Raw genomic sequence first — 142,356 nt, 5'->3', positions numbered from 1 at the left:
AAATTTAAAAAATGTGGCTCTCCGAAGAAATGTCCATCGTTGTGCTGTTGGTAGTTGGCTCTATGGACGGATGAATTTGCCGACCACTGGGCTAGGGCAGGTCAAAGCGCCTACTATTGAGCATTCGTCTTCACTGTGTCCTGATGTGTAGACCACATGTAGAACGAACATCACTGATGGTTGCGTTTCTATTTTTATTTTTTTTAAATATATGTTATTGATTTTTCACATATATATTTTTTTAATGTATGTTATTGATTTTTCACAGAGAGGAAGAGAGAGGCATAGAGAGTTAGAAACATTGATGAAAGAGAAACATCGATCAGATGCCTCCTGCACACACACACACACACACCCCCAATGGGGATGTGCCCATAACCAAGGTACATGCCCTTGACCGGGATCGAACCCGGGACCCTTCAGTCCGCAGGCTGGCGCTCTGTCCACTGAGCCACACCGGTTTCTGCGTGATGTTTGCATTTTCAAAGTCATATGTCCCAAATGTATTCACCGAGTATAAACGGAGAGCCTACTTGTGTACAAGGCAGAATAGCACTGAAAACGAACCTTGTTAACTTCCAGGAGAAATAGTAGCTTTTCCATCACTCAAGGAAAGGGTCCTTATTTTCCCCTCGGACTGACCGATGGAACCTCTCTCGTGTCTCAGGCTGTACATATCCACAGAGATAGACAACCCCGACTTCCCTCCCACCGTCTACAACTTCGTCAACGTCATCAACTTCACGGTCACCTTCCAAGGCCTGCAGGATCAGCTCTTGTCCACCATCGTCACCCACGAGGTGCCTCACCTGGAAAACCAGCGCTTCCAGCTGCTGGAGAGCATCTCCCTGGACGCCACGACTCTGGAGGAGCTGGAGGAGAAGACGCTCAACCTGCTGGAGAACACACAAGGCAAGCGGAGGCGCTTAGAGGCGCCCGAGCTGGTGCGGCTCAGTGGGTAGAGCGTTGGCCTGTGGACTGAAGGGTCCCAGGTTTGATTCCAGTCACATCCCCAGTAGGGCGTGTGCAAGAGACAGCTGATCAATGATTCCCTTTCGTTGATGTTTTTAACTCTCTATCCCTCTCTCTTCCTCTCTGTAAAAAATCACTAAAATCTTTTTTTTTAAATAAAAAAAATTAAAAGAGTACAGAATGAGCCGAAACCGGTTTGGCTCAGTGGCGAGGGCGTCGGTCTGCGGACTGAAGGGTCCCAGGTTCGATTCCGGTCAAGGCCATGTACCTTGGTTGCGGGCACATCCCCAGTGGGGGGGCGTGTAGGAGGCGGCTGGTCGATGTTTCTCTCTCATCGATGTTTCTAGCTCTCTATCCCTCTCTCTTCCTCTCTGTAAAATATCAATAAAATATTTTTTAAAATATATATTTTATTGATTTTGTACAGAGAGGAAGTGAGAGAGATAGAGAGTTAGAAACATGGATCAAAGAGAGTCATCGATCAGCTGCCTCTTGCATACCCCCTACTGGGGATATGCCCGCAACCAAGGTACATGCCCTTGACCGGAATCGAACCCGGGTCCCTTCAGTCCCCAAGCCGACACTCTATCCATTGAGCCAAACCGGTCTTGGCTATCAATAAAATATTTTTTAAAAATAAAAATAAAGAGAGTACAGAATGAGGAAGCTGCCGTGGACTCTCGGGGTGGTTTTTATTTACATTCGTTTGCTGTTTTGCGCTCAGGGTGTGTGCTGGATAACGAGGAGATCATAGACACCCTGAGAAAATCCAAGATCACCTCCAACGAGATCTCCCAGCGCATCAGCGAGACGGAGAAGGCGGAGAGCGAGATCCAGGCAAACCGGGAGAGCTACCTCCCGGTCGCCACCCGCGGCGCCCTACTCTACTTCGTGGTGGCCAGCCTCCCCCGGGTCAACCACCTGTACCAGTTCTCCCTGGACTGGTTCCGCCAGGTCTTCCTCTCCTCGGCGGTCTCCAGGGGCAAGGAGCAGGAGGAGCCCGGGTCCAGGTGGGAGAGGGCCTCTCTGAGAAGGTCTCTCGGCAGCCCCTCCCGGGAGCACGGGAGCCACTCCAGGGAGCACGCACGTTCCTCCAGGGAGCACGCAAGCCCCTCCAGGGAGCACGTCAGCCCCTCCCGGGAGCACAAGCTCAAGCTGGAGAGGCGCCCCCTGGAGAGGCGCCTGCGGGGCGCGGTGGACGCGCTGACCACGAGCGTATTTAAGGTGAGGCCCGAGGGAGGGCGGGCGCCGCAGGGGCGGCCCTGGCTCTGGCTGAGCTGGCCTGACAGCCGGCTCCCGCCGCCGTCCCCGCAGGTGGTGACCGCGGCCCTCTTCAACAAGCACAAGCTCTGCTTCTCCTTCCTGCTCTGCACCGCCATCATGAAGCACAGCGCCCGCGACAGCCACCCCGTGGACGCCATCGGCTCCCTCCCCGGGGAGGAGTGGACCATCTTCCTCTACTCGAGCACCCTGGCCAACACCGAGGGCGTCATGCCCATGCCCCGACTCAACAGTGAGTGGAGGCCGCGGCTCCGGGTTCGGCGACGACGTATTGTTGCGGGCTTCCCCGCGAATGACGACCCCCCCGCCCCCCCCGTCAGCCGCGTTGGAATTCAGGAAGCCTTGATTATACGGGCTCGAGTCCGGCTCGCGTCTCGACTGACACGGCAGCGAGCCACGAGAGCCCAGGCCCCCTCTAAGCACGCCACTTTTACCCCCGTCTTAGGGATGCCCGGCGGATTATGACTGGCTGAAAGCTTTAACAAAGAAAGGACAGCGAGAAGCTATAGCCCCAGGGTGCGCTACAGGCTCCCCCCCACCTTCCTGTCCTACACCGGAACCCTCTGAAATCCTCCAGACACAGGAGGGCATCTGCGAGAATAGGTTATAGGCACCATGTGGGCTCCCATGTATTATATATATATATATATATATATATATATATATATATAAAAGCCTACGTGACTGTTCTGACCGGTTGACCGGTTGCTAGGACACGCAACGACCACCAGGGGGAAGTGCCTGCATTGCGCATGTGCTCCCTGGTGGTCCGTGCACGCACTAGCGTCCGGTAGACTGGTCATTCTGGTCATTCCGCCATCCGGTCACCGGGCTTTTATGATATAGAATCGTTATACGAAATGGCTTTCTCCCAACCATAGGTACTTACCCAGCATCCACTTGGCAGTGCGTCCCTCGGGGACAGGTGTGTCTCCTCCGCCGCGACCGTTTCTCCTCCCCCACCAGGCCTGTACGAGACGTGCAGGAGGCGGCACCTGCAGTGGGTCTCCCACCCGCGGTGGAAGCAGTGCCTGTACCTCAGCGGGCGGCTGGAAGCCTTCTCTCTCCTGTGCCGGTCCCTGCTGTCCAACGTGGCTCAGTGGAGCGCGTTCCAAGACAGCCAGGCGCTGTACGTCCTGCTGGCCACGCCTTTCTACCCCGAGCCGGAGGACAGCGAGAGGTCCCCGGAGGAAAGTAAGAGGCCTAACTTGCTCTCAGCCGTGTGTGTGTGTGTGTGTGTGTGTGTGTGTGTGTGTGTGTGTATAGAGTATCACCTTACAGATGGAGTAGCTTAGAGGATGAACCATCCAAGAGAGGAACATTACTGTGTTGTAAGCACCTCTTTCTTTAAAAAAAAAAAATATTTTTTTAATTGATTTCAGAGAGGAAGGGAGATGGGGAGAGAGAAGCATCCATGATGAGAGAGAGTCATAAATCGGCCGCCTCCTGCACGCCCCCTACTGGGGATGGAACCCACAACTCGGGCACGTGCCCTTGACTGGAACCGAACCCGGGACCCTTCAGTCCACAGGCTGATGCTCTATCCACTGAGCCATACAGCTAGGACTAACAGATGTGTTTTAGATATTGTTGGCTATTGTTTTTTTTTAATATATTTTATTGATTTTTTACAGAGATGAAGTGAGGGATAGAGAGTTAGAAACATCGATGAGAGAGAATCGTCAATCAGCTGCCTCCTGCACACCCCCCACCGGGAATGTGCCCGCAACCCAGGCACATGCCCCTGACCGGAATCGAACCCGGGACCCTTCAGTCCGCAGGCCGGCGCTCTATCCACTGAGCCCAGCAGCTAGGGCTAACAGATGTGTTTTAGAGATTGTTTTATATAAGAGATGTGTTTCAGAAATTGCATAGGCAATAGAACTTAATTTAAATGACTTGTTACTTTTAATATCTTTTTTCATTTTTTTTATTTTTATTTTTTTTTTATTTTTTTCAATTTGAGCTCTTCCTCCTCACTTTTCCCTGCCCCTTCCACCCACGTCACCCCTCTTCGGGGTACACCACCCCGAGTCCGGTCTCCTTCCATCACCATTCATCCCCCTATGCCTCCTCAACTTCCCCTTCTCTCCTTCCCTTCCCCCCTCTGCCCCCCACAATCACCACACTGCTGTCCGTGCCCAAGGCTTCATTCTCTTCTTTTTCTCAATTCCCCTTCCCCCTCCACCCAGCACCCCCCCGCCGCCACCACCTCCGATAGCTGGCAGCCTGCTTTCTACCCATGCGTCTGTCTCCGCTCGGATTGTTGTTCCTTTCCGTTCCTTTGCGGCGTCTTTCCGTGACCCGAAGCATCCCATGGCTAATCCCGGTTTCCTTCTCTCCATCACACCCAGCTGAATTTCTGAATGAACACGAAGAGTTACGGAGTCCCGTCAATTTTCCCTGGGAGAAACTCACCCCATTTCAAAGGCTCATTCTGGTAAGGTGCGCCGGGAGCAAATAATTGGCATTCTAAGTGTTTCAAGCGCTTTTCACAGCCACTGAAACCCTTCGGATTGAAGACTGAGTAAGCAGCCTGGCCACTGTAGCTCAGGGGTTGAGCCGGGAGCTAGGAACCAGAAGGTCACGTCTCGATTCCGGGTCAGGGCACAGGCTCAGGCCCAGGTTGCGAGCTCCATCCCCAGTGTGGGGGGTGCAGGAGGCAGCTGATCCATGATTCTCACCATTGATGTTTCTCTCTCTCTCTCTCTCTCTCTCTCTCTCTCTCTCTCTCTCTCTCTCCCCCCCTCTCTGAAATCAATAAAATATATATATATATATATATATATATATATATATATATATATATATATATATATATATTTCAAGTCCTTGGGGTTGAAAATGAGAACGGTGGAGACAGTCTGTCCATGCTGGATGGGCCGGTGAGACAGACAGAGCAGGAGCCAGCCGCACTCAGGGGACACAGGGTCGTGACCGACCACCCGGAGGGCGCAGATCCCGCCCAGAGACGGGGTCCGGGCCCCACCCCTTCAGCTTCCGTCGTCTTTCCCAGATAAAAGTCCTCAGGCCGGAGCGTCTGAAGAACTCGGTGAGGAAGTTTGTCACTGAGAAGATAGGAAGCAAATACATCCACAGAACCGGAATCAACCTGAGGGAGTCCTACAAGGACTCCTGCGCCTGCGCCCCGGTGATGCTGATCCACGCGCGAGGTGAGCCGTCTGTAAGACGCGGAGAAGTGAGGCCGCGTCCGCTTTAAAACGTCTTCCCGTCGCCGGGGCCGGTTTGGCTCAGTGGATAGAGCGTCGGCCTGGGGACTGAAGGGTCCCAGGTTCGATTCCGGTCAAGGGCATGTACCTTGGTTGCGGGCACATCCCCAGTAGGGGGTGTGCAAGAGGCAGCTGATTGATATTTCTCTCTCATTGATGTTTCTAACTCTCTATCTCTCTCCCTTCCTCTCTGTACAAAATCAATAAAATATATTTAAAAAATAAATAAATAAATAAATAAAAATAAAAATAAAATATCTTCCCGTTCTAGACTGAACATAAACTGTGCACCTATGGATGAAGACAATGGGGAGAGGGGAAAGGGCAGAGGGTGGGGTGGGAACCTGGTGGAGGAGAGCAATGGTGGGGGGGGGGGGGAAGAGGAACATTTGTAATAATATGAACAATAAAAACTTATTAAAAAAAAATATCTTCCCGTTCTATGTAAAAGGGACGGATTAAAACGTTAAAGCACAGTAAGAAGGAACCTTTTGCCCAGCTGGCGTGGCCCAGTGGTTGCGGTTCGATTCCCCGTCAAGGGCACAGGCCTGGGCTGTGAGTTCTATCCCCCAGTGGGGGGGCGTGCTGGAGGCAGCCCATCAGTGATTCTCTCTCATCGTTGATGTTTCTATCTCTCTCTCCCTCTCCCTTCCTCTCTGAAATCAATAAAAGTACATTTTTTAATTTATGTTTTTAAAAATATATATTTTTTTTTTATTGAATTTTTTTTTTTTTTTTTTTTTTTTTTTTTTACAGAGAGGAAGGGAGAGAGAGAGCATCAGAAACATCAATGAGAAAGAAACATCGACCAGCTGCCTCCTGCACACCCTCCACCGGGGATGTGCCCGCAACCAAGGTACATGCCCTTGACCGGAATCGAACCCGGGACCCCTCAGTCCGTAGGCCGATGCTCTATCCACCGAACCAAACCGGTTTTTTCAAAAGTACATATTTTTTTAAAAGCAAACAATGATCCCTTGTAAAAGTGTAACAGGGCAAAGATTTACGAATATGAAAGCATGTATCAGCACGGGTTTTCTGAGCAGACAGAAACTGTGTGGACAGGAAATAGCTCCCTGACTCATATTATTGACCAGAAAGTTGAGATTTCCCTTGTATTCGTTGACTGCTTAATTAGCATCGACTCATAAAAAAATATATACGTTTGAAAAGGAACTATCAGAAATCTGTCCTCTGACCCAGCTCTTGTATTCCTCAAAACCCCCAATGCTTTTTTTTTTTTTTTTTCATTTTCTTGTCTTGGATCTTCAGACCCTAAGCAAAATACTTTCTTCATGTATCTTCTGTTCCTCATCATCTCCAAATCAAACGTGCCCTGAGGACTCACCGTTTTCAGACGTGGATTCCACTGGGCAAAACTCTTGCTCAAAAGGCCTTTCATGTACAGACTCTCTCGTCGGAAACCCTCCTGTGTAGAACACCTGTCCCCGAGCCTGCCACATATGTGCCGTCCTTTCCTTAAAGACTTGGCCCACTGAAACCGGTGTGGCTCAGTGGATAGAGCGTCGGCCTGCGGACTGAAGGGTCCCGGGTTCAATTCCGGTCAAGGGCATGTGCCTTGGGTGCGGGCACATCCCCAGTGGGGGGGGGGGGTGTGCAAGGAGGCAGCTGATCGATGTCTCTCTCTCTCTCATCGACATTTCTAGCTCTCTATCCCTCTCCCTTCCTCTCTGTGGAAAATCAATAAAATAATAAAAATAAATAAAAACACTTGGCCCAAGGTGGCAGCGAGGGTACTAGCTATCACGAATCCCAACTTCCAAGCCACAGAACGGAGGGAAAGGACAGTTTCACACAGCCATGTGACGAATGTGGCTGCCAACGCCTCTTTGCCAGACTTGGATGCCCAACCCTAGCGACAAGAGAAGCTGCAAATACAGTATCTTCGCTGGGTGCTCGCCACCTCGGGGAGCACTGGGCTTCAGCCACGGAGGAGGAAGGGACAGTGATGTGGGAGTCGGTGACAGAAGTGGCTGCTAGAAAGCCTAGCCCTTCCCTCTCCCCACCCCCATCTCCATGTCCTCCCACCACCACGCACAGTGCAAGGCTGGAGTTCAGGGGGACTTGTCGGAGCTCACAGCTGGAGTTCAGGGGGACTTGTCGGAGCTCACAGCTGGAGTTCAGGGGGACTTGTCGGAGCTCACAGCTGGAGTTCAGGGGGACTTGCCGGAGCTCACAGCTGATGTCTCTCTCTGCCTGGGTCCTCAGGGGTGGACGTCACCAACACGCTCCTGAAGTTCGCCCAGGACTCCAGAGGAACCACGGAGCACGTGACCATGCTGTCGCTGGGCCAGGGCCGGGCGGCCAAAGCCGAGGCCCTCGTCGCCGAGGCCCTCGCCAAAGACGGGCAGTGGGTCTTCCTGCAGAACTGTCACCTCGCCGCCTCCTTCATGCCCCGGCTGTGCACCATCGTGGACTCGTGAGTGACCCGCGTGTTGGTCACCGATCGGAGGGGCCACAGGGGGAGGGGAGGCAGAAGCTGCGTGTGCCTGGGCTGCAGCCAGGGTGCGTACATTGGGCCCTAAGAGGAAACGGAAGCTGTCTTACGTCCATTCTCTTTTGCCCCAGCATCTTGACAACTACACTAAGAATTTTCTTTCTTTCTTTCTTTTTTTAATCAGCTATTCCATTTTATTTTATTTATTTTAAAATTTTAAATATATTTTTTTTTTTTTTTTTTTTTTTTTTTTTTTTTTTTTGCAGAGAGGAAGAGAGAGGGATAGAGAGTTAGAAACATCGATGAGAGAGAAACACCAATCAGCTGCCTCCTGCATGCCTCCTACTGGGGATGTGCCCACAACCAAGGCACATGCCCTTGACTGGAATCGAACCGGGGACCTTAGCGTGCACCCAGCTAAGAGAAAAATAGCAGGCTACAAGCAGGATGTGTACTACAATAATTTTATTCAAGAAATGAGAGAGAGAATAAAGCCATGCTTAGTAGAATTTCATATTTTTTGTTTTTCTGTTTAATTTTGTGTTCAGCCTTTTTTTGTGTGTCTGTATTTGCTTTTGTTGCTTTAGTTATTTTCTCTTTTTTTGTAAATTAAAAAGTAATAAGTTTAGACTTGCAGAAAAGTTGCATTCTGTTTAGTTTTTTTGTTTTTTGTTTTTTTTTAATATATTTTATTGATTTTGTACAGAGAGGAAGGGAGAGAGATAGAGAGTTAGAAACATCAATGAGAGAGAGTCATCGATCAGCTGCCTCCTGCATGCTTCCTACTGGGGATATGCCCGCAACCAAGGTACATGCCCTTGACCGGAATCAAGCCTGGGACCCTTCAGTCCCCAAGCTGACACTCTATCCACTGAGCCAAACCGGTCTCGGCTTGTTTAGTTTTTAATTTGTCATTTTCCCAGGTTTCTGCAATGAGTCCATGTCACTTCAAACTCGGGACCAAAAACTAGTTTCTTAAAACAGGATTTCATGGATCTCGTGCAGATTCTTGTGCAACGTGGAAGTTCTGAGGGTAGTCTGACAAGCTCTTTGGTTGTTAAAATGATTTCTAAGTTCCCTTAAAACATCGAAATAACAATGATTCTTAAAACCCGTGGGTGTGGTTTAAGTTTCTCACATCAATATACATATCTTCTTTTTTTTAATTTGCAGACTTAACGACCCAGCTGTGACCAGAGACCCTGAGTTTCGGCTGTGGTTAAGCTCAGAATCAGACAGTTCTTTACCAGTCCCCCTTCTTCAGAAGAGCTTGAAGGTAAGAACAAAGTTTTTTTGTTTGTTTGTTTGTTTTTTTAATATATTTTATTGATTTTTACAGAGAGGAAGGGAGAGGGACAGAGTTAGAAACATCGATGAGGGAGAAATATTGATCAACTGCCTCCTGCACACCCCCCACTGGGGATGTGCCCGCAACCAAGGTACATGCCCTTGACCTGGGACCCTTCAGTGCGCAGGCCGACGCTCTATCCACTGAGCCACACCATTTAGGGCAAGAAAATGTCTTTAATGTTTTTCATTCACGCATAGAACTTGATGGGGTTTCATATCCCATCATCTGTGCAGACAGAGGGTAGTTTTCCTAACAAGGAAGGATGCTGACATCCCACAAAAAGTGAGAGAGGACACCAGAGGTCAGTAAGCAGAAGAAAAAATAAAAACTCGGCCCCCAGACGTCAGAGAAATCCAAACCGGAACAAGGCGATACCTCTGGCAGTCCATGGAACTGGCAAAGAGGAAGCTGGTCCTGACCTGATTCGTAATATTAAGTGTATCGTGAACTAGCCATCTCACATACTGCTGGTAAGGTACTGTCAGCAAGACATTAATCCAGGACAGAAGGTAATCTTGCAGTATACACAACGAGTCTTAAAGTTCCAAACAGTTTAATCAGGTGACCCACTTCTAAGAAAAGACCAAATTACTAGAGATATAAAGACAGAGATAGAGATAGAGATAGAGATACATACAGAGATAGATATACCTACAGAGATATAGATACAGATATAGATGTATACATATATAGATATATTGATATATAGATATAGATTAGATATAGATATACATACAGCGATATATAGATATAGATGTAGATATACATACAGAGATATAGATAGAGATATATAGAGATAGAGATAGAAATATATATAGAGATAGAAATATATAGATAAGGATATATAGATATAGATATATAGATATAGATATATAGAGCCGGGACCGGTTTGGCTCAATGGATAGAGCATCGGCTTGGGGACTGAAGGGCCCCAGGTTCGATTCCGATCAAGGGCATGTACCTTGGTTGTGGGCATATCCCCAGTAGGGGGTGTGCAAGAGGCAGCTGATCAATGACTCTCTCTCATTGATGTTTCTAACTCTCTATCTCTCTCCCTTCCTCTCTGTACAAAAATCAATAAAATATATTTAAAAAATAGATATATAGATATAGATATAGAGATAGAGATATAGAGATATATATAGATTAGATATATAGATATATAAATATATATAGATATATATACAGAGATATAGATATAGAGATAGAGATAGAGATAGAGATATAGAGATATATAGATAACAGATATACATATACATACACATACAGAGAGATAGAAACATCAGCAATGAGAGAGAATCACGGTCAGCTGCCTCCTGCACGCCCCCCCACGGGGGATCAAGCCTGAAACCCCGGCGCATGCCCTGACCGGGAATCGAACCGTGACCTCCTGGTGCCATACGTCTAGAGCTCAGCCACGGAGGCACAGCGGCCGGGCACAGGGGACGTTTGATTTGCCGGTGAATCTGGGGAATGCCGGTTCCCCCCGGGGGCAGGTCGCCGTGGAGAAGCCCATGGGGCTGAAGAGCAGCCTGCTGAAGGCGCTGGGCCAGGACGGCAGCGGCGAGGTGACGGAGGAGGGCTTCGAGCGCACCGACTGTGGGCCCTGCTGGAAGAAGCTGCTCTTCAGCCTGTGCTTCTTCCACGCCCTCATCAGCGAGAGGAGGAAGTACGGCGTCCTGGGCTGGAACGTCGACTACGAGTTCAGTCCGTCCGACTTCGAGGTGAGGGCGGCTCGGCCCCCGGGAGGGGCGGGGACTGGCCGGGGGCGGGGGGTGCGGGCGGCCATGGCTGTGATCGGAGAGTCACCCCCAGGGCAGACGGAGGAAAACCGGGGACTCGGGCGGGAAACGTGCCCCAGACAGCCAGGGCCGCTGCCATCCAGGCCGCACTCACAGCGGGCGGTTTGGTGTGGTTTGGGTTGGGTTGTCTGGTTTGGAGTCTTATAGTTCCATACAGTTCAATCAGGTGACCCGCTTCTAAGAAAAGACCAAGTTCCTAGATAGAGATAGAGATAGAGATAGAGATAGAGATAGAGATAGAGATAGAGATAGAGACAGAGACAGAGACAGAGACAGAGACAGAGACAGAGACAGAGGTATAGGTATAGGTATAGGTATAGAGATAGAGATAGAGATAGAGATAGAGATAGAGATAGAGATAGAGATATAGAGATATATCGATAGATATAGAGGTATAGATATAGAGATATAAATATAGAGATATAGGTATAGAGATATAAGTATATAGGTATATATATATATATATATATATATATATATATATATATATATATATATATATATATTTATACACACACACATACAGAGAGAAAGAAACATCAATGATGAGAGAGAACCAAGGCCCATGCCCTTGACCGGAATCGAACCCGGGACCCTTCAGTCCGCAGGCCGAGGCTCTATCCCCTGAGCCAGTTGCTTTCTGGTTTCGGCAGACAGCCTCTGTTCCTCTTGCTGTACCGTGTGTTTCCACGGAGAAAGCGCAGGCAGCCGTGTGAGGGCCGCTGCTTGCGCGTTACCAGGGCGGAGCGCCGCCCGGGACACACCCACCCTGACATGACAGGAGCGCGCGCGTGCGCGTGTGTGCGCGTGTGCATGCGTGTGCGTGTGTGTGTCCTGCAGGTGGCGGTGAGGGTGCTGGAGAGCGCGCTGAGCGGCCAGCAGGCCGTGCCGTGGCCCAAGCTGCGCTACCTGCTGGGGGAGGTGGTGTACGGCGGCCAGGTGACCGACCCCTGGGACCAGCGCTGCCTGCGCACTCTGCTGCTGCGCTTCTGCAACGCCGACGTGCTGCGGCCCGGCTTCAGCTGCCTCGGCGCCGAGGTGAGGGCGGAGGGCCGGCCCCGGGGCTGGGTCGTGTGTTTGTCAAGGGTGACATCTTGCCTTTTTAAAATTTCATTTATTTTTTTTAAAAAAAAATACTTTGTCGATTTGTTTATTTTTTTTACAGAGAGGAAGGGAGAGGGATAGAGAGTGAGAAACGTCGATGAGAGAGAATCACGGGCCTCCTGTACACCTCCTATTGGGGTGGGCCCGCGACCAAGGCTCATGCCCTATTTTTTTTAATATATTTTATGGACTTGAGAGAGGAAGGGAGAGAGAGAGAGAGAGAGATGTACAGAAGCATCCATGATGAGATTAGAATCATGGACCGGCTGCCTCCTGCACGTCCCCTACTGGGGATCGAGCCCGCAACGCAGGCACGCGCTCTTGGCTGGAATTGAACCCGGGACACCCCCCCCCCGCCGCCGCCCCCCAGTCCGCAGGCCGACGCTCTATCCACTGAGCCACCCCAGCCAGGGCGGGTGACCGGAGTCGCCCCTGAAGTGCCTTCCTCTCCCTCCTTTGCACGCTTCCCCACGAGAGCATGTGCGTGCGCGTCACGCAAGCACCTCGCCATGCCTGGTCCCAGGTGCTGCTTGGCGGAAGGGCCTGGGCCCGCGGTCGGCAAACGGCGGCTCTTGGGCCCCTGGAGGGCGGCTCTTCCACACACACCACCGCGGCCCGGGCCAGTCTGTGTGGAGACGTTCCCGTTTGAACAGTGTGGCTCTCCGGAGACACGCCCGTCGTGGTGCCGTCGGCATGTGGCTCTGTGGACGGATGAGTGTGCCGGCCGCTGGCCTGGCGCATGGCCCTGGGACAGAGGCTCGGGGGGACGTTTCCGGGGGGATGGGGGGGCCCTCGGGGTGGGCGCTGACGCCGCGTGTGTGCCCCCAGCTGTGCCTGCCGGAGCCGGCCAGCCTGCGGGCCTACCGCCGCGCGGTGCAGGCGCTGCCGGACGACGAGCCGGCCGAGCTGCTGGGGCTGCACCCCGAGGCCGCGCGGGGCTGCCGGCAGGCGCAGGCGCAGGCCTTCCTGGACCACCTGGTGGCGCTGCAGGCCAAGGCCGCCCCGCCCAGCCTCACCGTCAGGTGCGAGCCGTCTGCCGGGGGGTGCGGGACCGGACTCCGAGGGTGTCACCAGAGAGTGCCAACCCTGGTTTCTCAGGGACACAGAGGCCAGTGCACACCCAGGTGCACACTCACACACACATACACTCACACAAATGTGCTCGCACACGTGCACTCACATGCACACATGCACTCACACACATACTCGCAAGCACACATGCACTCATGCATTCACATGCACACATGCACTCACGCGCACTCACGCTCACTCACACATGCACTCACATACATTCACATACACACATGCACACTCACACACATTCACACCACTCACACACATGCACATACGCACACACACACATTCACGTGCATGCACACATGCGCAGTCCCACGCATGCACACTTACACGTGTGCACACTGACATTCGTACCCACTCACACACGTGTGCACTCTCTCACACACACATGCACACTGGCGCACAATTACCAAGCATGTAGGAGGGAGGGAGCTGTGGAGAGTGAGCTGTGCCTGGCGAGCTGTGCTTTTAAACAGAATTTGCTGACACGTGAGATGCCGGGGAATTCCCATCCGAACAGGCAGAGGGGAGGGGGGAGACGGGCCTCCCGGGCGGCCCTCACGCTCCCCCCCCCCCCCCCCCCCGTGCAGCCGGGAGCCCAGCAGTGACGAGCTGGTGCTGGAGACGCTGGCGGACGTGCAGAAGCGGCTGCCGCTGACGGTGGAGAAGGAGGAGGTCTCTGGCGCACAGAACACCCTGCGCAGCATCATGGCGGGCACCGTGTGGGACGCGCTGCACACCAGCCTGCCAGGCGAGCGAGCGGCCCTCCCTTGTCCCCCTCCCCCTCCCCCTCCTCTACCCTCCCCCATTTCCCTCTTCCCTCCCCCATTTCCCTCTTCCCACCATCCTCCCCCATTCCCCCCGCCCCCCCGCCCCAGCCCAGGACTCTGGCACCAGGCAGATAGGGTCAGGGTCAAGGGTCAGGGTCAAGGTCAGGGCAGAGACGGGACGGAAGGGCCACAGAGGAAAGGGTGAGAGGTTATGGTCAGGGTCAGGGTCAGGGCAGAGACGGGACGGAAGGGCCACAGAGGAAAGGGTGAGAGGTTAGGGTCAGGATCAGGGTTGGGATCGGGTTGGGGTCAGGGTCAGGGTCAGGGTCAGGGTCAGGGCAGAGACGGGACGGAAGGGCTACAGAGGAAAGGGTGAGAGGTTAGGGTCAGGATCAGGGTTGGGATCGGGTTGGGGTCAGGGTCAGGGTCAGGGTCAGGGCAGAGACGGGACGGAAGGGCCACGGAGGAAGGGGTGAGAGGTTATGGTCAGGGTCAGGGTTGGGGTCAGGGTCAGGGTCAGGGTCAGGGCAGAGACGGGACGGAAGGGCCACAGAGAAGGGGTGAGAGGTTATGGTCAGGATCAGGGTTGGGATTGGGTTGGGGTCAGGGTCAGGGTCAGGGTCAGGGTCAGGGCAGAGACGGGACGGAAGGGCCACGGAGGAAAGGGTGAGAGGTTATGGTCAGGATCAGGGTTGGGATCAGGTCGGGGTCAGGGTCAGGGTCAGGGTCAGGGTCAGGGCAGAGACGGGACGGAAGGGCCACGGAGGAAGGGGTGAGAGGTTATGGTCAGGGTCAGGGTTGGGGTCAGGGTCAGGGTCAGGGTCAGGGCAGAGACGGGACGGAAGGGCCACAGAGAAGGGGTGAGAGGTTATGGTCAGGATCAGGGTTGGGATTGGGTTGGGGTCAGGGTCAGGGTCAGGGTCAGGGTCAGGGCAGAGACGGGACGGAAGGGCCACGGAGGAAGGGGTGAGAGGAGACGGGGAGCTAACTTCTCTCCTGGGGGCAGGGCAAGAGCAGGGGGAAGGGATGCTGTCCGTGTATCTGGGTGTGACTCGCACACACGCACACATGCACACTCACAGACGCACACACGCACGCACACATGCACACTCACACTCACTTGTGCACTCACACTCGCACACATGCACACTCACACTCGAACACATGCACACTCATGCACTCACACACGTGTGCACTCACACACATGCGCACACACACACAGACGCACACATGCATTCACTCACTCACACATGCCCGTCCCCATCCCCCCTGGACAAATGAAATTCCTTTAACCTCCAAATCCTATTGCTCTCCGTTTTTGTGTTTTGTTTTGTTTTTTAAATATGTTTGTATTAGAGAGGAAGAGAGAGGGAGAGAGGGACAGAAACATCCATGATGAGACCGAATCATTGACCCACTGCCTCCTGCACGCCCTCCGCTGGGGACGAGCCCACCACCCCTGAGCGACGGCGGCCGGCGGGGCAGAAACATCGCCGTCCTCGCTCTTTCTCTAATGCAGGCTACGACCCCATCACCCACTGCGTCCTGCTGACCTTCCTGAAGCAAGAAATCGAACTCTTCAACCAGCTGCTGCTCGTCATACACGAGTCCCTGAGGGACCTCCGGCTGGCCATCAAGGGGGAGATCGTGCTGGGGCAGGAGCTGGAGGAGACGTACAACGCCTTCCTCACGGGGCGCGTCCCCGAGCTGTGGCAGGTGAGTGGGGGGTGGGGGGGCCAGTCACCAGTGGGAGCGGCCGCTGTGTGCGGTGACACGGGGGACACGAGGGGTCCCCTGGACAGCAGACTGAACAGTAGGAGGTTGGGGTGAGCTGGGGGTGCGGTGGGGGACTGGCTGCCCAATTCTGGCCACTCCCGCCCCCCGTTGCCCCGAAAACAGCCTGTGTCTGTGGCCGGAAAAAGCTAAGGGACCTCCCATGCCATCTCTCGTCCCAACAGAAACACGCCTACAGGTCCTGCAAGCCCCTGGCCTCCTGGGTCAACAACCTCATCCAGCGGCTGAACTTCTTCAACACCTGGGCCAAGATGGCCTACACCACCATCTACCGCCGGTAGGCGGGCCTGCGGGGTCCGCACAGCAGCCTCGAGGGACCCGAGGGGGCGGGGGACCCTCAGCTCCCGTCTAGGGCGCGGAGACGGAGACGGAGACCGAGCGCCGTCTCGTCCAAGGTCAGGATGTAGGGCCGTGGTCGGCAAACTGCAGCTCGCGAGCCACACGCGGCTCTTTGGCCCCCAGGGCGCGGCTCCTTCACAACACGCCACGGCCTGGGCAGTCTATTCTGAAGAAGCGGCGTTGGAAGAAGTTTACGTCTAAAAAGATGTGGCCCTCCAAAGAAATGTCAGCCGTTGTCCTGTTGATATTTGGCTCTGTGGACCAATGAGTTTGCCGACCACTGGCCTAGGGCATTTGCTGGCCACACTGTGTCTCGGGGAAGTAGCGAGGGGGAGGGGAGGTATGAAAGAAAGAAGAATTGGTTACATGTAATTCTTTTTAAAAATATATATATATTTTTTTTTTTTTTCATAGAGAGGAAGGGAAAGGGGTAGAGAGTTAGAAGCATGGACCAGCTGCCTCCTGCACATCTCCTACTGGGGATGTGCCCGCAGCCAAGGCACATGCCCTTCACCGGAATGGAACCTGGGACCCTGCAGTCTGCAGGCCGACGCTCTGTCCACTGAGCCACGGTTACATGTAATTCTTAAGCGTGTCTAATACATGACACAAAGCCGCTGGAAAGGAGAGCGCACCCAGCACTGACTGAGTGCCCGCTGGGTCAAGCATGTGCCCCAGGGCCTTCCTGGTGCCCACCCCTGAGCCTTCACAGTGACCCTGTCCCTCAGGAGGAAACGGAGGCACAAGGCCCTGCAGGGACATGCCCACGGCCCCACAACGAGCAAGTGGACCTGTGGGGATCGGAACCCGGGAAATCTGGTTCCAAGGCCTGTGCCGAACTGCCCCCTGTCCCTGCAGCCGTGAGCGAGTGTCCCCTCCCATCCTCCTGAGCTGTCGGGCACTCACAGCCCCGCCAGGACCCAAGTCAAGGCCGGCCCCTGCCCTGGTCTCACCAGTTTTTTGTGTGTGTGTGTGTGTGTGTTTTTTTTTAATATATTTTATTGATTTTTTACAGAGAGGAAAGGAGAGGGAGAGAGAGATAGAAACATCCATGAGAGAGAAACACCCATCGGCAGCCTCCTGCACACTCTCCCCTGGGGATGTGCCCGCAACCAAGGTACATGCCCTTGACAGGAATCGAGCCTGGGACCTTTCAGTCCACAGGCCGACGCTCCATACGCTGAGCCACACCGGTTCCAGCTCACCGGCTCTAAGGCCCAGCGCGGGGCCAGCTTCCTGCCTCCGGAGGGTGGAGACGAGGCGGGAAGGTGGGGGTGGCAGGGACTGGAGAGTCGCCCAGATGGCCTGACCGGGTAGTTATGCCCGATCCCACCCCCCCGTGTCTGCCTGCCTCCAGGTACATGCGGTTCATCTTGGCTGGGAAGCAGCCCGACTCCACACACCCGACGGAGGAGAAGAGCAGCCACTTGGAAGGGTTTCCTGCAAGATACTGGCTCCCCGCTTTCTTCTTCCCACAAGGCGAGTCTGCGCGCCCGGCCCGGCCCGCTGGGTGACCGGGGGCGGACGGAGGGGGGGGCGGGGGGAAGGGGGGGGCGCGGGAGAAGCGGAGCTGGATAGGAGGGCGTTTGGGGATCGGAGCAGCTGGACGCCCTGTTTGAGGTGGATAGGAGGGCGTTTGGGGATCGGAGCAGCTGGACGCCCTGTTTGAGGTGGATAGGAGGGCGTTTGGGGATCGGAGCAGCTGGACTCCCTGTTTGAGGTGGATAGGAGGGCGTTTGGGGATCGGAGCAGCTGGACGCCCTGTTTGAGGTGGATAGGAGGGCGTTTGGGGATCGGAGCAGCTGGACGCCCTGTTTGAGGTGGATAGGAGGGCGTTTGGGGATCGGAGCAGCTGGACTCCCTGTTTGAGGTGGATAGGAGGGCGTTTGGGGATCGGAGCAGCTGGACGCCCTGTTTGAGGTGGATAGGAGGGCGTTTGGGGATCGGAGCAGCTGGACGCCCTGTTTGAGGTGGATAGGAGGGCGTTTGGGGATCGGAGCAGCTGGACGCCCTGTTTGAGGTGGATAGGAGGGCGTTTGGGGATCGGAGCAGCTGGACGCCCTGTTTGAGGTGGATAGGAGGGCGTTTGGGGATCGGAGCAGCTGGACGCCCTGTTTGAGGTGGATAGGAGGGCGTTTGGGGATCGGAGCAGCTGGACGCCCTGTTTGAGGTGGATAGGAGGGCGTTTGGGGATCGGAGCAGCTGGACGCCCTGTTTGAGGTGGATAGGAGGGCGTTTGGGGATCGGAGCAGCTGGACGCCCTGTTTGAGGTGGATAGGAGGGCGTTTGGGGATCGGAGCAGCTGGACGCCCTGTTTGAGGTGGATAGGAGGGCGTTTGGGGATCGGAGCAGCTGGACGCCCTGTTTGAGGTGGATAGGAGGGCGTTTGGGGATCGGAGCAGCTGGACGCCCTGTTTGCGGTGGATAGGAGGGCGCTTGGGGATCGGAGCAGCTGGACGCCCTGTTTGAGGTGGATAGGAGGGCGCTTGGGGATCGGAGCAGCTGGACGCCCTGTTTGAGGTGGATAGGAGGGCGTTTGGGGATCGGAGCAGCTGGACGCCCTGTTTGAGGTGGATAGGAGGGCGTTTGGGGATCGGAGCAGCTGGACGCCCTGTTTGAGGTGGATAGGAGGGCGCTTGGGGATCGGAGCAGCTGGACGCCCTGTTTGAGGTGGGGTGTGGAGTGGGAAGCATGAGGCCAGCTTTCTGGTTGGAAAGCTGGGTGGACGCTCTTGTCACTCCCTGAATGGGGACACGTGGCGGAGTCCAGCTTGACATGAGGCGCCTGCACTGGGCACCTCGCCCAGGCCGCCGTCTGACAGCGGCCGCCACGGGCCCCCCGGCGGCCACAGCTCAGCCCGGTCTCTGGCCGCACCCTTGGCGGGCACGGCATTGCGGGGGTCTGGGCAGGGGCGCTGTGTGACCAGGCACTGAGGCGGTTCCCAGGGCCGGCGGCTGTGCAGGTGGGCGAGGGGAGTGTGCGAGGCACCGGTGTCGCCATGCAGAACGCGTCCGACTCAGTGACGCACAACCATGCCCTGGGCCAGGCTGGAGCCAGGGGCTCTGTGTCTCCTATGGCGCCCCGATCCCCCACCCCCACCCCCACCCCCATCCCCGCCGGCCACCTCTGCTCCCGGCTCAGCTCTTCCGGGGACACGGGGCCTCTTTTCTGAGCCTCTCTCTCCCCCCAACCGCGGGAAACGCCGTCACCACCGGGTTAGCGAGCCCCGGGGAGACAGAGCCTCCTGCCCGGGTCCCCGTCTGTCACATCTCAGGAAGACGGACGCCTGGGCCTTGTCCTCGCCCCCGGAGCCCGCTCTGGCTACCAGGGGCCGAGACACTGGGCTCGGCCAAGACCGATGAGAAGTGGGGAATGTCCCAGGACAAACACGGAGGAGGGACACTGGGCCTCTGAGCGCCCCCACAGCCCCCAGGCCCGCGGGAGGGTCCCAGCCAGCCTCACACCCCCCCCTCGCCATCTCCTGACCCCCTCTTCCCCCCTCTTCCCTCCAGGACGCCTCTGTGTGGCTGACAGCGCCCGCCCGGGCCTGTGGGACGCGCACAGGAGCGTGTGCTTCTGAGACTCACGGGAGCGTGTGTTTCTGACACTCACGGGAGCGTGTGTTTCTGACACTCACGGGAGCGTGTGTTTCTGAGACTCACGGGAGCGTGTGTTTCTGAGACTCACGGGAGCGTGTGTTTCTGACACTCACGGGAGCGTGTGTTTCCCCCCAGCCTTCCTCATGGCTGTGCTGCAGGACTACGGACGGGCCCACGGGATCTCCACCGACGGCCTCACCTTCACCCACCAGGTGATCCCCGACACCACGGGCACCAAGGAGGAGGAGTTCTCCATCATGATCCAGAGGAAGCTCAACCTCGTCAGGAGAGCCTTCAAGGTGCCGGGATGCTCACGGGGGTGGGAGGCGGAATCACTCATTCCCTCATTCATTCATTCGTTCATTCGTTCGAGCAGTCATTCCTGCGCAGACCGCACTCCGCACATGCCAGGCACAGGCAGGCAGTGTAAACGGACCCCTTCAGGTCCTCTCGCCCTTGGGAACCCGCTGGCCCAGGGGCCAGGCAGGGCCAGGCCGCCTGGAGGGCGAGCTGGGGACGAGGTGCCCGTCCCTTCTCGGGGGGCACTGCGCCCGCCACCCCGCCTGCACCCAGCGGGGGAGAGCAAGCTGCCTCCCAGGCCCCCCTGAGACAGCCCAGACCTGGAGCTGCCGCCAGCAGTTTTCTGCTTCACACCATCTGCTGGCACCTCATTGAATTGACCCTCTTTGTGTCGCTCAAAGATCCGCTACGGAACGAACCTCGCCCAGCTTTTAAAGCCCAGAGCCTCCAGGAGCTGCCCTGGGAGAAGCGGGGACGACGACGTTTGACCCCTTTTAGGATGGGTCTCCTGAAAAGATGGTAATCCGGAAACGTGGAGTTTTTCTGTGTTTGAAATACCTGCCAGTTCAGAATTAGAATATGCAAACTTGCTTAAGGTCTCAGAGTGGCACCCGAGCAACAGCTCCCCAGCACACGGACGCCCCCCCCCCCTCACCCCCAGTGGGGCGTCTGCTCAAGGCAGCCCCTCCCTTCCCCCCGCCCCGCCCCCGGGCGCCCCTGACGGCCCCTCTTTGGTCCTAGGGCACCGGCTCCACGCACACCGGGGCGCACGTCTTTGGATTGTTCATCGAGGGGGCAAGGTGGAATCACGAAGCGAAAATCCTGGAAGACTCGCTGCCTCGCGAGATCTGCTGCGAGTTCCCGGAAATCTACTTCTTGCCAACCAAGGTCAGTACCCCAACACAGGTCACACTGCCTCTGGGCTCCCCCCCCCGTCCCCATCCCCTGCTTCACACTGGATGAGGAGGGCCGAGCACAGCTAAAACAGCCCCAAACATCCCCAGCATCCCACACAGATGCTGTACCGACGCCCACTGTCATTTCCCAAGGACAGGCGCCATGGAAAGCCCTCGCCACCCTCTAAGGGGGAGTCCTCCAGGCTTCATCCCCACGCGGTCCCACAGCCAGGAACCTGGGTGTGTAACCCCCACACGCCCCGGGTCCAGCGCAGGAGACGGGAGCTGGGCCACCTGACGCCCGGCTTCTCCGCCCAGGTTCCCCCGGAGACGCCGGACGCCCCCGAGCTGCCCAGGCAGCCGGAGGCCGGGACGTTCGAGTGCCCGCTGTACCAGACACCGCAGAGGTGCTCCGCGCCCGGCGCCGGCGCCCCCTCCAACTTCCTGACCGCCGTGTGCCTGCCCACACGGAGGCCGCCCGGCCACTGGATCGCCATGCAGGTCGCCTTGCTGTGTGAGAAGAGTGAGTAATAAACTCCGTCCCACACGTACGTGTCCGTGCGCGTGCAGTAGTGTGCTTACCTGCAGAAACACGTGTGCAGGCGGTCCCCCGTGGGCCGGGAGCGTCGCCAACAGAGGGAAAATGTTGGGGGTGTCATCTAAGGACCCCCCCCCCCCCCCCCCCGTTTCGGGCTCCAAGACCCCAGCATCATACACAAAGGACACAAAACCAAGGCTCCCGGTAATCTCTCTTTATTTCCAACTTGAAACACGAAAAGCAGAATGCAGCTGGCAGCGGGCTCTTTCTCATTCGGGGAGAAGTCCCCCCACAGCGACTGCATGCTCTGAACCAGCGCGCACACTGCAGAGCCACGTGTGAAATCTATCATTAAAACGCAACAAACTCATTAGATCTCGAATGATTAAGGTACTGAGAATTTAGATTTGCTTTCCATTACAGAACAATTAATAAGGCTCTGTGAACAGCTAAAGCTACCTGAGGCACATCTATGAGAGAGAAAGGCTTTTAAACATAAAGAATATACAAAAATACAGTATAAACTGCATGAGCTCAGCAGTAGCAAAAACACAGTTTAATTAAAAAAGTCCAAAACATATAAAAATATTAGCCTGAAATGGCAAGTCTTCAACCACCAATCTGTGTAAAAATTTTTAAATAGGGACGTTACTCCAAAAATATATATTTATCCTATTTTTTTTTCTATTTGCAACAGTTTATATAAGGCAAACAAACACCTGCAATTGAGGTAGAAAAGCCTAATTTGCAAACTTTGGATTAAGAAAAATACCTCCCTATGTCTTTAACAGCATCTTCCACAGAATAGCAAATGAGTGCTGTTTCCAAAATTGTAATTCACGTCTGTCTTTACAGAAGGTAAGTTAAAATACTGCAAATGTTTTTGTTACAACACGTAGTTCCTGACAATTATTTCACATTCAAAACACTGTACAGAGAAACCCGAAGTCACCATATATTACATAAGGCTGTGTATTTACATCTCCGATGCCGGGTCGGAGGGCAGGGCAAGCTGCTGCTACTAAGGGCGTCCCTCGACCAGCGCCTCCGATCACCCTCCTGTGCCATCTCGGGCCTAGTGACGCTCCCGCCTGAAGGTAAGTCTGTCCTGCGGCTGCAGGGAACACGCACACACTGAGGGTAAGAACCAGCTACGAACACGATCAGCATTTTAAAAAACCAGACCCGTGCACATCGGAAGTGTTCTTCTCGGGGCATCGAGAAGACTGACTGGTTCGCAGGCTTTTACGGGCCGGAGTTTCCTATCAGAATGCAAAGTCCTAACGTCTCTGTTTTTCCTCTGCTAAGGGTTAGGTGAAGGGTCACGCTCGGGGCTATAGTTAAGACTCACTGGGCTCCACAGTCCTGGCTCAGAGGGACCTGGCAGAGCCTCGCCGCGGCTCCCCTGCGGAGGGCGACTAGTACACGTAGGGGAGGAGGCGGTAGGGCACGCGCTGGCAGTACTTGTCCCAGGCCACGCCGTACTTCCGCCGGCACTGGCGCTCGTCCCGCGCCTCCCGGTGCACCAGCAGCACGGCGAAGTAGACCACGTAGAAGTAGGGCAGGGCGTGCTGGAAACCTGGCGACGGGGAGGCAGTCAGTGAGGCGTGACCGCAGCGTCCCACACCCAACCCCCCGAGGGAGCCGTAGTAACTGTGTCCTTCCCTGATGGGGAGACCGAGTCCCTGAACCAGCTCAGGGGGTCCCCCCGGTGGGTGGCAGAGGCAGCATCTGAACCGAGAGCTCAGGGGAGTGTGACTAATCCACTCTGCCCCCCCCCCCACCGTGATCAGGACCTCTGTCCTCCTGCTGCAGGCAAACCTCCCGTCTGCCTGGTGGGGTGGGGGCAGCCAGGCTGGCAGAAAACGGCGCCTTCGCTGCCGCTGCAGAGCAGCGTCTCGGTGCGCACTGCATCGGGGATAAAAAGTTAACTTAATCCCCACATAGGCTGCTTAGCCTAGGCAGGCGTCTTCAAACTACGGCCCACGGGCCCCATGCGGCCCACAGAGGAGTCTGATCCGGCCCGCCAGGTTTTTTGGGCAGTGAGCGCAGCCGAGGTGTTACAGTAGGAATTAGTAGTTCATATAGTCCGGCCCTCCAGCTCTCTGAGGGACCGTGATCTGGCCCCCACTTTAAAAAGTTTGAGGACCCCTGGCCTAGAGCATGTGGCACCGTTTAAAACGTCACATTTGCTTTTAGAAGTTTCGAGGAAAACTTCAGGCTCTGTGAGTCCCTAACTCCCCTCAGAGGCACCACCCACGCTGTCCCAGCCAAGGACTCCTCTGCGGACGGGCGGACAGACGGATGGGCGGCGGTCAGGCGGGCGCGCCCGCTGGTGCTTACCACACGGCAGGGACCAGGCCAGCGCCATGATGAGGTCGCCCAAGTAGTTGGGGTGGCGCACGAAGCCCCACCACCCGGAAACGAGAAGGTTCTTGCCTGTGGACGTGTGAATGGTTTTTAAATCTGTATGAACACAGAAACGTGTGTAAGGACGTGCTGGCAGATAGACGTAAGGTACTTTGTGCAATCCGCATGTTATAAATGTGACACCAATGCTTACGTGCAAGCTTCGGATCAGCAGGGTTTTTCCGGAATGCGTTTTTCTGAGCATTTGCACATCGGAAGATTACGTACCCACACACTGTAAGTGAAGGATTTCATGTTACAATTTAGATATAGTTAAAGGCACCTGTAATTTCACTTAGATATTGTTTCTGAGCTCTGAGGAAATTTCCAAAGTAGAGATTAATTTCACAAACTTCTCACAGCCCACGTGACAATAAAGCCAGTCTGGATGGAGGATAACGGGGAGCAGGCCGCGGCCTCTGAGCGCTGTGCCTGCTGGCTGGGACACGACTCTCTGTGCCTTAGGATCCAGCTGAGGCTCAGGCAGATGTCTGCACTGACAGATGTGCCAGGGTCACCTCGGTCCTGAGGCAGCAGCTTTAGTTCACAGTGACCAGCCCCTGCCGCTCACTGACTATGAGAGGAGGGAACTCACCTGTCTCGCACCTTCCCACAGGCGACATGGAGAAACCAAACCAGAATTTCCTCTTCCGCCAGGGCCCCCAGAAGCTCAGGGCCACCCCTCGCCCACCCACTGGTGGAGGGTGTCAGCAACAGTGCAGACAGAAAGCCCTCCTGCTCCCTCTTCCCCCCACTCCCCCTGCCTCCCACCCACTCAAATTCAGACCAAACCCCGTAGCCTCCGAGAGGGCTCTCGGCCAGTCCCTCTCTGTCCCCTCCACAGGCCCCCTGGGAGTCTGTTCCCCCGTGGGAAGGGGGCCCTAAGGAGGCAGGACTCCCCTCCTTTCCGTCCACGGCGGAAACCGTCCCCACGTGACCATCTTTTGAATTTAACTGAGTCTATAGACGCTGAGGTCATGCAAAGGGTTAAATTTAAAAGCACAGTGTTTTATGTAAAGATCCTCTCTCTAGAGCAAATGGCCAGTTGCCACATAGGAGGCAGGGTGGGAGGTTAGCAGTTACACACAGGCCTGGGATGTAAAGTAAAGACGTTCCCCCAGGGGGCTATGGGGGGAACCCCTTCTGAAGGACTGTGACTATCTAATCACTACCCCGAATGCCCACTGTAACTAAAAACCTTAAAAATCTCCTAAAGAGCCTAAGCACGAAGTGTCCCTTCTCTTGGCAAACGCCTGTCACTCACCCACCACCGCTCCCTCCAGACTGAGCTCATCACGGCCACTTAGAAGGCGTGTGAGGTGAGCACGGAGGCAGCGGCCTCGGGGTGCGGGGAGCACGGAGGCAGCGGCCTCGGGGTGCGGGGAGCACGGAGGCAGCGGCCTCGGGGTACGGGGAGCACGGAGGCAGCGGCCTCGGGGAGCGGGGAGCACGGAGGCAGCGGCCTCGGGGTGCGGGGAGCACGGAGGCAGCGGCCTCGGGGAGCGGGGAGCACGGAGGCAGCGGCCTCGGGGAGCGGGGAGCACGGAGGCCGCGGCCTCGGGGTGACGTGAGCACGGAGGCAGCGGCCTCGGGGTGCGGGGAGCACGGAGGCAGCGGCCTCGGGGTGCGGGGAGCACGGAGGCAGCGGCCTCGGGGTGCGGGGAGCACGGAGGCAGCGGCCTCGGGGAGCGGGGAGCACGGAGGCAGCGGCCTCGGGGAGCGGGGAGCACGGAGGCCGCGGCCTCGGGGTGACGAGAGCACGGAGGCAGCGGCCTTGGGGTGCGGGGAGCACGGAGGCAGCGGCCTCGGGGAGCGGGGAGCACGGAGGCAGCGGCCTCGGGGAGCGGGGAGCACGGAGGCAGCGGCCTCGGGGAGCGGGGAGCACGGAGGCAGCGGCCTCGGGGAGTGGGGAGCACGGAGGCAGTGGCCTCGGAGTGGAAAACACTCACGTTTCAGGGCGACGATGAGCGCGGCCAGCGGCCAGGACAGCTCGCTGGGGTGGCGGACCAGGTAGAAGGCCTGCAGGCTGTACACGAAGGGCACCCACACCAGGTCCCCGAAGGCCAGCATGAAGCCGAAGCCGTCGTGGATGATGTCCATGGTGGTCAGCACCGCCTCCTGCCGGCCCGGCGGAAAGACACATTAAACAAAGTCCGGTCTGTGAGGGGCTGCCGAGCGGAACCTGGCTTCCCGCCTGTGGCTTCACCCGCCCTCTGGCAGGCCTCGCGTGCCCCCCCCTCTGCCCTCAGCTAACGCTCCCCCGCCCAGGGCCCAGCGAGTGTGCCTGCACCGTGACCCCCGAGACACGGCGGTAAACAGCCAGCACCCGTGGCTCCCGCCGCGCCCACAGCTCCCTGCGTCTGCCTTGGAGTCCGAGTACAAGGCTGTTTGCTGGCGGAGCGATGGCATCGCCAGCTGCCTGTTTCAGGCCCACGGGCACCATGTCATTTCCGATCAGAGGCTGCCTGGCAAGGCGGCCACTCCTCACGGTGCTCAGCCAAGGGGATGATGCCATCCGGTGCCCTGGGTGAGCTGCAGACACCGGCACCCCCGTGCTCACCCCACGTCGGCCGGGGCACCCCGGGCTGCCCTCCCTCCGGCCAGGGCACTCACCCCCACGCAGAGGCCCTGCTGTGGGAGCCAGTTACCTCGTTCCAGAGTGCGTCCACCACGTACAAGAGCTGGAAGCTGTTCACCAAAACCATCGCCAGGGAGGGGGCAGCGCGGTGCTGTAGCTTCATCTCGGCCAGGAGCATCGCCAGGTTGATCACCACCTGAAACCAGAGCGCCGGAACCGTCAGTCCCCAGGGCCCTGAGGCGGGCCCCCCCCCCCCCCGGCCCCCGCCTCGGAAATAAGACACATCCCAACAGGTGCCCGAGGGCAGGAGGACGTGTCTGTGGTGGCCGGGCCCCAGCGCATCACTCCGAGCACGAGGACACACTGGGCGCCTGGCAGGTGGCTCAGGTGGAGGAACACCGTTCCATACACCGAGAGGTTGTGGGTTCGACTCCAGATCAGGACACACATGGGAGGCGTGTGTGTGTGTCTCTCTCTCTCTAAAAAATCAATAAAAACACATCCTTGGATGAGGGTAAAAGGAGAGGGCACTGGACTGACCCAAATTAAAGGATCCTCCTCAAGGGTCAGGGTCCCAGGAGACCAGGAAAAGACTAGCGGAGACCAGAGCACAGGAACCAGGAAGTGCCCGGGGCTGCAGGGTCCACAGCCAGGCCCGCGGGGGGACCTGTCCCAGTGCCCCGCGCCGTCCTGGTCCCGGCTGTGGCCGTGCCAGGCGCTGACTCCGGGAAGCAGAGGGGGGATGGAAGGGGACTCTCTCTGTTGCGACTCTACCCGCCTGAAATACGTTTGTTCTTTTTCCTACGTGAATCCACCAACACTCTCACTTTCCTACGTGAGCATAAACCAAACCCTTTTCCGGTTTGATAACCTGTAACAGGGCAACTTCTCCTCAGGACTACGTTTCCCGTGAGAAAATACTTTTCAGGAGACAGATTTAGGGAAAGCTGTAATTATTCCTAAAATACACCACCCACCACCGCTTCCTTAAAACTGCCTGCAATTCTACGTCTGAGAGTTAAAAACAACACAGACATACCCAGCCCATCAGCCCGGGGCGCAGCTCACAGAAGTATTTGAGATCAAAAGTCCCGATCCGAGGGTTCAGCTCTCGGCCGATGAAGAAGTCGTAGATGGCGTTTCCTGAGAAGGAGGAGCGTTTGTTCACACGGCGTTTGGGAAACACGCTATTCCAGGCCCCTCTCACAAGGCTCAGCTGTCTTCCGCCCCGGCCCGCTCCCCCTCTGCCCGCCCCCAGCGGGGGGACCCGGGGCTGAGCCCCAGTGCGCCGGGCCCCCCCGGACGCGCCCCCCTGCCGCACGGCGTGGGGCCGGGTCCCCGACTTTAAGGAACTGGAATACTTTTTAATGTAGCTTATAATTTTTTTTTTTAAATAAGCAACTTAATTTTCTTAATGCTTCAACACTTTAGGCCAGAATCGGCCAATCTGAAATCTCTTCGTTGTGCTGTGTTTTAAAGGCTCTTGACTACTTGGGACAAAAAAATAACGTTTGTCATAAATTATGACGCTGCGAACCTTTACTAAAACGCTACTGCCACTACACGTTACTAAACGTCTTACTGTCCTCAAGTGACTACAAAAGGGAAGACGCACAGGAAAGTATGAGGAAATACAGTTTCTTCATTTCCTTTTCTTTAAATATTTCTCCATCTCTTTGTCCTTGTTTCTCTTCCCCACCCACGAACTGCAGCTGGAAAGGCACTGTGCACAAGCCCTCACCTGGGGATGGGAGGGGTGGGGGTAGAGGGGTGGAGGGGGCGATGAGGTGGGGGGTGGCGGAGGGGATGGGGTGTGGGGGGCCGGGGGGGGGGCTGCACTCCCCGCACGCAGGCCGCGCGGCTCACCAGAGCTGGCCGGAGACAGGGCCCCCCGGGGCGCCCGCAGGGCCCGCGCGTAGAGGTAGACGCTCAGGCCGACGGCGAACAGCAGGGCCGCCAGGGCGAACTGCAGGAAGTGGTGGTACACGTAGCAGAGGTCCACGCCCCAGAAGACAGCGGCTCCCACGACTGCCGAGGTCAGGATGAAGGCGTAGAACCCTAGAAAGGCAGGAACACATGTCAGCCCCGCAGGATGTGAGCCGGGTCCCGTCACAGGAGGCGGCAGTGATGTCTGTTAAGTCCTAGCTTCACCGTCAGGCCCAGCGGGCACAGGCACGGGCACACACACAGGCATGGCCTCTGCCAGGTACTCTCTCCGGTCTTTATACGCCGGCCGTGGCATCAACCGTCCACTGCGTGCCCCTCCGACCAGACAAGTTACTGTTTCTGTTCGGGTGTGATACACTTTGGGAGTTCACACTCAAAGCTTCTGAGCGCTGTAAGTCGCCCATTTGAGTCTTTAAAAAACTCACCGTTTAGTCTATACTGGAGTCTTCTCCCATCAGCCAGAGGCGTTCCTTCTACCACCTTAAAAAGAGAAAAAAACTGAATGTAAAAACTTAAACACGGCGCTCACGTCACAATGTCCCTGAAACCTCTTCGCCCAGGACTGCCTTTCGGCAGGGACACTTGGCCAACGGTTCAAACACCTTAGCAGCAAACCCTTTGATGAGGCAAGCCCGCCCTCAGAAGTGTGTCTTCATACGAGCCCAGTCATCACCTCTCAGTGTAGGAGGCCATCCCAGGAGCCGGCCGCCCCAGCCACTCCCCGCGCCACCCACCAGGAGACCTGACGGGCCGTAGGACAGCCTACACCTGGCTCCGCTCCAGCTCAGAGTTTGCCGCCCGGCTCGCCCACTCACCCACCGCTCTGGCCCATGTCCAGCGGACGGCACGCACTGACACTGACTTGCCCATTGACACACATACGCTCCCCGACTCAGTCATTCCCAGGGTTCTGTCCCTGCAGCGGGAGACTGAGCACCAGGACTGGGAGCGCTCAGCTCTTCTCGGAACCCCCGGTTGCCGGGGCACAGGTATTGAGAAACACACCACTTGAACGGGATGGGTTCGAGGAAAAAGCCCTCTTGTTCAATGGTGGCCACGATTGACCACCCGAAATAACTACTGAAGACTGCAAGTGATTTCAAATTTCAAACACTAACATGGTATCATTTTCCGTGGGCTAAACGCCTTTACCCTTTCATTAGCCCTGGGGAGAAATGTAATGCCGTTTGAGATCACAGGATTAGCAAAACCCCACATGCTAATTCCAAATGATCCTTATCTATTAAAGGTGTCTCTCAAATACTGTGCTGGGCTTTTAGTTTCTCTCTGTGTGTGTGTGTGTGTGTGTGTGTGTGTGTGTGTGTACAGATATAGATATATAATTTAGGCATCAAAACTGCTTTTCTTAATAAGTCTTCTCTAGTTTGAGCTCACCTTGCCTAAAGTAACCTGGATTGTGATTTCACTGGAGAGCCTGCCTCTATCACAACCCTTCTCGCCACAGCCAAGGTGAAGGTGAGATCCAAACACCTAAGCCTGCAGATCTACCCCGTCATTGTGTCCACCACTCCCAGCAGACCTGGTCCTCTGGCGGACAGACATTCGCAGAGCCCTAAGAACAAGGTCTCTCGGTGAATTATTTATTGCTCAGGATCTCATGTTCCTTTCAGTCTACCCAATACTCTACTGAAAGAAGAAAAACTACACTTAGCTACGAGGACGAATTTCAGACCCTGCATGAGGCTGAAAGAGCATAAAATGTTCCTGACAACAAACTTTGGAAAATCAGAAACTCATATTAAAAATAACAGCCTGGCTGGTGTGGCCCAGTGGTTGAGCAATCGACCCAGAGGTCACCAGTTCAATTCCCCATCAGGACACAGGCCTGGGTTGCAGGCTTGATCCCCATTATGGGGTGTGAAGGAGGAACCAATGGATGTTTCTCTTTCATCGATGTTTTTATCCTTCTCCCCTCCCTTCTCTCTAAAAATCAATAAAAAGGTATTTTTAAACGACATTTAAAAAATAGTGAAAAATGCAGGCTGGACCCACTGAGCTTAGTAGCTTTTCAATTGACCACTTTAAATCCTGTATCTGAAATGACATACACTGAGGGGGTGGTTTTTTAACCTCCACCATTAGGCTGTTTTGCACAATAGTTTCTTCTTTTCTGTTTGTCATGCAAAGTTACACAAGAAACCTCAATCCGATTTTTAAAGCTCCACCCAATAGGCAGGTGTTACAGGGTTCAAGGGCAAAGGTTTAGGGACGAACTCAGAAACGTACCTTCCCAATGGGCAGCAAGTAGAACAGCGCCTGGACGGCGACCCAGAGGACGTAGGCCCCGAACGCTCTGGCTTCCCACAGCTCAGACAAAGCTGGCAGCGGAGGCGGGAAGGTCAGGAGGCCGGGCTCTCGCTGCCTGCACATCAATAGCAACAGGAAGAGGAAGGCGGGCAGGCCCAGCATGATAAGAAGCACACCTGCAACAATCAGCGAACATTCACGGCTCCATTTTCAATCCAGTTTTTGGGTTTTTTTTCAAGAATCATTTGGGTTTTTTAAGGTCAGAACTCTCGTCTGGCTAACTGTCTGAAACCAACTCCTACTGGACCATCAAAAAGCCCTATTCTCAAGAGGTTAACAGCGGGGAAAGGAGGACTTATGTAATATTTTCAACAATAAAGATTAAAAAAAATGAAAAAGCCCTAATCTCTATCATGTCCTATGGGCAAGCAGCCCTGTAGCAAAGCAGCAGATGCCCAGCTCTGGGACAGTGGTCGGCAAACAGTGGCTCTCGAGCCACATGCAGCTCTTTGGCCCCTGGAGTGTACCTCAATCAGACTGAGGTCGCTTTTAGCAAAGGCCAGCTTAGGAGTACCCTAACTAAGTTAATAGCAATGGGCCTACCTGTACAGTTTAAGTTTAAAAAATGCGGCTCTCCAAAGAAATGTCAGTCGTGGCACTGTTGATATCTGGCTCTGTGGACTGACCACGGCTCTAGGACACTGAAAATCCAACCGCTGAGGAGCAAACACGCGGACACCAGCAGACCGCCGAGGGGAACAGCTGAAAGCTGTCAGCCTGACCTTTAGCACAGCCCGTTTCTAACTAAAGCAGCATCACGTAACCTAACGCGGCCAGCCTCGGTGACGGGACGCCATCTTGGGGAGCCGCAAGGCCTGGGACCGTCCGGCCAAGAAGTCCTTTCTCTCCGAGCTCCTTCGCCTCAGCAGCACCGCCCACTTAGTACCGCCAGCCTCCGACACCCGATGTGTGACTCACCCTCAACCCGCCTGGCAGGTGGGGTGGGCACCATGCCCGTCTCAGCTCCACGCCTCCCCTGCTCCCGCCCCTGCCCACCGGGCCCCGCCCCCCAGGTCTGAGGGCGAGCAGATTTCCTGTCCCTCATCGCTCACGCCAACCTTCCTCCTACCGCTTCTCTGATCAAAACCTAACAGGCTGCTAAACGTTGTATCTATAGCCACTCTGGCACCCTTTCTACTCTATGGCAATCCTCACAAATGCTCCCACCTGCCCAGCTGGTGTGGCTCAGTGGTTGAGCGTCAACCCAAGAATCAGTAGGTAGCCTGCAGGAGGCAGCCAGTCAACGATTCTCTCTCCCTGAAGTCAATAAAATGCTCCCAACTCAGGCCTTTGTACCTGCTGTTCCCGCCCGCCCCCCTTCTTTTTAATCTTTATTGTTGACCTCTTCTAGCCTGCCCCCCCCCCCACTTCCCTCTCCCCCCTCAGCCCTTCACTCTCCTATTGTCTGGCCCACAGGTTGTGCATATCTGCACACAAATTCTTTGGCTGATCTCTTCCCGCCCATCCATACCCCCCCCTCCTTCATCCCCCCTCCCCTGCCTTCCCTCCTCCCCAGGCTCCCTCCCACCTGGCTCTCTGCCCAGCCTGCTTCAGCTTCTTCAGAGAAAGGCCTTTCCTGTTCACTTTATTGCAACTCCCACTGGCCCGGCCCCCACCCCCCACCCCCGGCCCCCCTCAGCCCGGCTCCGGCACCTACCCGGGACTCCACCAAACTCCAAGTCCTTCGTCTGCGTCTGCGGGGCTGTCATTTCAAAGGTTCTCAACGACGTAGGTCCTTTTGTAACAATTTTTTCTTCCTCTAAGTCTATTTTTTTTAATTTGCTCTCTTCTCTTCTTGGACGAAGGCTGTACTGTGTATATGTATAACTACTTTCTTGAGACAAAGGGAACTGTTCCTGGTTAAAAAAATAAGGAGTACTAATTAGCTGTAATCAATAATTGTCATTAATTAGCTGAAATTCACGCATGGGGCAGAGGGGGGGTTTCCCTCAGCCCAGCCTGCACCCTCTAATCTGGAACCCATCTCACAATCCAGGACTGCTGGCTCCCAACCATTCACCTGCCTATCTCCTGATTGCCCCTAACCACTTCTGCCTGCCAGCCTGATCACCCCCTAACTACTCCCCTGCAGGCCTTGTCACCCTTAACTGCTCTCCCCTACAGGCCTGGTCACCCCTAACTGACCTCTCCTGCAGGCCTGGTGCCCCTACAACTGCTCTCCCCTGCAGGCCTGGGTCCCAACTGCCCTCCCCTGCAGACCTGGTCACTCCTAATTGCCCTCCTCTGCTAGCCTGATCACCCCTAACTACCCTCTCCTGCAGGCCTGATCACCCCCAATTGCCCTCCCCTGCTGACCATCTTGTATCAGTCATCCTGTGACCACATGGGGGCGGCCATCTTGAGTGTTCAAGTGACAGTCAATTTGCATGTTACCTCTATTATATAGGATGCTACCACAGTAACTAACTCAGCATCATAATATAGCCATATACAAAGGATAAGTTTGTTAAATTACATTCGGTCTCAATTGAAGGACGGACTTTTAGAAAAGTTATGAGCGGTATTACGGCTTTCAATGCACTTCCTTAGGGTAAGTCCCTTCACCCAAGAGCATGCCAGCCGAGACCAGAGAGAGCCCGCGTACCTGGGCGCTCCTGTGCGGCAAGTCGTTCCGCGCTCGCTGCTCCGGCTCCGCTCGCGGCTCGGGCTCCCCGTTGTGCCGGCTGATGCTGTTTCCAAACGGCTTCTAAAGAGAACAGAAAGCATTTAACCACACAAATCGTAACTCCTTAAAAAAATAACCTGATGGTAAATCTTCCCTATTGTGATGAAGAAAGTCAACCAGCCTCACAGCTTTCATTCTGCAGAATTCAGGATACTGTTATTAAAAAGGAAAAGGAGTAAAATTGACTAGAATTTCCCAGTCTTCAAAAGATTGGATTTTACAGTATAGATTCCACATTCGTTCTTTCGTCTTTTAAACATAATTAGACTGAATGCTATCATTTCATTGTTCAGTAACAGATATTCTAATAACATTTGCTATGAGAGTTAGAGAAGTAAAAACTGGCCATTCTTTCATGAATTGGTTTTAAAATAAGATGAAAAGACATTCATTGCCCCAAAATAGCCCATAATGGGAAGTTAAACAGTGGGTGGGTGCTTCCAGAGTATTCCTAGCACCTCCACACTGCCCACTTTCTGAGCTGCATGGTGGCTGGTTTTATGTAACCTTAAGTGCCTGTCCTTTTCCCTGACTCAGTCTCCTTCTTGCTTGTGCAATCTCCTCCAGCGGTAGATGGCTTTTCTTAAAAGATGGGACAGGAAAAATGCTTCAGCTTGAAGATTTTTTCAGGCAAAGCATGGCTGAAATCTGTCCCTTTGTTCTTTTGTAAGTCAGGGGCAAACTGCAATGCTAATAAACCAAGAGGAGGACAACAAATTAAAAGCCCACGTCTATCACTGGGGAGGCCAGCTGGCAAAGAACGGCACTGATGCGGCATCAAGTTCAAATCCAAGTCTAACTGCAGCGAGCATGCACCATACACTGAAGTTCACCCAAGTGCCAGCGAGCCACTTCCCGACAAACGGGTGCCCCTAAATACCGGGGGCAGCTACACTCTGTTTTCAAATGCCTGACCTCTGACCTATGACATGACTGCAAATGCAAGCCGAAACACACTGCTCACAATCCAGCACTGCTGGCTCCCAACCACTCACCTGCCTGCCTGCCTGATTGCCCCTAACCACTCCCCCTGCCAGCCTGATCACCCCCTAACTACTCCCCCTGCCAGCCTAATCACCCCCTTACTGCTCCCCTACAGGCCTCAGCTGACCCTAAGCCGCCTACTGCAGCTGGCGGGATGCTCGCACAACCAGACCAAGTACTGAAAGGGAAACAAGAACAAGGAAGAGGGGATGTTCCCCGCCACACGCAGCCTCTGGCTGGTCTCTCCCGTCACACTGTCTGTCCTCGGTGCCACGGTGCGGACACGGTGGGTGCCGAGCGCTAAGGTTACACTGGGAAGACCGTGGCCACTAAATTCCACCAAAGAGGATGCGGAAGTGGCACCCTGCACCTGCTCCTTCCCCCGCGCCCCCCGTCAGGGGGCCACTGGGAGGGTGGCCGGACTCGCGAGCAATTACCAAAACGCAAGTCCAAAGGGTGACGTGAAAATCTCTGACGGTCACATTGGCAAAAGAAGCTACTAAAATAATATCCAGAATGAGAAAATGGGCATTCATACATTACTCATGACGGTATGCACTGTCTTGACGTGATTTGGCAAAAGCCTCAAATCTGCCCTATCCATCTGAGTAGCAAAGGAAATATCAGATGTTGCATAAGAATATTTTGTTTATAATCGTGAAAATTAAACAGGAAAAGCTAAATGTCTACCAATAAGGGAGCTGAATTTAACAATTTTATTACATACATATAACATAGTAGAATCCAAACAATACCATATAACAAAAATGAGGTGGAAAAATATAATGCAGAAGGCTATTTCAATTTTTAAAGGTTTTTAAATCAAACAACAAAACCGTATGTACATATTCCATTTTTTAAGGCTATTAAAAAATCTATGAGCATTTTATCCATAAAAGGTAAAATAAATGAATAAATGAAAAATTACCTATATTGAATTCTTTTAAATTAAAAATAATTTTTTGTTTGGGCTACTATCTAAAATATTCATTGTGCAAGGTCCTATAGGCCCCACCTACCCTGATGGTCCCAAGCTTGGACTTTTAAAGTAAATCCATTAAGACAATCTTTGAATAGGGAAAGCGATCGAGTATATAAATGCCAAGAGGGCCAGAATATATTTATTTTATACCTGAGCTTTTATAAGCTATAAAAACTTACTCAGTTCAAACCACAGTCTATGTCTATTACATATATTTAAAAACTGCTTTTTAAAAACATAATATTGACTAGCGGATGTGGCTCAGGGCACATTCCCAGGTTGTGAGCTCGATCCCCAGTAGGGGGTGTGCAGGAGGCAACCGATCGATATTTCTCTATCCTTCTTCTCTCCCTAAAATCAGTATTTTTTAAAAGCATATTAAGAGGAAAAAAAAACACCACACATACAGTATTAAAGAGCACTCCTAACTTAAAAAACACTCTTTTTGGCCCTGTACCTTCTATTCCAAACACCCATTTCTTCACGAGCTCTTCCATAATCATCCCCTTAGAACTGGATGTTTCACTGACATTTTCATATCGCTCAATCCGAGTGGCCAGACCCACAGGGAAGGGGAGCTGGCACAGACCACACACGGTAAGGACACACGTGCACACATACCAGCACCAGCGGCGTCAGCTTCACTTCCAGCACTTCCTTCCGCATCTCCTTGACGTCCACGTGGTGGGAGGCAGAGGCCGAGGGCTGGGAGGCAGAGGCCGATCGGCGGGCACTCTTGCCTGGGCGGCCGGGGGAGCGGGAGCGGCCGGGGGAGCGGGAGCGCGACCTTGACCGACTCCCCCGGCGTCTGGACGGAGAACTGGACGTGGAGCCACTTTTCCTTTGCCTGAAGGAAGCTAAAGGCTGGAGAGGGAGAAGGCAGGGCTTTACCGAGGCCACGCCACACACAGACAGGCCCCATTCGAGAGGCAGCAAAGGCCGTCCCTGGAGCCGTGAGCGCTGACCCAGCCGGGACACGCCGGCACCTGATGCTGTCATGGCCATCGCTCGCGGGACGAAGGCAGCCCTCCCACTGCGGAGTCTTCCAAGTGCTGCCAGACACGAATGTGTTTACGCAGCCGGCTGGACGCTGTCCCGAGAACACAGACAAGAAGAGCTACAGTGACGCCGGTGGAAGCTGAGATGACGGGACGAAGGAAACCTGCACCCAAACAGGAAGGAGGACAGCAGCCCCCCACACACAGGCACGGGCCGACCCTGGACACGAGTGCAACTTGCATAACTGCTTTTCCTGCCCGCGCCCGCGTTTCCAGGCCCTCGACCTGGGAGGCCACCGTGCTGGGTGCCAGGGGCTCGGCATGGCTTTGCAGCTTCTAACTGGCTGCAAACAAAACCAGAAGAGACTCGGGGACCCGTGAGAACGGTCTGAAACTCCCACTGCAGAGCCGGGAAATCAAGTTTAGCTGGTGCACAGCCCCGTCCTCCCCTCCGGCTGCCCAGAGCCGCCCGCACGCAGGCGGACAAGCCCGCAGAGCCAGACTATCCAGCCTGGCCCTTTGTTCACACGCTCTGCGGCCCCGCCCTGGCACTCACGCTGTGGTGCCAGGCTGTGGGTCAAACACTGGCTGCTGCTGAGCTGCAACAGGGAGGGAACTGCGAAGAGGTGTGGTGAGAAATTTGTATAATATGACATTTGATAGAGGAATTTTCTATCTGTTGGACCCAATAACAAAAAGAACTTATTTCTTACACCTTTGTCACTTTCACGGTATCCATATTAATAAAAGGGTAATATGCAGACAAAGCCATGGCGGGCGGGCTGAGGCAGAGCAGTTAAGGGTGATCAGGCCAGGAGGGGAGGGTAGCTGGGGGTGATTAGGCTGACGGGGAGCAGTTGGGGGCAATCAGGCCAGCAGGCAGAGTGGTTAGGGTGATCAAGCTGACAGGCAGGTGAGCGGTTAGGAGCCAGCAGTCCCGGATTTCGAGAGGGTTGTCTGACTGCCAGTTTAGGCCCAATCCCACAGGGGTCTCAGACTGGAGAGGAAGCAGGCTGGACTGAGAGACACCCGCCCCCCAACCCCGCCATGCGTGCACTGGGCCACTAGTTTTACATCAGTGCTTCCACGTCACAGATCAGATGTTTAAGGCCCAGGCCCCCACCAGACTTCACTTTAATGAATGTCACTCTCCTGGAGGACTCCCCAGTTCTGCCTCCCCCCTCTGCGGGCCTATGCCCCCCACACCCTGGCAGCACTCCCTGTCTGTGTCCCCAGCCCCAGGCCGTCGGCTGCTGCCCTCTGCGGAGGCCGCCCCTCCGTCCCCTGGGCCTCTCCTGCTCTGTCTCAGCACGCAGCTCAGCAGCTCCGAAGCCAACGCCTCCAAGAGGCTCCCCTGGAACCCAGAGACGTCCCTGACCCGTCACAAGGGCCTGTCACCCAGGGATTCACCCAGGACCCTGACCCGGGAAGCACCGGCTCAGGAGCAGGGCACCGGGTCTCAGCCACACGTCCCCGGAGCCACAATCAGAGCCACAGACCGACCGCTCTAACCTCGAAACCACACGGCGCTTACGTCATCCGCTCGGCACACCCGCCCCGCCCCCCCCCCCCCCCCCCCCCCCCCCCCCGGGGGAGCCAGCGAGCACCTACCTTGATGTCACTCTCCTTCAGCTCCAGCTCCGTCCCGTCCTTGTACTTGACCGTGTACAGCTGGGACTTGCCGTCATGGCTCAGAATTTCCACTTCGTAATAGAGTGAGCTGCCCGGCCACCGGCCTCGGACCACCTCGCCGTCCGCAAACTTCCTACTTGGCATCTTTGAAAGTCAGGCTGAGCGGTTTTAAAGATAAAAAGGGGGAGTCAGTGCAATACACACTTACATTTGTCTTCCCCCCCCCCCTCAGCCCCCTGCAGATTGGACACTAAAATACAACTTTCCAAAATGTTCACTGGTCAAGATTGTAGGGCCAAAAAGACCATTGGAGGGGAGGGGGCACCACCCCTTATTTTATAGGCGAGAAACTGTTTTGGGGAGAGCACAGCACAGAAGGCGTCCTCTCCGCCCGCCGTGTCTCCCTGGGAGTCGCTCACACAGGACAGGACAGTCCCAGGTCCATGTGACACTCGGGAGTAACCGGCCACACACGCATGGCTGCCCATGCGACACCCTGTCACCGCCAGTGACATGTTACTTGCCAATCTACAAGGCACAATCTCACAAGGGCTTCGTTTCCTGCTTTATAAATGTGTATCTAGTCTTACAAAGACTTAAGAAATACATTCAGTTTTTAAGTATAATAATTACCTTTATTTAAAAACAACAAACCATGAAACGGACTGCCTAGAAAAATCAAGGACGTATAATTAGCATTATAGCCCATCAGCAGGGAGAAAAAAATTCCAAATCTCTAATGAGCAGCAGATCTGAGGGTCTTTCTTTCAAGTTTCCAAGTCTCACAGCTGAAGTTCAAATGCGTCTGAGTAACGGCCTCGCTCACGCCGGGCTGCCGCACACCTGGCTCCAGCGCCCGTTAGCACATCCTTCGCTACGGCATCAGAACACGGCGCACACGCCTGTGCACACGCCACCGCGGGCCACAGGCAGCCACAGACCCGGCTCCTCCCAGGAGGCCCGTGTGCCGCCCTTTTCAAACATCAGCTGCCGGCTGGGCGCTCTGGCTCTCAGGCGGCCGGCTTCTCCCTCCGCCGCCCAGCGCACTCGGTCCGTGTGGCCGAACCCGGGCCTCGAACCTCCAACACCAGCCACGCTAGCCGGCTGTTACCATAGAGACGAAGAAGCCGGCGGTTAGCATGGAGAAGTCTCTCCCTAAATCACCTTCAGCTCACCAGCTACGCCATCCGACATGCCACCGGGGCCTAACAGGATGCGCCCCTCCCCAGCTCCCGCAGAGAGCTGATTCCGTAACAAGAACAACCGAGAACAACCCTCAGGAACTTCTCAAGACTGAAGTTCGCTAAGGAGAAGGAGCGTTACCCTCCCCCGCCCGCCCAAGGAAAAACCCGTTCACAAGCACCACGTTGCTTCAGTGAATCACCGCAGAAAAGGCTTAATGAGCTTCTCTTGTTGAGAAAGATAGCAGGGAGGCGGGAGATGAAAGGAAACACACCACTTATCTGGTGATTAGAGGGTGGTTAGAGGTGCCAGGTCATTCTCACTGCGGTAATGGACGGCTTCTTCCCAGCCTGCCCAGATGGAGAGAGAGATGGCGAGATGGCTGGTGAGGTGGCGGGATGGCTTGGGGGTGAGGAACCGGCTGGGCCTGGAGCCCGGGGGGCAATCCCGCCTGGCTGAGGAGTTCCTAATGGGGCCCTGGGGGAGGGGGGCAGTGAACACCTTGGGACATGGGGGAGGGGCCCAAAAAGGGAAGGTGACAGCAGCAAGCTGTGCCGATTTGATTTCAACATGGAGCGTGAGCTCCGAGTTCTGAGAAAGAGGAAGTGGGCCCTCCTCCCTTGGCTGCACCCCCCTTCTCCCTGGACCCCCTACGATCGCACCCCCGTTAGTGACACTGGTTCTCCCACGCTGGCCGGCCGCGGGAGAGAAGGCAGCCCATCTTTCTACGTAAAGATGCCATCCGAGTTTCAAGCAGCTCTCCGCAGACTCTGAACCCGTCCTGACTGCGTCCGTGCCTTTCAGAAAAGGTGCCGGCATCTTTTTTTTTTTTAATATATTTTATTGATTTTTTTACAGAGAGGAAGGGAGAGAGATAGAGAGCTAGAAATGTCAACGAGAGAGAAACATCGACCAGCTGCCTCTTGCACACCCCCTCCTGGGGATGTGCCCGCAACCAAGGTACATGCCCTTGACCGGAATCGAACCTGGGACCTTTCAGTCCACAGACCGACGCTCTACCGCTGAGCCAAACCGGCTTCGGCAGGTGCCGGCATCTTCCTGCGACCCGTTAAATATCCGGGGTTAAGCAAACGGAGAGATCTAGTGGACCCCTGTGAGGTCTCTAAGCTCATTGTTTTAAAAAAAAATTAAGAACTGGGACGTGAGAGCGAGCCCCCCCCCCCACAGGGTGGTTGAGACAAAGCAAACCGCTCTCCTGAGGAAGCCACCCCACACCCGTTCCCAAAGGTGACAGCGCACCCCCACCCCCACCCCGAACCCCACTGTGCACAAGAGCCACGAGCACTCACACCCTCCCAGCCCCAGGCCAGAGGGGACTGGCCGGGAAAGGACGCCCCGTGCCACCGAGGCCTCCCCGCAGGGGGGCCAGGGACCTGGGAAGAGGCTACCCGGAGGTGTGACAGCCAAGCGGGTCCAGACGTCCTCCTCCCCCAGGAGGCCCTCCCTCAGGCCTCTCCCCGGGAAGCCCCGGGCTCGCTAACGTCAGTGTCAGCGTGATGAGTATCTATCAGCCCCACCGCGGCCAGAGGAACCCCCGGGGTCTCCGGTCCTCTCGCCTTCACTTCTCCAAATCAGTCTCAACGGAGCAGAAACCGGGAAGTTCACACGGAGTTTGGCAGCTTCCCCTCCACCCGGGAGCCCAAGGCGGGCCCCACCAGGGAACCCCCCAGCAGGAATCCCCCCGTCCCCAGCCCGCCTTGCTCTGTACCCCCTGCTCAGGACGCAAAGGCCACCTCCCGGCTGCATAGCCGAATGGCCTGGCTTTCCCCCTAAGAAATAAAAATGGAAAGAGAGAATCCTTCCTCTCCTGCTCATCCCCTTTCCCTCCTCTCCCCACATCCCTGCTGCTGCCCTCCCGAAGCCCCCTCTCCCCCACCCCCCATCCTGTCCTTCGCATCACTTGCTGCCAAGTGTGGTTCCAGATTGGCTCGTGTTTTTTATTTTATTTTTTTAAAAATACATTGTATTGATTTTTTTAATTTTTCACAGAGAGGGAGGAGGGAGAGGGATAGAGAGCTAGAAACATCGATGAGAGAGAAACATCGATCCGTTGCCCCCTGCACACCTCCTTCTGGGGATGTGCCCGCAACCAAGGCACATGCCCCTGACCGGATTCGAACCCGGGACCTTTCAGTCCGAAGGCCGACCGACGCTCTATCCACTGAGCCACACCAGCCTCGGCTGGATTGGCTCGTGTTTCCTGTCTGCCAGGCCCCCGAGGACTCGGAGCAGCTGGCTCCCTCCCTCCCGCAGCAGGTGAGCACGCACCCGGGCTCCCACGGGCCCCCACGGGCTCCCCGGCTGCCCCCGTCCATCGCCCGGGCGCTGTCCAGGGCGCCCGGCCTGAGCGCCCAGCAAGCAGCTCCTGCAAAGCGCAGGCCCCGGTGCAACGAGCGCTCGCTTCCTGTGCGCCCCTCGGGGCTGCTACAAGGTTTTAAAACTCTGAACAACTTGAAGGAAAAAAAAAACAAAACCACTACGCAACGGAGCTTTGGGGGGAGCGCGCCAAGCTGCGCAAAGATCCGGGTCCGGGCCGCGCGCGCGGAAGCACCTGGCGAGGGGGCGGCCCCCACCACCATCGAGCGGCGCCCGGGGACCAGGGGCGCCCCGGGCCGCGCGGGGGAGTCACCTCTGGGCGCCCCGGTCCCCGGCTCCCCCACGCCAGGCAGGACCCGCCGCCGAGCCCCCCGTTCCCCGTCCGAAAGGCGCTGGGAGCGCACCGGGGGGAGGAGGGGGACCCCGATCCCCCAGACCTCCCCCACCCACAACATCCCCGGACACCGACGCGGCGGCGGCGCGTCCAACATGGAGGGAAACGTCCCCCCCAACTTGCAGCCGCAGCTCCATTTCCGCCGCCGGCACGGCCGGGCCGCGCGCGCACCGTTCCAGCCCCGCCGCCCGCGAGCGAGCGAGCGGCCCGCGGCGGAGGGAGGCCCGGCGAGGGCGAGGCCGCAGCCCGGCCCCGCGCCCGGGACCCCCGCCCCCCGCGGGCCTCCCCCGCCCGCACCGCCCCCAGCCCCGCGGCCGCCCCGCGGGGAGCCGGGCCGGGTGGGGGCGCTCACCTGCGCCGGGGTCCCGCGGGGACACGCACAAACTCCGCGAGAGCCGCCGCCGCCGCCGCCGCCGAGCTGCTCCCCTGCGGCAGGTCCGCGCGCGCGACGTCGGGGGCGCCCCCCCCCTGCGTCCCCACGCCCCGGGCGCGCGCTCTTTAGCCCCGCCCACTTCCCGCCCCTCGGGGGGGTATCCGAAGCTCCCATTGGCTCCTCGTCCTTTTGAATCGTCTCCGGCGCTGCTGATTGGCCGCTCGCAGTGGCGCCTCCGCCCCGCCCCGCGACGGCGGGAGAGAGAGGCCCGGCGGGTCCACCCGGGTGCGGCCCGGGGAGCTTATCTCGGAGGCGCAGGGGGGGCCCTCGCGCTCCCCGCCCGCCCGTTCCCGCCACTCGCCGCAGAGGGTGCGGGGTGGTTTGGGGAGAGAGAGAGAGAGAGAGAGAGGGGGGGGGGGGAAAGCTGCAAATGAGAATGATTAGAGCGACAACTGCAGAGAGCGGAGGTGCATTTGGTTAAAACAGCATCCGCGCGCACCTGACCGGGTTCCATCCCCCGGCACCTGCGGGCCGAGCTATGGCTCCGATCTGGGGCCCGCGGGCGGGAGGGGGGCCCGAAGGAAGGTCCCAGGGTCCCTCCTGCAGCTCGCAGGGCTCCCACGATAAGAGATGCGGTAGGAAATGGTCCAGAACTCAACAGGGCACCGAGGTGCCAGTCCACCTGCTTCCCGCCAGTCTGGTTTTTTTTTTAATTTTTTTAAATTTATTTTATTTTATTTTTTTTTAATTTCTTTTTTTAATTTTGATTATGGTAGCACATAATTGTCCTCATCCCCCCCCATTCCCATCCCGAACCCCTCCCCACCTATGCCCCCCCCCCCCCCCGCCCCGTTGTCCATGCCCACCGGTTAGGCTTATATGCACACACACAAGTCCTTTGGTTGATCTCTTCCCCTTCCCGCCAGGCTGATGATGATGGTGATGATTAGACTTAATCCAAAAACGCGGAGTCATTCATTCATCACCCGGTGACCCCCGAGCCTGCCTGCCCTGGGTCCTAACCCTTTCTTTTCTCTCTCCTACAAGTTATCATGGGTTAGCTGGCTTCCTTCCCATTGAGGACCCAGAGTTTAAAGCAGTCCGAGTGAAGTTCCCCATTTTGCAGTGTGGTTTTCATCAAAGTTGTTTTTTTTATTTTATTAATTTTTAAAAAATATATATTTTATTTATTTTAAATTCATTCTAGATTCTATATAGATATAGATAGATAGATATAGATATAGATATAGATATAGATATAGATCTGGTCCTTTGGTCATGGTAACTGAGAACATGAGAACTCTTGCACCTGACGCTAGACCATCAATGAAAAAGCCCGCTTGTCGTCAGCTTGGGGACTGAAGGGTCCCGGGTTCGATTCCGGTCAAGGGCATGTACCTTGGTTGCGGGCACATCCCCGGTAGGGGGTGTGCAGGAGGCTGATCGATGTTTCTCTCTCATCGATGTTTTTAGCTCTCTAACCCTCTCCCTTTCTCTCTGTAAAAAATCAACACAATATATATTTTTTAAATTTTTTAAAATAAAAATAAAAAACAGCCTCATCCAGGGCTATCTGACTCCACAAAAACCCAGCCTCTCCTCATCACCCCACAAAGTGCCTGCTTTCCCGCAGAAGGGCCTTTTCCGGCAGCTCCCCTGGGAACCGGGTTCCATAGCCAAGAGAAAAAATAAACGCAAGAGGTTGGGGGGTGCAGGAGGCAGCTGATCAATGTTTCTAACTCTCTATCCCTCTCTCTGTAAAACAATCAATTATATATATATATATATATATATATATATATATATATATATATATATATATTTTTTTTTTTTTTTTTTTTTTTTTTGTTGTTTTTTTAAATCCCAGAGGTCAGGCCGTGTGTGAGGTGGGCTGGGCTTGCTACACGAGTCTTGACGGTCCTGAAGGCAGGGCGTCCTGAGCAGGGAGTCTGGGCCGGTGGCCTCACTATTGTTCCAGGGGTTCCTCTGCTCCACCTCCCGGAGTGAGAGTGCTCTGGGGGCCCCGCACGTGAGCAGGAAGTGGGCAGAGCTTGCTGCGAGGCCCGGGTTCGTGCAAGGGGCACAGCCACGGCCTCACCCCTGCGGTTGGGCTTATGCTGCAACGTGCAAACCAGGAAGCCTCTCTGAGAGGGGGCTGATGGGAAAAAGTCTGTCCTCCACAGGAAGCACCACCCCCACCCCGGCCCCTGCAGCTGGCAAAACCATACTGAACTTTGGAAACATCCCCCCAAATGTCATCAGAACGGGGCGCAATTTGATGTTTTAAACACTGCGTCTGCTTTTGCTCCAAAAAAACCCACTACCAGCCCCTCCCTGTGGTCTGATAGTGTGAGAAGCAACAGGAGTCCCTTGCTGGTAGGAGACAGCAGACCCGGATGCCCGGCCCCCCCCACCCCCACCCCCCACGCCTGCGGCTCAGGGCATTTCAGTGTGGGGAGAGCCACCCTGCGTGTCTACATCTGTGGGTCTGCTTGGTCTTGCAGGCCTGTTGGGCAGTCTGCGAAGTTCACGGATAGTGGAGAATCGCTGCCTGGGTCGGTGCCAACAAAAAGTCTACGGACAGGCTGGCCAGGAGAATGCTTCTTACCAGAACGCTGCTGGAGAGGAGAGGCCAGAGTCCGAGGAGGGCTTTTTGCCAATCGAGGACGGACGTTCTGACAGCCGGTGAAATGGAGAACCCGATGGAGCCACAAAGAGACGAACCCTCTGACAGCCACAGGGTTGAAGGCATCCTGAGCAGAGGCAGGAGGATCTCACTGGCAGCTCTGCCACCTGCTCCAGCTTCTCCACCTGCTCCAGCTTCTCCACCTGCTCCTGCTGCTCCACCTGTTCCAGCTGCTCCACCTGTTCCAGCTGCTCTAGCTGCTCCAGCTGCTCCACCTGTTCCAGCTGCTCCACCTGTTCCAGCTACTCCACCTGTTCCAGCTGCTTCTGCTGCTCCACCTGTTCCAGCTGCTCCAGCTGCTCTACTTCCTCCAGCTTCTCCACCTGCTCCAGCTTCTCCACTTGCTTCTGCTGCTCCAGCTGCTCCACCTGCTCCAGCTGCTCCAGCTGCTCTACCTGCTCCAGCTTCTCCACCTGCTCCAGCTTCTCCACTTGCTTCTGCTGCTCCACCTGCTCCAGCTGCTCCACCTGCTCCAGCTGCTCAGCAGGTAAATCTGCCCAGAAAGACAAAACTGGGAGTGACCTGCACACTCATCTCGGGAAATGTCGGAGTGCTATCTTGTGGACATGGTTCCTCCGTGCTGCCCGTCCCCCTTGGAGATCAGACACCACTCCCTATCCTTCCAGCACACGCCGCAGGCGGAATATCATGATAACGGTTCCCGGGGACCCCCGGGGGTGGGGGTGGGGTGGGGGTCTGTGCTCCAGCCAGTCGGGACCCTGGTGCCTTGGATCTTTCCCGGGTTTGGGGTATTGGAATAAACACCAGGCTCTCGGAGGAGCGGGAAGGCCGCCTTGGGAAATCCCTGGAGGTGGAGTCCTCCGGGCCGGGGCTGGGGCTGGGGCTGGGGCCAGGCCACCGCTCCCCCCTGCCAGCCACTCCAGATGCTTCCTGAAGCCCCCTCCCTCCCCGCCGGCCTTGGCAGGCTTGGCTCCGCTTGGTTTCTGAGAACAAAGAGAAAAGCTGTGGGGGGGGCGGAGCCTGAGACACGTGGGAAAGCCATCGCCGTGGAATGTAAAGGGGCTGGCGCTGAGGTTCCCAGAGGAGCCGGGGCATGGTGCCCGGGGTGGAGGGACCACTTCCACAGGAGGGGAGGGTCACAGGCCTGCAGAGACCCAGGACTCACCGCCCAGGGCCCCGGCTGGAGGGCACCTGGGGCGCTCTGGGTGCTGGAGAGCTGGTGAGCCTGTCCCCAGGCTGGCCCCACAGGCCCCGGCCCTTCCCCTCGGACCCAGAGCGCCCCCTGGCCAGATCTTAAAGTTTAAATATCTGACTACAAAACAGTCTGTAGCTAATCCAGCTTTTAGAAGCCGTTAAAAACCAGTATGTATTTTATCCAGGGGGAAAAAAAAAAAGTATATATTTAACATTAAATGAAAAGAAGGTTTAAAAGACCCTATTCAAGTATTTTTTTTTTTTTTTTTTACTTATAAATCGGTCTTCTACCTAAAATATTCACTGTGGAGCCCTAGTCGGTGTGGCTCAGCGGCTAGAGCGTCGGTCTGCGGACTGAAAGGTCCCGGGTTCGATTCCGGTCAAAGGCATGTACCTTGGTGGCGGGCACATCCCCGGTAGGGGGTGTGCAGGAGGCAGCTGGTCGATGTTTCTCTCTCATCGACGTTTCTAGCTCTCTATCCCTCCCCCTTCCTCTCTGTAAAATATCAATAAAATATATTTTTTTTTAAAAAGAAAAGAATTCAGAATTCAGAGCAGAGGAACATTCTTGTTGTTTGGACCTTTAAAAGGACTGCCTACACCCGCAGCGGCACGGATGGGGTGGCGCTCGGGGACAGAAGGAGCTGTGGGGACCCCAGGACTATGGCCAGGCCTCCTCCTGGTCCCCGCCCCCCCGCCCCCCCGCACGGCCTGGGTGGGACAGGAAGTGGGGCCTGAGAGCCCGGTGGGGTCAGCCCAGGCCTGGGGAGGGAGCTGGAAGCCTCCTCTGGTTGTGGGGGTACAGAGCCGGCATGGCGGGGCAGAGGGGCGGGCGGGCTCAAGGTCTGGCCTGACGAAGCTCCACGTATCACTTCCCTGATCCATGGTGTCCCCTTGGAGACACGGCCCCGGCTCACCCGTGCGGGTGGCTGTGAGCTGAACGTCTGCCCTGGAGGGAGAGTCCCCTCCCCCAGCCCGCAGCCCGCAGGACAGGCAGGCCTTTGTGCTCCCAGCAGGCTCTGAGGGGGAGCGGGAAGAGGGGAGAGAGGAGAAGGAGGGGAGGGGTGAAGGAGGAGGGAAAGGAAGGGGAGGGAGTGTGGGGGAGAGATGGGGTGGGATGTGCACTGACTGCGCCCAGCAGCGGAGGGGGGTACCCAGGCCTGGGGCTCCCCCTGTGGGAAAGGCCAGACGGCCCAGGAGCCGTGGCCTGGGCCTTGGGTGAGTCCACAGGGCCCCCAGCCTCGGGAGCCATGTGAGGGGACCCCAGGAAGACTCTGTGGGGACCCCCATAGCCCCTGGAGGTGGGGACGGCACCCAGGGACAGGCGGGGCTACGGGGACCCGGGACCAAGGCCCAGGCCTCCTCCTCCTCCTCCCCGCTGTCCCGCTCCCTGGCTGCCTCAGGATCCCCCACGAGAATCCCCTTGGAGTGGGTGGGGGTCCCCAGAATCTGAACGTGGACGAGGCGCAACCCCCCCCCACCCCCCCGTCAGATCCATTTTCCTTTAGGAAACGATGGCCTCTTTCTCTTTGGCTTCCACACGCCAGTGTCATGGAACGGTCCACATGCTTACATGAGCCACAGAGATCCTCACTGTTACCAAAAAAGGCAATTCATTCGCTGGGGAGAGGACGAGGACAGAGGGTGCAGAGACTGCTGGGCACCAGCAGGAGTCCAGCAGCGCCCCACCCCCAGCCCCCCAGGCGAGGGCTGGCATCAGAGCTAAGTGCGCCCTTTGACCCTCATGGCAACCCTGAGATAGGTCGTCTTCCGACTCCCATTCCGGCACAGAGAGGTGGGGCCGCTTGCTGAAGGTCACACAGCCAGGACACGGGGGGCCAGGGTTCTCCCTCCACCTCTCTGCCGTGCTGCCTCCAGAGAAGCAGGCGTCGCCAGGAGCTGGGCAGACACCCCAAATGTGCGTTCGACCCTTGGCCAAGTCCCCTGCCAACAACATGACTGAGAGACCCTCCCTTCCTCCAGTGGATGGACGGGCGTAAACTCCACCTGCGGCCGGACATTCCTGAGCCCTGAACCACCCATCAGCACCTGCCAAATACCGAGCCCCCGATTCCTAAGTCCCTGGGTCCCTCACCATAGGCCTTCCATGGAGCCACCCATCAGCGTGTGCTGAGTGCCCTAAGCCCCGTCCCCCATTTTTCCTCCCCTTAAAAGTACATGGACCCCCCCCCCCCCCCCCCCCCCACCCCTCTCTCTCTCTCTGGAAGCAGCCGGCAGGGGTACTCTTCTCTCCAATAAAGCCTGTGTCCTGCCATCCCAGTCTCCGGCCCTCTCTGTTCTATCTTTCAATGACAAGCCCCCCCAGGGAGGACAGGTGGGGAGCGGGCAGGTGGGTGGCTATGCCCCTGCGTGGCTTCCAATTTGCATAACGAGCTCACACACGTGTTTCCACCTCACCACAGCCCCCAGAGGACACAGACGCAGCCAGGGAGCGACAGGCCTGGGACCATGGCAAGCAGCTGCCGAGAGCCGCATGTCCAGGGGCTTAGGGCTGTTCCTCTCCCCCCTTGGCCTTGGCCTTGGCCTTGGCTGGTGCAGGGGAGCTGCTGGCAGCATGGGTGCAGCAGAGACTGTGGCTGCACCCACGGCAGATGCATGGCGTGGGGTTCCAGTTCCCCATGTCCTGACACTGCGGAAGCTACTGGAAGGGCGGCATGGAGCTGGGACTCAGAGGCACCTGCAGAGCCTCCCGGCGCCGCCCTCTCTGCGGGCGAGGCCGCTGTGCTCACTTCCTGTCTCCCTGCTGGGGTGGCGGCACACCCATCCTGCAGGAGGCACAGGGCTGGGCCGGCGGGCAGGAGCCGTGCGTGCGGGCGGCTGGGCACCTCCATCCACCCCCTGGGAGGCCCAGGGATAAAGGTGGCGGCAGAGAGGACCTGTGGGGCAGGGCTCAGAGCCGCTGGAGCTGGAGGGCGAGGCTCCTGGAGAGGGTTTGGAGGGGGACAGAGGCAGCTGATCCATGTTTCTCTCTCATCGATGTTTCCAACTCTCTGTCCCTCTCCCTTCCTCTCTGTAAAAAAGAAAGAAAAAAAATCAATACAATACATATATATTTTTTTAAAAGAATGAGCTCACCCTGACAGGTTTGGCTCAGTGGATAGAGTGTCGGCCTGTGGACTCAAGGGTCCCAGGTTCGATTCCAGTCAAGGGCATGTGCCTTGGTTGCCGGCACATCCCCAGTGGGGGGTGTGCAGGAGGCAGCTGATGGATGATTCTCTCTCATGTTTCTCTCCCATCGATGTTTCTCTCTCTCTCCCTCTCCCTTCCTCTCTGTAAAAAAATCAATAAATTTTTAAACCCTCCCCCCCCTCAAAAAAAGAATGAACTCTGCGTTTTGGGTACTCATGACTGTAAACCTGTTTTTGCCACTCCCTCTCTCTGCTGGGTGAGCCAGCCGGTCTGCGGACCAGGTAACTGCCGCCCCGGCTGGGTGCCGGCCTCACTCAGGGCTGCCCACCCACCCACAGGGCATCTCCACGGGGACACGTTCGCGAAGAAGCCCCAGGCCACCCCGGGCCTCCCGGACCCCTTTCCTCTGGTCTGAGCGACAGGCGAGGCTCAGGGGAGCTGCTCGGTGCCACCCCAGCCTACAGGGAGCCCCTTGGGGGGCCGAACACTAACACAGCCCAGTCTGGCTGCCGAAGGAAAGAAATTCAGGGCAGCCAGCTCGGCACACATGAATAAAACAGCACAGAGATCGGCTTTCCCGTCCCCAGACCCGCCTGGGCGCTCGGGACACACCCGGGGCGGCGCCGTGTTTGCTGGGGGCAGAGACGGTGTCTTGTCTCGCCGTGGTCCAGCCCCCGCACAGCACCGAGCACGCAGTAGGTGCTCCGAGCACACAGTAGGTGCTTCACGAGCGCTGAGCGCTTCCCCAGATAAGACCTAAGCGCCCTTTCAACACGTGGCAGAGAAAAGAGAGGAAAGGCCAGCTGGGAAACAGCCTGCTGGGTGGCGGGCAGTTGGAGCTGCTGTTGGAAACACCCAGGCTGGTGGTGTCAGCCTGCGGACTGAAGGGTCCCGGGTTCGATTCTGGCCAAGGGCACCTGCCCGGGTGGTGGGCTCCATCCCCCGTGGGGGGCATAAAGGAGGCAGCTGGTCCATGATTCTCTCTCCTCATGGATGTTTCTCTCTCTCTCTCTCTCCCTCTTCCTTCCTCTCTGAAATCAGTAAAAATATTTTTTCAAAAACACCCAAGGTGGGGGTGAGGGGTTGTGGACTCCTGAGCTGTCGCTGCTTGGGGACCTCAGACAGCTCTCACCCTCGTGCCCTGGGCTTCCAGCAAGTCACCTGCTGCCTGCTCCTGAGGGACCCCTCCAGAGTCCAAGGCTGGGGGGTGCCAGCACCAGGGAGCCTCTGGTTGGCCATTACTGGTGGGGTCACAGGAAAGAGTGGACGGACACCAGCCGTGGCCAACTCAGAGATGGCGCTCCGGGGAGGGAGGCCAGCGGATGGCTAACCCGGGGGTCGGCAAACTGCGGCCCGCTGACCACACGCGGCTCTTTGGCCCCTTGAGGGTGGCTCTTCCACAAAACACCATGGCCCGGGCGAGTCTATGTTGGAGACGTGACGTTAGAAGGAGTTTAAGTGTAAAAAATGTGGCTCTCCCAAAGAAATGTCGATCGTTGTCCTGTTGGTGTTTGGCTCTGCGGACTGATGAGTTTGCCAACCACTGGGCTAAGCCAAGGACAGGGGCTGCCATCTGCCATTCTGGCCGCTCAGTCTGGACATCTTGCGATTTGCTGATGGTCTTCCAAAAGTGGGGTGCCGGGGGCTCCGCGTGCCCAGAAGAGGTCGGGTCAGCCCCACCCAGGGGAAGGTGATCTGCGGACACATTTCTGTTGTCCTAACGTGAGGTCACAATCGCTCTCTTGCGCTTAACGCATAGCGTGCAGTCAAAATGCCTGGATTCAGCCGAGACCGGTTTGGCTCAATGGATAGAGCGTCGGCTTGGGGACTGAAGGGACCCGGGTTCGATTCCAGTCAAGGGCATGTACCTTGGTTGCGGGCATATCCCCAGTAGGGGGTGTGCAAGAGGCAGCTGATCGATGACTCTCTCTCATCGATGTTTCTAGCTTTCTATCTCTCTCCCTTCCTCTCTGTACAAAATCAATAAAATATATATTTTAAAAAAAATGCCTGGATTCAGGTCTCTTCTCGGCCAGTCTCACCTGGGATACAGGACCACCTTTCTGTGCCTTAGGTTTCTTGAAAAATAAGAACAGCACCTCCAATTCCAAGCCAAGACACGCTGGGGAAAGGAAACTGAACTGCCATCGACCACCAGAGGGCACTGTACACACGTTGGATGGAGTACGCTGCATGGAGTGTGACCGACCGCCAGGTGTCGCCCGAGCTCCTTGGGCCCAGAGACATCCCCACGTACCCAGACAGAAAATTAAGAGCATCTGGGGAACGCCAAGGGGGGTGCAGTAGACCCCCTTATGCACAAGAGACACGTCCCAAGACCACCCGGTCAGGGCCTGAAGGCACAAACAGAACTCCAAGCCCTGAATATGCTGTATTTTGACCACACATTAATACCCTAGGCTGCATTTCATGTAAGAGAGCAACAAGAACATAACATAATAAAACAAAGCAATGCCGGCAATCTATGGTAATACGTTAAGAAGACGCAGTCTCTTTCTCAGAATATCTTACCGTCCTGTACTCACCTTCCTCTTCTTCTTCTTGCGATGATGGGAGGCGAGAGAATACCCAGGTGAGGAGACGGAGTGAGGCAGATGCTCTGGATAAGGACAATTCTTCTGCAGGGGACAGGGCTGGACAGCACAGGACCGGGAGAGTGCTCAGTGGCCTACACTCAGAAGGGCATGCAATTTCAAAGCTATGAACTGTTGACATAGATAGATAGATAGATAGATAGATAGATAGATAGATTTCAGAGAGGCAGAGAGAGGGAGAGATAGAAACATCCACAATGACTGAGAATCATGGATCGGCTGCCTCCTGCTCATCCCTTACTGGGGATCAAGCCTGCAACCCAGGCAGGTGCCCTTGACCGGAATCGAACCCAGGACCCTTCTGTCCACCAGCCAACGCTCTATCCACTGCGCCATACCGGCTAGGGCCACTTACTTTTTCATGTCGTATTATCTTTGGTAAGGTCAGAGTCACGGGCAGAATAAAAACAAGTCTCCTGGAAGTTTTATCTTCATCTCTTTATTTCAAAAGGAAGGAAGGACACCGAGCAGCAGAAGGGGGGAAGCAGGTAAACCCAGCGAAGCCGCAGAGGAGGAGAGAGACACAGGGAGGGCGCGGTGGGTCAGAGGTCAACAACACGGGCGCTTCACGCAAACACGGGGCCCGATACCACACGCCGGCATGCCCCCGGGTCCGAGGAGGACTCCCGCGAGCTCGCCGATCCACTCTCACCCAGCCACACGGCCAGGGAGGCCCTTTTCTACGGAACCTCAGCTCCACACGTGAAGACGGGTCGAGCACACATCCAGGTTACACGTTATGGGTCACATGACATTGCATGCAGTTCACACAGATGATCGTTTTGAAGGCACTGAATTGGGCAGCCCGCCGGGGCTGCTGCTTCCTGGCACGTCCTTGCTGCCTGCTCTTGCACGGGGTCCCCTTTTTAGTCCCTCCTCTTTGAGACGTGGGTGCAAATCCCCGGTGTGCCTCTCTCACCCCTGCACCCTGCCAAGCACGCTGGGTCCACCCCTCACCCCCTCTCCCACGTCCCCTTCTTAAAAGGTGGGTGCGAGAGAAACTCAGTACAGACCGATCCATATGCCTTTCGGCATAACTATTACCGCTTGTCTCATTCTCGGTTCTTACATTTCCAGTAGGACATGATCTCACGCATCTAAGGGAAACGGTGAACAACATAGACGGGTGAACAAGAACAGACCCGGAGACAAGGAGCCCTGGGTCAGGGCCTCAGAGGGAGGGTGGGGATAAAAGGGAGAGATCCACCAAAGGACTTGTGTGCACCCATAGGAGCCTAATGCTCCCACCCCCTACCCCCTATCATGCACTGGGTCACGGACGATAGGGGGGTGGGGGGATGAGTGGGGAGGGGATTGAGGACAAATATGTGATATCTTAATCAATAAAGAAATTTTTTAAAAAGGGTGGGTGCAAGCCTGGGGGATGACGCTCCCTGACAAGAAGGACCTGTTTTCCTCTGGGCGGACAAAGTGTGTTGTCTGCAACCTGGGCCCATGCCTTGACCGGAACCGAACTGGGACCTCCTGGTTCCTAGGTCAGCAGCTCAACCAAGGCTGGGGAGTATTATTATTTTTTTTTTTCGTAATCCATTTTGGGCTTCTAAATGGGAAGGTCTCCTGCCTCCAGGATGATAGACATACCAGAGGCCTGGTGCACGGATTCGTGCACAGGTGGGGTCCCTCAGCCTGGCCTGCAGGGATCAGTGGACGCTGCCACGGCCCAGCCTTACCCGCCAGCTCGACGGGCTCCAGCCCACAGTCAGTGCTGATCCTGCAAAGCACGAAGAAGTGTGCCAAGCGGCAGGCGGCCGGGGGGTGGGGGGGGGGAGGGGAGAAGCCCGAATGCGGCTTGGGTGATGCCCTGCTCCTGCTCTGGGGGAGTGTCTGCAGGAGAGGCTTGTACGGTGGCAGCTGTGCCCTCGCCAGCCGTGAGCCCAGAGTCTGGCGCCCTTCTGTCAGCTGAGCAGCACTCCTGCAGTGAAAGTGCACTGACCACCAGCAAGCAGCATCTGCCCCCTGGTGGTCCTTGCGTGTCATAGCTACCAACCTGTCCTCTGGTGGCTTAGGCTTTTATACATATAGATATGAGGATCTCAATTCTTGCCCCAGCTGGTTTGACTCAATGGATAGAGCATCAGCCTGCGGACTGAAAGGTCCCAGGTTCGATTCCCGTCAAGGGCACATATCGAGGTGGCGGGCTGGATCCCCAGTAGGGGTGTGCAGGAGGCAGCCGATCCATGATTCTCTATCACCATTGGTGTTTCTATCTCTCCCTTCCTCTCTGAAATCAATAAAAATATATATGAAAACAAAAATCTCAATTCTTGCCCCAGCCAGTTTGGCTCAGTGGATAGAGCGTCGGCCTGCGGGCTGAAGGGTCCTGGGTTTGATTCCAGTCTCGATCCCCGGAGTTTAAGTATCTGACCACGTGACAGGACATCATTGGAGTGAAATTACACACGGACATTCTCTTTACCCTTCTCCGTGTTCAGCGGGGCCGTCAGGAAATAAGCACAACCAGGAAACAGCCAACACTTCATCATTTCAAACAAAAAGGAGACACACCACCCACCTTCCCTCTGCACAACGCCCTTTGCCCTGCCAACTACGTAGGGGGCAGATTGAACTACATCATGACTTGGTATGGATGACTTTTACGACGCCTTTCAAGAGCAGGGACGTGAGGTGCACACCTCCCGCGGTACAGCCCCGGACTCCGAAAAGTGGTTTTCCACATTCGAGGAAACTTTAGAACCAACAGACAGAGACCCCTTTCCGGGGGGAACCTAAGGGTCACAGGTGAGCAACACGTATATAGACTGCAACTTTATTTCAATCGCACAATCGAAGTTAGGGTGTGGGAAACGTGAATGGACACACTCATGATCAAAAACAGCAGAGAGCCGGACACGCGAGAGGAAGCCGAACACCGGGGGGAAAAAAAAAAGCATGAGACGCCGACATTCGTCCGTGTTGCATCTTCGGTCCGGATGGACACATGTAACATGATGCTTGCAAATTTCCGGAAAACGGACTTTGGAACCAGGGCGGCTGTTCTGCAGAGATTTCAGCACCAGCACTGAGGGGCGTGTACATTCAGTTGGTTCGCCGTCCACAGAGTGTCGCCGGCAGGCGTGCGCGGACCAGATCACAGTGTTGAGGAAGGCAGGCCCCCCCTCCTGCGGGGAGAAGAGGACCCCCCTGAAACTGCTTAAGACATCCGACGTGACAAGAGCACAGAGGGCCGAAACCGGTGTGGCTCCGTGGAGAGAGCGTCGGCCTGCGGACTGAAAGGTCCCAGGTTCGATTCCGGTCAAGGGCACGGACCTAGGTTGCGGGCACATCCCCAGTAGGGGGTGTGTGCAAGAGGCAGCTGATCGATGATTCTCTCTCATCGATGTTTCTAACTCTTTATCCCTCTCTTCTTCTCTGTAAAAAAATCAATAAAATGTATTAAAAAAAAAAAAAAGAGAGAGAGAGAGAGAGAGAGAGAGAGCGCGCGCGCGAGCATGGAGGACCTTCGGGATAGCATGGCTCCAGCGGCGTGCCCCAGCTTCCGAGTCCCGGGGCCATCACAGACGCCCCGGACCATGACCATGACCATGACCATGACCATGACCATGACCCCTGTCACGGGGGATGGCAGCCGTGTCCGGGGACTCCCATCACCCTTCTTGGAGAGAACACCAGCTGGGAGAAGGCAGCATGATGGGATACAGAAAACATGGCCCAACACTGGTTCTTTCTGTCGTGTTTAGACACACGTCGTGTTCACGGCACTCCAAGGCACAGAGCGTTTGAATGCGTACACCAGCTTCCTTCTCAGGTCTAGCATCGTCTTAGAGTCTCTTATCTTCCTTTGGACCACACGTACCCACACGTACCCTACTGCAGACTAGTGAACGTAAACCGTCAAAACCGGAAGTTACCTCTGATCAGGTTGACAGGGGACATCAACGCCTAGACTGAGCTGACGTGGGTTTACATAACCAAAAAGTACGCTAATAAGAGAGGAAAACGCCTCCCGCTGCTTTAAGAAAAACAGTCCTGGGCAATAAGCTTCTCGCATCCTGAATGTCTCGACTGCGCACGTAGGACAAGGAAGAGCGGACAGGAGAAAAGAACGGTGCCCTCGGACTAAGGGAGCGCATCGATCACAGGGTAACCTAAAAAAAGGAAGTCTGTACAGAAAACAAAACTATTTCAATAAGGAGGGGGGAAAAAAAAATCCCTCCTTCAGCAGTGAGGACGCTGTAAACCGGCGGCATCCAGCCAGCGCTGTGTGGACTGAGATGCACGAGGCTCTAGGACGCGGGTGGGTCATGTCTCCGACACGTCAGTGGGAACCTGGTGACCAAAGACGCCAAAGCAAATATGGCACGTGACTCAAGCGTGGATCAAGACGGAGAGCCTACAGAATGGTTTCCTACGTGTGTAAAAAAAAAAAAACAACAATAAAAATCTATCCTTGCAACAGGTAGGATGTCTCCCCTATTTTCATCTTACAAATGTCCAAAGAAAACAGAGTGGATTGCAGCCGCACGTGTGTGTGCGCGCCCTAACACGTGTGTGCACGCACTGACACGCATGTGAATGCCCTAACACACAGCTGGGAAGCAGAGGAGCTCATTGAGTCTCACTCGTGAAAAGAAAACTAGGCCCAGCTCCTCAGTGGCTGCCCTTCACTCAACGACTCCCATCACGGTCACTGCTCGTCATTCAACATCCCATGATCCCCAAGGCAGCTTCGCGGGCTGGGGTGCGTCCCTGCATCCTCGTGGTTCAGGCCATGGACATGACGGAAGCCCGGAGAGACAGACACATGGCGGACGACGTGATGCGGACTTGTTTCTGCGACGTATTTACCCATGAAAGTCATAACACAGTCCTCATTGCTTGTCATGCAGGGAATCGAGAGGGAAAAAAAAAAAAAAAAAAAAAAAAAAAGGACAGCGCAGAGATGAACTTTAAATTAAAAAATTATTCCTCCCCTCCCTCCCTCTCCCCCTCCCCCCTAGATGCTACAAAATGGATTTTTCCCCCGCGACGAGGCCTGGAAGAGGCCACGACACGGAGGAGTGCATGCATTCGTGTCTGGGGCCGTGTTTTGTTTTTTGTGTTTGTTTTTTTTTTAGAAAAAGCTCGTTGGGTGGTGGTTTGTCGGGACATTATAAAAACGTCCGCATGCAGAAGTCAGTCTACAAAAGGCGGTCGCAAACCTACGGGAGATCTACGATACGTCCGTGACACACGTGACGGCTGCATCCATCGATTTGGTAAAGCATCGTTAACGATTGAAGAAGGCATCTGCGTCTTTCCAATTCTGGGCGAATCGTGGGGTTCTTTTCGAAATCTACAAAACTGCGTGAAGGCTAGCTCGAGAGAGGCTTCCCACCATTCTAGAACATTCCTCCGGCCGGGATGAGCGGTTTGGAGGGCGCTTCCGTGGAAACATCACCCCGTTTCGGTCTGCCCCCACACCGGAGGGTGATTCCCTCCACGGGGGGGGGGGGCTCACTCCCCGACATTCGCGGGGGATGGTGGGGGGCTAGGATGATGGGAAGACGAACCTGAGAGAAACACGTACAATAGCATGACCTGCCGGATTCTTCGTCAGAAACTCTGAGCAAAAAAAAAAAAAGCAAAAAAACAAAAACAACTTCGCAAGCCTCGCTCTTGATGTGGTAGCTGTGGGTTGTGGGAACGCGAGATCCGATCCTGACGTGGAGACTATCTCCCTGCGCGGCGACCCCGCCTGCCTGCCTGCCTGCCGGGGGCTTTGCGTTTTCTGTGCCGATGGCCCCGGGGGCGTCCCAGGCCCGTCCGTCCGTCCCGTCGAAAGAGTCAGAGTGAAGCAGCACACGGGGAGAGGAACAGCGTGGCGCCGGAGGGACCCTGTCTGGAGGCGTCCAGAGTAGGTCTGGGGGTTTTTTCTTCCCCCCTTGCCTTCCCTTCCGACCGTCTCCGCCGCCTCCTTCTCACGGAGGAAGGTGTGTGGTCAGCAGCTGCTGTGGGTGGCGCGTGTCCCCCCTCCGGATGGAAGTCCTCTCCTCTCCTCGGGCTGCGTCTCTATGCGGTGTGGGACTTGCTCAGTTCCTGCCTGATTGCTGAGTAGGGAAAGAAAAAGGATCCAACATAAACGAAAGAGTACGGTTAAAAACAAAACAAAAAACAAAAAAAAACAAGCTGAAATCACTATGGCTCAGTGGATAGAGAGTCAGCCTGCAGACTGAAAGGTCCCAGGTTCAATTCTGGTCAAGGGCATGCTCCTTGGTTGTGGGCACATCCCCAATAGGGGGTGTGCAGGAGGCAGCTGATGTTTCTCTCTCATCAGTGTTTCTCTCTCATCGATGTTTCTGGCTCTCTGTCCCCCTCTCTTCCTCTTTGTAAAAAAAAAAAAAATCAATAAAATATATATATATTTTTTTAAAAACACACCAAAACAAATGGCTCGATCTTTTTTTTTTTTTTTTAATATATTTTATTGAGTTTTTACAGAGCGGAGGAGAGAGGGATAGAGAGCTAGAAACGTCGACGAGAGAGAAACATCGACCAGCTGTCTCTTGCACGCCCCCTACCAGGGATGTGCCCGCAACCAATGTACATGCCCGTGACCGGAATCGAACCTGGGACCTTTCAGTCCGCAGACCGACGCTCTACCCACTGAGCCACACTGGTTTCGGCAAGTGGCTCGATCTTAAGAAAGGTCAACGTCGGCGCTCGACCTCCCAGGAATGGAAGGACGCACGGATCGAGCGTGCTTCGTGGCAGGGGTCTTTGTCCTTGCTGAGTGCAAAGACGATACCCATGTCCACAGATGGGTACGGACTGATTCCCTCCCTTTCAGAGGCCGGAGGAAGGCACTTGTTCTGTGGGCTCAGCAGGGCAACTCAGAGACAGACTCACCGCCCAGCTCCCCGGCCATTGCTTCCCGACGCCTGAGCCGGAGGGAAATCGTGCATCCCTAGGTTTCCCTCCATTCCAAGAAAGAGGGCGGGCCTCCTACAAGCCATGTGGAGGGCAGGAGACCACGCAAAAGGAACTGTGCTACGCCCTCAAGTAACCAACGGGCCTGTTTCTGTCTTTGCATTCTCTCTCTTTTTTTAAATCTATTATTATTTTTTTCAAATGTTATTGATTTCTTTGCATTCTCTTAAAGCGCGCTGTTCTTGAAGGGGGCCCCGTAGGCGTGGGGGACGTGTTCAGACACTCACCATCAATGAGCTCCTCTTTTAGCTTGGTTAATTCTTTCCTCATTTCATCTAAAATGTCCTGAAACGGCAGAGAAACACACCAGGGAGACAGAAAGTGAGTGAGTGCCCGGACGATCCTTGCGCACCTAAGATCTGAAGGATGTACAGTCCGGTGCTGGCAGAGCAGCCTCAAGGACGTTCTGTCTGAATGGCCTCCCTCGCCCAACCTTCCTGCTTATTCCCGCCTCGCAAGAGACGAGACAGAGTGCTTTCTAGAACAAAAATGATCCCTCCCTCGCCCCATGGCAGATGTGACTCAGACCATCTCTAGAAAGGCTTTCAGTCTCGCCTCCGGGGAGGGAGGGTCTGGGGGCGGGGCACCCCGAGGTGTGGAGGAGCCTCCGAGCTCCTGAAACGTAAAACAGACACTAGATTTCAAAGATGTAGTAGCAAGAACATAATGTAGAGTAACCCATTAGCAGTTTTATGTGTGTGTTTTTTTTAATATTATTTTTATTGATTTGAGAGAGGGAGACATATGTGTGTGTATGTGTGTATGTATGTATGTATGGAGAGAGAGAGAGAGAGAGAGAGAGAGAGAGACATCAATGATGAGAATCATTGATCGGCTGCCTCCTGCACGGCCCCTCTCCCCACACTGAGGATCAAGCCCGGGTATGTGCCCTTGATCAGAATTGAACCTGGGACCCTTCAGGCCACAGACCAACACTCTACCCACTCAGCCACACCGGCGAGGGCAGTCATTTTACAATCCTGATTGCACATTTGAAATCTTAAATCTTGAAATGTCCTCTGTTTCTCTGTACTGACTTAACGTGGCTTCTACACACGTTAGGGTGTGTATGCGACCCCATTCCATGTCCATGTCATAGCGATGCTCTGCAGGGAGGGGTACCAAACCGCCCCCCCATGCCCCCCGCCCCTCACCCCTGCAGAGACTTGATGCAAACCCCCGGCACCAAAACACGAGAATCGGCAAAGCGCCAAGCGTGTCCGTGCCACGGCTCCATGTGCAGAAAATACCTGAATGCTGCATGCTTTCTGAGCGCATTCACCATCCGTCACACACACACACGCAGACACGCAGACACACACACACACACACACACACACACACGCAGACACAGCTTTAAGAAAACAGCGGGCTCCACAAGAAGCCGGCTGCCCGGGCCCCACCTGCTTCAGCCGGTCGTAGTCTATCCCCTCGGTCTGGACTCCGTTGGCACTGGGCTGGGACGAGGGTGCGGATTTTGGTCTGCACAAACGAAAGGCCCGGGGCAGGTCAGCCGCACGGCGGCGCGTCCACACGCCCCTGCACACACACCCGCCGCCCGGCATCGTGGGAAGGTGTTCGTGGACAAAGCGAGGGGGGGAGCCGGGGGGGGGGGGGGGCTGATCAGGGCAGAAGCAGACGCCTGTGCCCTCTGCTCGGCTTTCTGTCATTTGTCAGGAAGGTGGGGGGACAGGTGCCGAGAGGAGGCGGCCTTCTCGGGGTGCGAGGCAGGTCACCCCGGGACCGGTGTGTCGCGTCCAGCAAGAGGCCGGCAGCCCCACCGAGGCCCACCCATGGGACGCCACCCTGTCCTCTCCTTTCCCTCCCACTGAGCTGCCCAGCCAGCGGGAGGGGAAACGTAAAAACAGATGTCTCGCTCGCGTGTGAATCCGTTTAATAAATTCTACACCTTGCCGAGACCGGGACGGCTCAGTGGATAGAGCGTCGGCCTGCGGACTCACAGGTCCCCCAGGTTCGATTCCGGTCAAGGGCATGGGCCTTGGTTGCGGGCACATCCCCAGTAGGGGGTGTGCAGGAGGCAGCTGATCCATGTACCTCTCTCTCATGGATGTTTCTAGCTCTCTATCTCTCTCCCTTCCTCTGTAAAAAATCAATAAGGAATACATTTTTAAAAAATCATCTAAAAAAATAATAAACAACAGTGTATTTAGGGGATGGGTAAATGGGTGTTCACTGCTCTTTCAGCTTTTCTGTCGTGTTGAATCTTTCCAAATAAAAAAAAATAATTTAAATGGGAGGAATAAAAGCTCTCTGACATTTTAGACAGCCTGACGAGGCAGAATTCAGATAATTTAGACTGGCTCCACTGTACAATGTCAGACCTACCGTCCCATTTTTTTTTTTTCCTGCAATAAAAATGGAGACATCCATTTCTTCTTAGATAAAAACGCAAAGTAAAAGCAGGAAACACTCATACCTGGATATCACAGGGGACTTGCTCCCGTTCATGGTATTGGTTCTCTCCCAAGGTTTCCTTGTTGGTTCTTTAAAAATAAAGAAGAGAAAGTATTCAATACCCGACACGCCCCCAGGGTTTTTGCGAAGCAAGTCTTACAGTCCTAAAGACCGTTATACGGGTGAGGGGAGTAATAATCTAGGTGAATAGGAAACTTTTCGTTTTAATGCTGAACTGCGGTCAAAATCTGTCAGGGTTCCGATTGGAACCGTGTCAGACCTTAACATGAGAAGGAGGAGCAAGAATGACGAGTTTCTCGAGGATATACTTAGACCGACATATATGTAAAATACTATCATTCTATACACACACCGGCTGGGAAGAACTTTCTCTGATAAAGACAGGATCATCAAAATATATTTTTAATTAGAAAGAAATAGCACAAAGTATTTTAAATCAAGAAAGAGTGTAATGCCCTAGCTGGCTCGGCTCAGTGGACAGAGAGTCAAGATTGAGGACTGAAAGGTCCCGGGTTCCATTCCAGCCAAGGGCACATGCTCCAGTTGTGCTCTTGATCCCCAGTAGGGGGCGTGCAGGAGGCAGCCAAAGATTCTCTCTCATCATGGATGTTTCTCTCTCCCTTCCTCTTTGAAATCAATAAAAAATATTTTTAAAAATTTCACTGAATTCAAGAATGTTTCCCAAAGGCTTTTAATTCCCCCTGACCCCGCCTTACAAATAAAAAGTTTTATTTCCTCGATAATCACCATGAGACCAATGAACGGTTCAAATGACCACCTTCCCAATTGGAGAATGTTTTTTGAAATGACAATTAATGCTGGCTAACATGCTCAATCTTTAAGAACCAGCGATCAAAAAAACACTTCCCTGCCGAAACTGGTGTTGCTCAGTGGATAGAGCGTCGGCCTGCAGACTCAAGGGTCCCAGGTTCGATTCCGGTCAAGGGCATGTACCTTGGTTGCGGTGGGCACATCCCCAGTTGGGGGTATGCGGGAGGCAGCGGATCGATGATTCTCTCTCATCCATGTTTCTAACTCTCTAACCCTCTCCCTTCCTCTCTGTGAAAAATCAATAAAAAAATTTTATATTAAAAAAAAACAATGTAAAAACTATGATTTTTCAAAGAAAGAATCATCAGAGAAAAACGTGGGGCATTGCAGAGGGGGGAGGGGAGAAGAGGTCGTGACCTCCAGGGTGAACAGACATTCTAACACTTTCGTGGGCACGCGGTCACCTGACCCAGCCCTGGGGAAATGGAGGGCACGGCAAGTGAGAGCGAGAGCGAGAGAGCGCGAGAGAGGACGTGTGGGAAGGGTGGGCTTACCAGGTGTACTTGTGGAAGAGGCTTTAGCAATGACGGGCTCTGCATCCTCCTAGACAGACAGAGACATGTATGAGCAGCATCCCACACTGGCCGGCTGAGTCAGTGCTTGTCCTTCCGTTCCCACCATTCTTCCTGCCATGTCCCCCTTTTCCCTCCGTCCATCTTCTCCCTTCTCTTACGCTCCCACCAGTGTGCCCCTCCGGCGCCCCCGGAGAACTGCACCAGCCAATGCCCTCCCGCCAGCTGGGGAGTGGCCGCACAGAAGGCCCAGCATATCGGGGGGCTGGGGGGGGGACGGACGACGACACTCCCTTCTGTGTTCAACACCAATCCACCGAGCAGATAAAGCAGAGGTCGCCCAGCTGCCCCGGGCAGGGGAGCTCGGCGAATGGCCTACTGCAGGCTCCCCCGGGGGGAAACATCAGAATGTTGCTGAGGCCGTCTTATTCCTTCATTTTAAATGCAAGGTAACGGGCCCCCTCAGAGGAAAAACCAAAACCGAAACCCCAAACCACCACCACCACCACCACCTTGAAAAAGCCATGTGCTCACCTACTTAATAAATGAGTAACATGCTAATTGACCATACCTGCACGACACCCACTAGCCAATCAGGAACGAGTATGCAAATGAACCCAACAAAGATGGTCGCTTAATTTGCATATGCGGGCGCTGAGTGGCCAGGGGAGGGGCGGGACACTTGCGTTATCGCCATGGTGAAGACACAAACTCCACAGAAGTGAACCTAGGGCTTTTCCCACCACTCCGGTTAAAGTCAACCCATCTTACTAGGAATGTCATTAAAAATGTTTAAGCTATTTTACTGCCTGAAGACTGAAAAAAAAGAAGCCATCTTAAGTTCACGTGACGTTCGCACCGATCTCTGCCAGGATTTCCTGAAAGAGCTGAGCTTCAGCCCCACACTCCAGGGTCCTTTAGTCACTTACACTTTTGTCCTCTTTTTGTTCTGCTTCTATGGTTGATCCCTTTTCGGCAATCCTCCTCCTAGAAAGAAGGTAAATTGGATTCTTTTTTATAAAATAATAATAATAATAATAATAATAATCTCTTAGTATAAAAACTACTCCCAAAAGGGAAGAACTGCATCAAGATAAATTACATATCTGAGAGGAAATTAAGAAAATATTCTCATTTCTGGGCACGTCCACGTTTTTGTCTGAACTGCGAGTAAATCGCACCCTTACCTCCTGGCCAGCAGGGCACTCATTTCCTCCATTAAACCGCTGCCCCCCAGAGGGAGGGGTCCGTTCCCACGCCCTGCGTCCGCTTTGGATGAGGCCGAATTCACGCCGACGGCACTGCCCCCACTCGGGAAAGAGGCGTCCTCCATCTTAACGAAACATACATACGTACATGCATGGTCAACTCCTGGGTTGAGGAATACCGCGCTTTACCGTTCTATGACGTTCAAACCAGTACACTACACAGCAATCACTTCCATAAAACATCTATTCTGAAATCTTCTTAAGAACCCATGGGGGTGAACCGCATGGACTTACAGAGCAACAGAAGCATTCTCGGCGTTAACAACCCTAAACGTGGGGAACCCATGTCATGTATCCATGTGTGCGATACGCCAAAAAGGGCATAGTACTTTGGTGGTAAAAAAAAAAAAAAAAAAAGTCTGCCTCAAAACACATAACCTGAATCTAGTCCTGAGGATACATCAGATGAACCAAACTGGAGGATGGTTTTATCGCTGTCGGCATGTCAGTGTCGCCCAGGCCGGCATGGCTCAATGGTGGAATGTTGACCTATGAACCTGGAAGGAGGTCACGGTTCGATTTCCGGTCAGGGCACATGCCTGGGTTACAAGCTCGATCCCAGTAGGGGGCGTGTAGGAGGCAGCCGATCCGTGATTCTCTCTCATCATTGATGTTTCTCTCCCTCTCCCTCCCCCCCCCCCCCTCTCTCTCTCTCTCTCTCAAAATATATTTTTTAAAAAGTCAGTATCATGAAATGGGTAGTGGTTTCGGGCTAGAAAAAAATTGTTGCAGAAGACATTACTGGGCAACAGATACAACGGGAACAGATCTGTAGTGTTCCAGCGACAACAGGATTTGGATAATTACATGTGGGCCTGTAGGGAAACGTCCTTATTCAGTGAGGCATTTAGGGAAATAGGGGCCTGGTTATCCCAGACTTAAAATTCAGACAAAAAAAAAAATGCGTATGTATGTGTGTGTGTGTGTGTGTGTGTGTACATATAAAATAAAACATACACAGAGAGAAAAGAGTAAAAGAAACAGATGTTAACTGGCGAGTGTGGGTAGTGAGTTCTCAGAAGCTGTATGATTCTCACAACTTTCCCGTCAATTTAAATTCTTTCCATTTTTTTTTTTTTTTTTTAATGAATGAAGCTAGGGGTCGTAACATTAGAGCGCCAAGAAAGCCAGTCCTTCAGACACCGAGAAAGAACGAGACAGACACACACACACACAAAAAAAACAAAAGCAAATGCGATAATTCGGAGTCGCACTTACCCGTGACACTTTCCTAAGCTTTGCTCCAGCGATGGCCGCTGCCAGTCCCGTCAGCGGGCGATTGTCTTCGGAGGACACGGATCCCGCAAAGAATCCAGCCGCGGGGAGCGGCGGGGCGGGCGGCGGGGGAGGAGGGGGCGCCTGGTTGGGGAGAGGGGGTGGCGGAGGGGGAGGCGGAGGCCCCGAGGCTGGCAGTGGAGGAGGAGGGGGCGGTCCGGGGGGAGGAGGCAGCGCCCCTGGAGCCTGGGCAGGCCCTGGGGGGAGTGGAGGAGGGGGTGGGGGTGCAGGTGGTCCCAAGACAATGCCTGAGAGAGAGAGAGAGAGAGAGGCACAATGAGACCTCAGCCATCCGCAATGGCGCCCTGTGACAGCACCCGTGAGGACCCATCATGCCAAACTGAACAGGCGGCCCAAACGTTCGCTACATCATGAAGGACTTCGGTTGACCGCCACGGTGGAAGTCTACGTGAGTATTAAAACGATCCTAGCGCCGAAGCCGGTGTGGCTCAGTGGACAGAGCGTCGGTCTGTGGACTGAAAAGGTCCCAGGTTCGATTCCGGTCAAGGGCATGTACCTTGGTTGCGGGCACATCCCCGGTGGGGGGTGTGCAGGAGGCAGCTGGTCGATGTTTGTCTCTCATCGACGTTTCTAGCTCTCTATCTCTCTCCCTTCCTCTCTGTACAAAAATCAATAAAATAGCCAGGACCAGTTTGGCTCAATGGATAGAGCGTCGGCTTGGGGACTGAAGGGTCCCGGGTTCGATTCCAGTCAAGGGCATGTACCTTGGTTGCGGGCATATCCCCAGTAGGGGGTGTGCAGGAGGCAGCTGATCAATGACTCTCTCTCATTGATGTTCCTAACTCTCTCTCTCTCTCCCTTCCTCTCTGTATAAAATCAATAAAAAATATATTTTTTTTAAAAATCAATAAAATATATATTTTTTTAAAAAGTTAATGGGAATAGTAGTCATTGAAGAATACTAGTATTAAAAAAAAAAAAAAAGTAAAAAAATAAATAAAAGGATCCTAGCATGTACAGCCACAGGGCGTCACGACTGACTAGGGGACGAGAGCTTTAATACTAGAACTACGCCACGGACGGCCTCGTGAGAATCCCTTTTCTGTTCGTGGGGATTTAGTAAACAGAATAAATGCTTATACAATGTGGAAGGGAGGCAGCCACAAAAAACAACAAACAATGTATATGACGACCGTCAGTACTATCTGAAATACCAGACCCCACATAATCTGTGTAATCTTAATGGTCAATGAATTCTACGAGAGCAAAGAAATACACTCTGAGTGGCCAGATGATGATGATCTCTGAAGGCATAAGTAATCTGGCCACTCAGTGTATATATTTATTAGAGGCCCGGTGCATGAATGCGTGCATGGGTGGGGTCCGGCCAGCCTGGCCAAGGGGAGGGGACATAGGCGGTTGGTCGGCCTGCCTGCTGGTCGAACTCCTGGTCGAGGGGACAATTTGCATATTAGCCTTTTATTCTATAGGATAGGCACCGAGTGGCCAGATGATTATGCGCTCAGAGATCATAATCTGGCCACTCCGTGTATATTGACTTGTACACAGACAGCCAACGTGGCTAAGCCTGGGAACAGAATGGTCAGTGGGTCCCAGGCATCAACATCTTCAGTTATTCCACATCGCATGCCAGCGTGTGGCGAGAATACAGAGAATCACTGAAGTGAAGGATTAGGCTAGAAGATGCTCCTCTCTCTCAACTATCCTGTTAGCCTGCTACTTCCGGTCACTCTGGACATGGAACTCTGGGGCAGACAGCAAGCCTGCCTTGCTCTCCGCCCGCCCTGCAAAGCCAGGCTGCTCCGCGGGGGTCAGGGGAGCACCGCCCCGGAAGTCCAGTGGTTATGGGGGGACCCCAACTCAGAAAAGAAAGACTGAGATGAAATAGGATCCGAGCGAGACCTGGACTGCTGCAGGGGAGACCCTAGGCCAGTGGTCGGCAAACTCATTAGCCCAGAGCCAACTATCCACAGGACAACGATGGACATTTCTTCGGAGAGCCACATTTTTTAAACTTAAACTTCTTCTAACGCCACGTCTTCAACATAGACTCGCCCAGGCCGTGGTGTTTTGTGGAAGAGCCACACTCAAGGGGCCCAAGAGCCACCTGTGGCTCGCGAGCCGCAGTTTGCCGACCACGGCCTTAGGATGCTACAGGGAACGCCTACAGCCGGGCACCGACCACCTCTCTCCGCCTCCCAGAAACGAGAGGAACTCGAGGCAGGTCACACGGCGACTGTGTACCGCCCGCCGGCGTGGCCTGCAGTGCTTTCTGGGTGAAACAGAAAAGCAGTGCGTGGAGGAGGCCCTTAGACCCTGGCAAAGTGCGGTCCCGCTGACGATGTCAACGGCTAGTTCAGCAAGGGCATCCCGCAGGCGGGTCCTCCACAGGCAATTCACCCGACAGAACACAAAGCCACTTTACATGCGTACTCTGACCTAGAGTGATGGTACTCTGGCCTACAGCGATGGTGCCCTGGTCTACAGCGATGGTGCCCTGGCCCACAGTGATGGTGCCCTGGCCTACAGCGATGGTGCCCTGGCCTACAGCAATGGTGCCCTGGCCCACAGCGATGGTGCCCTGGCCCACAGCGATGGTGCCCTGGCCCACGGCGATGGTGCCCTGGCCCACAGCGATGGTCCTCTGGCCTACAGTGATGGTGCTCTTGTCTATAGGAACGATACTCTGGCCTACAGCAATGGTGCCCTGGCCCACAGCGATGGTGCCCTGGCCCACAGCGATGGTCCTCTGGCCTACAGTGATGGTGCTCTTGTCTATAGGAACGATACTCTGGCCTACAGCAATGGTGCCCTGGCCTACGGCGATGGTGCCCTGGCCTACAGCGATGGTCCTCTGGCCCACAGCGATGGTGCCCTGGCCCACAGCGATGGTGCCCTGGCCTACAGCGATGGTCCTCTGGCCCACAGCGATGGTGCCCTGGCCCACAGCGATGGTGCAATGATACTCTGGCCCACAGCGATGGTGCCCTGGCCCACAGCGATGGTGCCCTGGCCCACAGCGATGGTGCCCTGGCCCACAGCGATGGTGCCCTGGCCCACAGCGATGGTGCCCTGGCCTACAGCGATGGTGCCCTGGCCCACAGCGATGGTGCCCTGGCCCACAGCGATGGTGCCCTGGCCCACAGCGATGGTGCCCTGGCCTACAGCGATGGTGCCCTGGTCTACAGCGATGGTGCCCTGGCCCACAGCGATGGTGCAATGGTACTCTGGCCTACGGCGATGATGCCCTGGCCTACAGCGATGGTGCCCTGGCCTACAGCAATGGTGCCCTGGCCTACAGCGATGGTGCCCTGGCCCACAGCGATGGTGCCCTGGCCTACAGCAATGGTGCCCTGGCCCACAGCGATGGTGCCATGGCCTACAGTGATGGTGCTCTTGTCTATAGGAACGATACTCTGGCCCACAGCGATGGTGCCCTGGTCTATAGGAACAATACTCTGGCCTACAGCGATGGTGCCCTGGCCCACAGCGATGGTGCCCTGGCCACGATCAACACCCCCCTCCCCAGCCCGCTGGGCGGGCGGTCCCAGCGGTTGGCAGCGAGCGCGGGGGGGGGGGCCTTACCCGGTGGGGCTGGCGTCTCGGCCGGCTGAGAGGCTGTCTGCAAGCCTCGCTGCTCAGAAGCAGAGGAGTCTCCCAGCACAGAGTTTAGAGGGGTCTCCGCAGAGGCGGGGGCAGCTGCAGAGGGAGAAGGGAGAACGCTAGGCTTGGACGAGGGGGGCGAGGCGACAGGGGCGCTCGGAGGCGGCGGCGGCGGCGAGGCGGGCGGTCCGCAGAGTGACAGCGGAGCCAGGAGGGGCGGCGGAGGCACTGGCCCCGGGGCAGGCGGCGGGGACGCGGGGCGGGGGGCCGGGTCCGTCGGGGACGGGGGCATCGGCGAGGACAGGCACCCGGGGAGGACGGGCCGGGGACCGGCCGCTCGGCCCGGGGGGCTGCTGATCATGACCGGGGGGGACGGGGGCAGGGGCGAGAAGCTGGACGCGGACCAGCCACAGGGCTTGGCGGGGGCGGCCGGGGGCTGAGAGGAGGAGGGGGAGCCGCCCCCGGGAGAGGAAGGCTGCGCGTGTTTGCCCAGGGGGCGCGGGGCCGTGGCGTAGTGGGGCAGGACGGGGTGGAAGGCGGACCCAAGGGAGGTGGCGAAGCGGGTGGCGGCCGGGTGGCGCAGGGGCGGGGTGGGGGGGGGCGGGGGCGGGCGGCGGAGCGGCCACTCCGGGGTACTCAGGAGTGGCCCCGGGCGGAGGAGGAGGTGCCGGAGGAGGAGGCTGGCCACTGGCCCCGTCGGGAGGAGGTGGCCCGCCATGCGGGGAGGAGCTGTCGGAAGGAGGCGCTGGACAGAGGTGGGCAGAGCGGCAGCGAGAGACAGGACCAGAGAGGAGAGAGAAAAAGGAGCCAGTGAAGCCACAAAACCAGCACCCGGACACGGTGTACACACACAAGTAGACTTCAGTCAGAACAGAGGCGCGGGGCGCGGGAGGCTGTCCCCCCCCGCCCCCCTCCTGGGCCCCGGAGGAGGGGAGATAACGGTTTTTAGCAGGCGGAGGCACTAAGCCGGGGTGAGCCCGCCCTTCACAAGGGAAACTCAGCCCCTGCCTTCTGCCTTCTCCTTCCTCGGTCCTCCAAAAGGGGCGTTAAGATTGGACAAGGAAGGACCATAAACAGATAAATAAGTTCAACTGGCTTTTTTGTTTGTTTGTTTGTTTGTTTCTATTTTATTTTATTTATTTTTTAAAATATATTTTATTGATTTTTTACAGAGAGGAACGGAGAGGGAGAGTTAGAAACATCGATGAGAGATCAATCAGCTGCCTCTTGCACACCCCCTACTGGGGATGTGTGCCCGCAACCAAGGTCCATGCCCTTGACCGGAATCGAATCTGGGACCTTTCAGTCCGCAGGCCGACGCTCTATCCACTGAGCCACACCGGTTTCAGCTGTTTGTTCCTTTTTAAATAAGGCGACCAGATGTCCCGCTTTTGGCGGGACAGTCCCGATTTTTAACAATTTGTCCTGAGTCCCGCGGCGTTTTTTTTTTAAAAAAAAAAGTCCTGATTTTTGGCCAAAACCGGTTTGGCTCAGTGGATGGAGTGTCAGCCTGCGGACTGAAGGGTCCCAGGTTCGATTCCAGTCAAGGGCATGTGCCTGGGTTGCAGGCACATCCCCAGTAGGGAGTGTGCAGGAGGCAGCTGATGGATGTTTCTCTCTCATCAACGTTTCTACCTCTCTCTCTCCCTTCCTCTCTGTAAAAAATCAATAAAATATATATTTAAAAAAAAAAAAATACTGAAACCTAACTAGCCGTTGGAGAGAGGATTCTTTCCCGCCTACTGCTTTTCATTCCTCCCTCAGAGCCTTAGGAATACATTCGTGCTGAACGGCACTGAAATCCTAAAGCATCGGAGCCCATGTAAGTGACCCCGAGAGGGATATATAGGCCACGCTCTCCCCGCTATAAAAAATTTCATAAGAAACACTTCTGACCAAAACCGGTTTGGCTCAGTGGATAGGGCGTCAGCCTACGGACGGAAAGGTCCTAGGTTCGATTCCGGGCAAGGGCATGTGCCTGGGTTGCGGGCATATCCCCAGTAGGGGGTGTGCAGGAGGCAGCTGATCGATGTTTCTAACTCTCTATCCCTTCCTCTCTGTAAAAAAAAATCAATAAAATATATCGTAAAAAAAAAACAAAAAAAACAACACTTCTACTTTATGGGCAACGGATGGGGGAGTTGGAAGAATTCGAACGCCAGGATGCAGATTTCCAAGAGCTTTCTTTAAGGCTCCAAAGCAAAAAAAAAGCAGCAGAGAGGAATAAAGAGGAAAATGGGGAAGCAGCCACCGGGTATGTTTCCTAATTCCCAACCTCGCGGCTTCATCCCGAGCACCCCGAGCGCCCCATATTCCAACACCCACCCACTGGCATCCCCCACCCGCCGTCCACGCTCAGAGAGCAAGGCCAAGAGCACGGGCGTCTTACCGGTGACTCTCCGCTCCCGCTGCTCCCACTCGAGCTGCTGCTCCCTCTCCAGCTGCTCCTGGCGCTCCCGCTGCTCCTGGCGCTCGCGGTCCAGCCTGTCCAGCCGCTCCTGCCGCTCCCGCTCTTGTCTCTCTCTCTCCAGCTGCTCCTGCTCCAGCCGCTCCCTCTCCAGCCGCTCCCGCTCGGACCTCTCCCTCTCCATCCTCTCTCGCTCCAGCCTCTCCCGCTCCAGCTCCTTCTGCCGCTGCTGCTCTTGAAGTTGCCTGAGATCAAGAAATAAAATAAAGCACTATTTTAAAACAGGCGTCTAGAGGGAGGGTCGGACCTGCGTCACCACCGTTTGCCCACCATCCAGAACTGCATACATGCTGACATGCACACGTAAGGAGCTGTTTGACATTGAAATCGGGTCTCAAAAGAACTGGTGGCTCAGAAAGAAGCTCACTACAGACGGATTCATATGCCTTTCAGCATAACGATTATGGCTTGTCTCATTTTTGATTCTTATAAGTATATCTCCAGTAGGACATGATCTCACTCATCCGGGGGAAATGGTGAACAACACAGACGGATGTACAAGAGCAGACCCAGAGACAAGGAGCCATGGGCCAGACTGTCGGACCTCAGAGGGAGGGTGGGGATAAAAGGGAGAGATCCACCAAAGGACTTGTGTGCACCCATAGGAGCCTAACCAGTGGTCAAGGACAATGGGGGGGGGGGCATCAGTGTGCGTGTGTGGGGGAGACTGGAATGGGGGGTTGAGGACAAATATGTGATATCTTAATCAATAAATAAATAAAATTAAAAAATAAAACAGGCATCTATGGCGACTCATGAAAATCCTATTTCTTTTGCAATGAACCTGATGTGCACTTCGTTTCTTCTTTTTTTTAAAAAATTATTTTGTATTGATTTTAGAGAGAGAGAGAAAAACATCGATGAGAGAGAATCGTTGATCGGCTGCCTCCCAAGCCCACACCCCCCAGGCATATGCCCTTGGCCGGAATAGAATCCGGGAGCCCTCAGCCCACGAGCAGATGTGCTATCCACTGAACCAAACTGGCCAGGGCTGCCCTTCATTCCTGACTCAAACACAAAGGGATGGAGCGCGTGCAATCAACATCTCCCCGCCTCCCCCCCTCCACCCTAACAGGTCGGAAAAAGATAATATAAATGAGAAAGTTACGCTTTGGTATTAGAAAGCTCCCGGGACAAGGGACGAGGGACCACACTTACAAGAGAAGGCGGTCGACTCTGGGTCCATCCTGCCTCTGAAGGCTAAACTGGGACCTGTACACCTTCATGGCTCCGGCTTCCCTGCTGCATCTGGGCGGGGATCGCCGCTCCCCCCTTTTATAACGTGCAGGTAGCGGGGGTGACGGGCGAGCTATTTATAGGCATGAACTCAATGAAGTTGTGCGCGGAGCCTGACACAGAACTGACTCACGTGTCTCAGAATATGCCTCTTCGCCACAGTCAGCCAAGGACGCCCAATATGAAGGAGCAGGAATCAAAAACGGGCATTAGAAATCACATGCAGAGGAGCAGGAAACTGAACGGTGCGATCGTAGCGTTACTACTGAAAAGGGATGGGCAGCCCTGGCCAGTGTGGCTCGGTGGATAGAGCGTCGGCCTGCGAACTGAAAGGTCCCAGGTTCGATTCCGGTCAAGGGCATGGACCTTGGTTGCGGGCACATCCCCAGTAGGGGGTGTGCAGGAGGCAGCTGATCCAGGTCTCTCTCTCTCTCATTGATGTTTCTAACTCTCTATCCCTCTCCCTTCCTCTCTGTAAAAAAAAAAAAATCAATAAAATATATTTTTTTAAAAAGAACGAAATTGTAAGTGTTAAATTGAGGTGTCAGTAGGAACCCAAACAGATAAGTTCCAAGTAGGAATTCTCACCGCTGGAAGAGAATTCACACACGCGCGCGCGCGCGCGCACACACACACACACACACACACACACACACAGGAAGGGTTGGGGACTGGACAGAAGAGGGCAGGAGTCTCCCGCTTTCACCAAATTCTCCTAAGGACCCACGCCTTCGGCATTTAGCGGCAAACACGGGTCTGGACCTCACGTGCAGGATCACAGCGGGAGCTAGAGGTCTGGCAGCCACCAGCATAAAAGAGTTAAGAGAGAACTACCACATCCAACCCAATCATTAATTTTTCAAAGGGTATACTGTGTCCAGGGAGAGAAAGGAGAGCTAAGTGCAACGCCTCATGTATATAGAAAAAGAGAGGTAACAAATTTAAATAAAAATCTTGTGCAAGTTTTTAAAAAAGAAGAAGTACAGCAAAGAATAGAAAGGGAGAAGAATTAGCAAAAAGAAGACACCGAAGTATTGGGAAAAGGCAGAAAATTTAACCTATAAGGGAAGCAGCATGTCCCGTAGATTGGTGGGAGACACAAAAGATTGGATAGAGCGATGGCCTGTGGACTGAAGGGTCCCAAGTTCGATTCCGGGCAAGGGCATGTACCTTGGTTGCGGGCACATCCCCAGTGGTGGGTGTGCCGGAGGTAGCTGATTGATGATTCTCTCTCATCGATGTTTCTAGCTCTCTATCCCTCTCCCTTCCTCTGTGTAAAAAAATCAATAAAATATATTTTTTAAAAAGAGATTAAAAAGGAGATGGGTGGAGAGTGAAGGAGTCGAGAAGAAACGAGAATGGAGAGGGAGATACACTGGTCTGGAAGGGTTGCCTACAAGGAGGGAGAGTCTGTGGACAGAGAGTAACTTAGAAAAAAACCCACACCCATTTTTCAGAAAGGCGGACTTCACTCTTCACAAGGACCACGCTCCGGGGGGACCAGCAGGTGACACACACAGCATCTCTGATTCTCAAACCCTCAGGGATCGACTTACACAGGAACAGAAAAGCCCGAAGCCCAGACGAGAGCTGCTGGAGACAGGACATCTAAGAGGCACGGGGTTTCCATAGCAACACCTAGGACCACACCGATGCTCACGTCCAGCTAAGACCGCAGGCCGCAGGCTCCTGGCAGGCAGCCCTCCGCGCGGGGATCACCCACCTGTGACCCCGGGAGCCAGCCGTCCTCCGAGGTGTCTGTTTCTACCCCACATCGCCCTGGCCTGAGCCACTGGCTCCGATTACCGGCTTGCCACGGCCTCTTAACCGAAATTATGTATTTTATGGTTTGGGCTCTTCCGAGTTTTCTAAATGTTTTAATGACTATCATGTTTTATTCATTGCTTTTTTGGTGTGTGTGTGTGTGTGTGAGTGTGTATGCGCATGTGGTGTGTGGTATGTGGGTGTGTGTGGTGTGTGGGTATGTGTCCGTGTGTGTGTGTGTGTGTGTGTGTGTATGCACGTGTGTGTGTGGTATGTGGGTGTGTGGGTATGTGTACGTGTACGTGTGTGTGTGTGTGTGTGTGTGTGTGGTATCTGTGGTGTATAGTATGTGGTGTGTAGCTATGTGTCTATGTGTTCCTAACTCTTGGAATTATTCTGATACGTGTAAAACTCTCCATATGCGCCCTAGCGGGTGTGGCTCAGTGGATAGAGCGTCAGCCTGCGGACTAAAGGGTCTTGGGTTTGATTCCGATCAAGGACACATGCCCTGATTGTGGGCTAGATCCCCAGGAATGGGGGTGCAGGAGGCAGCGGATCAATGATTCTTTGTCATCATCGATGTTTCTAACTCTCTCCCCCTCTCCCTTCCTCTCTGTAAAAAATCAATAAAATATATTAAAAAATAAAATAAAATAATGGGACGTGGTTCGACTAGCTCAGCTTCACTCACCGACTCTACCTGAATCCCAGAAGACTACTTTGTTATAAAACAGCTTACCGTTCAGCAGTTCTGCTCACTCTTTCTAGTGTATTTTAAAAACTGCACTGAAATAGTGAGGATCACGTTATGGATCTCACTCCACCGGCAGTTTCATCATAAACACAATGTGGCTTTCTATCCCACTGCCACAGCCAATGGTAGCCTCTCAAGTTCAATGCCTTCTACCAATGGCCAGCACTGTTTCAACTTTCTAGTTCACTTAGTCCCGTGAAAGCCACAAATTAATTTACAACTACTTTAAAAGTCAGATTCTCGGAGGTGCAAAGACATGCTCACGCGGTGTAAAATATTTAAACCCACACGAGTATGACGTTGACAATGAAGTGGATAGGAAATTATAACTATCTTAACACCTGTTGTCCAGAATAATAAGAATCTTCTCTTCGTTGGTGACTACAAAAATGAATGATGTAACGATAAAATCTTTGACTTCCAAGTGACTAATGAGAGATCATCGGTTTTTAAGATGAGGATGTTTGGAGTTTCATGGATTTTTAGCGAAAATTCTACACAGTCGAATGAAAAAGCATACACAAGAACTGGTAAAAACTTACCTCCTTTGAATTTCCAATTCTTCTTGGGACGGGCCATTTTGCACTTGGGCAGGTAGTTGTGAATTCTGTCTAGGCAATGTTGGCCCTAAAAAAGGGGGGGGGGGAACACCACATTATAGGTAAATATTATCTCAGTAGTTATCAGGCTAGAGGCAAAAGCATGAGAATAACACAAAAGCTGTCACATATCTACAGATGCGTCTTCTTGTTGCTTAGCAAAATAAGGCATAAGCTTCCCATCACACAACAGCCAATGGGAGACTGCAAACGTCATTCTGTCACCACACCCAAAGCCTTGCTTTGAAACGATGAATGGGGAAATGGACATTTATATATGAAGAGCCGGAGGAGAGCCAAGTTCAATGGGCAGCTGGGTAGGCGTCTTAGCTTGACATTTCGAAGACAATGACACGTTCTCCCAGGAGGAGCGGCTCATGAAGTGGAGAACTCAAAAAAAAAAAATGAAAAATCAGAATTCAAAACTCACCTAAATAGAACACTGGAAATGAAAAACAGGAGAGAGAGAGAGAGAGAGAGAGCGTGTGAGAACCTTCTTACTAGACGGATACAGACTAGCGCAGTTATAAAGCGTGCTCAGTAAAAGCGACCCTTCTCGTTTTAATGGCCTGGCATTGAGCACCGGTAAAAAATAAAATAATGAAATAAAATAAATGATGCCGAAACCGGTTTGGCTCAATGGTAGAGCGTCGATCTGCGGACTGGAAGGTCCCAGGTTCGATTCCGGTCAAGGGCATGTACATTGGTTGCGGGCACATCCCCAGTGGGGGCTGTGCAAGAGGCAGCTGATCGATGACTCTCTCTCATCGACGTTTCTAGCTCTCTATCTCTCTCCCTTCCTCTCTGTAAAAAATCAACAAAATATATTAAAAAATAAAAATTAAAAAATAAATAAAATAAAATAAATGAAAACAAAACATTGGCTAAGCTTAATATATAATTAACCTATTTGTCAGGATGTTTAATGCAACAGAGGTCATCACACTTTTCAGCTGGGGTGTTTAAAAAAACAAAAACAAAACAAAACAACAAAAACACGAGCCAGCCCCACATTCGAATCCGCATGCTTCTGCCATGAGAAACCGTAATGGCCATCCATCCTTCCTTGTCATGGACGGGGCAGACCTATGGTTAGCATCCGGTCAAGAATGCCACTAAATTACGGGACGTTTTCATGTCTCTGTCCAAATGTGCCACAACATGAGATAAATGCCGAGGGTTACAACAGACCCCTTTTGAGATCGAATCCATTCAACAAGAGAATCAAGAAGCAGTCTATCTTCCACTCTTGGGGAGACATATATGGGTAATGACATGCTGTACATGTCTATGAGCTCGTGTGCCAGCAAGCACCCCTAAGCAGGTGTTGTAAAAGTGTTTTGGAAACAACTAGTATTAAAAAAAAAAAAAAAAAAAAAAAAGTTAATAAGTGCTTCTCAAGTAAACGCTTATCATATACGAAGTCACAGCACGAAGTATTTTATACTAGGGGAGTAAACTTCCCAACCAGGAGAACGAGGCTCATTCAAACGTCATACATAATAATAAATTCTAAAAAAAAACAACCCACAATAATTGGATCTGAACTTACCTACTTATTTTTTCCTCCTCTCCTTAACACACATTTTTATGGGGGGGCAGGAGAGGGTAAGGGTTCTCCTTGCCATTTCCCCATATCTATACTCCATCTGGGGGGTTGGGTTTGCTTCCTCATCATCAATATTGTCAAGCCCCAATCGCGCTTAGAAATGGTATAAATACGTCATCGGCATGAGATAAGAGAGTTCCAGGTGAGTGACGAACTTCAGGTACACAACGGCATCTCACCTCCTCGCCCAGCCTGTATTTCTTTCCTGGAACATAACCATCACTTCCTGCACAATATTCCTACATGGGGGGTCTGTGTCCCCCCCCCCAGACTGCAGACAAGGTCCCTCCCTAACCAGTGGGCAAAGGACAATGTGTTAGGCGCATCATGTGTGGGTTAACAGTTCTCTTTTGGGGAAAAAAAAAAAAAAAAAAGAGAGAGAACAGAGAGATCATTGCTCGTTCCTACGATCCTATATAATAATAGAGGTAATATGCAAACTGACCCTCATGCCCTCGCTCAAGATGGCCACCACAACATGGCCAGCAGGGGAGGGCAGTTAGGGGCGACCAGGCTGGCAGGGGAGCAGTTAGGCATTGATCAGGCTGGCAGGGGATTGGTTAGGGGGTGATCAAGCTGGCAGGCAGGGAGATGAGCAGTTGGGAGCCAGCAGTCCTGGATTGTGAAAGGGACCCCAGACTGGAGAGGGTGCAGACTGGGCTGAGGGACACCCCCCTTCCCCCCCCTCCCCAGTGCACGAATTTCGTGCACCAGGCCTCTAATATTATCATAAAAAAATAGCTATTTGAGGGTTAGTTTTCTCTCTTATTACCACCGTCCAAACCTCAATGGTTGATCTTAATTTTTTCCTGGCTAGAATTCATATAGCAAAGCGTGTGAATTACGATTTCTAATAAAGAAAAGGTGTCCGTGTCGCTGAAATGGTATTGTACGAATGATGGAAGTCAGAGCAAAATCCTCTCTCTGAGCCAGGAACGAATGAATGGCAGTTCAGCCTTGACTTCGATACGGAGTTCTGGCTAAAAGCACATTGTACTCACTACACCATTTTCATTTTCACGAATATCATCTCACACTTAGCCACAGCTTACTTCAAAACGCAGGGCCACAAGACAAATAGGTGTGATTATACACAATACAATTGAGTTTAAGCTTAGCCAAACAAAAATTATATTGTTTGTAACAATTCAAGTTAATAATGGGGATGAAATCTGCTTTTTAACACATGATTTTACAACTTAAAAACAAAAACCAACGTCCATTAAGGCTAGATCAATCCTCTGTCTGCAACTGGGTAAAATGCACTATTTTCTATTATTCTGCAGGGGGAACTCAACATACTCAGTAGCAAGTACAGAACATCGAGTAGGTTTTCCAGAAAGACTAAAGTCCTAAAAACACAAATAGGAATAATCGTCCATGGCTTATTCAAAAGAGGGCCTGGGAGAAATCCAGAGGAGGCAGAGAAAATTCAGACTTTAAAGTTATTGATGAAACTTAATCTGCAATAACTGTGGATTCTGAGGGGAAATGGGGGGATTTATAAAGAGCCAAACAGGCCTATCATTAAATATAACAGGAGCCCTGACCGGTTTGGCTCAGTGGATAGAGCGGACTCCACGGTCTCAAGTTTGATTCCGGTCAAAGGCATGTACCTTGGTTGCGGACACATCCCCAGTTAAGGGGTGTGCAGGAGGCAGCTGGTCAATGTTTCTCTCTCATCGATGTTTCTAACTCTCTATCCCTCTCCCTTCCTCTCTGTAAAAAAATCAATAACATATATATATATTTTAAAAATATATAACAAGAAACACACTTGAATTTTTTTTCATTTTTGGAAATTCATGACACACGTTTCTTGGCCAAAACCAGCACAAATACGTAGTAAATTTTAAAATGATTCTCTTCATGAGTAAAGAAACAATGCCAGGAATACTGAGAATCGCATCAAAAACTTTGAGTCACATGGGTAAAGTACCTATGTGCACAGTTGAACTGTTGGTATAAAAACTTAGCAGTGTATCATTTTATAATTTCTCGTTTAAAAATCTGGCCAGGTATACAGAAGTCAAAAAAAAAAAAAAGCAAGCTCTAAAATTTGAAAGTTGCCTTCTGAAAGTTTTTAGAATCAAATGAGGATAAAAAAAAAAGTGAGACAAGTGTGTGTGTGTGTGTGTGTGTGTGTGTGTGTGTGTAGATACAGCCTGGGTAAGGATAAGGATATGCGTGTATCTGATGAACTGGAATTCGGGTTGGCTACGTGACGTATACATATATGCACACACTTGTGAACAGGAGAGGGACGGAAAGCGCCCCATAACGCCTAAACTCACGCCTAAGCCACAAATACCTACCCTACCCAATAAAAGGAGGCCGCTGGGTCAGAAATCCGCCTGGCCTGGTAACCTGCACACCTTACAAACTCAAGTTCAGCAGAAGCTCCCTCCCCAGAAGGCACGTGGACATCCCCCAAACCATAGGAAGATGGATGTCATTCCCCCCTTACATCCCAAATGAAAAGACAGCTCTCCAACGAAACAGTTAACAATGAAAACGAAAAAACAAACAAATAAACAAAAAAAAACCACTCTCGTTGGAGTGAAGCTTTAAGATCCCGATTCTAAATAAATCCTTGCTACTCAGGGATGCCAATTCAAAAGCTGACCGGAGCCGACACCGGTTTGGCTCAGTGGATAGAGCATCAGCCTGCGGACTGAAAGGTCCCAGGTTCGATTCTGGTCAAGGGCATGGACCTTGGTAGCGGGCACATCCCCAGTGGGGGGTGTGCAGGAGGCAGCTGATGGATGACTCTCTCATCGGTGTTTCTAACTCTCTCTCCCTCTCTCTTCCTCTCTGTAGAAAATCAATAAAATATATATTTTTTTAAAAACAAAACCTGACCAAATAGCCTAAGTGAACCACAACAAATATCATGACATGAAGAAAAAACAACAACAGAAAAAGGGAGCTGGCTGCATTTCCCCAGAAACTACAAAGCCAGCCATGGCTCTCGGGAAGGAAAAGGGATGGAGATGTGCGATCAGTATGTAAGCACGGCGTGGGAAGAGGAATGTAAACAGAACGTAGCTTACCACAGAACATACATCCCAAATTAGTGCTGTCCTGGCTGCCAGCCACCTTGCTCTGGGCTGCAACAGACACCCGGGCGTTAGAAGCTCCAAAGGACCAGGGGGCCATCCGAAGAACTTGATACGGACGAGAAGGCGCTTGGAGAGGTTCAACGTGGTTTTTTATAACATCCTTCCCGCCTGGGCCCGCCTCTGGGACCACCGTCATTTCCTCAACGTAACCCCTCAGACCTTAGCTTTCTCAAAAAGAGATGGGGATAGCCCTGACCGGTGTGGCTCAGTGGATAGAGCGTCGGCCTGCGGACTCAAGGGTCCCAGGTTCGATTCCGGTCAAGGGCATGGACCTTGGTTGCGGGCACATCTCTAGTGGGGGGAAGGTAGGGGGGTGCAGGAGGCAGCTGATCAATGTTCCTCTCTCATCTATGTTTCTAGCTCTCTATCCTTCTCCCTCCTCTCTGTAAAAAATCAATAACATATATTTTAAAAGTAAAAATTAAAAAGTGGTGGGTCATCTTATTTGGGGAAGAAAGCCAGCTAGCCACACAGTTCGAATGAGGTACGTATAGCTTCGTTATTTCCTGAGCTATACCATCAGGGAGTGCAATCGATGTATGCATGACCGTTATATTTTAAAAAGTAAATAAAGCTGCGGTACAGGAAGTCAGGATCTCTGGCCATGAGAGGGAATTTCATGGTATCTACCCTCTCTTTTAGTATTGGCAACTGGAAAATTTTTATTTATTTATTTATTTTTAATGGGAAATTGTTCAACTTAACACGAGAAATACTCATTTCTACTAGTGGGAAAAAGACCAAAGCCATTATAAGCAGCCTACAGCAAGTCAAGTGTTTTAGAATCACTGATATGAAATAAGAGTATCTTCGTTTGCTTTCCATTTTGGAAAATATCAAAACTATTCATTGTTTTGCCAAGCCACATTTTCTTGGTTTGTTTTTTTCTCCTCTCAGTAGTATATATGTACACATATTTGACAAGGTATTCTTAAAATATGTGGCCACATCAAATAGCCCTTTAATATTTAGGCTACCTACGTTAAAATTTACCTTAAGCATGAATGAAGTAATTTTCTTTATGAGACATAATTCAATGAGAAGAGGTGATAATTTATGAAAAGGGCTTATATAAAATCATTCAAAAGTGAAGTGGAAAAAAAAAAAAGAACAGATTTTTTTTTCCTTTTAGTATATCAGCGACATTTGATAAAATCCTATAGAAATTCTCAGCATGGAAAATTCTTTTTTCCACTGTTATTAACCAGAAACAATAAACAAGTTACAAATACATCGACTTCAAAAAAGTCTACATAAAGGCAAACAAGACAGTATTTTAGATTTCCTCTAAAACTGTATTCCTCAAATAATTTACACGAACTGAAGTTGGCACAGAATCGGACCCAAACAAATTGATATTTAAAGAATGCACACCTGGAAATGGTGATACCTCTTAACCTTCAGGATGTCTTCATCACATTTAAAAATGAGAGTTCCTGGAGCCCAATTAAGGATCCATCTTGTTTTTAAAACTACGTTTCAGCGGGTATTCTCAAACACAAAGAAAATAAAGACTAATAAATGTCCCCTTTGCTAAGGACTTCCAACCACCCAACCTGTTATTAAAGTCACATGCACAATATTGACAGTAATGACAACAACAAAAAGACCATACACATACCTATACAACAGCTACCCAACAAATTAGATCGACCCCAAAAGAGATGAGCCACTGAGAGATTTCTCAACCATCCCATTTTAAATGTAAACTTTAAGAATCTCTGCCTTACCCATATTTGCCAACGTCTACCTCTACAAAGCCACTACAAAATCAACATGCCTGCTGGTCTTCAAGTTTTACCCCTTTTCGGTCCCTTTCATTCACGTTTCACAGGGAGAGGGGAACGGAAAGGCAAATATAAAAACTTACAAGAAAAACCCGAGACGTGGTCTCGTCTCTGGCAGCAGAGGAAGGACCTCGGTCCATCACCGATCATTTTGGCAAAAAAAAAAAAAAAAGTCAGCTGCCGACGACCACCAGGCAGGGACACCACCATGGTTACTGCATGAGACAAGCCACGTGAAACCAGAAATTCCCAATCCTGTCCCAGAGGACACCAGCGCGGGCCATGCTTGCGTCTGGTCCTCTCTCTCTAAGCACCTTCCTTCCACCACTTTCACTTCTCCCCATCGCGTGAGACAAATACTGATCTCAATCATCCCGAGACCGGCTGCTTGGGTTGGCATTTCCCAGAGATATAAATAAATTATTCATCGCCCCTAACAGCATTTCCTGCTTCTGATCAATGCGAGGGAGGAGGGCGGGATCTGGGGAAAGAGCATCCCCCGTGCAGACAAGCCAGCTCAGCAAGGTGGCCACACAGCAGAATGCACTTCAGCATCATGGTCCACAGAGCTCCCATTTCACCGAGAAAGGGCTTTTTTTTTTCTCCCAATAAGAGAGCCCTCTGAAAACTGGCTTCGGACCAAGATAAAGCAGGACGATCCCTGGAGAAACACAGGAACTGAGGATTGTGAATAAAAAAAGCAGCGTTGACCATGTATGTAGACTGAAGGAGAAAGAAAGATGGCCATCGCCATCAGCTCCCCTCACTTTGCAAGAGTCCTGTGCTGGGGGTTCATTTCTCTCTTTTTTTTTATTTTTTAAATATATTTTTATTGATTTTTTTATAGAGAGGAAGGGAGAGGGATAGAGAGTCAGAAACATCGATGAGAGAGAATCATGGGTCAGCTGCCTCCTGCTCACCCCCTATTGGGGATGTGCCCGCAACCAAGGCACATGCCCTTGACCGGAATCGAACCTGGGATCTTTCAGTCCGCAGGCTGACACTCTATCCACTGAGACACACTGGTTTTGGCTCAATCTTTTTTTCTTTTTTTTAAATCCAGTATAAGCATTTTCTTGGGGATACCATGTATCCTGTATTATGTATGACTTATGGCCAGATTATTATGATCTGTGTGTGTGTGTGTGTGTGTGTGTGCGCTTATTAGAGGCCCAGTGCATGCAAATAAATACACACACTCACACACGCGCACACATATTAGAGGCCCAGTGCATGAATTCGTGCATGGGTGGGGTCCGGCCAGCCTGGCCAGGGGGAAGGGACATGGACGGTTGGCCGGCCAGCCTGCTGGTCGAACTCCTGGTCGAGGGGACCATTTGCATATTATTATATAGGATATACACGGAGTGGCCATATTATTATGCGTTCAGAGATCATCATCATCTGGCCACTCAGTATATATACTACATAACTATTTATATTCACATACATACACATATGCGTGTATATATATGTATGTATGTATGTGTGTGTGTATATCCTCAGTCCTTACAGAGACAGAAAGTAAAGTAGTGGTTGCCTGGAGCTGAGACGTGTGGAGGAATTGGCAGTGGGTCTGGGTGTGGGGTGGTGACAATGGCTTAAGGGCACAGGCATGATGAGAATGTTCAAAGAGTGATAGCAGTGCCTACTGCGGGCCCCTGTGAAAACACTTAAAACCATGAATTGTACCCTGAATGGCTGAACTGCCTGGCACGAGAAGAAAAACTCAATAATAATAAGAAGAATAGCCGAAACCAGTTTGGCTCAGTGGATAGAACATTGGCCTATGGACTGAACGGTCCCGGGTTCGATTCCGGTCAAGGGCATGTACGTTGGTTGAGGGCACATCCCCAGAAGGGGGTGTGCAGGAGGCAGCTGATGGATGTTTCTCTCTCATGGATGTTTCTAACTCTCTATCCCTCTCCCTTCCTCTCTGTAAAAAAATCAATATTAAAAAAAAAAGAAGAAGAAGAGAATAAGAATAATAGAGTGCTGTGCTGTGATGACACACCACGTTGAAAAGGATCTCCATGCCTTTCCCCTCCCCATTCCAGAAAACCTTACAAGAAATGACCGCAGGGGGTGGCACCTGAGGCCCTGTCTCTGTGTCTCTGGGCCTCTCTGCTTCCATTTTCGTGAGAAGCACCACCGGAAGCACCAGACTCCCTTCCGGCCGAGAACAAACAGAACAGAACGCAGTGCTGGGACCGGAGTGCTGGTCAGGCGGAGCTCCGCGCGGCTCCGGTTCCCGAGGAGAGAACGGGACGTGCACGGCGGAGGAAGTGACTCCGCCGATAATGCCAACGTGACCGTGACCGACCGTGACCATGACCCTGACCGTGACCGTGACCGAGCGTGGGCGAGGACGCAGAGCCGGCCCGGTGCCCTCCGAAGGCTAGGGGAGGGGAGGGGAGGGGAGGCTGGGAAGGCGAGCATCTCAGCGGGAAGGAAGCCAGAGGCGCTGCCAAGGCCGGGCTCTGAATGCCCGTCGGTTCAGGCCGGGGCCAGAGGACCAGCCTGTCCCAGTTACACCAGGACAGAGCTTGCCTCTCCATGGGAGCCTGGCGCCCGGCCCTCCTCCTCCCGCTCACCGCACCCAAGCTCAGGCACCTCCCCAGCCACACCGAGAAGCAACTTCTGTCTAAAGCGACGGTGCCCACGTGTACTTTGTGAAATTAAAAATATTTTAAATTTTATAATAGTTTTTTGTTTGTTTTCTGGGGTTTTTTTTTGTAAACATTTTTTAATTGATTTTTTTACAGAGAGGAAGAGAGAGGGATAGAGAGCTAGAAACATCGGTGAGAAACATCGATCAGCTGCCTCCTGCACAACCCACCACCGGGGATGTGCCCGCAACCAAGGTCCATGCCCTTGACCGGAATCGAACCTGGGACCCTTCAGATAGGAACATCTGTAAGAATATCCTCTCTGTAAGAAAATCAATAAAAATATATATTAAAAAAAAAAAATCATTTCCTGCCTTCAAATGACGTCCACCTTTTCCAAAATGAAGCATGGTGACCTCTACCCATCACCGCAAGGACGGACTTTATCATCTATGTAACCCTTCCCTGTCACCTGCACCAAGGCTCTCCATGTCCTGGATAAATAACACGGAAATCCCGAATGTCAGTCTGAACAAAGCCTTCTGAATGCGCTTGTTCAAAATCTAGCCCACCGCTCCATTAGGCAAAAGGAAACAGATAAACTGGGAGCATTTGGTATGAAAGGAAAAACACTACTTCGACTCCTAAAAAAAAAAATACAAAAATGGTACAACATGTGATTTTTGTTTCTTAAATGCCAAATATAACTCACTGGAGTTGGTACCTCCCGTACTTTCCAGGCTGTTCGGCGACTGCGCAGCGAGTTAAAAAAATAAAGCCAAGGCAAACAGGTCTGCCACCCACCCTTTTTCCCTGAGAAATGGAAATAGTAAACGCGTATGGAGCACCTGGCAAAGGTCAGCACAAGGAGCCCAAAGGACGCTGCTTTTTCACTCATTTTATTAAAGAACGTGTTTGAGGATTTAGAGGATTTAGGAAGGAAGGGAGTGAGGGAGAGAGAATTGGGGAATTATTGGTTTTGGTAAAAAAAAAAAAAAAAAAAAAAGATAGGTTGGTGGCGTTCAAATCCTGCTCTGGAGACGCCCACGTGCCTCAGTGGCCATGGACTCGCCCCCACACCCTCCCCATCACCCAGAGAAGATCCCCCTTTTTGTCTCTCCCTATTTTATGCGCCCAACTTCTGAAAACATTCTTGGAACAAAAGTGCCCGTGACTTTTTTTAAAAAGTCTGAAAATCACCAAGGACCAACCAACGTTCAATGGGCAATATGGACGTGACCCCCCCCCTCATAGCACAATAAAAAGAAGCAATTCGCTATGAAAAAGGAAATGGTTTTAGAAAGCGGGAAGACACTCAGAAGCAGGAGAGGCGAGTATCTGCAGCTGCTTTATCGCCACGAGCAAGTGTCTCTCTCGCTTCTGGTCGCAGACGTGTTGGGCCTGTTACCGTGTTTCCCCGAAAAGAAGACCTACTTACAGGTTTCCTTCTGAGTGAAATATAAGGCATCCCCCCAAAAATAAGCACCCCCCCCAGGCTCTGTCTCAGAATGCTATTGCTAAACACGAGAGATCTGGTCCACCGATTCTGAAAGAAATGGAGTCACAAGAAATTCACCAGGAAATCCAGGAATTGGATTGTGATGATGATGTTCCAGGAGATGATGACATGATTGTCATTGAATAAATGAGTCAATTCTTGATCCTGTAAGATTCACAGTTTGTCTGGTTTGTGTTGACAACTACCGCACTACCGTACCGTATACAGGTAATACATTTCCTTTATTTTCATTTAACAATAAATGTGTGCCGTATTCTTCTTCGTGGAAAAATAAGGCATGCCCTGAAAATAAGACCTAGAGCATCTTTGGGAGCAAAAATTAATATAAGACACTGTCTTATTTTCGGGGAAACGGGGTATTTGTTCAGGGAGGAGACACGGAGGTGCACCTTTTTGAACTTGGCTTTGGCAGGCGGACAATGGGTGGCCTTAGCCAGGAACTGGCTGGGAGCCCATAGCCAACAGCGGTGGGAGGGCCCAGATCTCGGTATGTTTGTGTAGGTGGGGGGAGGGGGCCTGTAAGATGAGCCTGGGGTAGAGCTCCATGGATTCTTACAGAAAAACGCCAGTCCTTCCCCATGGACCGTTCTGATTCTTAGCATTGATCTCCTCCCAGGCTTCCACTTCCAAACCAGTGAATGGCATCAGAAATCAGAAACCGGCCCTGGCTGGTTTGGCTCCGTGGATAGAGCGTCGGCCTGCAGACGGAAGGGTCCCTCGGGGTTCGATTCCGGTCGAGGGCACAGGCCAGGGCTGTGGGCTGGATCCCCGGTAGGGAGCTTGGAAGAGGCAGCCAACCAATGATTCTCTCTCATCCCTGATGCTTCTATCTCTCTCTCTCTCCCTCTCCCTTCCTCTCTGAAATCAATACAATTTTTTTTTTTAATCAGAAATTAGTGTTTCACCTACAGTAATTCAGGAAACGTCGTTTTCTAAAGAGATCAGACTATGAAAAACGCCCACCCACGGCTTTGTTTTCTCTCATGAAACAGCGATGAATCCAAAAGCCTCTTTGCCAATGACCTGGGCCAGGGGCCGGCAAACTCATGAGTCCACAGAGCCAACGATCCACAGGACAACAATCGACATGTCTTTGGAGAGCCACGTTTTTTAAACTTCAACGTCTCCTAATGCCACGTCTTCCACACAGACTCGCCCAGGCCGTGGTATTCTGTGGAAGAGCCACACTCAGGGGGCCCAAGAGCCGCATGTGGCTCGCGAGCCGCAGTTTGCCGACCATGGACTTGGGCCATGACTCACGGAGATGACAAGGATGGACCAACTTCTTCACCCCCCTCTCTCTCTCTGTCTTCAGCACACAGTAGGACAGGCTGAGGTTGTGACAGAGCAGGGCCCTGTGGCTCCAAATAATCTAAGAGGAATCTAGAACATTTTTTTTTTTTTTTTGCCTTTTCAAAATGCTTGTGTAGCCAGTGAGGGTGGGTGATTTTCCCATTTGCCGAATGTCGTACAACGTGGAAATCACAGAGAAATGTAATTGAGTCTCTCCCCATTAAGACTCATTTACTTAAAAATATCAAGGCCAGAGGAAAAAAACATGCATTAGCATGTTCATGTTGAAAGCACATCTGTATTACTCCATCCTGACAGATAAAAAAAAAAAAAACCTCTCCATTTGGTTAAAAAACAACAACTGACGACTAAACAATTTTAACTACTTTACATCAGTAACACTTCGCTCCTAATAGTAGTGAGTACTCTTCTGAAGGTTTAGAAATTAAAAAGCTACCTTGTTCCAGACACGGGAAAGCCAAATACGCTGGTCATACATATACTGATTCAACTTCGGTCCTTTAATTTTTTTTTCACTATGTAGTTAAGATATGAAGAACTAAATTCTAGGTTCTTCTCCATGATAACACTAGGGCGACAGAAAAGCAATTCTACGACAGAAGACTGATCCAATATTGACGCCTGTAGGATAAGTAGTGACTTCGGGTCATCTACACGCAAGACTGCGTACGTACAGACGTTTCTATGCTATCTTTCTGGGCTTACAGACAAACCAGGAGAAGTTCAGTCACTTATCTTCTCAAACCAGATAACATATGAGAGCTGTGCACAAATTATTTGTAGAGATGTTAATTTGCTCAAAGGAGATCTAATGAAAAACATCGATAGGCACAACACATGACTTCCAGCAAGCTTCCAAAAATGCCTTCTTGCAGCGAAATTCACATTTGAAATAAATTAGCAAATGGGCTGGAAGTTTCTATCCTTTTTACAACGAGGGAAGGAATAAATAAAATTGAATGCGTCTGTAACGGGTTTCAAAATTCTCTGCCTTCCACAAAATGTCAACTGAGTATAGAAGTCATTCCTTTAAAAAATACATACATTTTGTTCATGGAATATTTATGTCCTATGGGTCACTATGAAATACACGGTGCAGGCGAGAGTAATCACAGTTGTCATTGTTTTATATATAGCATTTGTTTGCTGATAATGAAAGTGATCTCCCCAAAGAGAACAAACACATTGGTGTATTTCTTTTTTCTGTTCTTTAAACAAAAATAGAGTCCCTCTCTGACACATATACAGTCTTAAAACCTAAAGGTTTTTTTTTATTTTTATTAAGTGTATTATTTCTACATTGCTGTCTAACCACCATGCAGTCAGGGGAGATGCAATTCACAGCTAATACCACCTGAAGGCGCTCCTAAAATTGTGAAACAACTTTCAGAATCAAATAGTTCATGACTGGGATGCAGGGGACCTCGTCCTACTTGAGGTTCAAGGCCTCCGTAGTGGCTAAAAAACATGCTTCAGAAACCACGGGTCACTTCATAAAATCTGAGGTGAAGACAAATGGGCATAATTCTGATTACTGCATCGTCTCTGGGCCTCGTCCTTGCCACCGAAGTTGAGGTTTTAAAGGAGGAGGAACAGATCTAGGTCGCTTTCCAACGAAAGCATTTAAAAATGACCAATGAAGCCCTAGCCAGCTTGGCTCAGTGGATAGAGCATCAGCCTGTGGACTGAAGGGTCCCAGGTTCGATTCCGGCCAAGGGCACATGCCTGGATTGCGGGCTTAATTCCCAGTATGGGGCGTGCAGGAGGCAGCCCATCCATGATTCTCTCTCATCATGGATGTTTCTCTCTCTCTCTCTCTCCTTCTCCCTTCCTCTCTGAAATCAATAAATATATGATTAAAAAAAAAATGACCAATGAACCAAACTCATACAACTATCCTTCCGGAATCCATCTTTACATCAACCAATAAAAAGTCCACATCTCTGCAAAGAACACGAGAAGTTCAAGAATAACTTCACATACATGCATGATTTACAAGTTGGTCAGAAAAGGTCTGTGTTATCGGAGAGAGATGGCACTTCAGTTCAAGAAAACAAGTCAGCCGAGGGCCCCTTACCTGCTTCCTGCGAATTCAACACTTCTAAGGCATGCATCATGGCACTCGCAAAGACATTGGCATCCTCTTTGCTGCCAAAGTTGAGACCGTACACCTGTCTAGCGTCTCGCCACTGGTGGAAGGTCTGTGTAGCTTGATTGTACTTCAACCCTTTAGGAATGGCACAGTTAATCACCACCTGAAAGACAGAAATTCTTTATTTAGAGTCAAGCTGACACATGGCAACACTCACAAAGTCAAAAATCCTGATTGAAGCAGTATTCACTCATTCACCCTTAGCGCTGTGACACCACCTCTGACCACCAGGGGGGAAGCTCCTGTGTCGAGCGTCTGCCCCCTGGTGGTCAACACGCATCATAGCAACCAGTCATTCCACCATCCACCATTCCGTCCATTAGCATATTAGACTTTTATTGTATAGGATTTCCATGCTCCATGTATTTTAGACCCCATAAAGCACTATTTTTAGTTTTGTACAGTCCATAAGATCAACACTTATATGCTTTCTGGTGCTTTTTAAGTCCTCTGCCCTCCTCAAGATTTTGTTGGGACCGTTTTTTTTGAACCTGAAGAATTTCTTCCACTGTAGATCTGGCGAGGAAGTCTTTCCATTTTTTTTCTGTCAGGAAGTATCTTTATTTCACCCTCATTTTTTTTTTTTTAAAGAAATATTTTACTGATATTTTTTATGGAGAGGAAAGAAGAGGGATAGTCAGAAACATCGATGAGAGAGAAACATCAACCAGCTGCCTCCTGCACAGTCCCCACCGTGGATGTGCTGGCAACCGAGATACATGATGCCCTTGGCCAGAATCGAACCTAGGACCCCCTCAGTCCACAGGCTGACACTCTATCCACTGAGCCAAACCGGTTTCGGCTCACCCTCATTTTTTTAAGAATATTTGTGTTAGGTAGGAAATGTTAAGTGGTCACTCACTTCCTTACAGTCATTTGAAGCTCCCTGCCTCCCAGCGCTGGATTCTATGGAGAAGTCAGCTGACCGTTGATGGTTGCTACTTGGAAGGTATCGGATGTCCAAGGACAGCTGGAGAGTTTCGCCTTGGATTTCGTTTACAATTTCAACACGATGGGGTTTCTACAGGGTTTTCTTGGTACTGATTCCATCCCTTTTGAAAATGCGTGTTCAGCTGAAACCGGTTTGGCTCAATGGATAGAGCGTCGGCTTGGGGACTGGAAGGTCCCGGGTTCGATTCCGGTCAAGGGCATGTACCTTGGTTGCGGGCATATCCCCAGTGGGGGGTGTGCAAGAGGCAGCTGGTCGATGACTCTCTCTCATCGATGTTTCTAACTCTATCTCTCTCCCTTCCTCTCGGTACAAAATCAATAAAATATATTTTAAAAAAAGAAAAGAAAGAAAATGCGTGTTCATTCTCTCCTCAGTCCCTGTCCTGGCCCCGTCTCTCCTCTCCTCTGGGACTCTGACGGAACAGACTCTACCCACCTTCTCACTGTACTTCCTTATGTCTCCCCTACGCTCCTCGTGGGTTACATATTTCTCTCTGATTATCTTAGCTTCAGGCTGAATTTTTTTTTTTCTGACCTCTATTTCGGTTTACTAATTCTTTTTAGCTATTTCTAATGGGTTGTTAAACACACACACACACACACACACACACACACACACACAAATAAACACCACCTCTGAGTTATTAACAGCAGTTATTTTATATTTTGATTTATTTATTTATTATTTTTTAGAAAGTATATATTTTATTGATTTTTTTACAGAGAGAAAGAGAGAAGGATAGAGACATAGAAACATAGATGAGAGAGAGACATCGATCAGCCGCCTCTTGCACACCCTCCACCGGGGATGTGCTTGCAACCAAGGTACATGCCTTTGACCGGAATCAAACCTGGGACCTTTCAGTCCACAGGCCAACGCTCGATCCACTGAGCCAAACCGGTTTCAGCTGATTTTTGTTTTTTTTAATCTTTATTGTTGAAAGTATTATATGTCCCCTTTGTTCCCCCTGCATCTGTTCCAACCCATCCCAGCCCCAGGCCTTAAATTTCCATTTTGTTCTTCTTTTTTTTTTTTTTTTTCAAGGATCCAGTTCTCTGCTGAAATCCTCAATCTGTCTTGTATTTCCCTGAATGTACTAAGCGTCGTTACTTTACAGTCACTTCCTGATCATTCCATTAACTAGATCCCAGGGGCCTGTCTGTCTGTTGCTGTTTCTTTCTCCTCTCTCCTCGTGAGCCTGGGTATTCTGACTGAGTGCCAGACACTGCATGTGGACAATTTTAAGGAAATGTTGAGGCCTACGATGATGATATTTTCCCCAAAACCCTCCCGGGGGAAATGTACATTGGCTTTTGGCAAACAGCTAGGGTAGTGGACAGTCTTAAATCACCTTCATCCAAAAGTAATGGAGAGGGCCGGACTAATTCTGAGTCAAACTTCTCCCGAACATATGGGAGGGACTCTGGGTCCCAAACCATACCTTCTCCCTTCCTCTCATGGCCTGTGCGGCTACCCTCCCTCATTCGCAGGGCCTCACTCCCATGCCGGCTCTCCTAGTCCCCTGACTCGGCCCCAAACCTGCTTAGTTTCTCAGTTTCCTCTTTCAAAACTGACACAAGGTGCCCTGACTGGTGATGGGCATAAAGCTATTCAAAATATCTTCCCATAACTTATTTTCTTAGCATATCTACATCTCTTTTCCAATCCTAATATTATTTATTTATAACTTGTTTTTTTCCTGCTTGATGCTGCCAATTTTTCTGTTCAGTAGGGCAGCTTCTGTGTTAACAAGTTCTATTTATTCTTAGTGTTCCCTTCTGCTTCCCCCTAAAGCTCATTATATGTCATTAGGATTTTGCCCAGCGAAGGACAGCTTAGACGTCCCACAGGTTCCTATATATAAGATCTTGTCACTTAGGGCTAAGCACTTTCTTTCTAAACATTTTCTAATCTTCAGAATGCTTTCGTATGAGTGTCGCGGATTATTTAGAAGTGTTTCCAAATTTACAAACATTTTAAAAAACACTCTATTTGTCAAAAACTATAAAGTCACCGGACAGCTTACTTATCTTATGGATAAAGATCTCAATGTTTTCGCCCTAATCGGTGTGGCTCAGTGGATAGAGCGTCGGCCTGTGGACTCAAGGGTCCCAGGTTCGATACCAGTCAAGGGCATGGACCTTGGTTGCGGGCACACCCCCAGTAGCGGGATATGCCAGGAGGCAGCTGATCGATGTTTCTCTCTCATCGGTGTTTCTAGCTCTCTCTCTCCCTTCCTCTCTGTAAAAAAATCAATAAAATATATTTAAAAAAACAAAGTCAATGTTTTCATTTGGAAATTGCCTGCCTTGTGCAGGCGTCTTTATAATTATTATTATTTTTTAATATATTTTATTAATTTTTTTACAGAGAGAAAGGGAGAGGGATAGAGAGTCAGAAACATCGATGAGAGAGAAACATCGATCAGCTGCCTCTTGCACACTTCCCACCCGGGACCTTTCAGTCCACAGGCAGACACTCTATCCGCTGAGCCACACCGGTTTCGGCTTTATAATTATTTTTAAACTAGAAGCCCAGTGCGTGAAATCACACAGCCCCGCCCCACCCGTGCCAGTCTTTGGTCCTTCCAAAAATCGGGACTTTTTTACAACGCCGTGAGACGCAGGACAAAAATGGTTAAAAAGTGGAACTGTCCCGCCGAAAGCGGGACGGCTGGTCACCTTACGTGAGACGGCCTGGGGATCGCCGCCGGACACTCACCTGGTGGTCCTGGATCTTCCTGCCCACGACGCGGAAGGTGTTGTTGCCCGTGTGGTGGTAGATGTGGACTCGGCTGAACCCCGTGGAGCCGCCGGCCGGCACCCACTTCTTATTGGCATCATCGTAAACCATCACAGCCGCGCGTGCCTGACAAATACTCTGTTCACTGTTAGGACAAGCAGAGGGGAAAGAAAAAGAGCAAACATGAGACGTTTAAAATTAGGCTACGTGCATATATCAGAGTTGGCCGACTGGCCGTCCCTCAACCATCAGGCGCTAGAAACCACAAGGGAACGATGGCCCTATCCCTTTCCCTTCCTCTCTGTAAAAAATCAATAAAATACCTATTTTTTTTTAAATTAAAATAGAAAAAAAATAAAATATGGCATCCGAAGGCTGGAGAGAGGTGACTGTTTAAAAATATGACGACCACAACACGGCCTTACAATTCTGTGACTTGGTCCAGTAACTCACTCCTGAATACAATCGAATTTCCTGAACGGGGATCGTTGCCAAATTCTATTTTCTCCGGTACCAAGTGGATGGAAAGCGTCCTGGTGGTCAAGCACATTGAAGACGGCTCGGCTATTCCGGGAGGTGCTATGTATCGAGGTCGCAATAAAGGTGAGTCTTTGGAAATAGCAACTTCCTTTCAGAGCCGTCACTCACTAATCGTTACCTGTCAAAGCTTTCAACACTTGTTCAGTACCTGACTCCATCGAATGCAATCCTACCTATCGAGACCTGGATCCAACATCGAGACTGTGCTTGTAACTGTGCCATGTGGGTATACAGAACTTCTATGGAAGGAAGTGAATGTTCCAGCAAGTTCCTAATAAAGGTGGGGTCTCTAAAGAAAACTGTGGGACAGCCAAAACCGGTTTGGCTCAGTGGATAGAGCATCGGCCTGCGGACTGAAGGGTCCTGGGTTCGATTCCGGTCAAGGGCATGTACCTTGGTTGCGGGCACATCCCCAGTGGGGGGTGTTTAGGGGGCAGCTGATCGATGATTCTCTCATCAATGTTTCTGGCTCTCTATCCCTCTCTCTTCCTTTCTGTAAAAAGTCAAAATATGTTTTTAAAAATTAATTTATTTAAAAAAAATTTTTAAATAAATAAACTGTGGGACAAATATAAAAAGGAGTTCTTACGTTCTCTCTCAGGCCTCACGTTCTCTCTCCGCGTTACAGAAGCCAACGCTGAAACTTTGCAGCTAAGAGACGGGCATCACTTTAGGAAAGAAAATAATAACGTGGGTTTCCCATCCCCGGGCGAACAGGAAAAGAAGCTTTAGGATGAACACGGACGGTGTAAAGCAGGCGAATGCAGGCAAAGGTCTGCGTCCCCTTTAAGGGCACCAAGCCTGAAGGAGTTCCGTTAACCCACCTCTGCTATGACCAGTACAGGTCCCATGAGCCACGGGGGCTTCTGCTATCAGGCACATTTATGAAATACTAACTAGCTTTTCTCCTCTTCTATTTCGTGAAAAACAAAACAAAACAAAACAAAACAAAAAAAGCTTGTGAGTAAGAAGGAAGGGAGAAGCCGCCTGCTAGTAACAAGGAGGTGCTGTCACGGCGCACAGAGGGAGGGACGCAGGGAAACACTGTGAATGTCGCTGACAAACAACAGACACAAATAACGGCAGCACACACGCTTGTCCGCGAGGCAAGACCATCTGGGAGGCAGCCGTTCCAAATGTGTAGGAAGGCAAAGTCTCCCATGGAGACCACACAGTTACCTATCACTCAAGTTTCTAAGAAATACGAAATGGCTTTAATTATAATAATAATAATCATCATCATCTACATTAATATGAGTAACATGCTAAATGACCGTACCTCCGCGACGCCCACCAGCCAATCAGGAGTGAGTATGCTAATTAACCCAGCAAAGGGGGAGGGTTCATTTGCACACACAGGCACCGAGCAGCCAGGGGCTGGGCGAGACACTTGCGTTGTTGTGACCACGCAGGCATTTTGCACCACCCCAGCTGCTCCAGCGCTTCTGGACAGCATAATAAGTGCATCAGGGCTGAAACCGGTTCGGCTCAGCGGTAGAACGTCGGTCTGTGGACTGAAGGGTCCCGGGTTCGATTCCGGTCAAGGGCATTTACATTGGTTGCGGGCATATCCCCAGTAGGGGGTGTGCAGGAGGCAGCTGGTCGATGTTTCTTTCTCATCGACGTTTCTAGCTCTCTATCCCTCTCTCCTCCTCTCTGTAAAAAAATCAATAAAATATATTTTAAAAATATAAATAAATAAAAATAAGTGCATCAGGGTAAATAAGTTGTGTGTGTGTGTGTGTGTGTGTGTGTGTGTGTGTTTGTATGGTTAGATATGTGATAAAGCAAAACTGGTTTAGCTCAGTGGACAGAGCATCGGCCTGCGGACTGAGGGGTCCTGGGTTTGATTCCGGCCAAGGGCATGTACCTCGGTTGCGGGCACATCCCCAGTCGGGGGTGTGCAGAAGGCCGCTGATGGATGTTTCTCTCTCATCGATGTTTCTAACTCTCTGTCTCTCTCCCTTCCTCTCTGTAAAAAAAAAATCAATAATATATATATATTTTTTTTAATTTTTTTTTAATGAATCTTCAATTGTTAATACAGAATCAAGGCTGTGACTATAGAGATTTTTAGTGAATACATCTTCCCACGGTCCTCCTGTGTTAAATTTTTCACAATTAACTGTCGGGAGTAGGATGGGGAGGTAAACTCCGGAGCAGCCTTCCCTCCACAAAGGAGCTAATTTATTCCCCGACTTCCCAACGGGGATATGAACGATGTAACGTCACACACGCTCTCACAGCTTCGTGAACGAGAAGACAAAAGACGGGCAAAGTGTGTTGTTTCCCCACATTCACCCCGATCCCCGCTCGGTGGGTTTTCGGCTGAATGGGCGGGAGACGATGCGTGGCTGGACGTAACCCGTGTGTACGGGGCGGAGGGAGGAATCCCTCCCCCCGCCGCTCAGCAGCACACCCACCGCCACCGTGAAGGGTCCCACGCACAGGGTGCGGCCGAAACCTGTTCCAAAGCTCCACTCGCGTCTCCCACGCGCCAAACCCACCTAGACAGCTGCCTCGTAAGCGTTTCTAACCCGAGATCACAAACCGGCCTCAACATGCAATCTAGCCAAAACCGGTGTGGCTCAGTGGATAGAGCGTCGGCCTGCGGACTGAGGGGTCCCAGGTTCGATTCCGGTCAAGGGCATGTGCCTTGGTGGAGGGCACATCCCCAGTCGGGGGTGTGCAGGAAGCAGCTGACCAATGATTCTCTCTCATGGGTGTTTCTAACTCTCTATCCCTCTCCCTTCCTCTCTATAAAAAAAAATCAATAAAGCCGAAACCGGTGTGGCTCAGTGGATGAGAGAGCATCGGCCTGCGGACTGAAGGGTCCCAGGTTCGATTCCGGTCAAGGGCATGTTCCTTGGTTGTGGGCACATCCCTGGTAGGGGGTGTGCAGGAGGCAGCTGATGGATGATTCTCTCTCATCGATGTTTCTAGCTCTCTATCCCTCTCTCTTCCTCTCTATAAAAAATCAATTATAATATATATATATATTTTTTTAATTTATTATTTTTTTTAAGTTGAGACACCTACGCATGTGAGACTCAGGTACCCTGGATGCCAAGCGAAACCACCCTTATTACCAGCGGATGCTGCTCCTGCTTCAAAAATAGCCGCTGGCGGGAAAGCAAGCCTGGTTTTCCCATCATCCCGAGGGAAACCCATCATTTTCCAAGAGCATTTCTTGGACATGTGTGCTTCCTGGCCAGATTATTTATATCGTCTGGCAGCGACGGTCCACGCTCGACGGCTGCCAGCTCCCGCTCAGAACGTTATGAGGTGGTGAGATTCTGCCCTGCGAGAAAAACAGGCTGTCCGTTCCCGCTGGGGCAGCGCGGCTCTCACCGCCTCTTTTCCCACATACTGTTCTTCCAACCGGGCCGGGAATACCAGGTCCCCCTCGGCACAAACCAGCTCCAACAAATTCTAAGAACCGGACCAACAGTCGGCAAACTCATTCGTCAGCAGAGCCAAATATCAACAGGACGACGATTGCGATTTCCTTGGACAGCCACATTTTGTAAACTTAAACGTCTTCTTCTTCTTCTTCTTCTTCTTCTTCTTCTTCTTCTTCTTTTTAATACATTTTATTGAATTTTTACAGAGAGGAAGAGAGAGGGATAGAGAGGTAGAAACATCTATCAGCTGCCTCTTGGTTGCGGGCATATCTCCGATAGGGGGTGTGCAGGAGGCAGCTGGCTGATCTCTCTCCCTCTCTCTCTCCCTTCCTCTCTGTAAAAAAATTCATAAATTAAAAAAAAAAGAAGAACACGTATGAACAGCAGGCAGTCGGACACGGAAACACGCAGGATGAAAGCGGAGCGGGTCTCGGAACCGCGCACACGCGCGGTGTCTGGTGCACGCACTCGGGGCAGTGTGCTGAGAACGTGACGATCCAGGAGAGTCACGGGCCCTCGTCGGGCGGGGAAAGCCAGCAGCCTGCTTTTATCCTCCGTCCTCAGCCACACGCAAACCTCCCTGCATTCACGGCGATGGGGAAGGTCTTGTACTCCTACCAAACGTTCAGGCAAGGTAGAACGGTAATTACTGCCTTTTATTTTATTTTATTACTTTTATTTTATTTTTAAAGAAACGCTGCTTGCCAAGGAGGGCCTCTGTGCTGTGGGGTTTTTTTTGGTTTTTTTTTTAATGTTACCAGCAAAGTGGGGTGATCAGCCAGCCAGGGCCGCTTGTTGGCTGCCACCTGCAGAGTTACACCCATTGTTCCTGCAGGGTCTCGGCTAAAACCACTCTCTTTTCAGCCTGCCTTAAGGAGAAGCCGGTGGAACAGCTGCAGAACAAAATAAAACGTCAAACATGGGGAGTGAAGAAGAAAAAAGAAGCGGACACAGTGGGTGCACAGCAGTAAAAGCTGAGGCGAACCCCGGGCTTGGGTTGCTCAATGGTTAGAGCGCCGGCCTGGAACCGAGGGGGTCAAAGGGCACGTGCCTGGGTTGCAGGCTCATTCCCGCGCCCTCGCCTCCGGTAGGGGCATGCTCGAGAGGCAGCCAATCAACGATCAGTATCTGCCTGCCTGCCTGTCCGTCCATCCGTACGTCCATCTGTCTGTCTCTCCCTCCCTCCCTCTCTCTCTCCCTCCCTTCTACTCTCTCTCTCTCTCTCTCTCTCTCTCTCTCTCTCTCTCTCAAAAAGTAATGGGGGGGGGGAAATATCCTCGGTTTGAGAATAAACAAAAACAAAAAAAAGTTGAGGCGAGGCTAGAAATGCAGAAATATCACATCGCCCCTCTGGCCCACCGCCAGGTTCAAAGTTCAAGGGCCGTGGTTCTCAAACGGCTGTAAAAGGTGGTGCGTCCATGCCATCTTCTGCGGGTTTGCTTTTTGTTTTTCTCTGACGTGTTTTCCACATACCTCTCCCGGCAGCAGCTGTGTGATGCTGACAGCACGTTGCTGGGCCTGCTCCGGCGGCATTTGTATCATTAAAATCGACCTCCACGGCCCTGGCTGGTGTGGCTCCGTGGATGGAGCGTCGGCCTGAGGACTGATCGGTCCCAGGTTCGATTCCCCGTCAGGGGCACATCATTAAAATCGACTTAAACGGCGCTGGCTGGTGTGGCTCAGTGGGCAGAGCGCCATCAGCCTGCGGACTGAAGGGCCACAGGTTCCATCCCGATCACGGGCACAGGCCCGGGTTGCGGGCTCGATTCCCAGTGGGGGGCGTGCAGGAGGCAGCTGATCCGTGATTCTCTCCCATCATTGATGTTTCTATCTCTTTCTCTCCTCTCTCTCTCTCCCTCCTTCTCCCTTCCTCTCTGAAATCAACAAAAAATAAAGTTTAAAAGAAAAAGAAAAGAAATAGCTAAACGAAGGGAGGACTGCAGAACCACCTCAAGCATGGCGTGCCTACCCATCTGCTCACAGGGTGGCTGCTGCTCAGCTGGCTCGGGCCCCTCCCTCCTGATCCTATTTCCCGGAGTTAATTCGCATACATCTCCTGGCGGCGGCAGCTGTGTGATGCTAACAGCACGTCTAAAAATACAGGGTTCAGCCACAACCGGTGTGGCTCAGTGGATAGAGCGTCGTCGGTCTGCGGACTGAAAGGTCCCGGGTTCGATGCCGGTCAAGGGCATGTACCTTGGTTGCGGGCACATCCCCAGTAGGGGGTGTGCAGGAGGCAGCTGGCCGATGTTTCTCTCTCATCAACATTTCTAGCTCTCTATCCCTCTCCCTTCCTCTCTGTGGAAAATCAATAAAATATATTCAAAGTAAATAAATAAAAATAAATAAATAAAAATAAAAATACAGGGTTCCAAAGCATGTACGCGAGCCTCATCTGCCGGCGAAAAGGAACGGGGCTGAACAACACACACACGCTGCCCAGCTCATGTTCAAGAAGTCATTTAGCCGAAGGCGACGTTCGAATCGATGGGTAATGCGGTTCATAAAAATAAAAAATAAAAAATGAATAACCATGGTTATGGCTGCACTGTAATTTTGGGAACTATCCTTTCTCTTTTCCTCGCGATATGTGATGCGTGCCACGATAGTTGAAGGGTTCTTTTTACGATGATTTCCCGACGGCTAAAGGGGATAGTCTCTTTGGCTAAAAAATTTAGAAACTACAGTTTTCTCAAGGTCATGACACAGCTCTCGGTCGTCCCACAGCTTTAATGGAGAAAGATTCTTTTCTGGAGCGGCTTAGTTGTCTTTCCTTGGCTGCCCTCCTAAGCCACTTAGCTGCAAAAAGTCTCCTGTTACCTTTTATTATTTTATTTTATTTTTTATTTATAAAATATATATCTTATTGATTTTTTTGTTTTTGTTTTTGTTTTTTTACAGAGGGGAAGGGAGAGGGATAGAGAGCTAGAAACATCGATGAGAGAGAAATATCAACAAGCTGCCTCCTGCACACCCCTCACTGGGGATGTGCCTGCAACCAAGGCACATGCCCTTGACCGGAATCGAACCCAGGGACCCTTCAGTCCGCAGGCCGACGCTCTATCCACTGAGCCACACCGGCCAGGGCCACATAGAGCTCTTTATCACTGTTCGAGGTACATGTTGAAAAGGTAGCTTATATGCTATTAAAATTATAACACAAGCTATTTCAGAGATGGTCATTTGCAACTTCTATGAAATTATTTTCAATGCTATAGGAGGACTCCAAATTAGAGAAAATCCAGGAAAGCATACCGTCCAACAAATAACCTTGCTTTTCTTTCTCCAAAGCGGAAGCTTACCACTACCTCTAGTATCAAGCTTCCGTTTCAGAAAGGAAGGGAACTGCTATGTATTAATAGATGCCTCCACATTCACAACAGACACGCGCTGGCTACCAACGGCCTAGGCTGTGAGTCATGTTTATTTTGAAAGACAGGACAGTTGCACGCAGTGTTAAGGGGTCCATCTGACTACCTTGTATTGATCCAACTACAAAAAACGATGCAAAGCCTTCTTCCCAGGACTGTCTATTCGGGCTGGAAACTTCTAATAAGCAAATACTTGTGTGGAGGCCAACAGAGATTCTAGGAACAGTGCACACGGAGCGAAATAACAACCACCGTTATTCCGCTAAATGAACGGAGAAACGGAAAAACAGGTCCTTTTTAGGGGTAGGTATAATAAATACAGGAGTTCCTCGTGTCTTTCCTTTTGGGAAGAAAACCAACAACAATCTCTTAGGACAGGGGTCGGCAAACTCATGAGTCATCAGAGCCAAATATCCACGGTCCCCATGATGGAAATCTCTTCGGAGAGCCGGAAACCGACTTCTGCAGGACCAGAAGTCACCTCTTCTTGGACTGGAAGGTCAGCATCCAAGCACACTTCCAGGGTTCCCGGGTTCGATTCGGGTCAAGGTCAAGTTCCGATCGCACTGTCCGTGCACGCCCGCATGTGGTATTCTGTGGAAGAGCCACACGCAAGGGGCCAGAGAGCCGCAGTTTGCCGACCCCTGCGCGAAGCCATAAAACGACCTGAGCAACCTGAACCAGGAACCTGGGTGGATGGATGTACTGTTACTGCATCTGTGCGCGCCACCTTTTAGATTATAATATATGTACTTTACCCACAATGCATTTACTTGGGTTTTTGGGGGGGTTTTAGTACTTTTTCAGAAAAAGATACTGTCATCCTTCACTACAGGCCAGGATACAAGGAAGCACTCTCCACACACTGGTTTCTCATCGGAAAAGAAACCAAAAACAATCCATTAGGCGCGGTGTTCTGGTCACCGCTAATAAATAATTCATATCTTCGCCCGATTTCTTATTTCCCCTTCTGGGAAGCAGCCCTAAGAAACAAAAAAAAAAAATCTTTATATCCGAAAAGCGCTTCCTGCAACATTAGCCAAAGGAAGGGCGGACGGGAGGAATCTAAATGGCAAACTACCAGGGAAAGGGTGTGAGCAAACACGACATTATTTACATTATTTACAAAACAGACACTGACAACATTTACTGAAGGCGTTCATTATGAGCTGGAGAGATGGCTGTATCACAATCAATAAAATATATATTTTTTAAAATCAATAAAATATATATATTTTTTAAAAAGGTGTGACCGTGGCTGAGGCTACAAGGAGGCAGCAGCCCCCAGACAAGGCAGCGATAGAATCTGGTTTCAGCCGCCTCCACCCTCACACGGAGCCCAGGGGCCGGGGGAGGACAGGCCCGCCCTGGTGTCCACGGGGAATGGCGTTTGAAACACACGTTGCTTTGTCCCCGATGCCAGCATGCACCCAAAATATGTCACATGAAACCCCACCTGAGCAGCGACTGCATCAACACAGAACTAAACTTAAAAAGCGGTTTAAGCCAGAGCCAGTGTGGCTCAGTGGATAGAGCATCGGCCTGCAGACTCAGGGGTCCCGGGTTCAATTCGGGTCAGGGGCATGTGCCTTGGTTGCGGGCACATCTCCAGTGGGGGGGTGTGCAGGAGGCAACTGATGGATGTTTCTCTCTCGTCGATGTTTCTAGCTCTCTATCCCTCTCCTTTCCTCTCTGTAAAAAAAAAATCAACAAAATATATTTTAAAATAATAATAAATAAAGCAGTGTAAGCAGCAGAAAAGCGGGTAGCCAGGCCTTCCTTCTCTCAACCCCGATCCCATCCAGTCATCCCTCGAGGTGGAATTCGGGCTGCAAGTCCCAGCAGGACCAGAAGTCACCTCTTCTTGGACTGGAAGGTCAGCGTCCAAGCACGCTCTGCAGCTACTGGCTGTGGGGAGAGAGACACCCCGTGTATTTGCCAGCTGGGACCACACACTTTTGGGAAGCTTCTGGCAATGGGACTCCAGAGCTTTTACTTATTTTTTTAAATATGATTTTATTGATTTCAGAGAGGAAGGAAGAGGAAGAGAGAGAGACAGACTGAAACATCCATGATGAGAGAGAATCCTTGATCGGCTGCCTCCTGCACACCCAACCCCCCCACCCCCACTGGGGATCAAGCCCATAACCAAGGCAGGTGCCCTGACCGGGAATCAAACCGAGGACCTTTCAGTCTGCAGGCCGATGCTCTACCCACCGAACCACACCGGCTAGGGCAATTCAAGAGCTTTTAAAACTGGTTTTTGTTTCTTCAGAGACCTAATACTATTTCCGGAAATCTAAAGGAAATTAGTCTGCAATTAGGAAGAAAAGAAAAAAACAAAACAAAAAAAAAACCCTTTGGGTCCATGAAAGCATTACTCATTACACAGAATCACTTTAAACCATGTAAATAGCCACTTAAAAGAAAATGGGTAAATTACAGTGAAATATGCAACTAATAAAATTCTGATCCGTTTTTTTTTTAAAGCACAGAAAATGCAAACTATACCATGTGAACGCGGCAAAAAATGCACGGAGTATAATCAAATGCATATAGAAATACACGAAAATATAAGGAGGAAACATTTTTTTTTTTTTAAACTGTGAAGAGGAATGAAAAGCAAACCGACTGCCATAGCGTTAAGTCTGGTTGAGCCAGATGGGAGGGTATCAATTCAGGAAAGATCAAAGTCCAAGAGTCTCAAGGTATTAGATCTACCGGAATATTGGGGGCTGGGGGAAGATCTTTAGTTAAAAGTGGGGATAAAGATGCTGTGTCAAGCAGCGTTAGCAAAAAGCCATCGACTGCAAGTTCAAAGGCCATCGTATACTGTTTTTTCCCCCCTTTCAATCCTGCCACCTTTTGGTGTAGGGAATGGCACTCCGACCAGCTGAGCCACACCAGCCAGAGCAAAAGAGCATGAACTTAGAAAATAATAGACTTCTGATGCTGCCCCATTGCAGTTCCTAATAGCAATGTGCCTTCCTATACACACGGAGTGGCCAGATGATGATGATCTCTGAACACATCATCATCTGGCCACTCAGTGTCTGTCCTATAGAATAAAAGGCTAATATGCAAATTGTCCCCCTCGACCAGGAGTTCCACCAGCAGGCAGGCCGGCCAACTGGCCATGTCCCCTCTCCCTGACCAGGCTGGCCGGACCTCACCCATGAACGAATTCATGCACTCAGGCCTCTAATACACACACACACACACACACACACACACACACACACACTGAGTGGCCAGATTATTATGCGTTCAGAGATCATCATAGTCTGGCCACTCAGTGTATTTGTATGAAACTACCAGAAAATCATTTGCCTTCTCCACACACGCTAATGGAAAAACCAACAGGAAAAATGGCCCAGAAACATACTTGAAAAGGGGAGTTAAATCCTTTCTATATGATGAGCCGTAACGTTTATCCTTTCATTAGCCATACCATAAAATACAAAGGGTATCCTTTTCCGATATTTAGAGAGAGAAAAGTGTCCAAACTATGATAGGCCAAACAAAATCCATTCGAAATTCAAAACCACAGTTCACGTGTGTTCACTTTACTTGGGTAAAGCTACCAAAAAAAAAAAATAATGTTGAAATTCTTCTTACCCACTAGACTAGGGGTGTCGAACTCAATCAGAGAAGGGGCCAAAATCTAAAATCCAGCCTAAATCGCGGGCCGAATGGTTTACTGAACAGTCATAAACTGTCATTGTGATGGAAACGCAGCGGAGTGCAGTGATGACAGCGCGGTGCGGGCCACATTGCAAGGCCTGGCGGGACGGATTTGGCCCGCGGGCCTTGTGTTTGACACATGTGCACTAGACAGAAAGAGTAATTCCTGAGAATTCTGGGCCCACTCATGTGTCTACTGCGTGTTCCTCTCCGTCTTCTCATTGGTGACATAACGCAAGTACTCACCTTACCGGGTTGTTATAAAGATGAAATTTAATCAATTTATCTAAAGCATTTCGAAGAGAGCCTAAACCAGTGGTCGGCAAACTGCGGCTCGCGAGCCACATGCAGCTCTTTGGCCCCTTAAGTGTGGCTCTTCCACAAAAGACCACGGCCTGGGCGAGACTATGTTGAAGAAGTGGCGTTAGAAGAAGCTGAAGTTTATGCCGAGACCAGTCTGCCTCAGTGGATAGAGCGTCGGCCTGCAGACTGAAAGGTCCCAGGTTCGAATCCAGTCAAGGGCATGTACCGTGGTTGCAGGCACATCCCCAGTGGGGGTGTGCAGGAGGCAGCTGATCAGTGATTCTCTCTCATCGATGTTTCTAATGCTCTATCCTTCTCCTTTCTTCTCTGTAAAAAATCAATAAAATATATTATTTTTTTAAAAAAAGCTGAAGTTTAAAAAATTGGGCTCTCAAAGGAAATTTCAATCGGTTGTCCTATTGATATTTGGCTCTGTGGACTGATGAGTTTGCCGACCACTGGCCGAGACTACATCCCTAACTAGCTGCTTACTCCGTTCTGGAGATGGACAGGGATGATGGTTGCACAACCATGTCAACAACCTGAATGCCACAGAACCGGACACTTACACACAGTTAAAATGGTTAATTTTATGTTGTATCCCCATCACCCACTCGCTATGAAAACATTTTAAGTTCTCCTGAAAGAAAGTAAACTATAGCTGAAACCGGTCTGGCTCAGTGGTGAGAGCCTCGGCCTGAGAACTCAAGGGTCCCGGGTTCGATTCCGGTCCAGGGCACGTACCTTGGTTGTGGGCACATCCCCAGTGGGGGGTGTGCAAGAGGCAGCGGATGGATGTTTCTCTCTCATCGATGTTTCTAACTCTCTATCCCTCTCCTTTCCTCTCTGTAAAACATCAATAAAATATATTTTTTTTTAAAAAGAAAGAAAGTAAACTCTAGGCTTCCACAGAAAACTCTATAAGTTTAGGATTCCTATAAAAATTCATCATCACCAATTAAGGGATCCTGGGTCTGCACTATTCCAAATAAATTTCAAAATAATTCGTGGTTGCTATGGTCATCTAGCTCTGATGTCCAGATTAACCTGAATTTCCAAACAAAACTCCCCTTGTTGGGAAGCTGGCAATCTCGCCCTTCCTGCAGTAACAGAATAAAGCGAGTGCCCTAAACCTGAAGCAGCTTGGACACAGATCTATAAAACCCTTTTTCCCTCCGAACACAGCACTGTGCTGTGCCTTCTGCAAACAGAGCAAAGCGGCTTCCAGCCCATTCAAAGCGTAACCCGTGACCCAAAAAAAGCAGCGAAAATCGTTAAATGCCCATTTTTAAAATAAAAAAAAATAAAAAAAAACTTGCAAAATAGCTCAAAACCACTTCTCTCGGATTACAGAATGAGCGTGCGGTGGAAAGGGCCGGAGAATACCAATTTGCCATACCCTACGCTGGCTGGCAATGCCGGTTGCGTAGCAACAAGGTTCTGCAGCCTGAAACAGCACAGGACTCCCTTTCTGGCTCTGCCAGGCCACCGTTAACCCCATCGGGGCTGGAAAAGGGATGCAGAATCGCATGTGCATAGACTACTCAGAAGCCTAAAGGATATACATTCTAAAACTATAAAATCTCAAGCACAAATCTCAAACACATCTGCATAGACAGGCATCAGAAAGCCTAAAGGATATACGTTCTAAAACTATAAAATCTCAAGCACAGCCGAAACCAGTTAGGCTCAGTGAATAGGGTCGGCCTTCAGACTGAAAGGTCCCAGGTTCGATTCCGGTCAAGGGCATGTACCTGGGTTGCGGGCACATCCCCAGTAGGGGGTGTGCAGGAGGCAGCGGATCAATGATTCTCTCTCATCGATGTTTCTAACTCTCTATCCCTCTCCTTTCCTCTCTATAAAAAAAATCAATAAAATATATATTTTTTAAAAATCTCAAGCACAAATCTCAAACACATTTGCACAGACAGGCATCAGAAGCCTAAAGGATATACATTCTAAAACTATAAAAATCTCAAGCACAAATTCCAGCCTACGTACACAACTTGAATTATCCATTATGCCTCCCCTCTCAGTGTTTCTTTATGTACTAGGAAAAAAAAAATTTTTTTTTAAATAAATATGCTATGCCATTTTTGGACACATTTCTTTCCAAAGCATCATCGGCAGGAGTTGTGTGGGGGTTTTTTTTGTGTGTGTGTGTGTGTGTTTTTTAACAAAACAATCCTACGTCATAGCATAACACATCTTTCCTCTCCTGGTTTCCAAAGAAAGTCACCGGATCCTTTCTAAAAACCAAGAACTATAATTTCCCAGCCATGAAAATGTTCTCCCCCTTAAAATGCATTTGAACGATTTTTACAGATTGCCTATATAGGTGACTAGGAACGTTTCACAAAACTTTTTTAATATACATAAATCTACTTTATCTAGAGAACAACAAGAAGAAAAAAAACACATTTGCAGCGATTCTTGCAAAGCCTTTAGATACTTTTATTCTTTGAAGAGTTCCTCCTTCCTTTTGAGAAAGTCAAACCGCGGCCAAGCCCCACCAAAGTAATACCGGTGGCTTGACTACAGAGAAAATCAATTTACAATGGTGGTTCTCAGCCCTTCGGAAGACGAGACGGCCTCTTTAAGTTCATTCATTTCTACTTTTAACACATGTTTGTCTGAGAAAACCTGATTTCAATGCACTTCGAATTTACTAAGCTTTTAAATTAATCTGTACATTACCACAACACCAGCTCCTTAGCCTATATAACTCTATAGAATAAAGAGGTAATATGCAAATTGACCATCACTCCAACACACAAGATGGCCACCACAAGATAGCCAGCAGGGGAAGGCAGTTAGGGGCGCTCGGGCTGACTGGGGAGTAGTTAGGGCATCAACCAGGCTGGCATGGGAGTGGTTAGGGGGTGATCAGGCTGGCAGGCAGAAGCGGTTGGGAGCCAGCAGCCCTGGATTGTGAGAGGGATGTCTGACTGCCCGTGTAGGCCCAATCCCTCAAGGGGTCCCAGACTGAAGAGAGTGCAGGCTGGGCTGAGGGGGACACCCCCACCCCCACCTCTGTGCACGAATTTCGTGCACCGGGCCGCTACTACGTGAAGTGGAATACCTATGAAGGCTGGCACCTTTGGATTAAAGACAACACTTGGTGAACATCGGGGTTCGAGGACACGCTAACCCGGTCCCACCGCGAACCCTCCCCCCGGCCCCCGAGCCCACACATTGGAGAGGTGAGTCCCCCCCCGAAAACGTTCACACATCACGTAAAGACAGAGGGCGAGAGAGAGCACTTACAGGTATGCAAGTGAGACCAGGCTGGGCTCAGGTCCAGGTTCCATCACTCACTAGCCTCGTATTCGCCAGCAGCAAGGGCATTAAGGAGGAGGCTACCTACCCTGCCGGGCAGCTGTAAGGGTTAGAAGAATAGTGTGTAGAAGGATGCAGCACGTTAGGTCCCATGCATTCACCTGCCACGCCAAGTCTCTCACTCCATCCATCCAGCCCACACCTGCAGCATTCCCCACGGGGACTTCCTATGCCAACTCTGGGATTGGACAGCATCTTAAGGACGGAAAATGAAATCTGAGACACGGTCATTGGAAGGTAAAACCACGAGAGGCACCGAAACCGGTTTGGCTCAGTGGAAGAGCGTCAGTCTGGAGACTGAGAGGTCCCGGGTTCGATTCCGGTCAAGGGCATGTATGTTGGTTGCGGGCACATCCCCGGTAGGGGGTGTGCAAGAGGCAGCTGATCGATGTTTCTCTCTCATCGATGTTTCTAGCTTTCTATCTCTCTCCCTCTCTGTAAAAAAAATAAATAATTTTTTTTTTTAATTATTAAAAAAAACACACAAAACATGAGGTCTCCAGGGTGACACGGGACTTATCTGAATCTCCGCTGTCATTGGCCAACCGTGGGATCAGCCGAGCATCGTCTTCCCTCGCTGCAATGGCGGTGCCAACCCCCAGGCCTGTTCTAATCCAGTCAATGAAAATGACTACGGGAAGCCGTTGGCAATTTGCCTGGCCCGTCTCTAATCGAGCAACAAGCAATCGCTGCTATTTATCCGATTACCTACTTACTTGATTTACACAGAGAGAGAATATTAAAAGTTGTCCTATGTAATTGAACATATAATAAAGATGTGACATGCAAATTGACCGTCACTCCTACACACAAGATGGCCGCCCCTATGTGGACACAACATGGCCAGCAGGGGAGGGCAGTTAGGGGCAATCGGGCCGGCAGGGGAGGGCAGTTAGGGGCAATCGGGCTGGCAGGGGAGGGCAGTCAGGGGCTCAGTGGTCGACAAACTCATGAGTCCACAAATTCACAGAGCAGAGCGATGGGCATGTCTTTGGAGAGCCACATATTTTAGACGTAAACTTCTTCTGACGCCACTTCTTCAACACAGACTTGCCCTGCCACCTCCAGGGGCCCAAGAGCCGCGTGTGGCTCGGGAGCCACAGTTTGCTGACCACTGGGGGCTAGCCCACTAGGTGTGTACCCTGTGTGGGTAAAGCTGAGTTACCCAAAGGCTAGTCTCAGAGACACTGCAATCTACAGCCAGAGACTCATGCCCTGTGCCAGGCATATGGTGGGTCTTCCGATCCTGGGATCAGTGAGAAAAATGTGTCAGCTCTTTGGGACACAAAAGGTAATCCTGCCGAAACCGGTTTGCTCAGGGGATAAAGTGTCAGTCTGGGGACTGAAAGGTCCTGGGTTCAATTCCGGTCAAGGGCATGGACCTTGGTTGTGGGCACATCCCCAGTAGAGGGTGTGCAGGAGGCAGCTGATGGATGTTTCTCTCTCCCTTTTTCTCTGTAAAAAAAAATCAATAAAAATATATATTAAAAAAAAACAAACATATCTAAAAATAAAAAAGTTCTTGCTGGTTGGAGCGTCGTCCCATACACCAAAAGGTGACAGGTTCGATTCCTGGTCAGGACACATACCCAGGATGTGGGTGCCCTCCCTGGTGGAGGAGCGTGCAGGATGCCATCAATCAATGTTTCGCACATCAATATTTCTCTCTCTCCCCCTCTCCCGCAAATTCAATACAATTTAAGAGAAAGAAAATGTTCTTTATTTGCAGCTGAAAACATCCTAACTCATCACCACCAGTTAATACGTGGAGATGGCGACAAAGATGAGAGAACAGGAGGTCAAAAGCAAAGAATCAGAGTATCTACGAAGCGCTGACACTTTGGGCAAAGATGCCTTCCGATGGGGCCGTCCGGGCAAAGCCCGTGGCACCAGGAACGAAACAGTCTCATGCCATCTTGCAATTTTTTAAAAATATATTTTATCGATTTTTTACAGAGAGGAAGAGAGAGGGATAGAGAGTTAGAAACATCGATGAGAGAGAATCACCCATCAGCTGCCTCCTGCACACCCCCTATCGGGGATGTGCCCGCAACCAAGGTCCATGCCCTTGACCAGAATCAAACCTGGGATCCTTCAGTCAACAGGCCGACGCTCTATCCACTGAGCCCAAAACGGTTTTGGCCATCTTGCAACTTTTTAAGAAAAACTATGGGGAAAAAAAAAACAAAAAAAAGCAACCAACACTTGACTCATTCTTCTGCCATTCCAAAAATGAACACATAGTTGCAACCGTAACACGAACATTTTCATCCTTTTGTTTCGTTTTTCGAGATTAAACCATGTTCCCCGCTCCAAAACGGAGCCTTTTCTCCTTGCCCCTGCTATCTCTGGGACGTTTGCTCCTATTCTGGGTCAATTCCTTCTACACAGGCTTTGTTCTGGATGCTAAGAAAATAAAGGGACTTTCTAGGAGGAAATCATAAAGAAAAATAAATGGCTGATGCTCACACATCAACGTTCAGAAAACTCAAATGTACACCTTCGTTCACAGCAGTTAACCATGAGAGAGGCCTTGGAACCTACTGGTTAAAAGCATGGGCCCAGGGCCCTACCGAGCCTGTGTGGCTCAGTGGATAGAGCGTCGGCCTGCAAGGTCCCGGGTTTGATTCCGGTTAAGGGCGCATGCCGGGGTTGAGGGCATGTGGGGGACATGCAGGAGGCAGCTGATCGAGGTCTCCCTCTCATCGATGTTTCTCCCTTTCTATCCCTCTCCCTTCCTCTCTGTAATAAATCAATGAAATATATATTTTTCTAAAAAAGAAAGAAAGAAAAACTAACATGCCAGTGAGAAAACAGGCAACACACACAGGCACAGGGGATGGACACAACACCAGCAACGGCCAATAAGCACACGAGGACACGTTCCACTCGATCTGCAATCAAAGAAACGCCTATTGAAACGGCGACATAACGCCGGGGGCCGATCGGATTGGCAAAGACGGAAGAGCCTGAGGACCAGGCCCCGCATGAGCCAGAACGTGGGGGGAACTGGCTCTCTCTCCCCGCCCGCTGCTGACTGGGTAACGTGTATCAAAAACGGATAAAACTCGCTTCAGTCCATTCATTTCCCTTACTCTCCAAATTCAGCCCCATCAAGCAGGACCTTCATCGCTTTGATTTGGTGATGGAGAGCATCCTGATGCCACAACGGCTGTAGCGAGGGAGGAAGTTATCTGATTTCCCCGTGAAGGTCATTCCGGCTGACTCGTGGCCAATGGAGGGCAGGAACGGAGAAGAGGAGACACTGACTGTTCGGGTGGGCGTGACAGTGGCCTGGACGTGAGGAGCCAATGGAGGCTGTCCTGCCAGAATCCGCTGACACGTACGAGAAAGGAAAAAAAATAAATGCTCCTTGATTTTTCCTCCTAGGAATGGGCCCTAAAATGTAAGTACACGAGAGGCCCGATGCATGAAGATGCGTGCAAGATTGGGACTTCTTTCCTTAGCTGCCAGCGCCGCCTTTGCGCTGGACACCCCGCCCCTCGGTGCCTTCGTATGCAAATAGACCCGTCTGTGTTTGGGCTGATTTGCATACTCGCTCCTGATTGGCTGGTGGGCGTCACGGAGGCACGGTCCATTTGCATCTTGCTCTTTCCTTTCGTGTAGATGTGCAGATGTAAAATATCCAACGTGTGCACGAAGACAGATATCCAAAGATGTTCATAGCCGTGTTTTTTACCACAAACAGTGGGGGAATCTCTCCAAGTCTATGGCTACCATATCCAAAGCATGGTGGAAATCCTGTGCAGTTACGTATAAATACCCTGCAGATCTGTATTTAGTGATAAGCATTAGACGGAAAGGGGCCGGTGACAAAATATCGTAAAATGTCACCTTGACCTAGTATGATCTCCGTTTCATTGAAAGCACACAGACACACATACAAGCACACAGATGGCTGCACGTATGCATCACAAACACGTAGAAAGCTACCCATCGACACATCAACATTCTAGACCTAGTGTTTCCCAAACTTTTGACATACGTGTCCCCCTTCTATAATTTTCGTAAGGCTGAGTACCCCTCGTGCTCATGAGAACGTAGAATTCGGCGCAGCTAAGCACGGTGCAGTGCATATCCCCACCAAACTCCGGTGCAACGCGTACCCCCACCAAACTCTTCCCGTACCCCTGGGGGTGCGCGCACCACACTTTGGGAAACACTGCTCTGGAGGGTTTGCATTCAGATCTTTATATTGTACTTTCCATACTTCCTAAAAATCTATGCGAAACCTGTACTGCTTTATCGTGGAAGGGAAAAAGTAATTTAAAAAATAAAATAAATTAAAACACACACACACACACACACACACACACAGTGACCAGACATTTGGACAACAGTCACTGGTTTTCTTAAAATACCGCAAACACAGCCATTCAAGAGGCCACCGAGGAATGACCATCCCTTCCAGTGTGACCATTGTTGGAAACGCAACAGTCCCCTGGCCCCGCCGGCCTCACGGGAGGGGAGGACTGGGACCGGAGAGGAGGGGGCAGCCGGGGACTAAAGAACGAGGCGGACTCTCGGAGGCACCCAGCCGAGCCCCGTTATTTAAACCCGTCCTCCACGGAGACCTGACCTGACAAGCGGCCGCTCCACTTCCCTCGTGTGCCCGGCCTCTTTGTTGAAGCCGCTTCCCTGCCAGGTTGACACATAAAAAATGCAGACACACACACACAAAAAATAAAAAATAAAAAACGCGGACACAAAAAAATAAAAATGCAGACACCAAAAGAGGCAGGAGGCCGGGGCCTGGGGAAGCTAAGTTAGCGGTTGCCATTTTGACTTTATCTCATCAGACGTGCTATCTGCCGAGGCCCGGTGTTCCAGAAGCATTTCCAACGGCCCAAGTCCTTCCCAGAGACAGGACTTTCTTTTTCTTTTTTTTTAATATATATTTTATTGATATTTTACAGAGAGGAAGAGAGAGAGAGAGCCAGAAACATTGATGAGAGAGAAACATCGACCAGCTGCCTCCTGCACACCCCCCCACGGGGGATGTGCCCGCAACCAAGGTCCATGCCCTTGACGGGAATCGAACCTGGGACCTTTCACTCCGCAGACCGACGCTCTATGCACTGAGCCACACCGGTTTTGGCGAGACAGGACTTTCTAGGTGTTTGTGATGGCCGACGCGCACCGCCCAGGCCCAAGTGTTCTGAAGATGCTGCTGGACGTGCCTCGTGGATTTTATCCGGGATGGAGGCATCCGTGGCCCGGAACAGGGCTCACCAGAGGGGTGCCTGCCTCCTTCCCAGGGAGAGGGTAGGGCTCCGAGGCAGCCCGGCCGGGGCCTCCCCACCACTCGCCCCTCCGCCTGGCTCCACCCACAGAAAACCCCCCGGGCTTCCGCCTTCCGCCTCCCTTCTTCAGGAAACAGGAAGATGTTCATTTAAAAATACAAATCCAGCCCTCACCGGTTTGGCTCAGTGGATAGAGCGCCGGCCTGCGGACTGGAAGGTCCCAGGTTCGATTCTGGTCAAGAACCATGTACCCTGGTTGCGGGCACATCCCCAGTAGGGGGTGTGCAGGAGGCAGCTGGTCGATGTTTCTCTCTCACCGATGTTTCTAGCTCTCTATCCCTCTCCCTTCCTCTCTGTAAAAAAAAAAAAAAAAAAAAAAAAAAATCAATAAAATAATTTTTAAAAAATTAAATATGAATCCAACGTTAAGAAAAACGTCAGAAACAATGCCAAGCGTACGAGGCCCTCTTCTGCTAGTCTACGTTCTAGTTTGTAAGTGAAAATACTCGTAAATAGTCCGAGGGCAGGGGAGTGGGGGCCGAGCGATAATTCCCAGGCCGTAAAATCCACTCTTGCCAAGCATAAACTTCGGTGGTTTTTAGTAGATTGGCAAGGCTGGGCAGCCATCGGCACTGTCCAATCCCAGAACATCGGCATCAACCCCACAGAGAAACCCCATCCGTGCCCGTGACATCCACTTCCCACTCCTCCTTCACTCGGCCCAGACGCTGGCAGCCCCTCGCCCTCTTTCTGTCCTCACAGATCTGCCTCTTCCGGACAATTCCTACCGGTGGAAGCATACAACACGGGGCCTTGTGCGTCCGACTCCCTCCCCTTAGCATGGTGGCGTGAATCGCACTGGATTCCTCTGATGGTCAAACAGCATTCCACTCGGAATGGAGCGAAAGTTTACTCTCCAGGGATCCTTGGGGGTCTCTTCCCACGTGGGGGCTGTTCTGAGTAATGCTGCCAGCACGTGTGTGAACAAATGTTGGTGTGCACATGTATGTACATTTCTCCTGGATCCAGACCTAGGAGTGGGACTGCTGGGTCATGCAGTAACTCTATGTTCATGTGTGTGTGTGTGTATGTATATGTATGTATGTATGTATGTGTGTAATTTATTTTTATTGACTTCAAAGAGGAAGGGAGAGAGAGAAACATCAATGATGAGAGAGAATCATTGACTGGCTGCCTCCTGCACGCCCCCCACTAGGGATCCAGCCCGCAACCCGGGCGTACGCCCTTGACCGGAATCGAACCTGGGACCCCTGCGTCAGCAGGCCGACGCTCTATCCACTGAGCCACACCAGCTCGGGCTATCGGTTTACATGTCTGAGCCGTTTCTGAACCAGCTGTCCCACTTACAGTGCTTGTTCCCTTCCTAACATCAACTTAGGAGCCGTCAGACGTTCACCGAAGCAGGGTTTTCCTCCTTATCTGGCCCGTTTCATGCGTGCCAAGCGTTACTATGCCAGGGTTGAATATAAATTCTGGTTTAGTTTCCCCAGCAATGCAAACGTCATTACCATTTTTTTTTATTTTTTTTTACAGGAGAAATCCCGATCTCAAAAAACCACAGCCTACTCGAAAATCAGTTCGCCAGATGTCAAAACAGGGTTCACAGGCGGGTTACCCCCAAAGCCCGCACCCTGTTCCCTGCCACGGCACCTCCACCGCCCCAGCTCCCACGCACTGCTGCCCCCCCCCCCCAGCCTCCTCTGGAAATGGGGTGCTGGTGAGACTCACCGGGGCCGGTCTGAAGCAGAAGCTGCCCTGTGCACTGCTCTTTCCAGAAATCACGAGAGAGCTCTCCTGGAAATCCGCCCCCTCGCTTATCTATAAACCGCCAGAGCCTTATCCAGATCAGCTTCTTACGCCCGAGCTGTCTGCACGGACACACACACACACACACACACACACACACACAACCTGGGTCTCTCTGCTAGGGACTGAAGTGTGCCCCCCACCATTCCTACGGTCAAGCCCGACACCCCCCCACCACCCCCCCAGATGGCTTCATTTGGGGAGAGCGCTCTCAGGAGCAGGTAATTAAGGTGAAATGAAATCCTAAGGGTGGGATGCTATCTGGTAGGACTGGTGACCATGTAAGAAGAGGAAGTAGTAATCAATCTCTCTCTCTCTCTCTCTCTCTCTCTCTCTCTCTCTCTCTCTCTCTCTCCACCCAATCATCCTAGCACTGTCATCTCAGACTTCCAGCTCCCATGGACCTTTGAAAATATAAGTTTCTCCAGTTTGGCTCAGTGGATAGAGCGTCGGCCTGCAGACTGAAAGGTCCTGGGTTCGATTCCGGTCAAGGGCATGTACCTTCGTTGCGGGCACATCCCCAGTGGGGGGATGTACAAGAAGCTGCTGGTCGATGTTTCTCTCTCACCGATGTTTCTAGCTCTCCATCCCTCTCAATTCCTCTCTGTGTAAAATCAATAAAATATTAAATATATATATATAAGTTTCTGTGGAGTAAGCCACCCGGCCTGTCGCATTCTCTTTGGCGCCCCAAGCCGACTCCGGCAGCTTCCTTCCTGAGGATTACACACCGATCCACTGAACAATCATAGCAGCTTTATTTGTAATTGCAAAAACAAAAAAAAAAAACAAAAAAATGAGGGGAGGAGGGGCGGAATTGGTACTTGAAGGACTTGGGAAGATTCCAAACATAGCAGGCCCGCCACGGCGCAGAAAATAAGCTGGACCGACAGGCATGCGTGAAGCCTGCCGCACAGAAATATCTGCGAGTCCCTGGCTTCAAAAGGGCCCAAAACACAGAACGGGGGGGCCCTTCCATTCCATTCCTCCCGGGTCTCATGAGGAAGACCAGGACATGTGGAGCCCTCCAGGGGACTCTGGAGCTTTACGGTGGCCAGGAAGGAGTATACGTACCCTTCCTCTCCCCACAGCCACATACGCACGGAAATCACCTTTCCCCAACACCTCTCACGCTCCTGACAAATACTGGGTGTCCTGCGAGCTCTACAGGCCCCTGGGATTGAAGCTGCCCGCAGGTAAGGAGCCCAGCCCAGCAGCCGGTTCGCTGTAAGGCACATGTGTCAAACACAAGGCCCGCGGGCCAAATCCGTCCCGCCAGGCCTTGCAATGTGGCCCGCACCGCGCTGTCATCACTGCACTCCGCTGCGTTTCCATCACAATGACAGTTTATGACTGTTCAGTAAACCATTCGGCCCGCGATTTAGGCTGGATTTTAGATTTTGGCCCCTTCTCTGATTGAGTTCGACACCCCTACTGTAAGGCCTTCAGTCCTGGCCGCCGGGGGCCTGCCTGGGGGAGAGGGGGTTGCTGATTCCACACAGACTAAGGAGGACCCGGGAGCCTTGACTAATGAATGGCCTGTGGTCCCTGTTCCCCGCTCATCCGCGCCCCTGCATGCGAGAGGTGCCCACTGAATCAACACCTACGATGGGAAGGCAATGAGTGGCTCCGTTTTATTTTATTTTTATTTTTTTATATATATAGTTTATTGATTTTTTTTTTTTTTTTTTTGAGAGAGGATGGGAAAGAGCTAGAGAGCTAGAAACATCGATCAGCTGCCTCCTGCACACACCCCCTCCCACCGGGGATGTGCCCGCCACCAAGGTCCATGCCCTTGACCGGGATCGAACCTGGGACCCTTCAGTCCCCAGGCGGACGCTCTATCCACTGAGCCACACCGGTTTCGGCGAGCGGCTCCATGTTCATTCCGACTTGGCTCCTGCCCCTGAAAGAAGCCTCCGTGGGAAAGCCACGCGTCCGACAGCCACAGGAACACATGGAGGCCACGGGGCCGCAGGCTCGGCTGTGTGTGTCCACCTGACACCACCGTCCCGCAACACAGCAGGATCCTCTCCACGTTTACCACCCGGCTCACGCCTGGCTCGGACCCCTCTCCGGAGTGTTTACGACACTCACCACCGCCACACACAAAGGTCACAAAGTCCCCAAAAGAATTCCGAAGACTAAAAATACCCGAGGAAGGAAACGGTAATGCGTTATTTCCGTGACCATAAAAAGAAGGCGGCTGAGCCAGGCCGGCGTGGCTCCACCAGGAGGACAGGGTTCGATTCCTGGGCGAGGGCACAGGCTCTGAGCTGTGGGCTCCATCCCCAGCAGGGGGCGTGCAGGAGGCAGCCGGTCCATGATTCTCTCATCATTGATGTTTCTCTCTCTCTCTCTCTCCCTTCTTCCTCTTTGAAATCAATATACACACACACACATATATAATAAAATAAAATAAAAAAATAAAATAAAATTAGCTGGACTAGATCACAGATAATTAAACAAGTAGCATGCCAGGGAACACTCCCCATCAAGGCCCCTGGGACCCACGTCCCGTCAAACACGACTCACTAATCGTGGCACGCCGCCCCACCGCGCCCACAAATGCCTCCACCAGGATGTCTGCACCATCGCTTCCAACGGGGCTCGGAACACGAAATGTCACCTGCTGCCGTTCTGGAATATGTGAGGCCCGGAAAGATGACGCCAACTGCCCACAAGTTTTAGATCATTCAGCCTCAACGTAAGAAGAGGAACACAACTGTTGGGCACAAGTGTCCAAAGCCCCTTCTCTCCTATGAGCGACTGACTCACTGCCCAGTAAAAAATTATCCGTTTTCACATCGTGTAAACCAGTGGTCGGCAAACTCATCGGTCCACAGAGCCAAATATCAACAGTGCAACGACTGACATTTCTTTTGGGAGCCAAAATTTCTAAACTTAAAACTACTGTATCTAGGGAGGTACATTGTGATGAACATAATGAGGGGACTCCTAAGCTGGCCTACGCTAAAACCTCAAGGGGCCAACGAGCTGCAGGTGGCTCGAGAGCCGCGGTTTGCCGACCACTGGTTTAAGTGATGAATCAGTGAAATGGTGTGATCAGCTCAAGGTCATGCGGCGAGGAAGAGGCCTGGATGCATTGTCCTCACAACCCTACAGCTTTTTACATGAGACCGTCACCGGGCAGGGAGTGACATCCCGGACTATTTTTAAAAAATATATATTTTATTGATTTTTTTACAGAGAGCAAGAGAGAGAGATAGAGGGTTAGACACATCAATGAGAGAGAATCATCGATCAGCTACCTCTTGCACACCCCCCACTGGGGATGTGCCCTCCACCAAGGCACATGCCCTTGACCGGAATCGAACCCTGGACCTTTCAGTCTGCAGACCGATGCTCTATCCACTGAGCCACACCGGTTTCGGCTCGGACTATGGAATATGGACCCGAGAATGTCCACCCAACATCCCGAGCTCCTCTTAGCCACACGCAACTGTGTCAGATCAAACAAGCTCCTCTTTCTATTAAAAAAATAAAAACTTGAGTAACTAACCACTTAGTTGTTTTGTGTGTGTGTGTGTGTGTTTCTTTTAAAAGCAATTATTTAAAAGGAATACACCAAAACGTGGGATGTTCCACTAAAAATACCGGTGTGGAGGGCTCTCAACCCTTCCACTATTCTGTCTACCAAATGCACCTTCTCATTCTTCCCATTCTCATCTGTCTTTAGGCAGCGCGTTAAGAAGGAATCCCATCCCATGCGCTGCTTTCACCGCGTGGAGAATGCCTCTCAGGCTGTAACGTGGAGAACGATGATTCACGTCCCCTCTGTGCGGGGATTAATTATTACACTGCATCTCGGCAGGCACGCTATTCCTAAAATTAAAAGCCGTCTAAGAGATCTTATCTGCCACTTCTTAAACTGTATCGTACCGTATCTTCCGGCATAGAAGACGACTTTTGAAACGAAAAAAAAAAAAGTCAACCGAAAATCAGGGGCAAAAGACCAAAACTGCACAAAAATTACCTGCAGATCTTGACGGCAAAGTAAGTCTTTCCTTTGAAGTGGGGGGGAGTCTTATACAGCGAATATAGGCCTAAACCTATGTTTTAACTGTAAAAAAATATTAGGGGGTCGTCTTATACGCCGGAAAATACGGGTGTTCACCACGTCCTCTCTGCAGAAAACCCTGACCAGCTTAAGTGGAAATTCCTACCTATTTCTTTTTTCTTTTTCTTTTTTTCCTTAATATATTTTATTGAGTTTTTCACAGAGAGGAAGAGAGAGGGATAGAGTTAGGAACATCGATGAGAGAGAATCATCCATCAGCTGCCTCTTGCACACCCCCTACTGGGAATGTGCTCGCAACCAAGGTACAGGCCCTTGACCGGAATCGAACCTGGGACCTTTCAGTCCACAGGCCGATGCTCTATCCACTGAGCCACACCGGTTTTGGCTAGGCACTCCTATTTCTGGGTGGCCTTGAAAACATCAGAACTTACTCCTTAATAAAACTAAAATAGGCCCGATTGAATAGTATAGCCGTTACGTCCTGCGACATCCTGGAGACAAAGCCAAATAAATATTAATATAACCTCAAAAGCCCACGGCACCAAAACATCCCGGCAATCTCAGCCCAAGACAGCCCTGACCCCCCAAACCAGACCAGCCTACGCTCACGGATAACCGAGAGAACACGTGTACATACACGCCTTCCACACACCGCCTACCGAGGGACCCAATGCCTTCCGAGGCGAACAGCTCATCCAGTCCTGCTTGTAAATTATTCAGAATTCACCTGCAAAGCATGACTGCGGACTGGGCCTGTGGACCAGCGCGTTCTACCTGCATTTATATGCTCCTGGGAAGCATCCTCAGGAACCCTCCCTCTCTGCATCCAATCAGGAAAAGAGCAGAAAAAAGTACGTCCCTTTTTATCAGGAAAGGCACTCTTCAATAAAAACATAATTTACCTGTGACAGGTAGATAGGGAGATCACACACTTTCCTGAATACTCTCTACACTGGAACTTTTTTTTTTTAATATAGTTTATTGATTTTATATAGAGAGGAATTGAGAGGGACAGAGAGTTAGAAACGTCGATGAGAGAGAAACATCGACCAGCTGCCTCTTGCACACCCCCCACTGGGGATGTGCCTGCAACCAAGGTACATGCCCTTGACCGGAATCGAACCCGGGACCTTTCAGTCCGCAGGCTGACGCTCTATCCACTGAGCCAACCCAGTCCTGGCAACTTTTTTTTTTTAATTAGAAAACCTCACCATCATTTTCTTTCCAAATATCCCTGTTTCACTCAGTTTTATGTTGCTCGGGGATTGAAATAAGTTGACCCAAAAGTTTTTTTGGGGCGGAAAAACAAACAACAAAAAAACACAATGGCTTCTGATCTATAAGACTCCGAGAACATTACATTCTAAAAGGAGAAATGAGCGGTGCAGAGTAAGGCACAACACAGCATGTATCTTACTGTAGTTTCTGAGTTTTCAATGACATTAGGAACTTGATCTTAAAAAAATAAAAAGAAAAGAAAAAACGAATAGCTCAAGTTTTCCAAGCTGTATTTTACAAAGATACATATATATATATATAGATATATAGATATATAGATACATACACGTATATATATAGATAGATAGATATATTCGGTGTTGGTTTGTATGTCAGAATCCTATTTTTAAACGGATCCATCACATTTTTAAATAACGCATGTGGAATCCCGGAGGAGAAGGGAGTCGCTTAGAGACACAGCATCTTAACAGTTTTTAAGGCCACGCGCTAAAGACCTATAGGACTTGGAAATCAGAGAAGAACATGAATTCAAATTGACATTACACCGAGGTACACAGACGGCTATATCACACACATACACAAAACAAAACGTATTTTAAAGACACGAGACAGTGTTCCACCGTGACACACACACACACACACACGTTAAAGGGGAACCGACTTCATGGGAGAAAGAATTCCGATGACATGACATTTTCTCGCCGGGGCCGAAGGCACCGGTCAGGTCTACCATTCGCATGTTCATCGCATGACATGAGGGAGGTGGTCTTGGCATTCATCGTCAGCCATTCATCTTGCACACAAAGGAGAGACTCCCATCCAGAGGGGCCGGGTAAGACGATCCCTCCCAGGGCGCAGACATGGAGGAGCTCAGGGGCCGGGATCCACACAATCCACACAATCAACCCAGAGAGGCTGGCAGGGCCTGGAGGATGATCGCGCAGAACGGGACCGGCCCAGGCTCACCTGGTCCCAGGTCTCACCAAGCCCCAAAGGAAGGAGGTGATGGGCACACCAATGCCTGGGGGGTGGGAGGTGTGGGGGGGGCCTCAATAAAGGACACCCCCCCACCACAGCGTATCCCCCCCAAACGCCACTGGAGAGACAAGGACAACAGAAAGGAACATGTCACACCACAGGCAGCCAAGAAACAGGTCCATCAGCCCCGCCTTGGGGGGTGAGCACGTTCAGCTGGTCGCATTGATCACAGAGGAGTTTGGGGGGCGCAGGGGGGAAGGGAGCAGCTGCTGCTGCATTGCAACAAGGGCTGCCCCAGAGGCGGGGAGGGGAGGGGAGGGGAGGGGAGGAAGGGTTTTTGTGTGTGTGTGTGTGTGTGTGTGTGTGTGTGTGTGTGTGGTTTTTTTTGCAAACAAACCCCCGCCGCCCCCATTCACACACGCCCCCAAACAACTAACTTGTCCCGGCCTTCTAGGGCCCCCCATAAACCTTCTCCCCCTTCCCCCGCCCTCCCCATCGGGAAATGGCCCCCCGGGCCGCTCCATCCCGCAGCGGAGATCCCGGGCCTCCCCAACTTTCCCTCCGTTTTAAAGGAAACGCCGGAGCCGGGCTCTCGGAGTGCAGGGGGGCTGGGGGTGCAGATTTGGGGGGAAAGACCTGCTCCCGGGAACCCCCCCCCCCCCTGCGCGCCCCGGTGGGGAGGGCCGGCCGCGCGGGGGCGGGGAGCCGGGCGCGCACCGGAGTGCGGCCGGGGAACCCCGGGCGCCAGGGGGGCACCCAGGGGGCACCCAGGGGAGAGGGGGGCACCCAGGGGAGGGGGGGCACCCAGGGGGGCACCCAGGGGAGGGGGGGCACCCAGGGAAGGGGGGGCACCCAGAAGGGCACCCAGGGGAGAGGGGAGTACCCAGGGGAGAGGGGGGCACCCAGAAGGGCACCCAGGGGAGGGGGGGCACCCAGGGGGGCACCCAGGGGAGAGGGGGGCACCCAGGGGGGCACCCAGGGGAGAGGGGGGCACACAGGGGGGCACCCACGGGAGGGGGGGGAAGCCGCACAGAGACCCTCCCGTCCGCACATCTCCGGCCCCCACCACCGCCCCACGAGGGAGAGAGGGAGAGAGGGAGCGGGGAAGGGACAAAGGAGGAGGGCGCGCGGCCCGGGCGCGGGGAGGGAAGGGAAGGCGGGTCCGAGCGGCGGCCCCGGCACAATGGCCCCCGCCCGGCCCCGGCCCCTCACCTCATGGCGCCGGCGGGCTCCGGCGGCCGGGGACGCGGAGGGCCGGGCTCCGGCGGGGACGGCGGCGGCGGCTGGGGCTCCGGCCGCGGCTACTCCATGTCCGCCGCGCCGCCGGGCCAGGCGGGGGCCGGGCCGCGCTCCGTCCCGGGCGGCCGTGCGCCTGCTCCTCAGCCTCGTCCTCCTCCCGGTCCTCCGGGTCCTCCCGATCCTCCCGGTCCTCCGGGTCCTCCTCCTCCCGGTCCTCCTCCTCCTCCCGGTCCTCCTCCTCCGCCGCCGCCTCCGCTTCGCCCGCCGCCGCCGGGCTCCTCGCCGCCCGCAGGGAGCCCGCCTCCCAGGCCGTGCGCACCGGCCGCCGCGGGGGGAGCGGAGCCGGGAGCGCCGTCCGCCGCCGGGAGCCCGGGGGGCGGGGCGCGAGGAGCACGCAGGCGCCGCCTCCCCCCTCTCCCTCCTCCTCCCCCTCCTCCTCCCCCTCTTCCTCCTTCTCCTCCCCCTCCTCCCTCCTCCTTCTCCTCCTCCTCCCCCTCCTCCCTCTGCCCCCCCCCCTCCTCCCCCTCCTCCCTCTGCCCCCCTCCCCCTCCTCCCCCTCCTCCCTCTCCCCCCCCTCCCCCTCCTCCCCCTCTCCGTCTTCCCCCTCCTCCCCCTTCTTCTCCCCCCTCCTCCCCCTTCTACTCCCCTCCTCCCCGTCTTCCCCCTCCTCCCCGTCTTCCCCCTCCTCCCCCTGTCTCTCCTCCCCCTCCTCCCCCTCCTCCCCCTCCTCCCCCCGGGGCGCGGGGGCGGGCGGGGCGCGGGGAGGGGCCGGGCGCTCCCCACCCGCCGGCGGCCGGCCCCGCGGACTGCGGAGGGAGCGCGGGCGGGGCGGGCGGCAGGGCTCTTTGTTGCTTCCCCAGCCCGCCCCCTGCAGCCCCCCGCAGCCCCCCGCAGCCCCCCGCAGCCCGCCCCCTGCAGCCCCCCGCAGCCCCTCGGACCCCCCCGCAGCCCCCCGCAGCCCCCCGCAGCCCCTCGGACCCCCCCACAGCCCCCCGCAGCCTCCCGCAGCCCCTCGGACCCCCCCGCAGCCCCCCGGGATCGGGCCGCCCCCTCAGCCTCCTGCAGCCCCGGGATCGGGCCGTGTCCCCTCCCCTCCCTCCGCCGAGGTTCCTCGCACCCCCATTTCCCCCGCTGTGGCCGGGACGCAGGGACCTCTGGGCACCGGTGTGGGGAGCCCCGAGGCGGCGATCGGGACGCATAACGGGGGACTCCGGGGGCCCCGGGCATCCCCCCGGGGCGGGGAGGGGGTGCACATGGACACTGGGGTCGGCATTGTTCGCTGCGCCCCCTTCCAGCCGAGGACTCCCCCCTGCGCGCTCCCGGGAGGCCCCTGTGGAGAGCGATGACCTCATCCCGGGCGCGCGGGGCGCGGGGTGGGGGACACGCAGCCGCCGCGAAACCCCCTCTGCCCTCGTCACCAGCGAGAAGGGAATTCCTGCCGGGGGCGGGGAGGGAGAGATCCCTTCTCCGCCATTCACATCCTCACGTTCCGCCTTGAAATCACCTCCTTTAAAAAAATAAAAATAAATAAAAAAAAGTATAAAACGGTGGCACATGCTGGCGACGCCAATCCATCTCGGGTCGAATGGGGAGGGGGGTCAGGGGGGGGGGGTCTGGGAAGCCAGAAGGCACAGCTGGGGGAGGTTTCCAATGCCCAAAAGCAAATGCAATCCTGTCATAAAAATGTGCAATGGGAGGACAGGCCGCAGGCTCTTCCTCGTGATCCTGAGCAGGCAAGGAAGGGACTGCGTTTTCTATAAAATAAAAATAAAAAAGGATGACGAGGCTGGAGAAAGGTCTGTGGCTGGGTTCTCCTGTTCCTGGAGGATCTCACCCGAAGTGGAGGAGCTAGCCAAGGACGCCAGGAGCAGCTCCAGGCAGAAGAAGTTTTATGGGGCTTTATTTGAAGGTGGAGGGGTGTACCGTTCAAATTATAGTTATGACGGAGGAGATCATGTGTCTCCTTCCAGAAGGAAAAGGAGTGAGCTCCACAGAGTCCTGCCTGGTCCATGCCCGGCCGGCTGGTCTATAATAGGCCCGGGTGGCCCAGTTTTCACTATAAAAAGCTTCTCCTGGTCTCAGACTCCATGGTGAGTTTTTCTTTTTTCTCTTTGGAACCTGCGGCCGGGCCAGACCGACAGCCAGTCCCGCAGAACTGGGGTGGCCTCCGCCGAAACAGGGTGCACTTTGAAAACGCTAATTGCCACCCACGCTGGCTAATTACCGCTCCCCATCACCACGTCTCCTGTTCCAGAAGCTCCGAGCACCTGAGTGAGAACACCTTTGCCAAGAGAATGCCCTTGTTGCCATAGAACACATGTGTCAAACACAAGGCCTGCGGGCCAAATCCGTCCCGCCAGGCCTTGCAATGTGGCCCGCACCGCGCTGTCATCACTGCACTCCGCTGCGTTTCCATCACAATGACAGTTTATGACTGTTCAGTAAACCATTTGGCCCGCGACTTAGGCTGGATTTTAGATTTTGGCCCCTTCTCTGATTGAGTTCGACACCCCTACCCTAGAACAAGTGGAGACAGGGGAATAGAGAGCCAAGGACTGGTGAGTTCATGCAAGGCATGGTGAAAACAAATCATCCGCCATGATAAAAACGGAATATGCTAATTAGCCTGAGTCCCGGGTGCCAGGGCTGGGTGCTGGTGGGAAGTGGGTGCTAGCAGCCGGGGGAAGAAAGGCCTACTCTCTTTTAATTTTTTAAAATATATTTTATTGATTTTTTTTACAGAGATGAAGGGAGAGTGAGAGTTAGAAACATCGATAAGAGAGAAACATCAATCAGTTGCCTCCTGCGTGCTCCCTACTGGGGATGTGCCCACGACCAAGGTCCATGCCCTTGACCAGAATCGAACCTGGGACCTTGAGTCCGCAGGCCGACGCTCTATCCACTGAGCAAACCGGTTAAGGCAGGAAGGCCTACTCCTCTTTGCATGAATTTCAAGCAGCGGGCCTCTAGTAACTACTAGCATAAGGTTCATTGTCTTCGCATGATGACACTATCATTATATCACATGCACCTCGCCGAAACCAGTGTGGCTCAGTGGATAGAGCGTCGGTCTGCGGACTGAAGGGTCCCGGGTTCGATTCCGGTCGAGGGCACGTACCTTGGTTGCGGGCACATCCCTGGTGCGGTGTGTGCAGGAGGCAGCTGGTCGCTGTTTCTCTCTCATCGATGTTTCTAGCTCTCTCTCCCTCTCCCTTCCTCTCTGTAAAAAATCAATAAAATATATATTTTTAAAAAAACAAAACAAAACATGCACCTCACTTCTTCTCCACATGAACCGAAGAACATTTGCTGCGGAGGCTTTTTTCTTTCTTTCTTTCTTGGAAAAGTAATAATCAGACATATGGAACCCTCTTGGAAAAGGATTCAGAAAGAAGACACAGCCGGCTCACCCGTTTGCCTTCGTCCATTCATAGCGATACAGCGGATCCGGCAGAGAGCTTATGTTTCAGGGAAAACTCTGACCAGGGGCCAGACGGGGTGGAAATGTTGCTCTAATGACTCCCAACCATCCCCTGGCAGAGGCGAGCGGCGAGGATAAAAATTCCTAACCGGTGACTGCACAGACCACTTTCTCATTTATTGGGGCGCGTTAATCCATCCTGCGCTAAATGCGTGCTCCATCACATCATCTTTTACCCCAACAGCACGTGTTCCGGCGGTACGGGAACCAAATTAAGCCATCCACGTGGAAAAGGCTGTTCCTCTTTTCGCTGTTTATTTAAAAAAAAAAAAAAAAAAAGCGTACCAGCCAAGAATGTTGGCCCTGCCGACAGCCATTTCCATCCTTCTGGACGGCCGCCCGCCAGCTCACAAGTGAGTTGGTCATGCCGTCGCCCTTGGGTTGAGAGGCTGCCACGGGTGGCCTTGACCTCCATCCTGTGTGCCTTCTGGGCTGTGCCCGCCACCAAATGTTCCTGCTTCTTTCTTGGTCATATTTGGTTCAGCAGCCGGAGCGGGCCAGGGGACGCTGGAGGGAATACATCACAGGCTTATTCTGGCCACAGAGGGAACGCAGTGGAATGTGTGCCCCACATAGGATGGGAGAATTCGAGAGACGGGAGGAATCTGAGGTCTGGCCCACGCATAGTCCGGGAAAGGAAAGCAAAGCGAGGCCCAGGGAGGTTAAGTCAACTACCCAGAATCCCTCAGCCCCTCTGCGGTAGATAGAACGGGAGCTTGAACCAGAATTTCCCGTCATTGGCCCATGTTTCTCTTTCCTCCACCTCATCCCTCCCCTTCCTAGGGCACACGTGAGAGTGGACGGAGGCAGTAAACCATGGAAGCGGCCTAAACCGGTTTGGCTCAGTGGATAGAGCCTCGGTCTGCGGACTGAAGGGTCCCAGGTTCAATTCCGGTCAAGGGCATGTATCTGGGTTGTGGGCACATCCCCGGTAGGGGGTGTGCAGGAGGCAACGGATCGATGTTTCTCTCTCATCGATGTTTCTAGCTCTCTATCCCTCTCTCTTCCTCTCTGAAAAAAATCAATAAAGTATATTTTTTAAAAAAATGGAAGCGGATTCTCTTCTCATCAGCGCTGTTACGTAATGAGCTGAGATGGTGCTGGCTTGGTGAAAATCATTTGGATGTTCCTCTCCTAAGCATTGCCCACGTGGGAGCCCTCCTGTAGGCACCCAGATAATGGAAAGGGGGAGGAATGGATGAATAAACGAGTGAATGAATGACTGCTCTAATCTAAGGAGAAGAGGAAACTGTTCGTTCACAGAAACAGACTTTCACCCAGGTCAGCCTGGCTCAGTGGTTGAGCGTTGACCTAGGAACCAGGAAGGAGGTCACAGTTTGATTCCCAGTCAGGGCACATACATGCCTGGGTTGTGGGCTTGATCCCCAGTGTGGGGCATGCAGGAGGCAGCCGATCAACGATTCTTTCTCATCGTTGATGTTTCTATCTCTCTTCCTTCCTCTCTGAAATCAATTTTTTTTTTAAATACATTTAAAAGAGAAATAGCCCTGGCTGATTGGCTCAGTGGATAGAGTGTGGGCCTGTGGACTGAAGGGTTCCGGGTTCGGTTCCGGTCAGGGGTACATGTCCAGGTTGCGGGCTCAGTCCCCAGTGGGTGCCTGCAGGAGGCAGACAACCCATGATTCTCTCTCATCATTGATGTTTCTCTCTCTCTCTCCCTCTCCCTTCCTCTCTGACATCAATAAAAATATATTAAAAAAAAAAGAAAAAAAGAAAGAAATAGACTCTCTTCTTAACACTTCAGTATATGGACCTCAATTTCCCCCATAGAACAACACCCAACTCAACATCCCCTTAGGAGGACTGGACCATGGCCTAGGTTTGTGGTCGGCAAACTGCGGCTCGAGAGCCACATGCAGCTCTTTGGCCCCTGGAGGGTGGCTCTTCCACAAAATACCATGGCCTGGGCGAGTCTAGGTTGAAGAAGTGGCGTTAGAAGAAGTTGGAGTTTAACAAAAATGTGGCTCTCCAAAGACATGTCCATCGTTGTGCTGTTGGCGTTTGGCTCTGCGGACAGATGAGTTTGCCGACCACGGGCCTAGGCACACGCAGCCACTGCCAGGGGATCTACCCGTCTTCCAGCAGCATGCACCCCGGCGGAGGATGAATCAAAACACGCTTGCTTCGGAGCGCCGGCCCTGCGGCTCTGAGGGCTCTCTCGGAACATGCCTGGTTTAAATCCGTCCGCTAGCATCAGCGCTGGCTGGGCCTCCATTTATGGGCATGAGGAGGAGGGATGACTAATGGCACTCAGCAGCCAGAAAATCATGGCCAAGGATTGCAGACGCAGACACAGCCTCGCATCGCTCAGATAAAAGGGTTTCCCCTGGGAAGAGAAGGGGCTCCCTAAGGCGGGGGGGAGGACAAGAGGGCAGAGTTTGGGGCGAATGGGACTGTGCATGTCCCACTTCCATGCAACAGTATTCTGTTTCCTTTGTTGGCCGTGCGTATAGTTTTGTTTGTCTCTCAAGAAGGGGGAAAAGAGCCGAAACTGGTGTGGCTCAGTGGATAGAGCGTCTGCCTGCAGACTGAAGGGTCCCAGGTTCGATTCAGGTTGGGGGCATGTACCTTGGTTGCGGGCACCCCCAGTGGGGGGTGTGCAGGAGGCAGCTGGTCGATGTTTTGCTCTCATTGATGTTTCTATTGAATAGCTCTCTATCCCTCTCCCCTCCTCTCTGTAAAACATCAATAAAATATACATACATATATACATATATACATATATACATATATACATATATACATATATACATATATACATATACAGAGAGATAGAGAGAGAGAGAGAGAGGTATGAAAAGAGCTGAAACCAGTTTGGCTCAGTGGATAGAGCATCAGATTGCAAACTGAAGGGTCCCGGGTTAGATTCCAGTCAAGGGTATGTACCTTGGTTGTGGGCATATCCCCAGTAGAGGGTGTGCAGGAGGCAGCTGATCAATGCTTCTGGCTCTCTCTCTTCCTTCCTCTAGGTAAAAAAATCAATGAAATATATATATATTTTTAAAAGAATGGGGGGGAAAATAATGCAAACATGATATTCCAGTAGGATTCACATTTTTATTCTTCCTCGCCCCGCCGTTAGCTGCCCGTCTACCATCTCAGTTCTAGAACACTCTCAGGAGGCACAGACAACGGCGGAGCCCATTTGCTTCTCTGCCGCCCTTTGCATTTTTCCTTCATTTGTCACTTGTCTCCCTTCCACATTAGGATCTGTCCGGTTAATTTCATTTCCTCTTTCCCCAGAGTCCCTTTTCTCCGAGCTGCACTGCTTAAATATTGCAGGGGCTCCCTGAAGCCTGCAGGGTACCGGAGTCACATGAATTGACAGAGTCTGTCTCCTCTGCAATGCAATGCCGCTGTTTCCATCCCATTCAGCGAGGGCAGGGCGGCTTCGTCCAGAGATAGCAATCCCATCACGCTGCTTTCGAAATTTGATGGAAAGGAAGAATTGCCTTAATCTGATTCTGAACCCTTGTCTCAAAAAAAAAAGAAAAGAAAAGAAATCTAGCTGGTAGCCTGGGAAGCAAAATTGGCAGTAGTTGCCCTCTTCCTTGCATTGAATTGATTCTCGGGTACCATTTCCTGACAACACTAGCCCGTTACCTTATGGACGGGATGAGCAGGTGACAGCTGACCTTGGAGTATTTCCTCAAGCGAGATCAGGAGAAAAGTTAACTTTCAGTGAAAGATAGTTTTTTGTTTTGTTTTCTCCCAGCCTGTGTGGCTCAGTGGTTGAGCGTCGACCTATGATCCAGAAGGTCATGGTTCAATTCCTGGTCAGGGCACAGGCCCTGGTTGCAGGTTTGATCCCCAGTATAGGGTCTGCAGGAGGCAGCGAATCAATGATTCTCTTTCATCATTGATGTTTCTCCCTCCCTCCCTCTCCTCTCCTCTCTCTCTCTCTCTCTCTCTCTCTCTCTCTCTCTCTCTCTCTCTCTCCCCCTTTGAAATCAATAAAAATCTTTTAAAAGGTAATTTTTTCTAGGCAATCACAGTTAGAGAAGAAAGACTTATCGGTAGGATAAGCTGTCGAAAATGGATGCCTACTGCTCCGTGCTGTACCTTCTGTAGCTTTTACCCCCACCTTTGAGGTAAACTTTCAAAGCTCATTAAAAATCCCAATTATCTTCCTCTTTGAAACGCGTGCCACGCATGGCGCCATGACCAGCTTTCCGTTTGAAAAGGTACCTTTGAATCTTCGCTTCCTGGCTTTCGTGTCGAAATTCAGTCTCTAGTCAAGCCTTCGTCAGGGTGAAGGGAACGTAGCAGTATCCAGAAAGAAACGAATTTCCTTCGGTGTCCCCGATCACAAAGCTTTCATTCAGCCTCCAAACACGGTACGCGATTGCCATTCATACCAATTTGTGGAGAAGTGAAAACGATGATGCTGAGTGGCTCAATAATTAGTCGTAAATGAATTGAAATGCAAATCAAAAGTTAAGGCAATTAAGGGCAGAATGTAGTCTCATTCCAACTTCTCTCTGTACAGGACTCATCCTTTCTTTGAGGGAATGAACACACTCAGACTTGGCATTTAAGAAAAGCAGTGTCGCCCTAACCGGTGTGGCTCAGTGGATAGAGCGCCGGCCTGTGGACTCAAGGGTCCCGGGTTCAATTCCAGTCAAGGGCATGTGCTTTGGTTGCGGGCACATCCCCAGTGGGAGGCAGCTGATCGGTGTTTCTCTCTCATCGATGTTTCTAACTCTCTGTCCCTCTCCTTCCTCTCTGTAAAAAATCAGTAAAACATATTTTTTTAAAAAGAAGAAAAGAAGTGTCCTTGAGTTACAGGGATGTAAGAGACGGATGAAGCTGACCAGCTAGCCAATGATGACATCGCTAACCTGCCAAGCATTTACCTACGTGAACCCCGTGAATCCTCATGGCGTTCCACGGACACCCTTGCTATATATTCATGGGGAGCTCATGCAAGTGAGGCACAGAAAGGTTAAGATACTTGCTCAAAGCCACACAGCAAGTCAACAAGAAAGGCAGAAAGACCAGTTCCACCAGTCACGCTCAATCCTCCGCACCAGGTGGCCTCTTTTATTTCACTTTACTTCCTCTGATTAAGAAAAGAAAGAAAAGAACAAGAAAGGAAAGCCCTGGTCAGTGTGGCTGGGTTAGTTGGAATCTCACCAAAATGGCAGTGGGGACCATTCCCAGTCAGGGGGGTTCAGGTTGATCTCTCTCTCTCTCTCTCTCTCTCTCTCTCTCTCTCTCTCTCTCTCTCTCTCTCCTCCCCTCCCTCTTTCTTTCCCTCCCTCCCTCTCTCTAAAATCAATTTTTAAAAAGCTTTTACAAAGAAAGAAAGAAAGAAAGAAAGAAAGAAAGAAAGAAAGAGAGGAAGAAAAAAAAAGGAAAAAGAAAAAAGAAAAGACTCAAGGTCCACTTGGGACATGGAACTAGCACAGTTAGAAACAAAATAAATAGCCGAAACGGGTGTGGCTCAGTGGTTAGAGCGTCGGCCTGCGGACTGAAGGGTCCCAGGTTCGATCCCGGTCAAGGGCATGTACCTTGGTTGCGGGCGCATCCCTGGTGGGGGGTGTGCAAGAGGCAGCTGATCGATGCTTCTCTCTCATCGACGTTTCTGACTTTCTATCCCTCTCTCTTCCTCTCTGTAATAAAATATATTAAGAAAGAAAAGGAACAGAAAGCTCTCCAGTCGCCCAGGTCCTGCCCCAGGTGGCCACGGGAGAGCTGTGTAAATAGCAGAGATTCTCTCTCTGGGGCCGCTGTCCCTGTGCCTCGTGGGGACTCCATAAACAGCTTAGCGTGTGTTTGTAACAGGCGTCCTTGAGAAGCTTACGTTCCTTTCTTAGCATTCTCATGTCCTACCGCCCAGGTGACTCCATTGTTATCCTGAGCTTTGGTTGTTTGCAAAACCATTGGCCATAAAAGTCTTCGTCTAGGGCAGTGTCAGGCAAACTCATCTGTCAACAGAGCCAAATAGCAATAGTGCCAAATTCCAACGACTGACGTTTCTTTGGAGAGCCACATTGTTGAAACGTAAACTTCTACCGCCACTTCTTCAAAGCAGACTTGCCCAGGTCGTGGTATTTTGTGGAAGAGCCACACTCAAGGGGCCAAAGAGCTGCTTGTGGCTCGCGAGCCGCAGTTTGCCGACCACGGGACTGCTCAGTTTGGTAGGGCATTGACCAACTACACTAGGATTTGCTGGTTTGATCTCCTGGTAGGGCATATATAAGACTCAACTAATGAAAGCATAAGTAAATGGAACAACAAGTCCATGTTCTCTCTCTCTCTCTCTCTCATATATTCTCCTCCTCCCTCCCTCCCTCCCTCTCTCTCTAAAATCAATAAATAAATTTTTAAAAATATTTTTAATTAAGTCTTAGTCTAGGATGGAACTTACCAAAGTCTTTGGAAAAGAGTCATCTATTTTTTCATTTACAGTATTGTGAAAGATTATTTTAGGATTTAAGTATTCGTTGACATTTTTCTCACCCATGCATATAAGCATAATATTTCGGGGAAAGGCCTGAATAAAACCATCTTCTCTTAGCATCTCATTCAGACTTTCTTGTATAACTCGGGTGGCATTCTGTACCTGTCAAGATCATGAATTTCTCTTTAACGACTTCCTGCTTTGTGTGTGTGTGTGTGTGTGTGTGTGTGTGTCTTTTATAATGTTGCCTGCACTCAATGTCTCTCCCTGGGGAATTGACATTTCCTTTCAAAACTTTAGTCTGGTCTTTCCCTTCTTCTTCCTTTTCTCTCCTGTTACTAATAAGATGGTGATACCGATTTGCTTGATTTGAGCTATTTATATCTCCAGGCCTCTGTTGAATATCAAGTCGGCTTTGGCATTCTTTTCCTGCTTGAACAATGCCCAAATTAAGTTAAGGAACAATTTGTAAGAAAGCTGGTCTGTGCTTCTTCATATGTTCCTGGTATCCCCAGTCCTGGACAGAGTCTGTTTAGTTGAGACTTGATGGAACTAGCTAAGCTCCTAGTTTATGTTGAGGTTGACTCAAACAGGTGCGTTCCAGAATAACTCTTTCCTAAGGCTGGATGGTGGATGGCAGTAAGGGAGGGAGAATCAAAGCCGCCCAGAGGTAAGCATAAATGCACAAAAGTTATTGACAAGGGGGCTGAAACCGGTGTGGCTCAGTGGATAGAGCGTCGGCCTGCAGACTGAAGGGTCCCGGGTTCGATTCTGGTCAAAGGCACGTACCTTGGTTGCGGGCACATCCCCAGTAGGGGGTGTGCAGGAGGCAGCTGGTCAATGTTTCTCTCTCATCGATGTTTCTAACTCTCTATCCCTCTCTCTTCCTCTCTGTAAAAAAAAAAAAAAAAAATCAATTAAAAAAAAATATATATATATATATATATATTTTTTAAGTAACATCTGTTAGTGAAAACTTTAGGGGGACCCCCTCCCCAGTGATCCTTTTTCCCCAAAGGTCTAACTCACCCCCAATTCAAATTCTCTGCCCAGGGGGTTAGAAGTCAAGGACACATGCTCACTGCTTCTCTGGAATTCCCTGCTCTGCTCCACCGATGGTAGGACTGGCTGAGCCAGTAAATTACGTCTCTGCTTCTCACAAATCAACGGGAATTAGGAGCGGAGCAGGAGGCCCTGGGCCTCCAGGAGAGTGTAATTGCGTCGGAAACCTGAACCCCCACGAATATGCTCAGCGAGTCAGGAAACTGCTAGCTACACATTTTGCTTTGTTTTGTTTTCACTCCTTGTAAAACGTCGACCTTTTCAAACGTCTCAAGGTGACTTTGAACTCTTTTTTTAAAAAAGTTTGATACACTTGCGGAAGCCGGTGTGGCTCAGTGGACCGAGCGTCAGCCTGCGGACTGAGGGGTCCTGGGTTCGATTCCGGTCAAGGGCATGTACCTTGGTTGCGGGCACATCCCCAGTGGGGGCTGTGCAGGAGGCAGCAGATGGATGTTTCTAACTTTCCATCCCTCTCCCTTTCTCTCTGTAAAAAATCAATAAAATATATATTTTTTTAAATAAATAGCCGAGACCGGTTTGGCTCAGTGGATAGAGCGTCAGCCTGCGGACTGAAGGGTCCCAGGTTCGATTCTGGTCAAGGGCATGTACCTTGGTTGCGGGCACATCCCCAGTGTGGGGTGTGCAGGAGGCGGCTGATCAATGATTCTCTCTCATCAATGTTTCTAACTCTCTATCCCTCTCTCTTCCTCTCTCAAAAAAAAAAAAAAATCAATAAAATATATTTTAAAAATAAAAATAAATAAATAAAAATATTTTTTATTTTTATTTATTTATGACACACTTTACGGCAGACCCACCTCCAAGTCCGTGTGTCCTCAAAGACACATACCATCGATGCGGTCCCCCCCACCCCAAAATATCGTTCTGTGAACCCCCTATCTGCACAGGCCCAGAGACAAATACTGGACTTCTTCATAATGTTTGTCCAACGCGCCCCACCTTGTCTGAGGAGAGCTCACCCCGCTCAGTGGAATGACTTCCGAACAATGAGCCATTCATTCGCGCCGCAAGGAGAGAATTGCCAGTTCTGTCAAAGCAGCTTTTTTAAAGCAAGACGTTCCCCTCTGGGGAGCCAGGGAGGCTGGGAACAGGTGAGGGGGAAGGAAACTGGATCTCGATGAATCCAACCTGGCCCACCCAGGACCCAAAAGCTAGTTCTCCATGGAGTTCTCTAAACAGGTCGCCTATTCCCCGTCTTTAATGAATGGTCATCCCAGCCCGGCTGGTGTGGCTCAGTGGTGGAGCATCGACTATGAACCAGGAGGGCACGGCTCCATTCCGTGGGACAGGGCACATGCCCGGGTTGTGGGCTGGAGTGATCCCAAGTAGTCATCCCTCTTTTTCTTTTTTTTTTTAATCAATTTCAGAGAGGACGGGAGAGGGAGAGAGAGAGAATCATGGATCGGCTGCCTCCTGCACACCCCACACTTGGGGATGGAGCCTGCAATCCGGGCGTGTGCCCTTGACCGGGAATTGAACCCGGGACCTGTCAGTCCACAGTCCGGTGCTCTGTCCACTGAGCTAAACTGGCTGGGGCATGAGATGTGTAGGCCTGTCCTTTGCCCGTTTTACAAATGAATGACTGCAGGAAAAGGACGAAATTCTCAGGAGGGGGCCCCGGCTCGGCTGTGCATACATTCTTCCTGTCAACGCCTTTCTGGTTGGAGAGAAATGAGAAAGACGCACTTGAGTTTCACTCTGGCGCTTGGTAAGATCAAGAAGGACTCACTTCCTTTCATTGCCTTCTATAGTTTTTTCCCTCCTCCCCTTTCCTTTCCTTCTTTTCATATATATATAATTAATTTTTTACAGAGAAAAAGGGAGAGAGAGAGCTAGAAACATCGATGAGAGAGAAACATCGATCAGCTGCCTCCTGCACACTCCCTACCAGGGATGTGCCCGCAACCAAGGTACATGCCCTTGGCGGGAATTGAACCTGGGACCCTTGAGTCCGCAGGCCGATGCTCTATCCACTGAACCAAACCAGTCAGGGCATGCTGCTGTCTTTCCATATCCCCTTCCATCCGGCATCCTAGTGAGCAGTAACACTCACATCTCTGGGGAGGTAGGTATTAGTAACTCTGTTTTTATTTTATTTATTTTCTAAAATATATTTTTATTTATTCTGGGAAGAAGGAAAAGGGGAAGAGAGAGAGAGAGAGAGAGAGAGAGAGAGAGAGAGAGAGAGAGAGAGAGAGACATCAATGATAAAAGAGAATCATCCATCAGCTGCCTCCTGCATGCCCCCAACTGGGGATCGAACCCGCATGTGCCCTGACTGGGAATCAAAAGGTTGATGCTCAGCCCCTGAGCCGCACCGGGCGGGCGGGCAGTAACTGTTTTTAACAGCAGGAAACCGACACCCAACCAAATGATGCCAGTGGACCACACGGCGAGGGGACCGAGCGCAGCTGGCCAGGATGATCACCGCCGTCTTCGTCAACATGCTGGGCGTGTCGCTCCTCCTGCTTGTCGTTCTCTATCACTACGTGGCCGTCAACAACCCCAAGAAGCAGGAGTGAAAGTGGCGCTTTCTCCGCCCCAGGGTTCCAGGACACAGTCTGAGGCAAGATGGAGGGTGTGAGGGGCCTTCACACTTCATCCCTTCTCCCAATCACAGCATGTAAACAACTTTTATTTCCTCCAAGTCTTCTTTAACCCGATGGAATAAGAAGCTGCAGCTGAACAGAGCCCAGGATAGGGGCTGCTTTCTTTTCTACTCGCTCCCCCCAGATATAAAAATGTAGATTTCGCCCTAACCGGTGTGGCTCAGTGGATAGAGCGTCGGCCTGCGGACTCAAGGGTCGCAGGTTCGATTCCGGTCAAGGGCATGTACCTTGGTTGCGGGCACATCCCCAGTGGGGGGTGTGCAGGAGGCAGCTGATCGATGTTTCTCTCCCATAGATGTTTCTAACTCCCTATCCCTCTCCCTTCCTCTCTGTAAGAAAGAAATAAAATATATTTTTTTTAAATAAATAAATAAAAATAAAAAATGTAGATTTTTGTGGTTAAAAAAACAAATGATGCCAGCGATTGAGCAACTGGGGCCGTTCCCAGCCAAGTTAGAATTCACATGTATGTTGTGGTGGATAAAGAAAAGAAAAAAAAGACACGGGAACGCACACTTTTATCTGGTTTTCTTTAGGCAGATCCCAAACGGTGGCCAACAGACAGGGGGTTAAATAAATCCAGCGGTGTCGCCTCGGGACAGAACATACCGAGAACGAATAATAGAAAAACAGGCCCCTTGAGACACTTCATAGCTCCGGCAAGTTTGTGGGTTTGGGTTAACCGAGTCCGGAATTCCAGAACTCAAGTTTCCCCGAGTGTGGCCGGCCAGGGAACAGGCCTGTCGGCTGGAGGGGGAACCTTCCATGTCAGCATTTGCATTCGGTTGTCCTCAACATCTCACCCCACATTGCAGGACACTTCCTCTCCATTCGGGGGTCTCTTCCTTGGGAACCTCTATCCCGGTCCAGTCTCCTCTGCTTATAGAGAAGGAATCTGAGCCCACGTGACTCAGTGTCCCCTCTCTCTCTCTCCCTTTCTCTCCCTCTCCAAGACTCCATCCGGGGCCTCTGTCAAGCCCCTGTTCCCAGCGTGACTCGGACGTCAGAAAGGAAGCAGTGATCCCAGGCCGGTTTAGCTCAGCGGTAGAGCGTCACGGCCTGCGGACTGAAGGGTCCCCGGGTTTGATTCCGGTCAAGGGCATGTGCCTTGGTTGTGGGCACATCCCCAGTAGGGGGTGTGCAGGAGGCAGCTGATCCATGATTCTCTCTCATCTATGTTTCTAATTCTCTATCCCTCTCCCTTCCTCTCTGTAAAAAATCAATTAAAAAAAATTTTTTTTAAAGAATAACTGTCGTTGCCTGGCCTGACCAGAGTGGCTCAGCGATTGAGCATCGACCTAGGAACCAGGGTGTCACGATTTGGTTCCCGTAAAGGGCACAGTCCTGGGTTGTGGGGCATGCAGGAGGCAGCCAATCCAAAATTATCTCTCATCATTGATGTTTCTGTCTCTCTCTCCCTCTCCCTTCCTCTCTGAAATCAATAAATAAAATAAAATAAAATAAAATAATTAGTAGAAGCCGGTCTGGCTCAGTGGATAGAGCGTCGGTCTGCGGACTGAAAGGTCCCAGGTTCAATTCCGGTCAAGGGCATGTACATTGGTTGCGGGCACATCTCATCGACGTTTCTAGCTCTCTACCTTTCTCCCTTCCTCCTCTCTGTGAAATATCAATAAAAATATATTTTAAAAAATAAATAATTAATTTAAAAAGATCTCATTAAAAAAATAATAATAATAATTAAAAAGAACTTTAGTGGTCTCACCAGATAAGCAAACACAATGGAGAGGTAGCTTAGCACGATGGCAGCCACCGAGTGACTGGTCATCAACGTGCTCTATTATTTTTTATTTTTTTAATATACCTTACTGATTTTTTTTTACACAGAGAGGGAGAGGGATGGAGAGTCAGAACATCGATGAGAGAGAAACATCCATCCGCTGCCTTCTACACCCCCCGCCCCCACTGGGGATGTGCCTGCAACCCAGGTACATGCCCTTGACCGGAATCGAACCCGGGACCCTTCAGTCCACAGGCCGATGCTCTATCCACTGAGCCACACCGGTTTCGGCAACCAATGTTCTATGATTGTTCTTTACCCACTTTGTGGTGCGCTGCCTCCCTGCCCACAGTGCACACAGCATGTAGAAAAAGGAGAGAAAACCCTGCTCTCCCCCAGCCTAAGGGAGCAGACGGCTGGTCTCCCGGGAATGCACACCCAGCAGGGCCTTCGGGCCTTCAGTCGCTCAGGGCATTGCTTCAAGCTTTGCTCTCGGGGCCGGGGATGGGCAGTGAGACCCGAAATAGCCCACGGCTGGTGGCCGACAGCTGTGGCCACGGCAGCTGCTGGGACCCACGTCATTTCCCCCGACTCCGGCCCCCGGGGGTCCCCGACAAATGGCCACCGGAGACTCACGGTTTTTTATCTGTCTGGAAGCCAGCGGGAGGTGAGAGGGAGCCGGCCGGAGTCTGTTCCCCAGCCTGGTACCCTGTCTCAGCAGGACCCCAGCTGAGGCTTTTATCCTTTCTTTTTTTTTATATATATATATATTTTATTGATTTTTTTTTTTTTTTTTACAGAGAGGAAAGGAGAGGGATAGAGAGTCAGAAGCATCGATGAGAGAGAAACACCCATCAGCTGCCTCCTGCACACCCCCCACTGGGGATGTGCCCGCAACCAGGGTCCATGCCCTTGACCGGAATCGAACCACGTCCCGGACCACAGTGGCTTCGCCTCCTGGGTAAACGAGGAGGCGAGATTCCTCAGCGGTGTGTCACTCCCCGCCCTCCGACCACTGTCGCCCAGGGTTTCCTAACCGTCCATTCCTGGCTGGTGGCCACATGCGAAGACGGGTTTGTGTTAACAAAATTAAAAATTAAAATAAAAAATCCAGGAGAGCCGAAACCGGTGTGGCTCAGTGGATAGAGCGTCGGCCCGCGGACTGAAGGGTCCCAGGTTCGATTCCGGTCAAGGGCATGGACCTTGGTCGTGGGCACGTCCCCAGTGGGGGGCGTGCAGGAGGCGGCTGATGGATGCTTCTCTCTCATCGGTGTTTCTAGCTCTTTATCCCTCTCTCTTCCTCTCTGTAAAGAATCAATAAAATATATATATATTTTTTTAAATCCAGGAGAGCAGCACATCCTGACGTCAGCCTTCCCCCTCGCCCCCCTGGAGGCTTGTATCCACTGAGCCAAACTGGTTTCAGCTCAATAAAATATATATATTTTTTTAAGTTAGATCTGACTACTTCACACACACACACACACACACACACACACACACACAGGAGCTCTCCATAGCTCTTAAGATAAAATGTTAAGTCCTTGGCAAGGCCCTGAGAGGCCTGCAGGCCAGAGTCCCTGTTTATTTCAGCAGCCTCCTCTGAGTCTCTCTGCCTCAGGGCCTTTGCACGTGTCCTTCCTTCTGCACAAAAGCGCCCCCTCCCCGCCCACGCCAGCTCTGGGCTTAGCACTCCCCGCTCACTCCTCAGTTCTTACGATTAAGCCTTCCCTAGCCTGCGGCGTCCTGATAGCAAACTCTGGATCTTCCCATCCTCCTCTTCGCATTTTCCTGAAACCTTCATTCACGGAGTCTGCTTCCGGCTGCTGGAATGTTTGCTCAGTGAAGTTCCCAGCGTTCTTGTTCACCGCACCTGCGTTATTGCCCGCTGTGTGGTGAGCACTTAACTATTTATTCCAATGAATGGGATGAAATCATAAAAGCGTGGAGCTGATTTTGCTGATACATAGCCGTCTGCAAATTGCTCGTTGTTGTCGATCTGCGAGGAGCCCGCGGAAAATCGAACGCCCGAGGTTAGAGACCTCGGCAGCAATGTTAAAAAAGTCTTTTCACTCCGTGGCTGAGACCTTTTAGAAAAGAACAGAAAACTGGCCCCTCAGTACAGATCGGTGGAGAAACACTGCCACCGGTGAGATTGTTACGAACTGTCATTTGGCTAATCACACGCAGGTATCTCTAAGCTGCGGGAGCTCCGAAGCCATTGGCGTGGTTACACCCGGCAGGTGTGGCTCAGTGGTGAGCGTTGACCTAGGAACCAGGAGGTCACAGTTCAGTTCTCAGTCAGGGCATGTGACGGGGTTGCGAGCTCAGTTCTAAGCAGGGGGCGTGCAGGAGGCAGCCCATCAGTGATATCAGTGATTCTCACTCATCGTTGATGTCTCTATCTCTCCCTCCCTCTCCCTCACAGAAATACATATATATATATATATATATATATATATATATATATATATATATATATATGTGTGTGTGTGTGTGTGTGTGTGTGTGTGTGTATATACATATATATATATTTTTATATATATATATATTTTTTTTTTAATGTGGGTGAGATTTCAACCAGGAAGGTACTCACAGGGACTTCTGACAGTAATATCTATTATTCAATCTTTTTTAAAAAATATTTTTTTATTGATTTTCCACAGAGATGAAGGGAGAGGGATTGAAAGCTAGAAACTCTATCAATGAGAGAGATACATGGACCAGCTGTCTCCTGTACACCCCCCACCAGGGATGTGCCTGCAACCAATGTACATGCCCTTGACCGGAATCGAACCCGGGACCCTTCAGTTCACAGACCGATGCTCTATCCACTGAGCCCAACCAATTTTGGCTTTTTTTTTTTTTTTTAAACGTAAACAGTGGAAGCCATACAGACCCAGACCCATATCCATCTCTGGAGTGGGACCCTGGCTCCCTCACTTCCCAGCAAGTTATTTAACTTGGATACGTTACTGAATTCATTTGTGCCTCAGTTTTCCCATCTGTAAATGGGGACAATAACAGGACCCACTTTACAGAGTCCTTGTGAGAGGTTAAGCAGGGCAATGACAGGCACCGCATTTTGAGACACGATGTGAGTGTCTGATGTTATTATTATTACTTGCCCTGCAGGAGAGAGAGCCACTTTGCACAACATCAGAGAGGGTTTGGGGAAACATGGTTCTGATTAAAATAACACTCGGGATATGAAAGGGCACTGAACAGAGATGGATATCAAAGGGCGCCGGGAACAGATAGCCCACTGGGAAGATGTGGGGGCTGGTGCGCGCCGCGGGCAGGCTGAGATCCGGCTCTGACCTCAGATCAAGGAAAACCTTTGAACAGCAGAGCTGGCATGGTCCTGCAGGGTTCCTGCAGGGTTCGCAGATCCAACAGCCGGGCAGAGGTGGGTGGATGGGCGATGAACACATACATTTTTTAAATATATTTTATTGATTTTTATTATTATTATTTTTTTTTTTACAGAGAGGAAGGGAGAGGGATGAGAGCTAGAAACATCGATGAGAGAAACATCAACCAGCTGCCTACTGGGGATGTGCCTGCAACCAAGGTACATGCCCTTGACCAGAATCGAACCTGGGACCCTTCAGTTCGCAGGCCGACGCTCTATCCACGGAGCCAAACCAGTTTCGGCGAACATATACATTTTTTTATTCTAATATTCTTCTCCAAGTCAGAGGAGATGCCTCAAATTCTCTCTAATGAGGGCTGCATTTTTAATTTTTATTTATTTATTTACTTATTTTTAGTTGAAGGCTTTCATATAAAATTCAAGCACAACTTATAGGTGACAAGGTAAGCTCCTGGCAGTCATTCACACTTTAGTGTAAATTAAACATGGAAAGGACGCTTGGATGGCAGCCCTTGGCTTCCTTTGTACTCTAACTGGCACTGGTTTCCTAAGCCTCCTCCAACCCCTGCAAATCCTGCCCCTGATATCCGGCCACCCGCTGGCCCATACATGCTCATGTGCATTATCTTTTCCTTTAAATGTATTTGTACTAGAGGCCCGACTCACGAAGATTCGTGCAAGAATGGGCTTTCCTTCCTCTGGCTGCTGGAACAGCCTTTGCTTCGCTCTGGCCCAAAGCTGCTTTTCTGCCTTCCCAGGGCCCAGAGCTGCCAGGGCAGTGCAGAACACCTGTGTCGTCGCCATGGCAAAAATGCAAGCATCCTACCCACCCCCCGCCACTCGGCGCCTGCCTGTGCAAAATAACCTGCCATCTTTGCTGGGTTAATTTGCATACTCGCTCCTGATTGGCTGGTGGGCGTCGCGGAGGTATGGTTGGTTTGCATCTTTCTTATTAGCCTACATTCATTTCAGAGAGGAAGGGAG

At 51.9% G+C, this 142,356-nt stretch overlaps 3 protein-coding genes across 3 annotated transcripts in view; 1 reads left to right on the top strand and 2 right to left on the bottom strand.

Moving 5' to 3' along the window:
- DNAH14 (dynein axonemal heavy chain 14) overlaps positions 1-21,506 on the top strand; it is a 111,907-nt gene extending 90,401 nt beyond the window's left edge. The window contains exons 68-86 of the mRNA XM_036453372.2: positions 668-912; positions 1,697-1,982; positions 2,070-2,196; positions 2,287-2,485; positions 3,220-3,447; positions 4,608-4,693; positions 5,270-5,426; positions 7,713-7,923; positions 9,115-9,217; positions 10,789-11,016; positions 11,935-12,138; positions 13,027-13,220; positions 13,866-14,026; positions 15,565-15,761; positions 16,004-16,116; positions 17,536-17,657; positions 19,913-20,076; positions 20,819-20,965; positions 21,292-21,506. Of these exons, the coding sequence (XP_036309265.1) occupies positions 668-912; positions 1,697-1,982; positions 2,070-2,196; positions 2,287-2,485; positions 3,220-3,447; positions 4,608-4,693; positions 5,270-5,426; positions 7,713-7,923; positions 9,115-9,217; positions 10,789-11,016; positions 11,935-12,138; positions 13,027-13,220; positions 13,866-14,026; positions 15,565-15,761; positions 16,004-16,116; positions 17,536-17,657; positions 19,913-20,076; positions 20,819-20,965; positions 21,292-21,504 (3,385 nt within the window). The 3' untranslated portion in view covers positions 21,505-21,506. The remainder of the gene's footprint in view (positions 1-667; positions 913-1,696; positions 1,983-2,069; positions 2,197-2,286; positions 2,486-3,219; positions 3,448-4,607; positions 4,694-5,269; positions 5,427-7,712; positions 7,924-9,114; positions 9,218-10,788; positions 11,017-11,934; positions 12,139-13,026; positions 13,221-13,865; positions 14,027-15,564; positions 15,762-16,003; positions 16,117-17,535; positions 17,658-19,912; positions 20,077-20,818; positions 20,966-21,291) is intronic.
- Positions 21,507-22,310: 804 nt separating this feature from the next.
- On the bottom strand, positions 22,311-42,436 carry LBR (lamin B receptor). The gene is made up of 14 exons (XM_036453611.2): positions 42,321-42,436; positions 38,035-38,213; positions 36,047-36,289; positions 33,379-33,480; positions 32,431-32,629; positions 30,693-30,889; positions 28,871-28,925; positions 28,365-28,556; positions 27,538-27,641; positions 26,569-26,694; positions 25,870-26,038; positions 24,075-24,155; positions 23,855-23,977; positions 22,311-23,090 (listed from the first exon to the last, which is right to left on the bottom strand). The coding sequence occupies exons 2-14, from the start codon at positions 38,197-38,199 to the stop codon at positions 22,930-22,932; spliced, it is 1,917 nt and encodes a 638-aa protein (XP_036309504.1). The 5' UTR covers positions 38,200-38,213; positions 42,321-42,436; the 3' UTR covers positions 22,311-22,929.
- Positions 42,437-56,998: 14,562 nt separating this feature from the next.
- On the bottom strand, positions 56,999-122,919 carry ENAH (ENAH actin regulator). The gene is given in 16 exon segments (XM_045587078.1): positions 56,999-58,015; positions 59,123-59,180; positions 60,299-60,377; positions 61,333-61,399; positions 62,657-62,705; positions 63,604-63,661; positions 63,862-64,007; positions 65,161-65,465; positions 68,785-69,400; positions 69,402-69,547; positions 71,192-71,454; positions 75,566-75,650; positions 76,053-76,064; positions 89,660-89,837; positions 93,408-93,573; positions 122,632-122,919. Coding segments are annotated over 16 exon segments (2,271 nt in total). The 5' UTR covers positions 122,637-122,919; the 3' UTR covers positions 56,999-57,977.
- Positions 122,920-142,356: the final 19,437 nt, after the last annotated feature.

The sequence above is a fragment of the Pipistrellus kuhlii genome, unplaced genomic scaffold (genome assembly GCF_014108245.1).
Source record: "Pipistrellus kuhlii isolate mPipKuh1 unplaced genomic scaffold, mPipKuh1.p scaffold_m20_p_25, whole genome shotgun sequence".
NCBI classification, from domain to species: domain Eukaryota; kingdom Metazoa; phylum Chordata; class Mammalia; order Chiroptera; family Vespertilionidae; genus Pipistrellus; species Pipistrellus kuhlii.
This window is presented reverse-complemented; position numbering and strand designations above follow the sequence as displayed.

What these genes read in the sequence shown, in the direction of transcription:
- LBR (XM_036453611.2), bottom strand. Translation starts at nt 38,199, where the DNA reads ATGCCAAGTAGGAAGTTTGCGGACGGCGAGGTGGTCCGAGGCCGGTGG. An exon ending in GGAGTTTGGTGGAGTCCCGG is followed by an intron (nt 30,890 to 32,430) that starts GTAGGTGCCGGA and finishes TGATTGTTGCAG; the next exon opens with GTGTGCTTCTTATCATGCTG. An exon ending in CCTGTCTCCGGCCAGCTCTG is followed by an intron (nt 27,642 to 28,364) that starts GTGAGCCGCGCG and finishes CCTCCTTCTCAG; the next exon opens with GAAACGCCATCTACGACTTC.